At 39.3% G+C, this 144,179-nt stretch overlaps 1 protein-coding gene across 1 annotated transcript; it reads left to right on the top strand.

The window, feature by feature from the left end:
* Positions 1 to 128,895: 128,895 nt before the first annotated feature.
* Positions 128,896 to 130,168, top strand: LOC115525756 (L-lactate dehydrogenase B chain-like). The gene is given in 2 exon segments (XM_032595007.1): positions 128,896 to 129,614; positions 129,617 to 130,168. Coding segments are annotated over 2 exon segments (999 nt in total). The 5' UTR covers positions 128,896 to 128,953; the 3' UTR covers positions 129,955 to 130,168.
* Positions 130,169 to 144,179: the final 14,011 nt, after the last annotated feature.

The following is a 144,179-nucleotide window of genomic DNA, read 5'->3' as shown; positions in this document are numbered from 1 at the left end:
AAAAATATTAATATATTTTTCTTTTAAGAGAGACAGAAGAATTTATTTTACACATCACAATCATTTCACTCCAAACATTACATCTGGATGTTTCTTGACTAATCTATTAGTCTAGGTTTGATCTTTTCTTTCTTTGGTCATCTAATATTCTTCCTGCCCTTTCTTATCAGAAAATTTGGCTTTGTGTGAGCTCACTCACAGCTAGATCCCCTGATTTGTAGATTATGCCTATTAAAGTAAAAACCAAAAAAATGTTTATCAAATATCCAAAAAGACTGATATATCTAAGACCACTGTCACTATCAAATGTCCAATATGTCAGAAATAGAGACCAACGTTGACCCCTTGATACAGCATTAACCTCAGAGGAGAACACCAAGGCACTTGCTGTAATGTTGACCACACTGAATCCCTTCTGTCCTAGAAGGGACAGTGAGGTATCTTGACCAAAATAAGTATTCTTGGTTAAGTTTACATTTATTTCCTATCCACAAGACGGAAACAAGTATACTATTCAAGAGAATACAGACTCCCGCCTGCCTATGATTCCCATACAATCTATCAATCAAAGAATCAGCTTTAAGGAAAAGGAAGTATGGGGATGGGCATGATACTGATCATGAAATCTACCAGCTCTAACTCATACTGAAATACACAAAGCCAATCTGAAAAAATTATGAGTGCAGCAGAAGCGCCAGTTTGGATATCATACTCCGTAAAAATAGCACACCAATCTCCAGGATGTAGGCTATACCCTAGATCAATACTATTTTATCATGCGAGGTACTGGATAGGTAAAACACAGGAGTCCTGGAATTATGGCTGGAAATAGAAAGTGGCTCCATTCCCTGACACTCCTAATGAGTCAATTAGTGGAGTTTGTGTTTCTTTGTCTTACAACTCAAGTGTCTTTGGTTCTAGAAGCCTCCAGGGGGGAAATACTTGTCTCAGAGCACCCAGGAAGAATCTCATTACATTTTAGCCATGGTTGTTACCTAGTCATTTTGGGCTCCTTGTGTCCAGAGACTATTAGACAAGGAATGGAGTCCACTTCCAGGTATGGGTAAATAGCCTTGACCTTCATAGGACAGGACTGAGGCTGTGCTGATGGTGGAGGGCAGGGCAAACGCCCCTGGCACCCAAGGGTCTACTGGGGGCATGTCTCAGTACTCCCCTCTTTAACTTAGATGGCATAAAAAAGTATAGCAGCCAGGAACTCAGAAGGATACTGGTTGAACCGCATCTTAGACCCCTTAAGGATGTGGGCCTGGGTCATGCCACCAGATAACACTCCAAACTAGCCGATGCTAGCTGACCGTGAAGGGAAAATAGAAAGGAGAGAAGAAAGAGATGCTGAATTCCAAGGGCAGCCCCGGGCCAGCTGCCAGCCCCTCCAGCTACCCCCTAGCTGGAGGTAGATTTCCTCCCGCTTTATCTAAGTTTCCTTACAAAAAAACAAAACAAAACAAAACAAAACAAAACAAAACAAAACAAAACACCAGCAGATCATTGTGAATCCTGAAGGTGCTGCTCCTATAAGGAACAGACTTATTTTTACAAAGCAAGTATATGTGAAGCGCTCAACAGGTTGTTGTTTTGCATGCCTCAGATCCCCCTGCAAGACAGACGCAGTGTATCCCCCAAATGCAAAGAATGTTGATTGCTCAAGGCTCCCCTACTAAGCCCATCCCCGTGAATTAACCTACGATGCAGAAAACATCCAAACCAAGAGGATGTCTCCTCCCTGGGTAGAGCCCACATTCAATTGCTCGATGGGGCCAGGTACAAGGGTACAACCCCTTGACGCACTCTGCCCCTAAAGTTTGACCCCAGCTTGGATATGCTCCCCATGACACTGGCAGAGGCTGGTCTCTCGGTCCAGCCCGGTTTTCTTTCTTCCTCACAAATCTTGCCATTGAACAATGTTCACCAACAGACTTCTTCCATAAGATGCTTCAGCACAAATAAAGTTAAAAGTATGTATATACTCTAAGGTACCATATCATTAATGAAACAAAAAATGAGTCACAAATATTTTTTGTAGCAACATGGAGAATGGCTGGACTTTATGTATTATGCTATATATGGAAGACAAAACACAAGTGTAACTTTTGGGAAGATCATCCAATACTTTCTGTAGTGAGGGTAATGATAAAAGAAGAAGAAATAAACAAAACCCAACCGAATCTGCATAGATTGAATACAATCCACTGGGCCAAAATGACCACTTTCAAGGCTGATGTTATTGGAATAGCAGAGATAAACAAGATGAGGTTGACTCATGTATTTAAGTAGGTAGCAATACCTTTTTTTTTCTTTTCAGCTATGTCACAAATTACTTTATGGGCTGTAATTATCTGAATATTCACTTTTTAAAAACATTCAGAGTTTTTAAAGTATATTGTAACCTTACTGCAGTGAAGATTTAAAAATCCAAGATGGTATTTCAAATTGGATGGAAGCAGACTCTAGGTTAGCATAAATATTTTTAAAATTCCAAATTTAAAGATACCTTAAGTGTCTTACATATTAATATATTTAGTATCTGCCATCTAATTCAAAATAGTTTATGTTTTTAGATCAGAAATGAGCTAAAAGGGATGTTTATATGTACATCGACATATAGATATGTATGTGTATGTGTGTGTGTGTGTGTGTGTGTGTGTGTGTGTGTGTATGAAGAAAATAAAAGAAGACAAGAAAAACCTCCAACTATCTGCTAAGCAAATGGCTGTCTAGTAGTTGGATAAGTTATTATGTAATATTGAGTGAAAACTATGTCTCAGAAAACATGCTAAGAGATTTGTATGCATTTCCTATTTCTACAGAATCCCCTATCCTGCGTTGCAAGATACTTTTTATAATCTCAGTTTCAAATTAAGAAATTGAGGTTTAAGGAAGCTTTATGTAAGGAAGCCTTTCAATGTCACATAGCTGGAAAATGTTTGAATTAGGCCTGACCTAAAGTAAATAAGGTAAATAAGACATGTAATCACTTGAGTAATAAAGCAAAGAGAGTATGAGAAGGCATTAAAAGAAGTATAAATGCAATGTAAAGGGAATATGGAAAACAGAGGTGTAATATTTTCATCGCCTCTAGATCAATAGTTGAAGGTCCTGGAAACTTTAAACCATTTTGATTGAGAATATGAGCAATCTACCATACAGAAGAGAAACTGCGAACATACGTGTTCACACACAGACTGAGTAACATGATGTCCGTGTTCACATTCATGTCAGCTCCAGCTGGCTGAACTACATCCAGGTCTGAGAAAGTCAAAGTAGTTGACCAGTTTGACTTGTTGTTGAAGGGCACATTCCTAATGGCAGATCCATTAAAACCAGGACATGACTTTGTGGATGTACGAATAGTACAGAAATCAAATTCTTGTGTGAGAGTATGGAAACGTGGGCACCTGGGCGGCTCAGTCAGATGAGCATCCAACTCTTGACTTTGGCTCCGATCATGATCTTGTGGTTCATGGGATCCAGCCCTGTGTGAGGCTCTGCACTGACACTGTGGAGCCTGCTTGGGATTCTCTCTCTCCCGCTCTCTCTGCCCCTCCCCTTTCTTTCTGCCCCTCTCCCCTGCTTGCAGGCTGGCCCTCACTCTCTCTCTCTCTCAAAACAAAAACAGAGTATGGAAAGGTAATTTTTGAGGTTTTTTTCTCACTTTCTCCCATCCCCTCTATTCTAGCAAGTAGGGAGACACCTTGCTTCATACATGCTTAAGAAGTTAGTAGCAGTGTTTCTTGGATTTATTTTCCAAAAGCTGGAGAAAAATGTATGAAGGGAAAGGGATTTGTGACATTCAATAATATTACCTGACGTGGGAGAACAGAGAGATAAGTCTGGGGACCAGTAAGCGGCAGAGGGTTGCAGACGGTTTCTTCTAAAGCTTGCAGGCTGTTAGAGGACCACCGAGGGAACCCGTGGGCTGTGCCAGGCCCCCGGGCACAAGATGAGGTTGACTCATGAGGTTGCAGGCCTGGGGCTCCCAGCCTCATCAAGGACCACTGTCTCCACATGGTAGTGGCAGAATGGACGCCAGCTTGGGGGGTTTCTAAACAGGCCAGGACGATGGGATTGCCAGCAACAGTAAGTGTCCATGGAGACTAACTGCCAAGACAAGCTAATGTCTAGGCTCCAAGTAAGACCTCAGCACTTAAGAGATCTCCAGAGCTGGGACAGAGGGTACAATCCAAAGTGTAATAACTACAGCTGAATCTCGCTCTGACTTTGGGCACTGCGCTCGGAGTAGAAATTAAGTCGATTTATAATAAATAAAAAATAATCTGGAAATACATGATCACCTGAGTTCACAGATCAAAACTCCTATCTGCCACAGGAACATGAAAGTGACTGGGCCATGAGTGATGCATGTCCTTTTCCAAATCAAAGAGATTAAACATTACAGTCACTTAGAAATTTCATGTTTTATATCTCAAACTGCATTGTATAGCATTTTTATGGGATTCACACAATGGAAATCCATCTCAAAATGAAAGACTTTCATCTAGTTACATCAATTACAAAGTGATATTCAGTGCACATATTTCCACTCTATTATGGCACTGATTTTCTGCGATTGAGCTTTAAGTTAATTAAATAGGAAGCCCCAGTCCCTATCCATAAAATCTGCTCTCTCACATATAAATTATTTTCTGGATAAGATCTTAATGCACAAAATGTCATTCTTGATCTTGAACTAACATTGTAGCTGTGAGTTTATCTGTTTAAGTTAAAAGTACGATGACTGCAAATGAAAAAAGAAACCCATCTTCTTACCTACTTACGTTGATACAATGCTTTACTGAGGATTAGCTTACTTAGATGTCTAACATACATTAAAGGGGATAATATTCAGTATTTTGTTTTTATTTGTTCATTTCTACAAAGCTGAGTTTACATGCATAGCAATTTTCTTCAGAGCTTAAAAGAATTCTGAAAATTAAAGATTGTGAGCTCTTTGAAAAAGATGTACATTCTGACATGATGCTCAGTGAAACCTTGGGTGTTGAATGCCAGGTTTTCAAAATATTTTTTAAAATTTATATTCCTTAAAATAATGAAAATGCTAATCCTCACAGAAAAAATATTAATGTGTTGCATCATTTATGTGATAGAGCACTTCTAACACTGTCAACTGATGACAACACAGTCTAGTATTTCCAGGTTAGGCTGATGTCCCTAAGCAGTTTCAGCGGTCCTTTTGAAGAATTATTTTCGTATTGTCTTTTGAAAGGAAAAAACAAAACAAAAAGAAACTCTTTGTACCTAAATAGGTCAGTAGGACCTCTTGGAAATCAACTCAGAATTCAATTCTAAAGTGGGGTACTGGCTGCACTCTGTTCAGAGGAGACCCTTTTATTTGTCTGCAGTTCTCTTTCATTACCATGACGTTCAGAAGCAAACACTTCCGGTCTGTTACCAGCCACAGACTCTTCACTTCCTGGACAGAGACAGTTGACTTTGGTGGTCTGCTTACAGAGTAATGTTTCCTAGCTTTGGAGCAGGTCAGATTTTGAGGCATCCTGCTCTCTGCCATTTTAAGAGATAGCTGAAATTGCCTGAGCTTGCTGAGTATTTTAGCTCCAAAGAGTTTTTCTTTAACAACAGGCAATTTTTCTGGATAAAGATAGAAAGCACGAATCTTTAAAACTGAAGCGATGGCATGCATACTTTAATGGTGTTTTGGTAAAACTCTCTAATCCGTCTTCATTGTGCCTACATGACAGGCTTACCTTGAAAAGAAGTCCACAGACTTACACCTTCGTTGTGCTCTGCTTGTTCACTCAAAGTCAAGAGAAACTTGGAATCGAGTTGTTGTTGTTGTTTTCTTTAAAGACTAATCCATTTCTGAAGAAGAGATCCCTGGGAAAGGCATCAGTTCATTTCTCATCAGAACTCCTTGGTGAGATTGAGTGGACTGTCCAATTTGAGGCGGGAGGTCTAGGACATGACGTATTCTGTTGTGATCTGAACCCCAAATCCTACAAGAAGTGACTTTTCTCTCCTACAGTGTTCAGGCCTTTCCTACAGACTTCTCAGACTGATTTTTTATGTTTATAATCCTTTCTCACTAAACTGAATTGCAGAGAGGAGAGAAGAAACCATTTTCTACTCATTTTTATTTTCATGGTCTCCATCATATTTGTGTTGAATTAGTGGCTTAAATAACACTTACTTTATTTTTGTGAATACAAACATAAAACTAGCCACTTAGTTTTGTGACTGTGGGCAAGGTATTTATATTAAAGCTCACTTTCCTCATTGTAAATAAAGACAGTAATTCCTCCTCAGGGTACCTCAAAGAATTTGAGGTTTAAATAAAATGAAATAAAAGGAGATGCTTTGTAAATTGTAAAATACTATACAGATGTGAGTGATATAAGAATTTAACCATCATGCAAACAGATTCAAATTGCCTATCTTGTTATTTATCTCTTTTTTTTTGCCATAAGTATATTTTTCAACTAAAGCACTAAAATTAGAAATAAAAAGTTTGAGGGGCGCCTGGGTGGCTCAGTCGGTTAAGCATCCGACTTCAGCTCAGGTCACGATCTCGCGGTCCGTGAGTTCCAGCCCCGCGTCGGGCTCTGGGCTGATGGCTCAGAGCCTGGAGCCTGCTTCCGATTCTGTGTCTCCCTCTCTCTCTGACCCTCCCCCATTCATGCTCTGTCTCTGTCTCAAAAATAAATAAACATTAAAAAAAAAAAAAGAAAGAAAAAGTTTGAGAATTAGAAGATTAAAAATTAGGTTAGAGACCTAATAGCAGGGAGACATATTATGATTTTATTTATATTAAATCATGTGCATTTAAAGGAACATAGAGAAAGATATTCAAAAAGTACTGGTGTGTTTTCAGGTGGGGTTTGCATTAGTTTTTTTAATGTTTTTGGATTATGTATATTTTTGACAGAGCCTGTTCATCATTTTTTTTTTTTACAGTTACAGAATAAGGGTCAAAAGAAAAAAACTAAAACAAAGATTGTCTCCCTTTATGCATTCCTTTTTATATTTTCTTTTTAAAGTTTATTTGAGAGAAAGAAAGAGACAGGGAGAGTGCAAGGAAGTAAGCATGAGTGGGGGAGAGGCAGAGGGAGAAAGAATCCCAAGCAGGCTCCACGCTGTCAGTGCAGAGCCCAGTGTGGGGCTCAAACTCATGAACTATGAGATCATGACCTGAGCTGAAATCAAGAGTTGGATGCTCAACCAGCTGAGCTACCCAGGCGCCCTTCAATTTGTTTTCATATTTCATTCATTCCTTAGAATTCTGCATTGTACTTGATAACCCCACCACTTTGTGAAAATACTCTTTTGCAGAGATATCAGGGATCACTTGGTTGCCAGGTGCAAGAAGCTCTTAAACTCTGTCAACTTAGGAGAGACCTCTGGGGCGCTGTGCGTACTCCCTGACTCCCGAAACCTTTTCTTCCCTGGATCTCAGGAACAATGTACTCTGGGTGCCCTTTTGCTTCTCTGAATAACCATTCAATCACCCTCTTTTCAGCTAACTTTTCTTTTGGTCTCTTTAAAATATAATTTTCAGTAAAGGATAAGATCATGACTTTCATACACATAGAAAAATGAATATTTTTTAAAGATCTACCAATTTAGTGAGGGGATCAGACAAATGTTATGACTGGTTCAAAGATAACTTAAAAACGGGCACATTTATAGATCAAGAGTATGGAAGTAGTTATGCAAATGGTGGCAGGACTACTTTTTCCACAGGGTAGACATGAAGATAATTAAACCTCCACCAGACAAGACATAATTTGCATGTATATCAGTGACCTACAATTGACAAAGAGTTGTAATATAGAACAAAGTCAACGAAAGGTTAGAATTGATAATTCCTAGATGTCTGTGCTATATGTAGACAATTCATAACATTTTATGAAATTTATTCCATTGAAACTTACTTTTTGTTCATACCTTTTCCCATAATACCATTGTTTCTCTAAATTCTGCTATTTTATTTTCTCATTCTACATATTCCCTCTACTTCCATACTGAATTTATATATATATTGACAAATAGCCCTGATTTTTCTTTTTTTCCCAGAAGCATTTAGGTACTGGTTCAGTGATCACTCAACTTAGATTATTTTTAATTATAATAAATCCAGGTTGATCATGGTACATGAACTTTTTATTATATTGTTGAATTTGTTTGGCTAATATTTTGGTAAGAATTCTTGCATCTCTATTTACCAGGGTTACTGGCCTGTAGTTTTCATTTCTTGTAGTTTCTTTGCCTGGCTTTAGTATGTAGGTAATGTTGGCCTTGTGAATTGAGTTTGGACCCATTCCCTCCTCTATTTTTTTGGTAGATTCTAAGAAGGATTAGGATTCTTCTTTAAATATTTGGTAGAATTCACCAGTGAAGCCATCTGCCGCTGGACTTATTTGCATTAGGAAGGTTTTGATTACGGATTCAATCTCCCTACTAATCACTGGTCTGTTCAGATTTTCCGTTTCTTCCTGGTTCAGACTTCAGCTTGTTTCTAAGGATTTATCCACTTCTATGTTGTCCAATTTACTGGCATAAAATTATTCAGTGAACCTTTGTATATCTGTGGTATCAGTTGTAACATCTCCTCTTTCATTTATACTTTTATTTGTCAGAGGCCTCCCTCTTTTCTTCTTGGTGATTATGGTTAAAGATTGGTTCATCTTGGCAGCGCCTGAGTAGCTCAGTTGGTTAAGAGTCCGACTCTTGATTTTGGCTCAGGTCATGATCCCACGGTTATGGAATCAGGCTGTACGTTGTGCTCCACACTGAGCATGGAGCCTGCTTAAGATTCTCTTTCTCTTTTCCTGTGCCCCTCTCCCCTACTTGCATTCTCTCTTTCTCTCTCTCTCTAAAAAACAAACAAACAAATAAATATTGGCCCATTTAGTTTATCTTCTCCAAAAGCCAAGTCTTAGCTTCAATGATCAATTATATTGTCTTTTTAGTCTCTATTTCATTTATTGCCATTCTAATCTTCATTATTTTCTTCCTTCTACTAACTTTGGGTTTGTTTTATTCTTCTCTTTCGAGTTCTTTGAGGTATAAAGTTAGGTCACTTATTTGAGACCTTTATTCTTTGTAACGTAGGTATCTGTGGCTATGAACATCCATCTTAGAGTTGCTTTTGATGCATCCCATAGGTTGTGATATGTTGCATTTTCATGTTCATTTGTCTCAGGATATTTTTTATTTTTTTTTTAACGTTTATTTATTTTTGAGACAGAGAGAGACACAGCATGAACGGGGGAGGGGCAGAGAGAGAGGGAAACACTGAATCGGAAGCAGACTCCAGGCTCTGAGCCATCAGCCCAGAGCCCGACGTGGGGCTCGAACTTGTGGACCGCAAGATCGTGACCTGAGCCGTAGTCGGACGCTTAACCGACTGAGCCACCCAGGCGCCCCTCAGGATATTTTTTAATTGATCTTCTGACTTCTTCTTTGTCTCACTGGTTGTTCAGAAGCATGTTGGTTCATCTCCACATATTTGTTAATTTTCCAGTTTTCTTCTTGTAATTAATTTCCAGTTTCATAGCATCGTGTTTAGGGAAGATATCTGCTAAGATTTCAGTCTCCTTAAATTTAATAAGACCATTTTGTTTAATGGTCTAATATATGATATATCCTGGAGAATGTTCCCTGTGTGTTCAAGAAGAATGTGTGTACTACTGCTGTATACTGAAATGTTCTGTGTATTTCTGTTAGGTCCTTCTGGCCTATAAGTGCACAAAAACACTTAAAAATACTCAACATCCTTTCATAATAAAAAATCTCAACAAACTGAGTATAAAGAGAATGTAGCTCCACAAAGTAAAGGCCATATATGACAAGCCCACAGCTAACATCATTCTCAATAGTGAAAAGCTGAAAACTTTTCTTCTAATATCAAGAATAAGACAAAGATGGCCACTACTGCCACTTTGATACAAAGTAATGCTGGGAATCCTAGCCAGAGCAATTAGGCAAGAAAAATAAATAAAAGCATTCAAATTGGAAAGAAAGAAGTAAAATAGCCCCCTTTTTTTTTTACAGAAAACATATTAAACATTTAAAAAAAAAATAACCTATGGGTGCCTGGGTGGCTTGGTTGATTTAATGTCCGATATCAGCTTAGGTCACGATCTATCTCACGGCCTGTGGGTTCAAGCCCCACGTAGGGCTCTGTGCTGACACCTCAAAGCCTGGAGGCTGCTTCAGATTCTGCGTCTCTCTCTCCCTCTCTCTGCTCTTCCCCTGCTTATGCTCTGTCTCTCTCTCTTAAAAATAAACATTAAAATTTTTTTAAAACAGAAAAGAACCGACAGATGTCACCAAATGATTGTAAGAACTAATAAACTCAGTAAAGTTGTAGGATACAAAATCTTTATGTAAAAGTCAGTTGCCTTTCTATACACCAACAACAAATTGTCAGAAAAAGAAATTATGAAAATGATCCCATTTACAATTGCATCAAAAATAGAATAAAACACAAAGGAATAAATTTAACACAGGAGGTAAAAGATCTGTATGCTGAAAACTAGAAGACAACGATGAAAGAAAGTGAAGAATACACAAATAAATGAAATGATATCCTGTGTTTATGGATTGAAAGAATTAATATTGTTAAAATATCCATTCTACCCAAAGCAATGTAGATATTTAATACAATCTCTATCAAAATTCCAATGGAATTTTTTAGAGATACATAAAATACCATTCCTAAAATTTGTATTGAACCACAAAAGACCCTGAACAGCCAAAGCCATCTTGAAAAAGAAGAACAAAGCTGAAGACATCATACTTTCTGATTTCAAACTATACTACAAAGCCATTATAATAAAAATAGTATGGTATTGGCATAAGAACAGACACATAGGAGTTTCTGGATGGCTCAATCATTTGAGTGTCCAACTCTTGATTTCAGCTCAGGTCATGATCCCAGGGTCATGGGATTGAGGCCCACATTGGGCTAGTGCTTAGCATGGAGTCTTAAGATTCTCTTTCTCTCTTCCTCTGCCCTTCACTCTCCCTGTCTGTCTGTCTCTCTCTCTCTCAAAGAAGAAGAAGGAAAAAGAAAGAACCGACACATGGATCAAGATATCAGAATACAGAACCCAGAAACACATGCATGCATATATGGTTGATTAATTTACAACTAAGGAGCCAAGACTATACACTAGGGAAAGGATAGTCTCTGATAAATGTTTTTAGAAAATTAGATAGCCATATTGCAATAATGAACTGGACTCCTATCTTCCCCATAAGCAAAAATCAACAAAATGGATTAAAGATTTGAATGTAAAAATGGAAACTAAAACTTCTACAAGAAAACAAAGGAGGTAAGCTCCTTGACATTGGTCTAGTAATATTGGGGGGGGAGGGATTGGACCCCAAAAACAAATGCAACCAAAGCAAAATGAAAATGGGACTATTTCAATCTATAGAGGCTCTGCACAGCAGAGGAAACCATTAACACAATGAAAAGGCAACCTACAGAATGGGAGAAAATATTTGCCAACCATAAATCTGATAAAAGGTTGATGTGCAAAATATATAATGAACTCATACAACTCAACAGCAAAATACAAAATAAAACAAAACCCCAGAAACAATAGGATTTAAAAACGGACAAAGGATCTGAACACTTTTTTCCCAAAAAAAAAAAAAAAAAAAGGCATACAGATGGCCCGACAGGACATGAAAAATGTGTTTAACATCACTCATCATCAGGAAAATGTAAATAAAATACAAGAAGTTATCATCTCACGCACCTCTTAGGGTGCCTATTATCAAAATACAAGAGATGACTAATAACGCTGGTGAGAATGTAAAGAAAAGGAAATGCTTTTTGCACTGTTGGAGGGAATGTAAACTGTCATAGCCCTAATGGAAAACAGTATGGAGTTTCCTCAAAAAATTAAACATACGACTTATGATCTAGCGTTATTACTTTTGGGTATATACCCAAAGCAAACAAAACCATGATTTCAAAGAGATATCTGCATTCCCATATTCATTGCACCATTGACAATGGCCAAGGTACAGAAACAACCTAAATGTCCACCTGCAGATGAGTGGATAACGAAAAGGTGGTATATATAATACGGGCTACTATTTAGCCTTAAAAAGAGAAGAAAATCCTGTCATAGGCAACAATATGGAATAACCTGGAGAACATAATGCTGAGTGAAATAAGCCAGAGTGAAAGATAAGACAAATACTGCAGTGTTTCACTTATATGTGAAATCTATTTTAAAAAAAAAAAGAAGAAGAAAAAAGTTGCATTTATAAATACAGAGAACAGAAAAGTGGTTGCCAAAGCCTGAGGTATGGGGGAAATAGGGAAAGGCTGGTAAAGGGTACAAACTTTCATTTGTTATTTTTATAAGGTCTGATAATCTAATGTAAAACATGGTCACTATTGTTAACATTGTGTTGTATCACTGAAATGTGCTAACAAAGTACAACTTAAATGTTGTCGACATAAAGAAAAAAGGAAAAAATATGTGATGGGTGTGTTAATTAACTTAGTGGGGGAAACTTTTCATGATTGTGTGTGTATACAAAATCATTAGAGGGGAACCTGGGTGGTTCAGTCGGTTAAGGGTCTGACTTCGGTTCAGGTCATGATCTCACAGCTCATGAGCTCGAGCCCCGCATCGGTGTGGGCTGACAGCTCAGAGCCTGGAGCCTGCTTTAGATTCTGTGTGTTCCTCTCTCTGTCCCTCCCCTGCTCACACTCTATCTTTCTCTGTCAAAAATAAATAAACATAAAAAAATTTTTTTAAACAGCAAAAAAAAAAAATCATCATCCTGCACACTTTAAATACCTTACAATTTTATACGTCAATTATACTTCAATAAAAAAGTCCAAACACTAATGGAGATTAACACTACTGAGCTGTATTCTTTAAAATGATAAAGATGGTTAAAAAAAAGTCTATAGAGTTAAACAAAAAATTTTTAATTACTCTAAGATTTTATAGTTGTATAGCATTTTTGCATTTCAAAACCCTATCACATCCCTTATCTCAATGAATGCTCACATAAACTCACAACCCTGTAAGAATTTAGTATTTTGCAAATAAGCAAACCCTTTTTATGGACAAATATGTGTGCTGCAGATATTAAGTGACATACCTAAGGTAATTTTAGTGACTGGAATATTGAGGTCTAAAGGTCAGGTATTATTCCTTTTTGTACAATTTGTTTTCTGGTATTTCAGGAAATGAAAATTAAGTGGAGTTGGGTTGCGAGTATTTAAAAAAAAAATCTTTCCAGATTATTCTAATATGGTTGGCAGCTGTGGTTGGGAGCTACTTCTCATGAAGTCTTGAGAATTGAGAGGTCAGGATGTTCCTGTTGAGTGAACTATTTCCTTACAACCTGTTAATTCATGATAGTCTCCTGCAGCACTGCATGGAGACCTAGAAAGATCTAGAAGCATGCGCTTTAATTCACAAGACAATTCTGCAGCTATTTCACTGAGAGGCTTTCATACCTCACGTCATACCCATACCCGCTGTACCATTTTACTTAAGTGTCTACAGTGACATCAGTATTAATTTTATTCAAGACTATATGCCCTTGCACTTGAGAAAGAAAAACAAAAACAAAACAGCTCTATTTTGCATCTGTGAATTACAGCAGTGTAACTTGGTTTTATTTGCACTTTCTTAAGGGGTGTGTGCACGTGTCTGCTTGTCCTATCTGTATTCTTCAAGGCAGTACAAAGCTGTACACGTATCAGGATGATACTTCTTATGAATCATCTGTATTCTTGATAACTTCTGTTAATACAGTCGTATAGAGATGGCAGTCGTGAGCCCTACAGATTGATTTCTACAAACAGTATTTAAACAAGAAAAATCAAGGCCAGGAAAGGAAACCTTTCTCCAAATGTTGTGAAAACAACAGTAATCTTCCATTTGGTCTCCCGTCTCTCCTGATACCACACTATATACAAGATGTGCGCATTCTCCTTCATTCCAACTCCACTCCCACCTTTTACTGCAGATTAGAGGAAGCTTTCAAATAATGTTTGAATATACACAAAGAAGGGACACGACCTGCGTCCAGTTCCTATGGGCTATGCGCACACACGTGCATATTTTATTTTGGGGAGTATAAAAGTACGCTATATTCGATATTTAAAACAATAAGAACACTCCCCGGGGCACCCGGGTGGCTCAGCTGGTTAGGCCTCTGACTTTGGTTCGCGTCATGATCTCACAGTTTGTGAGTTTGAGCCCCGCGTCGAGCTCCGTGCTGACAACTCAGAGTCTGGAGCCTGCTTTAGATTCTGTGTCTCCCTCTCTCTCTGCCCCTCCCCTGCTCGCACTCGCTCTCTCTCTCTCTCTCTCTCACTCTCTCAAAAAATAAATAAACATTAAAAAATAATAACACTCCCCTTCCATTACCTAGGCATGTGAAGCGATAATATCTTTATTCGGAGGCAGTGGTGTGAGAGTGTCATCTCCTTCTGAGATGTCACAGGAGCCTACAGCTCCAAGAACATGGTTTCAAAACGTGCCACGGCCGTGGGGAGCCTTTTGCTCTATCACCTGCATGGGAACAGGGTGCTGGCTGGTTACTGCAGGCCACAGAGTCATCTGTACTATGTGAGCCTCCACGTTTCCTCCGGCCCATGGTCTGCCACGCGTGCTCGAGTGCGTACGTACACTGAGCTGGACTTTTGTCACCTATCAGGGGATCCACTGCATTGCATCAACTTGCTTTTCTCTTTGCCAACCAGCCACTCTAAATCTGAACTGAACGACCTCAGCACCATCCCACGCGGGGGCCCATTCCTGACAACCCAGTGCAATTAGGGATAAATATTGCCATGAACATTGTAAAGTCCAGAATACTTTAATGCCCGGTCGCAAATTAAAAAAACTCAAGGGAATTCCAAGTCAGTAAGAGACCCAAATCTACGGTAGCCATGTTGTCCATTGGGAGGAGAGAAGCTTAACCTCGATTTCTGTGGCTGAAACGGTACCCACGGGCTTGGCTATCACACAATGGCTGCGATGAGTTCGATGAGGCACCACACATCTGGCAAAGCAGAGTCACCAAGGCCCTTGCCCTGAAGAGCCTTCAGCAGTCACGCTCAGGACAGTGCCTGGGTGCGCACACAGCGGGAAAGCAATGGCTAGGGACCAGAATTCCTGTTCCAGGCTCTCCTCCTCCAAATGAAAGGGAAAGGGCTGAACTGAGTCCAAATGAAGACACATTTCTTCAAGTGTAAAATGTGAATTTTGAACTCAATGACCATATAGCGCTGTTCAGCTTTGTGAGTCTATGTTTCTATGATTACCTCAAGAATTATGAAAACTAAATTGTGGAGGATTGCAATTAATCAATAGTCATCTGTAGCCATTAACCGTCCTCTTCGGTAGGGCTGGGTGAGCTGCACAAAGGCGTTTGTTTTAGGGGAGAAGAGCGATGTGGAAGAATTTGAAAATACCTCTATCTCCCTGCCAGGCATAGTTTCTCAACCTTGACTTGTAAATTGAGATACAGGACCAGGTTTTATGTGGTGCTAAAGGAGGCCTTTGGTAGGATGTTGGCTGACTACTATTTCTGAGGTTTTAATAAAGTAAGAGACTTACCTAATTGCCTGATTTGTTGACATTTAATAACCAAATTACTAGCAGGGGATCTTTCCTGGGGAGGGTAAAAGACACTTCTATTTGCCATTACTGAATGAGTACAGGTACAGACCAGCCACTGCTCTAAAAGTTCTACAGGGATTAACTCATTTAATCTTCAAAACAACCCAGTATGATGGTTCACTCCCACCTTTTACTGCAGTTCATGGTTTGAGTTTAACCCCTAACTTCTGAAAGATGGCCTTTGCAACATCTTTTCGATGGCCCAGCATGTTGCGGAAAGTGCGGACCATTCCAGTGAATGCACAGTTGTTTTACCTAGTTGTTGGCTGTGGTGCAGAGGAAGAAAACTTGCCTGGAGGCTTTCTCCCAGAGACGGTCGCAATTTCTCATCCACAGAGAAGAGGCACTTGTATACTCCTGGCCGTGAAGATGAGAAAACATGAATCTCAGCTTCCGCCACTGACAGTAAAGGGTAATCCGATAGCCAAAGCTGCAGGAAAATAACCTCCAGCATCTTCATAACAGGACTTTAACTGCCTTTCATTTGGAATGCTACCAGCTGCTTCTGTAGGGTCCTTCACCCTTCCAACTACTTCCCTCACCCTCCATGGGGCTCAATTCTCTGGGAGGGGGGAGGGGGGGAAGAATCCAACCTTAACAGCAGGTGTTATAGCAGACCCCAGACTCACCCATCAGCTTGCCAGAGGTGCTGAATCACTGGGGCCGCTCCCAGACCCTCGCACTGGGCACGCTTCACGTGTTCTGGCATGGGCTCACTACTTCCTTTTCTTAACTGATCTCAAATGCCTGCCATCTGATTTATATTTTAGGTGCAATGGTAAAGTTCTAGTAAGAAGTATAGTTATCAGACGCTGTCTAACTGCTAGGGATGCGGAGATGAGTCAGTAAAAACAGGTCCTTGATAAATTCATGGCACAAGATCTTCTCTCTCGTCCCCCAAAGATTCCACGCACCCATCATTCGGGGACGAGGACAGCAGCAGCTACAAACTCACAATAACAACTGCCACCTCCTTATTCAGTATTTTCTATGGGCCTGATATGATGATAAACACTTTGCCAAGTTGATCTTAATGAATCTTTATAATCGCCTAATAAAAAGGTTGCATTAGTCTTAATAAACGAAGAATCTTGGGAACACAAAAATTGGATAATTTATCCAAGATCACACAGCTCAAACTCCTAACTACTATGGACAGTAATGACAAGGACGGGGGAACGGGAAGATCTCTCTTTAATCTTATATTAACCTAGAAATCGTAATTAAGTTCTTACATAAACTAGTTGTCACTCTGGGATTGGTGTAAAGGAACATGGCTAGAGCTCAGCCAGGCTTTAGCTCAGTCAAGGGCTTCCTGAGCCTGGACAATCACAACAGGAGCAAAAGGCAGACCACATGGAGGGCATGTCTACAAGGGCAGGTGGGACGAACACCCTCTCTAGTTTTCTGGACAAGCGGGGGTATGTGAGAAAGCAACTGATTCAGGTTTTATTTTTCTGGGATACCTAAAATTTTAGCTGATTTGGAATGCCTTAAGTAGAAGACTTTTTGAGATTACTTTTAAAATTTAGATAAGGAAACAATTCATTCTTCACACTAAGGATGCCCTATGACACCCACTCGTTTATTTCACATTTTCCTCTGATTTCTTCTTGCTTTCTTTAGGATACTCACATTTAGCTAGTTTTGAGTGTGATGGCTGGGCCCACAGTTCAACCATGCAGCCTGGCCCTATACATGTCAAATAGATGCAGAAGAAAACATTCGGCTCTGCTAGGCAGTGTTGTTGTTTTGAGAGTATTTATCTTCTTCTGCGGGTAACAGGCAAGTCTGCACTTACCTAATAGGTTGGGAATCACTGGTGGAAATTTGAGATAAATGGCACCACGGCTGGGACTATAGGCGAGGTCTCAACACCCGCATAACCCGTGTCTGCACGCCACGCCGGTCCTTACAGACCTGCCTAACCCGTGTCTGCACCCCGGTCCTTACAGACCTGCCTAACCCGTGTCTGCACCCCGGTCCTTACTGTTTGGGCTCCTAAGGAACACTGAGGCCTCATTTCAAGGAGGCTTCACATGCTCCTCTTTGCATAACATACACAGAAAATAAGTGTTCACTCTTCAAGCAAATTAGTAGTTTTGAGTAGATGGAAATGAGGAAGCAACGTGTGAATCATATGGAAACAGTCATGTGATTCATTAGTAAATCAGTGAGTCATGTTGCTTTACTGAATCACTTTTTAGGAATATTTTATTGACTTCTAGTAAAAGTAGTTGCTATCACCTCACTGCAACCCATTCAAAAACCTACTATCTCTTAAAAAACTTTTTTTTTTTTAAATTAAGGGTACGCAGTTAGCTACTATTTTCTGTCACCTGTGCCTCACACATTCTCAGATTTCCAAGTATTCACCCGAAATGTGACTATGGACTTAGAGCAGATTTACTAGATGAAGCATTTTATTAGTTAAAAAATGTTTTCTAGAATCCAGGGCAGATGTAATTTTAGGCTTGAAATCGGAGGGATGCTGAAGACAGCATTCTCCCTCCTTGACCTTCTTCTCAAAACAGATTGCTTCAGGGGCAGAAGGAAATGTGAAAGAAAAGGATGTGTCAATTTCCACAAGACAAGCAAGGATATTAAATGCAGCCTGATGTGAGTGATAAATCATTCCTGTACTCTTAGCAAAATGCATCTTGCTCATTATAATTCTTAGAGTTCTGTCTTCACCATGTCCTCAGCCCACTTCTTACCACATAGGAAACAAGACTGCTGAAATCTCCCAAACGATCATCAGAAACATCCATTGAAGATAAACAAGTCTAGAATATTTAGATTAAAACTTTAATATCTCATGGTGCACTGAACTATTCCTTCTGTCTTCAAGCGGCTTTCAGGAATAGAAGGTCACGTAACAGATCTTGGTTGTGGGGACAGGTGGGCACTGGGACATCACATGAAAAGGAGGCGCAAATGAAGAAGGACGCCATCCTTTATCTGTGTCTGTAGAGACTGCAGATTTGCCAAGTCACAAAAAGAACTCAAATGGAGTCAGAGGTAAGTATTACGTTCTAAGAATAATACCATGATGCACAGGAAAACATCAGAAACTCTGTCACGATTAAACTTTAAAAATTTTGCTATTTGCAGCGTTTCCTGTGAACAACAATTCCAAGGTGTAGTGTTTCCAAACCACCACTTTAAGCACTTAATTGGTTGCCTAAACTTGTTATTTCTTGGATACCTTATTTGCAAGAATAACTCACTGTTAGCCAAAAATGGCACCATAAAGACGTGCCTATTAACGTAGCTATGGATACGAGCAGGACTGGGTGATGACGTCATGGTCTCTCCTCCCCTGCCTGTGAAACAGCAACCTTAACCTTGGCCTCTGTGTGTCAGCTTTTCTTCCTTCAAACCAGTAATGTCTCTGCAACAATCACTTCCCTGACTGCTCTACTAATTTTTTCTTGAGATCCAAGATTCAGAAAAAAAAAATACACATTTCCTGAAAAATATAAGCAAGGAAATCGACATGGAAACATTAAAAGTCAACTTAAAAGAGTATAGGGGCACCTGGGTGGCTCAGTCAGGTCAGGGTCCAACTGAAGCTCAGGTCACGATCTCGCCTTTTATGAGTTTGAGCCCTGTGTCGGGCTCTGTGCTGACAGCTCAGAGCCCGGAGCCTGCTTTGGATTCTGTGTCTCCCTCTCTCTTTGTCCCTCCCTGCTCACGCTCTGTCTCTCTCTCTCAAAAATAAACAAACATTGAAAAAAAGTATAAGTATAATGAGGTAGGATAATGGGTTTTATGATTAATTTTTGTTGGATATTACTCACCTTTTCAAAAGCAAAGGTATATTTTTTATTTAAAGATCTCTTTTAGGGGCACCTGGGTGGCTCAGTTGGTTAAGCATCCAAGTCTTGATTTGAGCTCAGGTCATGACCTCAGACTTCTTGAGTTCAAGCCCCACAATGGGCTCTGCACTAACAGTGTAGAGAATGCTTGAGATTCTCTCTCTCTCTCCTCTCTCTCTCTGCCCCTCCCCTGCACATGGGCGTCTCTGTCTCTCTCTCAAAATAAATAAACTTTAAAAAATTAAAAAATAAAGATACCTTTTAAAATTATGAAGAAACCTACCAGTAATGTATTCATTTAAGTAGCAAATTATAAATACCCAATGTATACTGCTGGAAATGAGGTTCAGAGTAAAATTTAAGTGAATGATTACAGACTTCAAACACAGTTTGAGCTTTCTTACATTAAAAATCTAGCCAACCAATCCTTCTAGCTCTTGTTGTTCTTCACAATACAACTTATCCTTTAAGAACCCGCCTTGAAGTCTGTATTTGTGAAGACTTATTTACTGCCTGCCCCCACCTGCAGGGATTTTCTACCTAAATCCATAGGCTTTTGTCCCTTGTTTCCTTAAACACTGAAAGGAAAAAAAAAAAAAAGAAGAAAAGAAAAGAAAGAAAAACGTTTGCATGGTGCCAGTGATTTATAAAATGTTAGGAACCTAAATTAATTTCTGTCACGTTACAGCATTTACCACAATATCTAATAAAGATTTAGGGTAAGAGCTCAATATAAAAGAGTTGCTAGAATCTGATCTTCTAAAAAGCTATTGTTTTCTTTATAATTTACATAAAGCCTTTTTAAAGGTTTTACGGAATGTTGACAAAAACCCAGGCCACGGTATAGGACTCTGCGTATTGAATTAGAATCTCAGGTTACTTAGCTGCCCTCCTCCTCTTTCTTCTTCTAGCATGGAAGTCATATCAATGTCTTCTTGAATGCGCTCTTTCACCAAAAACCTGCATGCGTCCACTTTTGCACGGGACACTTCAAAAGGCCCTCTGTTTCTCCACCCTTATCGTTTTCTAAGAATTGCGAAGTATCTGGATTGCCTTTACATAAAAGTTAATGTAAATTTTATGATATAGGGCCACTGAGAAATGGCAGCCATTTAGTTGTTGTAAGCTCTGTAAGCGTACAAGGAGCTGGCTCTCCTGTATCTCCATGAGTTATGCAGGCGTCACTTTTATTATGTATGATTGACTATGAGGCTTGATATTGAATAAAATAGCTGCCACAGCTGCTCAAAATGGTATAAATCAAGAGTTTTCACTCCCGGTGGCAGGTAGCCGTGTGAGAACCTAATTTACACTGGAAGGCAGCACGTCCTTGTGGAGGAAGATGTGCCCCAGGTGAAAAGCAGGAAGCAACATGGACCTGGAACACAGCACTACCAGAACCATTCGGCTCCTTCTTTCGGCACCAGGGCCCATCAGAGTTTAAAAGGAGGTGAGTTGTCAGTGTATTTCCCTATGCTATGTATTCCTCTCTCTCCAACACATAATCATTTAAAAAAAAAAAGTCACCCAAGACACAATGACCAGGGTATGTTTGCTTTGTTTTGCTTTAACAGCTTTATTGAAAAATATTTACATATGTAAAGTTCACCCACCTGTAAGAGTACCACCTATATACTTTTTTTTTTTTTTTAGAGATACAGCAAGAGTGTGCTGGGAGAGGTAGCAGGTGGGGGGTGGAGAGAGAAAGAAAGAGAAAGAGAGAGAAAGAGAGACAGGAAAATTTCCAGCAGGTTCCATGCTCAGCACAAGAGCCTGATTGGGGCTTCATCCCATTACTCTGGGATCATAACCTGATCTGAAATCAGATAGTCAGACATTCAAGTGACTGAGCCACCCAGGCATCCCTTGTACAACGTAATTTTTTAAATGTTATTTATTTTTGAGAGGGGGGGGAGGGGGAGAGAGAGAGAAAGAGAGAGAAAGAGAGAGAGAGGGGGGAGGGCAGAGAGAGAGGGAGACACAGAATCTGAAACAGGTTCCAGGCTCTGAGCCGTCAGCCCAGAGCCCAACGCGGTCTCGAACTCACAGACCGCGAGATCATGACCTGAGCCGAAGTCAGACGCTTAACTGACTGAGGCCACCCAGGCGGTCCCCAACTAATTGTATAGGGAGAGCTTGAAGGTCATTTTGGGGGGGGGGGGGGAGAGAGATCTTGGAGCAAAAGCTCAACGGAATGCTCTTCAGATGCCATCACCATGCAGCCATCTACCTGACCTACTCACAGACAAGGCTTTTTACTGAATCCTCTGCTCAACATACACCTTCATCCAGATTTTTAGGACTTCTGTCACTAAATAGCTACTACAATATTTACACTATTTACTCACGCTGTTGTTAGAATCAAATCATTTAATCATACGGCGGTTCTTTAAGAATTATGTCCCCCAAAGGTATTATTATAGCAAATAATACTTTTACATGTTTTCTCCAAGACAGCAGATAAATTAAAACCCTTTGCAAACAGGAAACACAGCATCTCATGTAAAACGTTCAGAAACCAAGCAGAAAGGAAATGTGATGAGTTCAAGCTCCTCAGAATGAAACAGGGCTAAGTAAGACAAGTTTCAAAATACGAGCTCAGATACACAAAATCTCTATGAAACCACCTCAAAACAACCGCTGTTTTCCATCTGTGATCTAAGACTGCCCATCTCATCTCAACCAGGCACCAGATTCCATGCGGATGAAATGTTCATTTCCAGAAGCCCGCTGTTAGAATGTTTTGCTCTAAGGACAGCTGGGTTAGGGAACTGTCACTGAATCTGTGACTCTGTGGAGACAAAGAGACGTCTCTACTCTCTGCACACAGTGTTAGATGATCACCCCACTTCAGAGAATTGAAACAGAAATTAAGAAAGGCGGAACTTAAGTTTCGATAGTTTGAACTTTTGCTCTCAATGCCGTCTCCTCAGCATTATGGTAATGATTCAAAGACTCCATTTTCAAGGTTACAATAACCTTCAGACATACACATATGATTTAAAACACGGACCATATGTCCTCAAAACAAATGAAAGGAAATTTTATCATAATATTTAAACTGACCATGACTTTTTAATGAGTCTCTATATACACTCCAGGAATGCTTCAAAGAAGGAAAACACAGAAAGGTTTAAGGACCAAAGGACCAAGAATCTGAGGAACCTGACCTACTTAGTGGAAATCACTTTTGTTTGCTAATAACATAGCAAACAAAGCTTAGAAATTTTGATGCCCCGAACACATGGAAGTTCACCCCCACATACTACACAGGGAGACACACACACACAGGGAGACACACACACACACACACACACACACACACACACACAAGCAAGCCTCCTTTCTCTGAGTGACCTGGGAGATACATCTGGAAGCTGGCTCTTAACACTGGCATCGTTACAACTTTTGCAGTATGTTGAGAAAGCTGACTTTTAATAAAGACATTTAAGCAAGTTATGAACAAGCCTAAACATTTTGTGTCTTTATCCTACTAAAAAATGGATTGATATAAAATAAATCATGCAAAATGTTATTCATACACTAGTATAACGTTTAGAATCTTACCTGATATAATTTTTTTTTTTTTGAGAAAAGCAAAGGCTATTTATTCAGAGTCTTCTAGAGCAAAGATGTCAGCCCCCATCACTTGTGTCTGGCAGAGACTCAAGGCAGAGAGAATGGGAAAGCTTTATAATGGAAAAAGTGAAAGACTTCGGGTATGGCCAGACTAGAGGCTGTTAGCGTGGGGGAGCTGCTGGAGAGTAACCTAAAGCCAGGCATCCTATGTGATCAGTGATGGGTGCATATTTGTTTCTTTCTGGTTGCTCCTTAGTTGGAAGTGGGGACAAAATCAGGGATGGAGTCAGTTACTAAGTCCTGGCCATTTGGGGCCAGTTACTAGACTTGATACAGTTTCTTTAAGGATTTGAAAAACTAGCATTTTTAATCATGTTTGAAAACTCGGAAGGTACAGAAAAGGATATAGAAAACTATAAAACTTATATTCATTATGCTATGATTCATGGATAACCATGATTAACTCTGAGGATATAGTCTTCCAGTTTTTTAGCATATATAGTTTTTTTGTGTGTGGGTATATAACTGGGTTTACATATTATTGCTATTTATTCTCTTAAAAACATTGAAACTTTTCCTGTGATGTTTCTTTTCTAAAACTCAAATTTGAACAGATTAACAGCTATTAATTGTATGAGTGTCACATAATACCATACTTAATACATTCTTAGTTATTGGATTTTATTTGGGGTTTTAATTTTGTATTTAATAAACAATGCTAAAATACATACAATTCTAGATTAATCTTTGACAATTTGCTGGTTAAAATCTTAGAGTATAAATGATACAAAGTCACTTGGCTAATGAAATCACCCTTTAAGACTTTTGATTTATTCTTTCCTACTTTCCTAGGTAAAATTTTTAAAAGGCATCTCTTGCTAAATTGTATTTCTATAGCAGAGTAGTTAAGAAAACCTCCATGTGCTGGAGTTGGTCAGCCCTAGCTGTGTGACCCTGCCCTACTATTAAGTAACTCTGGGCAGTTTAATAGCCCTTTTCGTTTTGAGGTTTATTACCTAAGCAGATTTTACAATTATTACAGGTATGACAGAAATGTTTACTTCTTACCTCTACTATGATGTTTAAATGGTATGACTTAGCATGGTACATATTAAGTGCCTAATAAACAGTAGAAATTAGTCTAAAATTGCTGCTCTAAAATTACTTTGAACTTCTCTTTGCATTCTTTGAATATGTTTATTTGTGAATTTCATGTCTATTTTTAAGACATTTCAAAATTATGATAATTTTATATTTTAATGATTCTCAAAAGTTCTTTACTTTTAAGATGTATCAAACTTTTTCAGTATCATATCTGGTACCACCATGTTATTTCTATTTGTCTTTTTTCTTTTAATATGGCTTATGATATTCTCTGAACTTGAGAATTTTCTAATGTTCTTTAGCCAAGTTGAGTGGATTTTCCTTTGCTGATTACACCTTTGCTTGCACACTTAGAAAGGTTTTTGCCACATTGAGGTAATTGATGGATCCTCTAGAGAGAGAGAGAGATCTCTCTCTCCTCTCTCCCTCTCTCTCGAGATCAAGACCAAACCAAGATATCTAATCAAATGATTTTATGATATTTATGTGCTAAGAAATCTGGGAGCCTGCAAGGTGTAATGAATGAAAATCTACATAGTTACCATCAGAATTTCTGAAAAAAGCCCCCAAATATATTCAATTCTATAATACTGCTTGTGCATAAAAACAATCAAAGTACTAATAAAAACAGACATCAGTGTCTACTGAATGGTAAAATTCAAGAACATTGTAATAGAAAATAATAATAGGGATTAGGTCAAATGTCAAAGACTATGATGAATAATTCATAGTGAGGGAAAATGCACTTTAAGATAAAGCTATATTTGAGTCTCATGCTTCTATGTTAAATTGTCCAATATATGATCAACTTTAGTCTATAATTTAAAAATGATTGCTATCCACTGTGTCTGTACAGTATTAGAATACCTAATAACTCTGTGAATTGATGTGTTTTGTTAGTGTTCTAGTTTCTCTAAGAATATATATTTAAAAGGATTATCTTGTAGTTCCTTCCTTCCTTCCTTCCTTCCTTCCTTCCTTCCTTCCTTCCTTCCTTCCTTCCTTCCTTCTTTTTTCTTGAGAGAGCACAAGCAGAGGAGAGCAGAGGGAGAGGAAAGAAAATCTTAAGCAGGCTCTGTGCCCAGTGTGGAGCCTGACACAGGGCTCGATCTCACAAATGACTGTGAGATCATGACCTGACCCGAATTCTAGAGTCGGACACTCAACTTAGCCACCCAGGCACCCTGTGATTTCTTTTCTTTCTGTTTTTTTTTTTCCAACTAATTTCACTTTGAGAAGAGGCCTTATAAGCAAAGAACTATTCATTGTATATTTATTGTTTTTTCTTTAGCATATGTTGGACATATAGGAAGTATGTTTCTTTCCAGTTACTGCTTATAGACTCAACAACTCTAGAGAAACACTTCAGAAATACAGTCATAGGACTGAAGACACTGCAGGATCACTGACCATCATTTCTGACTGCAGTGTCGTGATTAGACCTGCAAAATTTACATCTTAGTTTGTCCTCAAGGACACTACCTCAAAACTTTTCATTAAGTCCTAAGCAGGACTCAAATACAATCTTTTCTTTCTTAATTTTAATAAACATAATATAGAAGTTTAAGATGAGAATAAGCCACTTCCTTCTTTTAAATTGTTCATAATGAAATGATTTTTCTGTGATTATTAGGTGACATATTATGTTAATACTATTCCACAGATTACTGCCTGAAGTCATAAAGGGTCAGATGAGAGCACAAAATCATTTGGAAAAGAATTGGCCCCATCTCTTTTAATCACAAAGTCTCCTTGGGATTACTGTTGGGCAGTCAATAAGGTAATAACCTCTCTCTATAGACTTATGGTAATTAGGTAGTTAACTGCAGTAAAATAATCATGGTAGCATTAAAGCACTACTAAGTTTATCTAGGAAAAATTAACTATTTTGCAGCTAACAAAACGGAAATAGCCAGACATTTCTGCGTGCGGACTATTTAAGTACTTTTCTAAGTGCTGTACAAGTACTGCATCCGTGAATATTCACAATTCCATGTGCTAGGTGGTAATGTAATCTCTAATCGATAGATTAAAAATTTGAAGCACACAGGAGGTAAGTAGCAGGTCTCAGCTCACAAAGCTAGCACGAAAGGTTCCAGATTTGAATTTAGGCAGAATGCCTCCAAGATTCACAGTCTTACCTACTCACTACCCTAACTATAAGAAGAGAAATCTCTTCACACTCTTCATTTGAACCAACCACACCTTCAGATTAAAGTAACAGAAACATCCCTGAACTGTGGGTCAGCACCACCTGTCTTAGGCTGCAGAGACAATTCTAACTTTGAACATGAGACTTAGATGTGCAACCTGGTAGATTCTTCTAGAATTTTTTCAAGGTTGTTTTGTAACTCAAATGAAGGGGGAGAATTAAGGCAATTGTTGAGAAATAAAATAAATACGGGAGTAAGATGAAAGAACCAACAGTCAAAAATTTCTCTCTACAAAAGTCCTCAACTAAGGCTGCACATTCAGGGGAGCCCAAATTTGGACAGTCACCATGCCAAGGCAATTTTGTGTAACTTTTAAAATAAGCTTCAACTTCTATCATTTCCACCTTGTCTGTCCTGATTGTACTGACTTGTTTCACGAGTATGTAGACTTAGAATTTGCAGTACTATGTAATTATGTAAATTATGCATTTATGATAATACCCAATCTATGTCATACCTGTATCTCTCATCCCCAAATCCCGTTTAGACAATGCTAAATGACTGCTAAAATACAAAAAAAAAGTTCAAAAAATATATCTGAGTATATTTTAAGAGGTTTTTCATTGGTTTCTGATTCAGCATAGGATAAATCCTGTATCCATTGACATGGTATAGGTTTTCAGCATACTAAAGAAGTAAGCGTAAATGACTTCCATTTGTAGTCCATGTGGAATGGCAGAGACTGAATTTGCCCTTCTGTCCAAAATAACCATAATAAAAACCACAGAAAAATATGCAACTATAATTTTCGTGATATTGCATACCCAGATAATAAAGGACAGCTGTTTCTGAGATGAGAAACAGACTAATCAGTGCATGCATGTGAGGTAACCACAAGAGACGAAGGAAAAATCATCCAAAAGAATTAGAGGGAACAATAAGGAGAACTCACACGCGGCCAGGTATATAGTGCGCACTCCCAAGAATGGAATCTTTCATAATTCATGATGCACTCGGTATAGAGATACAGTACTAACAAAGAGATTGCTCCATATGGGGAGTAAAATTAACTTTAGACTAAAAGCTTCTCCTGTCTAAAAAGAAATATTAAAGGAGCAAATAATTTCACATAAATTAACTGCTCATGAGTATATAGAGAAGTACAAAAATATCTAGCACCAAGAAGATAAAATTAGCAGTGGCTGGCATCCAATATGAAATTATCAGGCATAAAAAGAAATAAAAATACAATACATAATGACGATAGAATTAATAAGACATCACAATAGTTATTAAAATATATTCGATACATGTAAAAGCTAAAACGAACATGATAAGCAGAGAGGGTGGAAGATACTGGAAAGACCGAATTCATACTATAGAGCCGAAAGCAATGCCTGAGGTGAAAATGAACTGGATGGAATTAACAGCAATTTAACCATTAAAGAAGCAAAGATTGGGAATATACCAATAGAAACATCCAAAATGAAACAGAAAAGTAAAGACTGAGAAAAACATTAACAAAGACTCAGTGAGTCATGGGACAATTTCAAAAGTCTGAAGTGTGCCTGAGAGGCTCAGTCAGTTAAGCGTCCAACTCTTGGTTTCAGCTCAGGTCATGATGTCACAGTTCATGGGATCCAACCCCATGTTGGTCTCTGCACTGGCAGCACAGAGCCTGCTTGGGATTCTCTTACTCCCCCTCTCCCTGCCCCTCCTCTGCTCTCTCTCTCTCTCTCTCTCTCTCTCTCAACATCAAAATAAATAAATACACTTAAAAAACCCCCACAAAACAAAAAAACTGATATATGTGTAATTTGAGTGTCTGAACAGGAAGAAACACACAGAGAGAAATAAAGATAAATTTTCAAAAAATGAAGGTCAATTTTCCCCAACTATGATAAAAAACTATAAACGCAGAGAGTCAAGAATCTCAATGAGCTCAAGCAGAAGGAATATTAAGAAAACTATATTAAGACATATCATAATCAACTTGCTTAAATCCAATGATAAGAAATTATAAAAACAGAGAAAAAAGGCATAGTACATTCAGGAGAAAAAAGATAAAAATGATAGCAGACCTTCGTGTCAGAAGATTGTAAGCTAGAGATAGCAGAGGAGTATCTTCAATGTAGTGAAATAAAAAAATCTGCCAAACAGAATTCTGCATCAAGCCAAAGATCTTTCCAAAGTACAGGAGAAGTAGGAGGGCAACATATAGAAACTGACACAATTCATCATCAGCAGACTTGCAGTGTAAGGAAAGTTAGAGGAGAAAATAGGACCCAGATGAATAAAGAACAACAAGAATGATAAACACTGGTAAATATAAAGACCAGCTTTCTTATTAAACGTTTTAAAATATAATTGTTTGAGGAAAATAATAACACTACATTGTCGGTTTATAACACAGACAGAAATAAAATGTTTGACAATAATCACACCGAGGCTAGGAGGGAAGAAATGCGAGTACACCATTATAAAAAAACAATTCTTCCACTGGGTGCCCAGCTGTCTCGGTCAGCAGGGCATGTGACTCTTATCTCAGGGTCATGAGTTCAAGCCCCATGTTGGGCACAGAGCTTACTCGAATTAAAAAAAAAAAAAAAAAAGTTCTGATACCAAACATGAAATGGCACCATGTCAACTGAAGGGAAAACTGATAAGGTATGACACAACACGGTAAAGATCTATCATGTAAACATTAAGTAACCTGCAGGGGTGCCTGGGTGGCTGAGCTGGTTAAGTTGATTCCTGCTCTGGTCATGATCCCAGAGTTGTGGGATCGAGCCCTGCATTAGGCTTCACACTGAGTATGGACCCTGCCTACAATTCTCCCTCTCCCTCTACGCCTTTATTGCTCGCATGCTTGCGCTCTCTCTCTCACACACACACTCTCTCTTTCTCCCCCTCAAAAATAAATAATAAATTAATTAATTAATTAATTAATTGACAAGTACAGTAACACCACACAAAGTTACAGGTATAAACCACAAAGGAGATAAAAGAAAGCAATATAAATAAAACAAATAATCTAAAAGAAGGTAGAAAAAAAGGAAAAAATAAATAAAAAGCATGACATATAGGAAAGAAACAGGATGCTATATTTAAACTCAGTCATATCAGTAATCCTATTAAATATAAATGATTTTTTAAGTTTACTTACTTATTTTGAGAGAGAGTGCGTGCATGCCTGAGGGGAAGAAGGGAAGAGGGGAAGAGGGGAAGAGAGCGAGAGCGAGAGAATCCCAAGCCAACTCTGTGTTGCCAGTGCAGAGACCAACATGGGGTTGGATCCCATGAACTGTGACCTCATGACCTGAGCGGAAACCAAGAGTTGGACGCTTAACTCACTGAGCCACCAGTGCCCCTTACATATAAACGATGTAAATTCTCCCAATAAAGACAGGATTTGTGAATGTTTCACTGATACTAAATGAGTAAGTCCCTTTAGAGTAGGAAAAAAATAATAATCATTCTTCTTGGGCAACTCAGTCTAAAAACAAAAATCAGTTGTTGCTAACCAACAAGGTGTGCATCTGCCGTGGCCAAGCGTGGCCTGGTGGTCATAGGCATAGGTGGATGTTTATGGGATGTGACGGTCCCAGGTGAACAGTGGAGTGTGGAGGGAGGCGGAGGCACGACTTCAGAGCTCTGCTGGGCTCGGTGAGGGTTTCCCTTAGACCTTGACAGTGGGGGCCCAGCACGGAGTGTCAGAGGCCAAGCATGTTGAAGACGGCATGTGGGTGGCCTAACCACGTGGTGCTGACGTCCAGGCAAAGTGACAAAGGCAACCACACAGTGGACAGCTATGGCTGCCGCTGCCGGGTATCTGGAGTAGGGTGAGGACTGTTTCCACACAGCAGCAGGATTGGTTACTAACACGTGAACTGGTCAATTAATTAAATACATTCAGCAAGAGGCTCAGATTTCATGGAGAAGAAGAAGAAAGAGAAAATCATGGAAAGAGGCAATGTAGAATGAACACTACGGTGCTGACTGAACTGAAGATAGGGTCAACACGTGTTTTTAAAGGAAAATGATATGAATAAACAGATACACATATAGATATACCCTAGGTCTGTCATATGAGAGGTCTGGGAACAGCCACACCTTAAGAGAAATGAGCAAATATACTTTCCAGATTTTTTTAAATTTTCCTTCTGAACGTGGTTACTAAAATGAACCAGGACTCCTTGGGAAATGGCTGATTCAAGCCCGGGGAGAGAGGAAGCACAAAAGATGAAACCCAAACATTTTCCTATGCTAGACAGGAAGGTAGTGTACAAAATAACCTTACACTTTGGAGAAGGCTGGTCAACACCTCTTAACCAAGTGATCAAAGTTAGTATCACAAGTGGTAAATGAACTGAAATCATACGCCATCTTACATGCATAAAAGATGAATATATACAGAGCACATCAATACTTCTGTGATATCCCTACCCGATAAGGATAAACCTGATATGTTCATAAGGACTATCAGGGAAATCCAAAATGAGGAAGAGTCTTCAATCCTCAAAAGTATTAAAATCATGAGTCAAAGAAAGATTAAGTAAGTATTCAGGTTTGAAGAGAATAGAGAGAAACACCAATGCAGCATAGATCTGGAAGGGAGTGCTTACTGTAAAGGGCACTGGTAGGATAAGTGGTGAAGGTTGTATGAAGTCTAAGAATTACACGTATGAAGCATCAATGTTCATTTGCTGATTGTGATGCTGTCCCGGCAAAGGGACATTACAATAGTGTCCTTGCTCATAGGAACCCCCTCCGTGTTCAGCCGGAATGAGACATCAGTTTTACCCATTTGCCTCAAAGGCTACAGCTCAAAAAGTTACATTCGTAGTATGTGGGCAACAATTTTGTTAGTTTTGAGACTTTTTTTTTTAGATAAAGAAGGTCTATAAAAATGACGTGCTAAGTTTTTACATGTGTAAAATCAAAACGTTCTTGAAATGAACAAAATTGAAAACATAAAGATAAAATAGGAATCACGTGAGGTAAATATTAAGATGTATAGTAAGATTCATGAAGGAAAATATAAACATAGAACTTACTAGAAGCAAGGTGGTATAGTGTAAAAAAGTGTGACAGGTCAGGGAGTCAAAGTCAGGACTGACCATGTTTAGGAAATCAGCAAGCTCAGAGAGCAACGGATCCCACCCTCTGTAATATCCGTCGTCTACAGAACCCAAGTGGGTAATGTGTGAACCGATGTTCAGAAGCCTTTGGTCACATTGCATAGATGTCCCCTGCACACCGCAGATGCCGGTTATGAAACTGCAGCAGAAGCAACACTGGCTTTTCCTTCTGTTCAACCTCCCAGATCTTGTGTGAGTGATTCACATTGCTAAAACCAAACCCAACGAGACACTGTCAGGGATCTGGGGAAATACAGTCCCCAGGCTTACAACCCCTAATGTTTACAGAGGAGCACACAGAAGGGAGAAGACGGCGTGTACATGGCAGCAGATATCAGAGGACAAGACAGCATTAATTCATAAACACCTGATTTAATTAATTAAAATAAATAACACTCAAATTGAAATCTGGTCGCAAGATCTAAGCAGAAAAACCAGGGGAAAAGTATAAATTGATAAATATGGCAAATAATATTGGGTATCCTTCTTTATATTCCTTAAGTAAAATTGAATTTATGTGCAGCTTTCTCGTTTACTTCCTATTTCCCTTTATTTTCAAAATATCTTCGGGGTTGATTGCTTTTCCCAAAAACAATGTAGGATTTTTAGAAATCTTACCGTTCAATTTTCCTCCTACATCACCCGTATTTCATGTAAATTACTTGAAACGGCTTTTCAACATGCATAAAATAATTCACGTGAAATGTTTTTCTAAACAGGCTCTCAGAAAATTGGAGAATAGAGAAAATGAAAGTATGAGCATACGTTACAGAAATGACTACTGTCTTATCATCATACATCACTTAGGAGAAATTCTTGACCAAAAAAGGAGAACAGGGCTTTGTTTTTCCTCCCTGCCCTAAATTGTGTAATTGGTTAATTTTATTATTTTTTCCTTCTCTTTTTTTTTTCAGGTTTTCATAGAAACTCCAGTTAGTTAATAGCCAGTGTTACGTTACATCCAGGTATACAACACTTCCATCCATTACCCAGTGCTCATCACAATACGTGTATGCAGCTTTTACAAGGAAGGATGCAGTGACTTGGGCAATCTCATACATAAATGATAGCAGTATTCACTACCATTAAATTTAGGAGAAAGGATTTGCAAAATGTATGAAGTGGCTTAAAATATATGTAGTCTGTTCTCAGTTTTTAACAGTCTCTTATGCTTTGGCTCTCTCCCACTCTAACGTCTTTTTTTTTTTTTCCCTTCCCCTCCGCCATGGGTTCCTGTTAAGTTTCTCAGGATCCACATAAGAGTGAAACCAATTTGTCAATAAATTTCATATATATATAAAAATTAAAAAAAAATATGTAGTCTGGCACAGTGATTGCATTTATTGGACTATATAGCCTTTGAAATCTCCAAGTAACAAAGATTTATATCATTTGATACCTGTTTTTTATTAATGAATTATAATCAATATAAAAGTCCAATAATAGGGAAATTCTTACAGAAAATACAACATATCCATAAGGTGGAACATTTTAAACCATTAAAAATCCTTATTTTAAAAGTACTTAAAAGATGCATAACATACACTTGTGTAAAACATGGCAAAAAATGGTAACATTACAAGATATGCTTATCTAGAAGGAAAGACTGAGAGACATTACTAACACTGCATTTTCTGTCTTCTTCATTCTTTCTTCTTTTTTCTTTGTTTATTTATTTTGAGAGAGCCACAGAGAGGCAGAGAGAGAATCCTAAGCAAGCTCCGTGCTGTCAGCCTCACAAAGAGGCTCCCCAAGTCTCCCTCCTGGCCCCTCTCAATCTTGTTCTCCTCACCTTTCCTTGTGAGTTACAGTCTGCCTGTTGTGGATTTTTTTTTTACCTGATTTTGCTTAAATGAAATACTTTTAGGGGTAGAAAAAGGGGTTGCAATGGCCATATATGCCATTAGGACAGCTATACTATCTCAAACTAAATACTTCAGACAATAGCGTGTGTGGTGTGTGGTGTGTGTGGTGTGTGGTGTGCGCACGCGTGTGTGTTGTGTGTTTTGTTGGTTTTTTTTGCTTTTTAAAATTTTTTATTTACTTATTTACTTATTTATTTTTATTTTAGAGAGAAAGAGCATGAGTAGGGGAGAGGGGCAGAGGGAGAGAGAGACAGAAACTTAGGCAGACTCCATGCTCAGCGTGGAGCCCGATATGGGGCTCTGTCCCAAGACCCTAGGATCATAACCTGAGCCAAAATTGAGAGTCAGACGCTCCACGGAGTGAGCCACCCAGGCGCCCCTGAACATCCTAATTCATACATGAGAACGTTTCTTGGTAACGTGGAGTTAGTAGCTTGATGCCCCTACATATAGGTTTGTCTATCCTCCATTTTGACTGAGCAATTTTGTGATTACAGTCTGGGCCAGCTAACTGAAATAAAATGGTCTTGCTATATGAATACAAGCATCCTGTTTCTTAGAAAAGTTACAGTCTCATGAGAAAACCGGTACTTTAGATTTATGTAATGGCCTCTTCAGCTTAGTGAACATCTCCACTGAGAGCAGACACACCTTAAACTGTGGACCACGGTGCATGCATTACCACCAAGGTCTCTCAAGAGACAGCCCACCAGCCTTCCTTCTGAGGCAGACCTGAACACCCCACAGGCTGAGAGGAACATTTATTTTTTATTGTTGCTTAATTTTCACATGATAAACCCTCTTCATCGTAACCAGATACGTAACCTCTCTAACAGAGAGGCGGCCTCACATAGAAAAGTAGTTAAATGCTATAATTCAAAGTTGGACACTGGGTGATGTAGGAAGTGTTGAAGCACTACATTGTACACCTGAAACTAATATTACACTGTATGCTAACTGGAATTAAATCAAAACTTAAAAGAAAAAGCTTGAGCTCTCATTTCTTAGAAACATGGATTTTAATTCCAAATTGGCTGCTTTCTAGTTGTGTGGCTTCCAAAGTGACCCCACAGCCTTGTCTTGCTGTTCGTCTGTGTGAGAAATGAAGGTTCTTAGGCCATGGTTCTGCCTCTGGGAATGTGGTTGGAGACTGCATCGATCACCTCTTTTTTAGTCAGGTGAAGCCACAGGACTTGCTTTCATTAATGCAATAGAAGCAGATACAGTAGTAGGTTAAAGCTTCCAGTTGGAGATGTAGGTTAAGATCCAGGGCACGATTTATGATGCTTCCTTTATCTGGTGTGGTGAAACCATGCGTCAGGATGGAGTTTCCATCATCCCAGGTGCCTGAACCACCACAATGACCGTAGACTTGTGGAGTGCGTTGGGCATGGAGCCAGTCATGAACCTTGGTGTGTTATAAGCACATGCATGATGGAGAGTATGTAGTTACCTTGATGGATATACGATGGATAAACAGAAGTCAAACCAAAACCATCTGATGCATTACCCTCTCATGTACAGTTTCCATTATCAATAACAAGAGTTTATTTCACTTAAGGCTTTGTGCTCAACACCTGTGATAAAAATGGAGAATACTTTTAGTATTCTTTAGCATACTTTTTCAAGGTGCTTTCAAAGGAGCAAGTACACATTGAAGAGAATTTATCTTAGAGGAAAGTTTATGGAACACGTGTTGTTAAGTGGCTTCGCCAATACTGCTGCAAGACACTGACAGGGAAAGGTCTTTGGGTTGGGCCCACCGGAGAAACGTTCAGGAAGTAGAGGGTAAGAAAAGTCACCTGGGCACGTGTCGGGTCTCCCACAGAAACTTATTTGTGGTTGAAATGCACCTATTTGCGGCTGAAATGACCAGTGGACTGATACGAGCAGGGGCCTCAATGTACTTAAGTGATGACACTCATCCTTGTGGTTTCTTCCATCTCCGTGACAGGAGCTCACCTGTTCCGGGGAAGGATGAGAAACACAGAAAAGACGCACTCCCCCCGCCCCGCCCCGGACCTCCATTAGGGAACAGAGGCGTCCCCAGCTCACAAGGACATCCGAGGGTGGGAAAGAAACTCAACAAAATAAACCTGCCACTGAAATTGTGAGATCACTTGGTACAGAGCGTTATTGCTGTAGTAGCTGATGAATTCTTAAATAATTTCTGAGGTTTCTTGTGAGGGAAGCCTACTTTATCTAGGGGCCACTCGCAGACTACACTGAATTCTTCCTTTGCACTTGAACAAGGGTGACAGTGGGTGGGCCTGGAGTCTAAGATACAATATTTCTTTCTGCTCAAGGCTCTGATTAACATTATATATACATTGTGTATTTATTATTATTTTTTAATTCCAAGCTTCTATTTTTTTTAAGTTTATTTATTAATTTTGATAGAAACAAAGTGGTGAATGTTGGGGAGGAGCAGAGAGAGGGAGACTGAATCCCAAGCAGACACCTTGCTGCCAGCACAGAGCCCGATGTGGGGCTTGAACTCATGAACCATGAGATGATGACCGGAGCCAAGATCAAGAGTCAGATGCTCAGGTGACTGAGCTACCAGGTGCCCACACATTACAGGTAATTCAACCTGTTGGAAATACTGTGTACCCTATACATGTTTGTGGTTTTGCACTTTAAGGCAACGCACTTTGTAAACAACAAACTCCTAAAGGCAGGTGTGGAACATGACATAATTACAAAGTTTTATGGTGGGATTAATGTCTACAAAAACATTTTTCAAGTGCATTATCAACTATAATTAAAGAGAAAATATATAAAAAGAAAGATGAGTCAAGAGGGAAAAATCTATTTCATATCATGGGGGCTTATTTTTCTGAATTAGTTCAGAACAACTTAAAGGGCAACTTTTGTTTTCCTTTTGTGTATTGTGGAAGAAGAATGGAAAAATCAAATATATTCATATTTATCTAACGAGGATGCATACTTTCAAATTCAGTAAAACGTGAAATATTTCAAATTTTAAACAATAAATGCAAAATACACCTCAGTTATGATCAAGTCTTTTGGTACACAGAATGAATATATTTATATTTGCAATTTGTCCACTAATAGATTTCTTAGGGAGACCAGCGCTTTCCTGGTTACAAACTTCTTTGAAAGCTATAACTAGAATTTATGCCCTTGGTACTCATATGTTTTCAAGGGGTGAATATCTCTTTTTATGTAAAAAAGAAATGAGGAAATTTGGTATCTTTGGCTATATTTTGAACTCTTCCAACAACCCCTGGGCTATTCTATTCAGCTCGGACTGATACTGATGTGTATCTAGGATTATTCTAAGTATCCATGACACTTCCTAAGAATCATCAGAATATACAAAACTGTGTAAAAACCGAGTTCCTGTCTCATATGTAAAATTTTCTTGTACTGCTCACCAAATTTAAGATTTTCAAAAGAAATTGGTAATTTCCTAATCTTTTCCTTTCTCTGAGTCCCTCCAAAGTAACGTGACCAACCTGTCCTTCCCAGCACGGGACAGCACTCTTGTCTGCCCAGTTCCTTAGGTTAAAAACAGAAAAACACAACACAAGATAACACCAAGCAAAAACACATACACAGCAAAATAAATCTAGAATTTTTGCATTTCTGGTATGCTCTGGATAAAATAGTTTTCTTCCTGATTTCCTGTCCAGACAGCTTCTCCCAGTAGTGTTCTATCTTATTACCTTATTCTTACTTTTCCTACAACTTATCACATTGCCTAACTAATATGTATGCATAATATGTATATACTATTAGTGTATATGTAGGAGTATGAGTATTATAACCTTAAATATATCCGTCTATATATTTATGTATATATGTGTGCATATATATGCACACACATACATATTTGTTTCCTTGAGATTCATGACTTAAAATGACAGGGATAGGGTTTCTCTGGATCACTTTTACAACTCTTACCACATGGGCAGATTGTGCCTGACACTGGAGATACCAAATAAACACTGATGATTAAATAACCAGTGAATTTTTGCAAATCTCAGGATAGTCCTTTTTATATATTTCCAAGAGTAATTTTTAGGTTTACATGTCAAAAAATTAATATGGTTAATAAATATTTAATGAGTGATCATTCTATGCAAGAGACAGTGCAACACATTGGAAGTAATTGCAGTATGAGAGAGAGAGTGAGAGAGAGAGAGGGGGGACCCTGCCATCCCAAAACTTATACTGCAGAGGGTAACAGACGGTTGAGTGAACTTCTCCAGGTTTGCTAGGGAAGAGAGTACAGGCCAACCTGGGTGGTTTTAATATGGCCCTAGTCTATTTTGATACCTAGGGAAGGCATCCCTGAGGGAAGTCCCTGTGAAGCTGGCAAAAAAGGGATGGATGGGAATTAGCCGTGTGAAAAGAAAGAAAGAGGGTTTTCCCCATGGAGGGCAGCGATGCTCAGAGGCCACACGTGGGAGAAGAGAGGGCCTGCGAATGACCAAGAGGATGAGCGGTGAGGAGACAATAATGAGCAAGAGATACAAAGAGAAGCGAGAGAGGGCCAAGGTCCTCACTCAGTAAAACCAACTGACTTTGTTAAAGAATTCAATCTTTGTCCTTAGAGTGATCAAAACACGGAGGGCATTGGAGATTAGTATCCCAAAAATTACTCCAGGTCTTCAAGTTCAAATGGCATGCAAAACACACATTGAAACACCCCCGTCCTGTGCCAAACACCCAGGCAGAGGCAGCTACGTAATTTGCAGGGGCTGATGCAAAGTGCAAGTGCAGAACCCATTTCAAAAGGAATAAGGACTGTCATACTATACAAAGTTTTCCCATAAGCATGTGTATCACTATAAAATACAACAGTAGACTTCCGTTTCCAGGAAGACGGGGTAGGCGCACTTGTCACTATGCCTCTTGCTAAGCGCACTGAACACCCTCAACATGAGTGTGAAAAACAAACACAAACAGACCCAGGCAGGTACCGAGGAACTGGACCCAAGACACTGGGTTGAATTTTCTGGGTTTCATTTTTTGCCTCATAAATCTACGCCTTGAACTGAAGAAACTGGCCACCCCAAAATGTCAACGGGTGTAGACCTGTGGATGTCCTCTCTAAACAGAAGAAGAAAAAGGGCAGCCTAGTAAGGCAGAAAACTCTCGGACAATAACTGCTCAGCATGAGGCGAACACCCCAGAAAAAGCTGTGGCTTCAATACCAACCACGCCAGTCCAGGGCCAGTGGGTAGCCTGGACTTCTGGACTCACAAGGGTATAATAAGAATTCCCAACTCCCCAGGAGATAATGTCAGAGAAGGCCAAATGGCGGCCTTGGCTGTCCATTCCTTTCAGATTATAAATACCATCTCCCATGATGCTAGTGGAAACCATGTGAGGAATCAGAACGTGACAAGCTGGCCTCGCCTCACTCAGATGTCGAAACAGAAGGATTAAATGAGATGTGGGGTCTCGTAACATAATGCAAATTGTCAATTTCAGGAATGAAACAGGGCATATAACTAGCCGATAAACCTCAAAAGAATAAAAAGGGAACACTACCAGCAACTTTACACATATAATCTGACGACTCACATGAGCCGTACCACGTTGCAGAAAGACAGAAGCTGCCACAGTTCATTTGATACCAGACGGAATATTTGATTAGCCCTATAAAAAAACTGAATTCATAATATAAGCGTTCCTAGAAAAGAAATGCTCCATATCTTTACTATTCCAATGTCAGTACCCAGCTTATGATATTGTAGTATAATTTTGAAAGATGTGGCCATTTGGGAGACAGTAAAGGCACACAGGATTTCTGTGTTATTTCTTACAAACAGATACGAATCAATTAACAAATTAATTCTCAGCCTAACTAAGGAAGAATTAAAATTTCAAATGAATAGCATGAATTTTACTGTTTATCCTCATACTATGTAATTCCAGCTTTAAGTACATATATAAAAGCATCTTCCTTATGTGCAGAACCACCAGTTTTTTAGCTTAAACATGAATATGTATTTTTTACCAGAACAGTAGAAACACTGCACCAAATTGTTTTCATTGAGCTTCTGATAAACACATTCTAAACACTGTCTTCAGCTACTGAAGAGTAAGAAAGGATCATAAGAAAATGAAACTATGGATTGCTCTGTTTTCCCCTTTCTTTGCATGTTATCATTAATCTTATTTCAATGGGGTAGTAACACAGATGAGACTTAGCCTCTGAACAAAATTTTAGGTGTACATTAATGTTAACTACAGATACAATGTTGTAAAGGAGATCTCCACACCTTATTCATACTGTTTCATTGAAACATGCTCTTCGATTTGTATCCCCCTAACTCTGCCTCCCCGCCCTAACCAACAGCCACCATTGCACTCTTGGCTTCTGGGAGTTTGATCAGTTTAGATGCCTCACATAAATGGGATCGTGCGGTATTTACCTTCGTGCGATTGGTTTATTTCACTTACTGAGATGCCTTCACAGCTCATCTATGTTGCCACATATCGAAGAATTTTCTTCTTTTTAAAGGCTGTGCGCATACACCACATTTTATTCATGCATTCATCTGTTGGTGGATACTTAGATTGTTTCCACGTGCTGGCTACTGTAAATAATGCGGCAATGAGAGTGCAGATACGTCTTTGAGATTCAAATTTCAATTCTTTTGGATAAATACGCAAATGTAGGGTTGCTAGGTCATATGGCACTTTTATTTTTAATTTTTGAGGAACCTCCATACTGTATAGGAAAAATATTTGACATCACTAATCATCAGGGGAATTCAAAACCATGTGACATCATACCTATCAAGAATGATTATCACCAAAAAAAAAAAAAAAAGCCAAAAAAATGACAAAAAGTGCAGGCAAGGATGCAAAGAAACTGGAATCCCGCTGATAGGAAGGCAAAATGGCACAAATGCTCTGGAAGTGTGTTATCATTTTCAGCATCACTGTGTGGCTGATACAGGAAAAGATGTAGAAAGGACATATCCAGCAGTGCTCCTTAGGCCTTTCACTTTGTGAGAACACTATTACCTTTTTATTCCTTATGTCTGAAGCAAGATTTGGTTTCAAAAGACCCAGTTACAACTCTCAGCTCCCCACTGAACCCATCAGAGACGTGCGGCTTTGGAACATGAGCACAGAGCTCCAATGGACCCACCGCCTATGAGGGCTCAAGGGGATGACCAAATTCAGCAGGTCCCACTGGGTATTGCTAGCGAGGCCCAGAAGAGGCCAAGTGCAAGTCCTAGGTTGCAAGACCTCTGCTGCAGGTCTGATTGACTGTCATCACTTCACATTAAAATTTTGTGAAACAAATCTTTGAAATATTATGACATTGTTACTATGCTTAGAAGACAATTGAGTAAAGTTATGTTTTGAGTAAGACAGCTTGGATTATGTGGACAAAACAAGAACCATGTAGGAATGAATAAGATAAGAAATATAAAACAAGGAGTGTTCCCTAGGAAATAGTGTGGTATGTTTACTGCTACTTTGATTGTCTAATGATGGCAACAGTTTCTGGATTATATACCAGAGTAAGTATACAACATATCTACTAGGGGAAAAAGGTCATGAAGAACCGTGAGAAAACTTCAGCTTCAATAAAATATTTTGAAAATAGTAATCACAAAATCTAAGGAAAAGCCATTCACTTTTGTAAGTGTATATGCTTTCTGTAAACTAAGCGTAATGGAACATCATACTTCAACTACAAAGGACTGATGGAAAGACAGGAGAATCTGGGTATTCTCAGGACTTGTAGAACAGTTCAGAGATGCAGAGGAAGAAAAAGGATCATCTAGCAGAAGTTATAAGGAGACCACTTTGTTCACGGCAAGAAGAATTTGGACTGCTCAGCTTTGCCCACAGCTAGAATGTGCATCTCAGGAATACTGACATTTTCATATCCTAAATCCATAGGTAGTAAATGTGTGTGTGGTTTATAAAGATGTAAATATTATGCATGTAATATATAACTCTATACTATATTATATACGTATTATAAAAAAGAAAGATTTCAAGACGTGGACTGGGGGTTGTATCAAATCCACAGCTCCAAACTGTTTATTGTCATTCTGACATTCCAACATCATCCAAGATGCATAATAAGTGCATAAATTTCCAAATCCATTTGACACTCATGGAGTATGTTGAGGTATAGAATCTATGACTCTGTATTTTTTTTTAAAAAGCCCGGAAGTGATTCTGATGTATCTTGTCCATGGAGCTGCTGACCTAGATGACCTTTAACATCCTTCCAAATTTGATATTTAGACAGTTTCCATCAGTTCTTGGAGTGCAGCAGGGAATGGCCCTCGTGCCTTTCTTTACATACAAGGCCTCCCTCATAACTGCCAACAAATGTTTCATGAGTAAAAGAACAAATAGGTGACTGAACAAAAGATGGGACATCTCATTTGCTCCCCCTTAGCCCTCTGTACAATATGAAAAATTGCTTAAAAATGGGGACAGAAGTTTATTAAATAAATATTAAGGATAAAACAGAATGTAGTAGCAAGAGAGAGAAAAAATATGGGTAAAACAAACTCAATTATTGTACTTTGGGCAGGGAAGGAGATTAGGGAGAAACTATTTTAAGCTGAGATTATAAGTTTGAGAAACTAGAACATGTTGAAAAATTATGCATTCGATGAGGGTTGAAACCATAGAAAAAGAAAGTAATACACGGATTCTGAGAGGCTGAGGACTAGAGAGGGAAGAAGAAAGCCGTCACTGAAGTTGCTGTGATCATCATCCAGAAACTACAGGCTAAGGAAAAAATAGATATTAGTATATATCACAATACATTTATATATTGCATATATAAGGAAAATAGATATATATCGCTATATATATTGTGTATATAAGGAAAAAATAGATATTAGTATATATCACAATACATTTATATATTGCATATATAAGGAAAAATATATATTGTATGAGGAAATAAGGAAAATATATATTGGATAAGGAAAAATATGTGCATTGCATATGTATATATTGCATATACAAGAAAAAATAGATGTATATTGCAATATATTGCATACATAAGGGGAAAATATGCAATATATTGTATATATATTGCAAATATAAGGAAAAACATATGCAATATAAATATAGTATATATATTACGTATAAGGAAAATAGATATATATCGCATATATATATTGTGTATATAAGGAAAAAATATATGCAATATATATATTGCACATAAAAGGAAAAAATAGATATCTATTGCAATATATATATTGCATATATAAGGAAAAAATATGCAATATATATTATGTATATATTACATATATAAGGGAAAAATATTATTGCATATACATATTGTATATGTAAGAAAAAATATATATATTACATATATATTGTATATATAAGGAAAGAATATATGCAATATATTTATTTCATATATAAGAAAATATATATATTGCAATATATATATTGCATATATATTGCATAAATAAGGAAAATATATATACTGCAATATTATATTGCATATATTAGGAAAATATATATATATTGCAATATATATTGCATCTATAAGGAAAAAATATATACATATTGGATATATAGGGAAAAATATATATTGCAATATATATATTGCATATATAGGAAAAAATATATATATTGCAATATATAATTGCTTATATAAGGAAAATATATGTAGATATGTATTGCGATATATCTATCTATATCTATATATAAAATATATCTATATAGATATAGATATGTAGATATATATCTATATAGATATAGATAGATATAAATATATGTAGATATGTATTGCGATATATCTATCTATATCTATATATAAAATATATCTAGGGCGCCTGGGTGGCGCAGTCGGTTAAGCGTCCGACTTCAGCCAGGTCACGATCTCGCGGTCCGGGAGTTCGAGCCCCGCGTCAGGCTCTGGGCTGATGGCTCAGAGCCTGGAGCCTGTTTCCGATTCTGTGTCTCCCTCTCTCTCTGCCCCTCCCCCGTTCATGCTCTGTCTCTCTCTGTCCCAAAATAAATAAACGTTGAAAAAAAGAAAAAAAATTAAAATATATCTATATCTATATCTATATCTATATATATAGATAGATATAGATATAGATATAGATATCTATTTATATATATATAAAATAGACACACACACACACACACATACATCTCTCTCCTTAGCTCCAGGAAGTAGCTTAGTTACAGGGGCTGTGACTGTACTAAGCATTTCACTGTTCACCTTCAGGGTATGATACATGACTATTGTTATTTTTTTTTCCTGTTATTTTTCCCCCTAGACTTGCATGTTCTGAGGCACAGAATGATTTCACTGCTGTGGTTTTGATATCCACAAATATTTCATTGCTTGAATGTTTTATTAAGTCAGTGGGCTCTAAGGTCTCTTGGAAAAGGGGACATTTTCCTGTTTTGGATCAAATTGATTAACACACATGTGATGCACATATCACACACATGCACCTGGTTAGGGGAAGCATTGGTAGAACTGTCAAAGAAAAAGTTTTCCTAAAAATATTTGTTAACTACTGCTTCTCAACTTAATCAAAATTAATAGTAAGCAGGACTTCTGTATGGAATGCTTCATGGAAAAATGGTCTCTTATACTAAGAAATGATCTGTGAAATAAATGAAAGTTGAAAAAAAATATATACAGGTGAAAAGATTAAAAACTGGAATATGAAATATCAAGGAGTCTTGTGGCTTCTCCACGCATACAGACGATTCTATCACTATCCTGTCTCCAGATGCAGACTCATGGACTGACCAAAAAACACGTCAGATTAATAGTGGAGAATGGTGCATATTCGACTATAGCTCAATAATTCAGGGCTGTACTAAACCCTTTTGTGATTCAGGCATTATATAATTAATTTACTTATCATAAACTAATTACCAGATTCATTGATTCAGGGACACTCAGTAGTTGGTGTGCTTTGCCATTTGCAGACATTGTTAAGTATTCTTTGTTTTAGCGAGACCTGGCAGGGTCCCCTGCATCTGGTAATATACAATGGGGAAAATACGGCAATCTGTAGCTAGTGAGTGACTTTCTCCGCATATTTGTCAAGACAATTTTCTGAAACATATCTTTGTTTCCTCCTTGGATCTGCTACCCTATTCTTCCATTTTATGCCTTGTCCTTCCCCTCTTTAAGTAGGTTGCCACCCCATACTTTCTTTGTTCAGATGAGGTCTGGGCTTTCTGGCTTTTGTTTCCAAGTGTCTAAAGCCAATGAAAAGAACAGGACTTGAGGAGACGGTTTATCTCTAGACTAAAAGGAGATACCTAAAGGTTGAGAGAAGTCTAGAACTGAGGGTGTGTATGTGTGTGTTTGTGTGTGTGCACACGCGGGTGTAAGGGGAGCCCTTCAAGAAGAGGGATTTGGCAGTGTCCCTGAAGATGTGACAGAACCTCAGAACAAATGGCCACACGTCATGCTGAGAAGACTGCAAAAACCCACCACTTCCAACCACTATGGTGATCCCCACATCCAAGGAAGGCACAGAAGCTAAGGATAATTGGTCTTGTCAACTGAAAGAATGGAATTTTCAAAGGATACAGGTAACCAGTGACCGATTAGTTCTTCAAGATGTTTAATATGGTTTAAGATTCCAGAAGTTTGACTGACAACCACAAACATGATTGAAGTTAAATTTTCCACTAGTCTGAGGAAATTAAGAGATGGGTTTATGAATCGAGATTGATATACAATATGTAGAAGTCACCAGAACATTTCAGTACATCGGCCAAAATAAGAAAAATGATCTGAATTTGTATGCATGCTGTATGTGCTCCTATAGGTAAGTGAAACTCACTGAAATAAGAAGAGGTCATAGTCATTTACGAACATGGGTATCTCTTAGATACAGAAATATCTGATCTCTGAAGAACAACTCCTACAGAAATATTCACCAGTTGCTTGAGCGGGCATACTGGAAAGTTGAAAGAAAGCAGAAAATGCAAAAATGGCTGGACTTTACTAGATCTATATCCAACCTCCAAAGCAAGTACTTGCAGATGTTCATTTTTTTTATTCTGCAGTGACAGAGACACACTGGCGCCATCTTGTGATGAAACCAGAGAATAAAACTAAGGGTCAAAATAATAGAACATCTCAGAACATGAAAGAGAAAGAAAGGAACTCCATGGAATTGGCCGTCCATTTCTAGGTATATAAAATCCCAACATCTGATTAATACGAGTATCAGTGGAATGCATTTCAATAATACAATAATGGCCATGCATGCTCTGTTGAAATTAGTAAATTATTAAATGGGTATATCATCATAATACTTTTACGTTTACTTTCCGCATTTCATCCTGACGCTTAACCTAATAAAGACATTGTTTGACTAAGAACCAGGTGTAATTTATAAATTATCTTCCCAGGTCTCTATTCCCTTATCTTTAAAATGAGAGGTGTGTTATAGTCGTTGATCTATTAAGCACATTTTAGATTTATAAAATGCCACAGGTTAGTGATGGTGATTCGAGAGTATTGATTCAACTTACAGAAGCAAGAAATTGTGGTTAATTATTCCAGGTATTCATCAAGTATTTATTTGTTGTTTCTGGCTTGCTAGCTATTGTAGTAAGTCCTGAAATTACAAATATAAGTAAGATAAAGATCTTGCCCTCAAAGAGGCTAAAGGACTGTAAAAAAATACATTCATGTAAATAATTACACAAGGTATAGTTTTCTGAATCTAGAATACAGCCAAGAAGGAAACCTGCTTGACACAATCTTCTTTTTCATGCAAAAAACAGACTTCTTCTGTTTTCATATATCAAGAGTTAAAAATTATTTCAATTCACAGGTATTATTTAATGAATAGACGAGACAGGGTAGGTAGAAGCAGGGTACTTTCCAGAAAAGTGAATGCTGTCTTCCTACATCTTAAAGATGAAGGATTCGCTATATCAGCAATGTCTTTTTCATCTTCAATCATCAGCGTCTACTGTTAACTCTAGTTAAGAGTTGACTTAAAAGACTTCAGTGGAAGTGGGAAAAGAGAGATCTTAAAATGTCACTTTTCCTATTACACTCTCTTTTAGTAAACTGGTAAATAATAGTTTATTGTAAGCTGATACAGTCCTTCTAAAATTAGATTTGTAGTGTTTTTTTTTTTTCTGATATAATCTTCAAGTTAGTCTTGAAGGTTGAGGATGCATGGGGTAAGATAAAAAGATCTACTTTATCTTTGAACATTATGCTCTCTGAATTGAAAAGTGTCAGATTCTAGTTTCTGTAGAAATACTTTACTACTCCTCTCTTTTAATCCAAGCAATTGTGTTATCTTACCCAGAGCACTGCACCTAGCTAGTATCCAGCTGCCTCCTTGCTCCTGTCCAACGTGCTTCCTTTCCATGGCTTGCTCTATCCTCTTGCCAGCCTCATCTTGTCCTTTATCCTCCTACTTTCTCCTCACTGGCCAAGACATCTTTCAGTCAATGAGCACATGTCCCATGCTTCCCAGCCCAGCAAACATTTGCTCATAATTCTTCCCTCTTTCTGCATGGGAGACTCTGCCCTCTCCTTCCCATCTTGCAAAATCTTAGATTCATCATTCAGGAGTTTTTCTCTAGGAAGATTAGATCTGATCGCCCTGAACCATCATGTTACTTGTTTCCTTCTCCTACCACAGTTGGACCTGTTTGATTTTTTTTTCATTCATTTGTGTGATTCCTTGATCAGTAATTGATTTATTAACTAGGTTATAATCTCCAAAAGGGAAGGGCCATCACTTTTTCATTCACTGTACCTGTTTTATCTCCCACAATGGTTGGAATAGACTTGGAACTCAGTACATTCTCGATGAATGAATAGCTAACAGTAAAAGAATTATAAAGGGAGGGACCAGGACTTGCATTTAGGTGGTAAGAAGGGTAAATAAGATGAGAAAGAAAACATTTGTTGAATATGTGATAGGCACTGTGCTTAAAACTGATCTTTTTTGCCCCATTTAATTTCTACAAAGTCTTTCTTGATCTCTACAGAATTCTTAACTTAGATCATTATCTTTGAAATCAGAATATGGCCCATTCCCTCAGCTACCAAACCTTCTACAATCAAAACTGAAGAATATTAAGAAATTTACCTTGGAGATGGAACTTTCCCCTATTGGTAATAAGTCTTAGAGAATGAATTACTATCCTGTAAGAACTGTAGAAATTCTATAGATTTTGGGACATTTTAAATTAGACAAAAATGACATTGCTTGACATGATTCTGTTAGGACTGTAGTAAGACAGTATCCCCATCCTTTACGTGACTCTGAGATCATTAATCAGGATGGATCCCTGTTCTCATTGAAGACCTCTTCCTTTCTCTGTTTGAGAGGAAGGACTGATTCTAAAATATATATTCCAGTTCATCCCATTAATAATGTATATTGTAAGGAATAATCCTGTGCTAGCAGGTGTATAGAAGAGTTGACCCAATTTCTAGAATTCTATGAACCTGCTTTGACAATATGAGCACTGGAATGACCAATAGTGTCAGGAGCTGTAGGACAATGGATCAGGAATTTGATGACTTGCTGGCAACATCAGTCAGCACGAAACTGCCAGAATGAGGAGGGATCATTTAAACTCCCTAGCAAGATTGAGGTAAACCTGGAAGAGCTACTGGATGGTGCATTTGCTAATTAAACTACAGTCTCTTAAATGGAAAGGGGAATAGAGCCAAACAGAGGAGGAAAATGAATAACACGTTGGGGTGTGTGTGTGTGTGTGTGTGTGTGTGTGTGTGACTATAGAGATGAGGGCTGAAGTGTTACTTAGAATACCAAAAAGTATACATATTCTCTATATCTAGCAAGAGACCAATGAGAATCAAGATTACTTTTTAAATAAAAATGTATAAAGAGTCCAATGTCTTCCTGATTTTACAAAATAAATGTGTGAAGAAAAGCATAAAAGGGAAAGACTTGTGAATGTGGAGAACTGAAAAAAGCGTAGGCACAGATCTTGGTGCTATGTGAGTCTGTGTTTCTTCATCAGTTGATTCAGAACAGTAACTGTTACATCACAAGGCTGTTGAATGAGACGGTCTACACACAATCCCAAATAGAGAGCCCGCCAGAGAGGGGGAAAAAAAAGCCCTCAATGGCTACTACTTAGCTTTCCCTTCTCTCTTACCAGCTCACACATGTAGAACTTACAGATCTCCACCACAGTTCTGAAAACTGGCCAAAAGATGAGTGAAACCTAGGGACCACACAAGAAAATCACAACAACTGGCCTAAGCTCTCACTATTTAAAAGTCTAGCAAAATATTTGTTTCAGGACTAGTCATTGGGAACAGCTCCAAAAAGGAAGAAGAAAACAGAAGAACTTGAAAATGCAGGCAGAGATGGGATCTGCGTTGAGGTATGTGGCTATGCAAAAACACATATGTGTCAAGACAGAAGAGCCCATAGTTGGGAGGAAAAAAGCTAGTGAGTTACTGGTGTCTACTTTGGCTTTGCCTTCGCTCTGTAAAGGAGTTTGGCTGGAAGTTACATGAGAATATCCAATGAATAAATTGGCTATCTTCCCCAGTCATTTATCTTCAGCCCGTGGTCCGTCCCACTGGGGCTGTGATGCTGACAGTGCTTCCTGCGCAGACTGTAATCCATCAGCGTCAAGGAAAAGAGTGCGCTTGCCAGGAAAAAGAGTGTGCACAGCAGGATGGGGAGGGGGTCAGTAAACTCATAATCACGGGAGCGTCCCCTAGTGTCATTGGTGATGCTCCACACTCCCTGAAGAAGTGTGGACACTTGGGTTGGTTTATCATTTTAAGAATTAAGGCTGGCAATCTGCAGGCCTAAATTCTTGCGGGGTGATTAGGATCTCCCTAAAAGTAGGACAAAAAACTACCCCAAGCCCTTGGAAAAATTTCATTTGTGGATATATTTTACTTTTTTTTCTTTCTTTTTCAACCTCCAACCACCCTGGCCCTTATTCTTCTCCACTAGGAAGGATCTTCTAAGGAAAAACCTTCTTGTTACTGTTCTAACTCTGTAAGAGAAGAGGGAGCTTCCACTTGGGAGCCATGGTGGAGGTAAAAGGGGCCGGACTTACTCCTTCCATCCAGAAAACTATAAAAAGTGAACAAAATGTCAGAATTGATGGTTCATACAACTGAGTACCCAGCAGCACGGGTCAGTGAGCACTGAGAACACAGGAGTGGACTGGACGTTCCCAACGATACTCCAGCTGACTTGCCTGGGGCGAGTACCGAGAGCTGGGAATCTCAGCAGAGCTCAGCAGTCCCGTTGGCTGGAGGAAAACGGTCTGAAGTCAAAGGAAGATAGAAGTCTGGACATAGGCAGATGGTCCACCTGTGCCGTCATAGTTGAGTATAAATGTGAGAAACCAACCAGATCCACAGAAAGAACCATCACGAAACAAACAAAAACAGGTCATCTAAGGAGCTGACCTGGAGCAATGGCGTCTTTGGATGAATCACTGTGGAAACGCCAGTCAGCACAACAGGCTAAACTTGAAGTCATCACCCCCTGCCTCAGACCATACTCTTAACAGCCAGCTAGGACCACTTTTTATTAACTCCTGGATTACGGCCAATGACCTACCCATCTGGCCACCACTTGGAAGACTACATTCTGGCATATCAAAGATTCCCATCTTTAGGGCCATGAAATGAAGAAATAAATCTCTTCTGCCGACCGGACTCAGGTGGATTCCCACAGGAAGGACTTGTGCTCTGAAGAACTGACTAGTGACTAGTGAGCAAGCCAGCACCACCCAGCACTGCCACCTCTACCCTAAACCCCATCATCAAGAGACTTGTTAACACAATCCGCCATCGTAACTGGGCTTGCAGCCAAAGACTATATGATTCTAATGCAAAACCTACCAATGCACGCCACACTTGTGACTTTCTGCCCATGACGATTCCATTTGTCTCATGCCGACAGAGGCCAACATTGCATGGGGGTGATGTGCCTGCGTGCTTCTGGTAAAACTGTCCATGTGAAATATTTGGCCCTATCTCAGGGCCGCTGTTGTTCTTCCCTGCTTCCTGTCTGACCAGTTGACCTCCGGTATCATATTTGCCCTTGAAACAAAACTATGCCATGTTTTCAGCTTTTCATCTACATTCTGACATTGGTGTGCATTTTGTCCCAAAGACCACTTCACAATAAATCAATTATACAGCTTAGTGAATGCTTTGCATCCCGTATTGTCTGTAGGTTGCGGGAGTTGACACAAAGTGGAATGGACTTCTAAAACTCAATTGAAAACATTTCTGAGTCCACCACTCTCAACACCTTCTGTTCTACACACCTGACTATACACCTGGCCATGTGGTCATTGAAAATGGCTGTTTTCAACTAAGCTTTAGCTCCTTTTGGTCATTTCCAGGTTAATGAAGGAGGTAAGGGGTTACATATGCCTAATTTGAACACTGGAAATTCTGTGATGGACAGTCCTAAATACAATGCTTCTTTCTTTCCCTTGACTCCTACTCTGATGAAGCCCAAGTGATTTTGCTTCTAAGTAGCCATATGAATGAATAAAAGGAGCCTTAAGGAATTCAGACATAATTCTGATCCAGTCACCTATATATATACATATTTTTAGACTGAGATGACCCCTGGATTTTATTTTTTTTTATTTTTTATTTTTTTTTTTTTAAATTTTTTTTTTTTTTCAAAGTTATTTATTTTTGGGACAGAGAGAGACAGAGCAATGATCGGGGGAGGAGCAGAGAGAGGGAGACACAGAATCGGAAACAGGCTCCAGGCTCTGAGCCATCAGCCCAGAGCCTGACGCGGGGCTCGAACTCCCGGACCGCGAGATCGTGACCTGGCTGAAGTCGGACGCTTAACCGACTGCGCCACCCAGGCGCCCCAATGACCCTGGATTTTAAAAACACTTACCACTTGGATGAGTACACTGCTCACTGAGTTCACCTATGGTGGCCACACAGGCAAAGTCTGCAGTAAAAGTTCACATTCCTCACTCCGTCTCACCCAAGGAGTGGGCTCCTCATTACTGTTAGACAGGGCTGGGAGTCCTAGCTCCCCAGCAGCCCTTCACTGATACATCCCTGCTTGGAGGGGTCAGAGGGCCTCATTACTGCTCCCCACCTGGCTTTCACTGACACTCAGACAGGTGGTCTCATTAGCACCTTGGTGGTGATCAAAGTCCTCACTAGCCACTAAATGTCCCCTGTAACCACCTCATCAGGAAGGAATAGCAGCATCTCATTAGTACTCAATGGGGATGAAAATCCAAGCTTCTTATGTTATCTCCCTTGGACCATGGCCTGGGGTCATTACCAGCCTTCTAGGATGGAAGTTCCAATTCCCTGTCCAATTTCTCACACCTGACGGGGCTAACTCATTACAGCCTGATGAAGGTAAAGTCTATGCTTAGTCTTTACTGTAATGGGTGGGGCTGAAGCCACAGTTTTTTTTCTGGAGTGTTTGGCTGGAGTAGGGTAGCTATTGTCTAGAAGTTTGTCTTGCTAGGCTGACCCTCGTCCAGTACTTAGCTGAGAAAGAGGGAAGTTCACATTTGCTCCATTTTCCCAGTTTGTCTGCTTTGTGTCCATAAAAGTGGATTTTTAAAAGAAAAGTTTAAGGGCGCCTGGGTGGCTCCATCATTAGGTTCCAACTCTTGATTCTGGCTCAGGGTCATGATCTCATGGTCATGGGATCAAACCCTGTGCTGAGCTCCATGCTGTCAGTGGATTCTGATTCTCTCTCTTGGCCCTTTCCCTGACCTTCCCCCCGCTCTCTCTCTGTCTCATCAAAATAATAAACATTTAAATTTTTTTAATAAAAGAAAAGTTTATTTCCACTACAGGACAGTTTCTCTCAACACACTAAGACACAAGATTTTCTTCAGGAGTCCATTCTAATGGGAATTGCTATGCTTAGTCATTTTGTAGGTGAGTGTGGAATAGATTTGACTCTCCTATTCGAATTAGTTGCTCTATCCTGGAGGCATGACAGGCTCCTCAGACATATTCAACAGGAGAATTTAGCCCAGAAGAGATTCAAAAGAAGAGGTACAAGGAAAAGAAGAGCGGTCACAAGAGGAAAGCTGATCTCACTAGCATTTCCCTTCTCAGAAGGGAAGGAAGGTCTAGCTTATTTTAGAGGAATATGTGGGTATTCACTCAACTCAAGGACCCAGTCATAAGTTTCTGACCCCACAGAACAATGGAAATATAACCTTTGTAGAGATTACACACAACTCCTGGATTCCGCACATTTTTAGCGTCCTTTAACGGAGTTTTCAAACCCATGTACATCTCACGTTGCCACATATAAAATAAGACCTTTTGTTTTTTGTTTCTTTTCAACTTTTTAAGTCTCCTCTCCTTAAATTTTCTCACCAGTGCCTTATTATGCTCATCATTCGGTACTATTTCCACTGCCCTAAATCTTCTGGGCCAGCCAGCTGTCACCTCCTCTGTCAGACATGCCCCTCCCTTTAAACCCACCCAACCCTGATTTCCCTTTCCCACATCTCTCTGACTCTATTAGGTCTTCCTTGAATTATCCTAATTCAGGGGTGCCATCTATCCCCTGCTGAGACCCTGACTAAATGCCGTTATTATCTCAATACTCCTACTTAAAGTCTGTGAACATGACTTACCAACAATCCAACTCAACAGTCACCACATAAATTCCTGACCAGCCTTCAATTATTGTCCTTAGGTAAGGCCTCCAACTCTGGTCCAGTTGGATGGGGCTAGGAGTTCAGTGGTCACACTTTACCACAGGACAGTGCCTAGAGCTGATCCTCGAAGGATCTGAGGAGGTATATTTCATATGAATGGAATTATATACTATGCGGTATTTTGTATCTGGCTTCTTTCTCTTAGCACGTTTCAAGGTTCATGCTTCTTGTTGTACCCATCAGTACTTCGGTCCTTATTAGGACTGAATATATCCCATTGTATGGCTATACTACATTTGGATTATCCTTTCATCGTTTATGTTCATTTAGGTTGTTTTCCACTCTTTTGACTACTATAAATAATGCGTCTATAAATATTCGTGCACGGTTGTTGTGTGGACACGGATTTTCATTTCTCTTGGGTATGTACTTATCAGTGTAAGTGCTGGGTAATAAATATTACATTATATTTAACTCGTTGAGGAACTACTATTTTCCAAAGCACCATTATACCTCCCATCAACCATGTAGAGTGCTCTAATTTAATCAACATCTTTACTAATTTTTTATTCCCTCACTCTTTAGTTTTTTTTTTTAATGTTTATTTAGTTTTGAGAGAGACAGAGCACAAGTCAGGGAGGGGCAGAGACAGAGAGGGAGACACAGAATCTGAAGCAGGCTCCAGGCTCTGAGCTTTCTGCACAGAGCCTGACATGGGTCTCGAATCCACGAGCAGTGAGATCATGACCTGAGCCAAAGTCAGATCCTTAACCAACTGAGCCACCCAGGTGCCCCTTCCCGCACTTTTTTAAACAGTATAGCTAACCAAGTGGGAATAAACTGGCATCTTATTGTGCTTTTTTTCCCCCTTGACAACTGTACCCTTGATTCAGTTCTGGTAATACCCTATGGACAGCACTAGGATCATCACACATTTGAAGATGTTCACATGTACCTGAAATGCTCACATGTACCACTTCCTAAGACCAAAAGGTGCACAGTTTGGTCTAGTGACAGTGTTGTCATAACTGGAGTCCACAACAACTGCCCATCCCGTTTTTGTTTCTTTGCCCAAGTTTATTACACTTTCAGGTAGCTAAGAGACCTCCCCCGCCTATCACATGCTATCATTGGACTCTCCAATTCACTTACAGATTGCTTGGCTATCAAATCAACCATGAAGCTCTCATGGACCTCTTTCTGACAACCTACAAATTAATTTTTCCCATAGCCTTCACCAGCATAAACTTGGCCCAGAGTGCACTGCTATTCCCGGTCTGCAAAGACCACATCCCAAAACACCTGGCCCCCCGGAGCAGACTCAACACTCCTTCTCCTATCCTGTCCAGCATCTGTCAGAAGGTAACAGATATGCTACCTTGATCTGCTGACTCTTGATCCAGTACACCATCCTGCAGAGCACCTACACTTGTGCAAGCCACTCTCATTGTGCACTTTGCTTTTCCATAAGGACTAAAGATGGTGAGCATACTTCATGTGATTACTGGCTATTTGGAGAAATATATACTCAAATCATTTTCCCATTTTTTGTGTGTATTATTGTTTTTGAGTTATAATACTTCATATATTCAGAAACCTAGACTACTAACAGATGTATAATTTGCAAATGTTTTCTCCCACTCCTTGACTTGCCTTTTCACATTACATCACCATTACGTAAAGGACAAAGTTTTTAATTTTAATGAAGCCCAATTTACCTAATTTTTCTTATGTTCCTGGTGCTTTTGATGTCATGTTTATGATACCATTACCCAATCCAAAGTCACAAGGTTTACGCTTATTTTCTTCTGAAAGTTTTCTAGAGTCAGCTCTGTATTTAGGTCTTTGACCCATTTTTAGTCAATGGTTGTGTATGATGTGAGGAAAGGGTCCAAATGTATTCCTTGCATGTGGACATCCAGTTGTGCCACCACCATTTTTTTGAAAAAACAAAACAAAAACCAAAAAACAAACCAAAACTATTGTTTCTCAATTAAATTATCATGACAACTTTGTTAAAAATCTGTTGACAGTAAATATGAAGTTATTTCTGGACTCTTAATTCTATTACAGTGAACTATATGTCTATCCCTAAGCCAGTACCACAGTCTTAATTACTATACCTTTTAAGTTCTGAAATCACACACTGTGAGTCATCCAACTTTTTTTTTTCAACATCATATTTCTTTCTGAATCCAGTGGATTTACATATAATACTTAAGGTAAATTTATCAATTTCTGTAAAAACATCAGCTGGTATTTTGACAAAAACTGTATGAAATCTGTACAATTTGGGGAGTACTGCTATTTTTTCAATATTAAGTCTTCCAATGAAAATGATACATCATTCCACTTAATCTCTTAATTATTTTCAATGACATTGTTATGGTTTTCAATATAGAAGTTTTGCACTTCTTTTGTTAAATTTAATCATAAATATTTTATACTTGTGCTATTTTAAATGGACTCGTTTTTAAAATTCATTTCACATCATTCATTGCAAGTGCGCAGAATACAATTTATTTTTGCATGGTGATTCTGAATCCTACAACTTGCTGAATCCATTTATTAGTTGTAGTATGTGTGTGTGTGTGTGTGTGTGTGTGTGTGTGTGCACAGTTCTTACAATTTTCTACATGCTAAATTATATAATCTACCAAAAGAGAATTTTACTTACTTTCTGCCCAATCTAGATTCCTTCTTTTTCTGGACAGAACCTCCAGTATTGTGTTGAATAGAAGTGGTATGAGCTGATATCCTTGTCTTGTTCATGATCTTAGAGGGGAAGCATTTAGTTTTGAACCATTAAATATGATGTTAGATGTGGTTTTTTTTTAAATGACCTTTATTGAGTTGACAAAGTTCCCTTCTATTTTTTGTTGCATGTTATTATGAAAGGATGTTGGAACTTTTCAAAGGCTTTAAATGAATCTACTGAAGTAGATAATGTGTTTTTTGTCCTTTATTCTACTAATATGGAATTCCGCATTGGTTGATTTTCATATGTTCAATAAATCTTGCCTTCTGGAACAAATCCCACATGGTTATAGTATATAATTCTTCTATATGTTGCTGCATTGGGCTAGCTAGTATTCTATGGAGGATTTTTGTGTCTATGTTCATAAGAAATAGTGTTAATTTCTTTACCGTGATATCTTTGGATGCCTTTGTAACAGAATAATTCTGAACTCATAGAGTGAGTTGGGATGTGTCACTCTTTTCTATTCTTTGGAAGTGTTTGTGAAGTTGGTGTTAGCTCTTCTTTAAAGTTTTGATAGACTTCACCATTGATACTGTTTGGGCCTTTTTGGGTGAAATTTTGGTTTAGTTTGTTTTCAATTATTGTTTTCAATAATAATTGTTTTTATTGTTTCAATTATTAATTTGTTTTCAATTATCTCAATTATTAATTTAATCCATTTATTTTAGTTTATTCCATTCTTCTAGTCTTAGCCTTTTAATTTGAATGTTTAAGCCACTTATATTTAATGTAATTGCTGACAAGGTAAGATTCATGTCTGCCATTTTGTGATTTGTTTCCTATGTGTGGTATTTGGGTTTCTTTTGTTGTTGGTGGTTTATCTCTCTATCTCTGTTTCAATTGCCTTCTGTATTAAGTAGATATTTTCTATTCTACCATTATAATCTCCTTGTTCTTTTAGTTTTTTTAATTTATTTTTTTAATGTTTATTTATTTTTGAGAGAGACAGAGCACAAGGAAGGGAGGGGCAGAGCGACAGGGAGACACAGCATCCAAAACAGGCTACAGGCTCCAAGCTCTGTACTGTCAGCACAGATCCTGACACAGGGCTCAAACTCATGAACCACAAGATCATGACCTGAGCCAAAGTCAGACGCTTAACCATCTGAGCCCCTCTCCTTGTCCTTTTTATATATATTTTTTCATTTCTTTCTTTTCTTTCTTTTTTTTCTTTTCTTTCTCTTCTTTTCTTTTCTTCTTTTCTTTCTTTTTCTTTCTTTCTTTCTTTTCTTTTCTCTTCCTTCCTTCCTTCCTTCCTTCCTTCCTTCCTTCCTTTCTTTTCTTTCTTTCCTTTCTTTCTTTTCCTTCCTTCCTTCCTTCCTTCCTTCCTTCCTTCCTTCCTTCCTTCCTTCCTTCCTTCCTTCCTTCCTTCCTTCCTTCCTTCCTTCCTTCCTTCCTTCCTCCTTCCTTCCTTCCTTCCTTCTTCCTTCCCTTCTTTCTTATTAGCTCCTAAGCTGTAAGGATATTTTTTTAATTGAAGTGTAACAGATAGACAATGTCACATTAGTTGCAGGTGTATGACATAGTGATTTGCAACTCTATATGTTACGCTATGCCCACCACAAATGTAGCTATCACCTGCCGCCATACAGTGCTATTATAATATATTCTATTGCTGCTTTCAACACTTCAACAGTTAGCCTATAACATCTTTGTGTGGATGTCTTTAGTTCATCCTGCTTGAAGTTCGCTGAGGATCATGGATTTGCAGTTTAATGTTTTGTTTTGTTTTTTTCCATCAAATTTAGAAAGTTTTTTGACCATGGTTTCTTCAAACATTCTTTCTGCTTATTTCTCTTCTCTACTTTTGGGATCCTATTATGAGTATATTGATAATGTCCCTTATGTCCCTGAGGCTTGGTTTATTTTTCTTCATCCTTTTCTCTTTATGGTCCTCAGACTAAAGAATCTCAACTGACCTATTTTAAGATTTGTTGGTTTTATTTTTACGCCACCCATCACTGTTGAGCCTCTCTACTGAATGTATTATTTAAGCTATTGTACTTTCATACTCTAGAATTTCAATTTGGTCCTTCTTCATGATTTCTACACTTTATTGATATTCTTTTCTGGTGGAATATCATTTTCATGCTCTTGTTTTTTTAGATGCAGTAACTTTTAATTCTTTGAATGTATTTATAATAGCTGATTTTAAGTGTTTGTCCAGTAAACCCAATGTCCGGGCTCCTTCCAGGGCAGTTTCTATAGACTGGTTTTCTTTCTCTTTCTGTATAGGTTTTGGTTTGTTTTATTTTATTTTATCTTTATTTTATTTTTGCTTCTAATTTCTTGTTTAAAAATTATATACAATTTTATTTAAATAGGACATTTTAGATAATACAATGTAAAAACTCTAAAAATCAGTCTTGTCTCTCCTCAAAGTTGAGGGTTTTTTCCCCCTCCCTGGTTGCTGTTTTTGTTTTAGTGATTTGTTGAACTAATTCTACAAAATCTATATTCCTTTTCATTTGTGGCCATTGAAGATTTTTCTGCATGTAACCTAGTGGCCAGTTTATAACTGAATTTGTTAAATGGCTACAACAATTAATTCTCCAGGTCTTTGTTTGCTGGTTTATGTTGAGATAGTCATTCAACATCAGGGAAGCAGTTGACAACTCTTCCTCCACCTCACTTTCTGCTTGCATAAAGCCTCAAAGTCAACTGAAGATAAGAGCTTAAAACTTTCTCATGCCTTTCCTGAGCATATGCAAATCCTCTTTTTTCCAGGAAACTGTCAAAAGTATTCAACAATCCTAGGGGCATCTCACTTCTTAGATTTTTAAGTTATTCGGCTAACCCCTACTGTCAGGCAATTGTCTCTTGTTGTTTTACACAATGTCCCTAAGGAAAAGTCCCCCACCCTCCAACAGCCATGGGCAAACCCGGAATCAGGTCATATATATACTGCCTTGCAATTGAGGTCTCTCAAGGAATCACCCAAAAAGTCAATTCACGACAACTGTCTTAAGAACACAGCTTTCACTTCTGTTCTTATATCCTCAGATGGCTACCAGCATACTGGTTATGATTGTGATAGCAGGCTGGTATTGGTTTTCAAGTCTACCATGAAATTGGAAAGGAAAAAGGGAAAAATAAGTTAAAACATGTCAAAGCTTACAGGTTTTACCAAGATTCAACCATTAAAAAAATGTTCCTTCCATCTTGTGATGGTTGGTTAATTTCCAGAGTTGTGAAACATTTTATTCTGACAACTTTTGCCAGTCTTTTCACTGCTTATCTGGAAGAGAGAATTTTTCAGAGGTCTGCATGCCATCATTCCAGAAATGACAGCCTCCACTGTAATTATAAAGAGTATTCTTTTAAGCTTTATTTCTTCCACAATTAATATATCATCAAATCCTGCTAGTGGGGTTTCAGTGACATTAATAATTTTCTATTTCTGAAATTTCTATTTCATTTGGAGGGCTGGAATAATTGCAAATGTGTTCTCATTCAATAGAATCCAGATCAATAAAAGAGACAGCAATTAACTCGGGATTTTTCCCCCCTGCAGTTCAGTATCCAAATATCAAAGGGGGAAGAAAAAGAGGCCCATTCAATTGCTTCTCCTTACAAACACAAAATCGTGGAGTGTATCTCTGCCCGACTCAGCTTCTGCTTGAACTGCTTCCATCTGCTGGGCACCATTTGGTACTCAGGCATATGCCAAACAATCAGTCATTTTGTTCTATGTGAGGGAAGACAATGAAAAGATTAATACAATTCCTTTAACTCTGATGAGGAACACAACGGCTCAGTGACCTCACACAGGCATTTTGGAAATTACTGTGCTACAGTAAATTGTAAAGCTCATTTCTGGGCTGAGTGGAATATTAAAATATAATTTGGCAGACAAAGTATCCTGAATGATGTGCAGGACAACCCCCTCTAGCCCTCATTTTCTTGTGCAGGTTGATGAGACACAGAGGGAAAATCTAAAAGGCCCTCACCAGAAGATGTGTCCTGTGCGTTAAAACACCAAGGCAAATTGAGGTCTAGTGATGGCATGAGATCAGAGCAATGGGACCATCCACACGAGGAATCAATGTTGCCACAGTGTTTTCCATCCCTAAGGCCTCTTCAAGTTTTCATGAAGAAAAGAGAAATTCGGGATAACACTTCTCAAAAAGGTGATTTTAACTAGGTTCTCCCAGCCACCAGTACGGAAATTAGTAACTGAACTTGAAATATGGTGGGAACGTTACTCCCAATTCACACTTCTCTCATGATCCTCTTCTAATTTTCCTTAATTTTTCAAGAAATAACACACAGTTACAATTCTAAAGCTGGAAATCCTGAGTTATAATGTCTTTGTCACTTTTTTCTTTATTAAACATGCAGTGCATATTCTATAGCAGGTATCTTGGAAAATATAAACCAAGAACACATGCAAATTTCTACAATTAATTTGTTTATGCATTAGTAATACTTAGCAGTGCAGCCTTGTTGAAAGTTGTATTTTTAAAAATTTTATGTATACATTGTATATACAAATACAAAAAAGGAAACATACTCATATGCATTCATATATGTTAATAAGATATATTATATATATATATATATAGAATGCCCACAGCTGTCAATAATTATTTTATCTATTAATTTACTTATTTCTTAATATTCCAGAAAAATTATATACCCAGAGGACAATGATTTAATCCCTCATAAAGGGATTTTAAAACATCAGATTAAAAGTACATTTTAAAGCCAAAAGAAAAAAAATTGTTATAATACAAAATTTAAGGGGCACCTGGGTGACTCAACCAGTTAAGTGTCTGACTCCTGATTTCGGCTTAGGTCATAATCTCACAGTTAATGAGTTCAAGTCCTGTGTTGGGCTCTGCATTGACAGCGTGGAACCTCTTTGAGATCCTCTCTCTCTCTCTCTCTCTCTCTCTCTCTCTCTCTCTCTCTCCCCTCCTGCACTCAAGCTCTCTCTCTCTCAAAACAAATAAATGTAGAAAAAAAAAAAAACTTAAGACACAGAATGGCAATACAGTCCTCAGAAGCAAAGCTTGCTATAATTTAATGCAATTAAGCATTTTCCTTGAAAAAAAAATTACAAAAGAAAAAAAAAACTTCACCCTAGAATCCTATTTTCTCTAAACTGGTAAACCTAAACTTTTTCACTCAGGCAATACCCACAAGAAATTTATCTCCCACACACGGATTCTCAGAAAGATACAGACGTGCATGCTTCAACATAACAAGGCTACAGGCTGATGGAACCTTCAGTTGAGATTGAAACAAAGAATAAAGATTATATTATATTACTAAGAGATTATATTATATTATTAAAAGATGAATTTACTAAAAACAAATGAGCAAAACAAGAAAAGCAAAACTTGGAAAATACGTGCTCTGTACAAATATGAGTGCACATATTTACTAACGTAATAGAGTTTGGGGAGGATGTGTTGATGGGTTCATAGAAAAACACAAATAAATAAACACAAACAGGAAGAGGCAATTATGAATACCAGAGAAAACAAAACTTCTACAAGAGCAGTAATGTGATTAAGTGTCAACCACATAGATTAATATTGGTTGAATCAAAAAAAGGTTGATACAAACGTACTGAGAGAATGATAAGGACAGGTTATGATTTTTTTGTGGACAGTGATGCATGTAAAAAGTTAAACACTTATATTCCTTATAAAATTCAACACATAGAGTCAAAACCTGTAAAATTCTCAAATAGTAGTATGAGTCATTACTGAGACATGAGAGGTTGAACATCAGCAAAGGCAGCTGAAGAATGTTAATATGGTTTCTTTCAACGAACGAGAAACCAGACTAGCAAAATAGACATCAGCCATCTGCTCTTCTGATGTAGCAGTGGTGGTGGTGGTCGTTGTTATAAGTCCAGTTTAAGAGAGAGAGAGAGAGAGAGAGAGAGAGAGAGAGACAGGGAGGAAGACATAGAGAAGGAAAGGGGAAAGGGAGGGAGCAGCGAGAAAAAGTGAGTCAAAGTTTAGGTTTACCAGTTTAGAGAAAATAGGATTCTAGGGTGAAGTTTTTTTTTTTTCTTTTGTAATTTTTTTTTCAAGGAAAATGCTTAATTGCATTTTGTTCCAAGAGGTCTGTCCTGCCCCAACTCTGCTCAAATAATGTGGGAGGACTAAAAACACCAAGAGACCGAGACGGAAGCCCAGCCTGCTCTCGAGTGGGAGAATTACAAATCCTATCACATCCTTCCTTCTTCAGGCCTAGAGTGATAAGAACATCCAGGAAAAAGAGATAGCTCAGTGTGGATTCAGACTTTTAATGTCTTTGCTCAGTCATTCATGATAGTCTGTGTTAACAGAACAGAGAGAGGCATGAATAAACATGAACATCAAATACACAAAAATTAGTTTATATTTGAACTGTAGATAATTGTAACATATGCATGTACTATGAATTTCAGCCTAGACTGAAGATTAAAATCACTTGGGGTGCTTTGGGAAATCCCAGGCTGGACCTCAAAATATAATCTCTGGGGACGAGGACGGGCATCTCAGTGGTTTAAAAGCTCTCCAGGCATTTCCAAACTGCAGGCAAACTAAGATCATAATTATTTCACATGGTCCTCAACTAGCAGCATCAGCATCAAGGAGGTACTTTTAATAAACGTAAGGTCTCCAAAACTCCCCTGACCTTGCAGAAAGAGAAGTTGTGAAGGCAGGCAGTAATCTGCATTACAATAAGCCTTCCGGGTGATTCTGCAGCACAGAAAACTCCCAGGTGCTCTAGGGCCTTAGCATATAAAATGTAGTCCAGGGACCCACAACTAGGTTTAGAGCTATCCCTGTTTACATAGCACATTCTCAGTTTGGCATTTAAAGTCCCATATACCAGACAAACCAGGACAATTCGTCCTCGCCAGCAGCAGCATCACCTGGACGCTCGTTATAAATAAAGAATGGCAGGCACTCCTCCAGACGTCCTAGGTCTGTATATACATTTTAATGAGATCCCCAGATGACTTGTGTGCACTTTACAACTTGAGAAGCATTGCTCTTGGACAGGAGCAATGGTTTTCCAGCCTGCTGCATAGGAGAATCCCCTATCCGTGACACCCAGGCTTTACCCAGCCTGAATCAGTCTTTGGGCGTGAGCCCCGGGCATCTATGAAGCCAAGATTAAGAACAACTCCAAATTCCTAATGTCATATGAAACCAGAATGAAGAACTTCTTAGATAAGCTCTTAAACTTCTAGATGATGGTCTTCTGGTAGACATTCAAAGTCCAAAAAAAAAAGAAAAGAAAAAGAAAGAAAGATAAAAGAAAAGAAAAGAAAAGAAAAGAAAAGAAAAGAAAAGAAAAGAAAGAGAAAAAAAGAAAAGAGAGGGTGGGGGGAGGGGCAGAGAGAGAGGGAGAGAGAGAATCCCAAGCAGGCTCCGCACTGCCAGCGCAGAGCCCGATGCTGGGTTCAAACTCACAAACTGTGAGATCATGACCTGAAACCAAGAGTCAGACGCTTAAGTGACTGTGCTACCCAGGCGCCCCAAAAGTCCCATGACCTTCTTTTTGACTCTCTCAATCTTTGCTCTCAGGAGCTGTAGAGATGAAGGTGTGTGGATTCACGTTTCAAACAGATATAACTCTTCTATGGTTACGCAACTGAAAAATCTCAACAAATGTTATAATGAAACGCCAAAATCGGTGTCCAGACGCAGGTACCTATCTGCAGATTCCCCATGCTTTTAGCCTGGGGGAATACCTAACGTCAATACCTTGACAGGTACTGGTTTTTTACTTTTTAAATACGAACTGCTGTGCTCCATGCGCACTCAGTAGACCACTTTGAAAACCATTGCTTTGGGGGTATTTTTGAGAAGAAAATGTACACACAAGAAATATCCATGACATATATTAAGCGTTAGCTCTAAATTAGCTGTTTTGAGCACTTAATTAAAATACCATTTCATTGCCTTCTTCAGTAGAATGATTTTCCTACATGGAACAGAATTTAAGCTATCAGGAATAGGAATGTGCAATCACCCAGCTTAATCAAGCCTGCGTATTCCCACTGCCTACTAATCTATCAGAGACCAATGTGGCCGCACTTGGTGCATTCAGGTGTACTGCTAAAATGACTCATACTGGCAACAAGCTCAAGTTCATTAGATAAAAATCAAACTTGCTCATGCTTTGTAATGAAATCTTCTAACACGCATTTAAGAACCAATATTTAGTGAGATTTTTTAAGGTTGCAACCACTGTTTCCATTATTTTCTCTTAAGATCAACATTTTTTTTTCAATTTAATCAAATGTACCACAGTCACTCTTCGGCTTACTAACACAACTTTTTTGAGGGCTAAGTAAATGCTCCTGACCCAACTAAACAGAACAGGAGATAGCATTTTCTCCACAAAGGGGAATTTTTTTTTTTAATTATCAGTAACAACTTAAACTAATCTCCAAGGACACAAATTTGCTGGACCACTGATGAGAATTTAAAGTATCCTGAGGATTGAGGTCAAGAGACAGAGCAAAGCTTTCTTTATATATGAGGTGAATTCTAAATCTCGGTCACCTTAGGGTAAGAATGCCAGCCTTCTTAGACATTGTTAACTATTTCAGCAACTATGTGTACCTCACCAGGCATTCAACAGTCAAAAACAGTGGTGCACATAGTACTATTTTGGCATTAATAAAGTGACTGTCCTCATCACTGACAATACTGCCTTGTCATGTGTGGTAAAATATGAGACACACGTGATACTCTGAGATACCATCTTGGAAAATTTAAGCACATGCGGTAAAAAACATCTAGTACCTGGGGCGCCTGGGTGGCGCAGTCGGTTAAGCGTCCGACTTCAGCCAGGTCACGATCTCACGGTCCGTGAGTTCGAGCCCCGCGTCGGGCTCTGGGCTGATGGCTCAGAGCCTGGAGCCTGTTTCCGATTCTGTGTCTCCCTCTCTCTCTGCCCCTCCCCTGTTCATGCTCTGTCTCTCTCTGTCCCAAAAAAATAAATAAACGTTGAAAAAAAAAAAATTAAAAAAAAAAAAAAAAAAAAAAAAACATCTAGTACTTGGACCACTCTGACTTGTTCTGACCTGCTTTGAGTCTCAAGAAGCCAACCTTACAATAGTTCCGTCGGTCACTGAAGTTCCTTTTGTTACTGTTTTCACAGCATCACTACAACGTACGCTCCACTCTGGTCAGTAGATTGTGTTTTGTTTTCTTGTTTTTTAACATTGTGCTTCTAAATAATCAGATGGTAATCACCTTAAATTTGACTTATGCTAAACTTCATTACTTGCTATATAATATTGAAAAATTTTTACATGCTCTTTATTAGTCTCTACTCATTGGTTTCTGGTCAGAGGCAAAAAACTACCAACAACCATAGGCAACGTCTATTCAAATTACTTACAGAAAGATTTTTAGTTGTCTCCAGGCATTTTGCAAACAATAGCACTGAAACCTGAAATGGCACTGCCTTCCAGAAGAACGAGCCAAGCCTTCTCCTTCTTGTCCCCATAAACATGGTGGGGAGAGGGGCTCTGCAAACGTCAAATGAGTGTGAAGAGCTATGGGATTCCCTTTGTCTTCACTGGCAGGTTTCTAGAATACCCGAAGCATCTCTGCAGTATCAGGCATGTTTACAATGAACTCTTCAACACTCTAGAGAAAGCATTACTTGCCTCGTCCTTGAAGTGAGAAAGTAACTTGTTAGTACTTTGGGGTTGCTCCTCTACTCTTCAGATTCTGAGTTTGGGAATGCCATCTGGGATGGATATCACTAAATGATAGCGCCAAGTGACACTACGTCTAGGATTCTTACATATCTATGGAGACGGTGATGCTTGAGGTCACTGGTTAATGAGTTGCATATTAGAAAAAACTACGAAGCATTCCACAAATTCTCATACTTTGGCCACTTCTTGGAATAAAGGTTACCATTATGTCCTAAATAACAAGATAGGTCAAATGCAAGACTAATTAGGACTCACTTCAATTAAAACTACCAAAATATTTTAACACATATTCTAGTTACATGAAGGAAGATATACCAGCTGAAGGAAATAAATCTGATGGCATAAACATATTTTACCCACATTTTCTGAGTTTCTTTTTTTCTTATTTGTATTAGGACTTTAGCATTATTCATCCCAGGTACCCAAAAGAATGTGTCAGAATTACTCACAGAATTAGACTTGTGTACTAACTATGTTTATGTATTTCTCTCACACAAAAACTGTCCTGGCTGCAAACATAAGCTTTAAAGACTTTTTTTCATTGAGTTCAGGACTCTTTTAAAATATATTTATAACTCTAAGTATTATTTTGAAAAAGGTTTTAAAGATCTTATACAAAAAAAATACCCTTTAAAGTGCTGAAAAATCTTCATTTTGGAAAAAGAGAATTGTGGGGGGTCAATATGACAGAAAAAAAAAGATTTTGGAGAAAATTGAGAAAAGAATAAAAACAGGGGCGACTGGGTGGCTCAGCAGGTTGAGTGTTAAGCGTCCAACTCTTGAGTTTGGCTCAGGTCATGATCCCAGGCTCAGGGGATCCAGCCCCATGTCAGGCTCCATGCTGAGCATGGAGGTTGCTTGCGATCCTTTCTCTCTCTGCCCTTCCCTGTTTACCCTTCTCTCTCTCTCTCTCTCTCCCTCCCTCCCTCCCTCCCTCCCTCCCTCCCTCCGTCTCTCTCTGCCCATCCCCAGCTCACACTCTTGTATGCACACTCTCTCTCTCAAAATAAATAAACATGAACAAAAGAATAAAAATAAAAACTGTGTCACAAGAATCACCTGACAAATCATTCCTACATTTTTACGTTGCATTAATTTTCAAGTAAATAGAAAAACGATGGAAGGAAGCTTGCCAAATAAGACATAAAATATGGGTGTTCCCCTTGTTTTCTCATCTTCCAGGAAAAATAAACAAACAAAACACAAGTGATATTGTCTTTTCTTTCTGCAATTACGGGAACTCAAAAATAACTGCTAGAATGCACACCCTCAACAATCTGTTCCCAGTGTGCCAAGACAAATCCTTGCAGGAGGGTACTTGCTGAATTTCAGTCTGACTCACCATGTACGGGCACCTCGGAGCACACCCGCCACCACTCTACATGCAAGACAGGGGGAGGGGAAAGGCCACAGCAGGGAGGCAGGAGAATGTGATGCGATGGTGTAGAAGCAGAAGGCCACCGCCCTGAGGACCTGGACTCAAATGCCACATGTTACCCAGCCTCTGGATGCGTCACTTTTTTTTTTTTTGTTCTCAGCTGTAAAATGAGAGCAGTAAGAAAGACCTCGCCCACAGTATAAGGACAAGTAGCTGAGCTACTGCTTGAAAATTGCTTAGAACAAAACCCAAAATGTAAGAAATGGTGGGGAAGTTTTAGCTATAATATCATACGTTTTGCTTTAGCCCAAGTGAAGGCATGGTGTTCCTTGGTGATGCAGAGTGAGCTGACCCTGAAGGTCAATAAAATGTGTTTCAGAAATATTACTTCTGTCCTGAAGGATCCAGTAAAGGAACTGAAAGGACAGGCAAGATATAGTCATTGCTTATCTGATTTTTAGAATGGATTCTGAGCCTAGAGCTGGATCTAATCTCTTCTGCTTCTGGAGCAGTTAACTGGCCACACACTTGAGCATTTTTTTTTTCCCCAGAAACACGCAGACACCAGATTAGGCTTTCTGTACAGGAACAGATCTTGAACCGGACTAATGGGCTGCGTAAGTCCTAGAAAATGGCTTTCTGTACTCTTACTGTCTATATGATTAGTTATGTTAGAGAAAGAACCAGTCTCCAATAAGCGATTCTCAAACACGAGGGAAGGATAGTATATACAGATTTAATTTGTTTGATTTTGTGTTTAAATTCAATATCCAGAGTATAAGCAACATGTACTACAGTTTGCACCACAGAGTAAGAAAATTCAATGAGAATGTTGGTTTATGAAGGTAAAAACATTAGAGTGTTACCATTAATTTTTATGTAAAGATATTCACCAAAGATTTCTTAAAATAAGCCACATATCCTAGTACATTCCAAATGTTTTCAATATTCAAAAACACTTACTGATCACTACAATGGGCCAAGTGTCAATCTAACCAATCTTACTATTAGTTAAGAGATACTAGATGCAGGAAAAAAACATCATATTGAAATTCAGACCACTTTATTTAAGGAAACAGTGTTAGCCATTGTTATTTAACATTATACAAACAATTTACACAGCTAATTTTCTCTTAAAGGATATTTGAACCTCAAAATACTAAAATTACCTCTAGTTAGGTCTACTAATCATCGACAGAGCAGGAGAGAATATCCAATGGAAAAAAAAAAAAGACAGTCTCTTCAACAAATGGTTTTGGGAAAACTGGACAGTGACATGCAGAAGAATGAATCTGGACCACTTTCTTACACCATACACAAAAGTAAAGTGAAAATGGATAAAAGACCTAAATGGGAGACAGGAAACCATCAAAATCTGAGAAGAGAACGCAGGGAGCAACCTCTCTGCCCTCGGCTTGAGCAACTTCTTACTTGACATGTCTCCAAAGGCAGGGGAAACAAAAGCAAAAATGAACTACTGGGACCTCATCAAGATAAAAAGTTTCTGTACAGTGAAGGAAACCATCAACAAAACTAAAAGGCGGCCTGCTGAATGGGAGAGGAGATTTGCAAATGACATTAACAGATAAAGGGTTAGTATCCAAAATCTATAAAGAACTTATCAAATTTAGCACCCCAAAAAACAAATAATCCGGTGAAGAAATGGGCAGAAGACATGAACAGACACTTTTCCAAAGAAGACATCCAGATGGCCAACCAACAAATGACCCTCATCATCCAGGAAATACAAATCAAAACCACAATGAAATACCACCTCGCACCTGATAAAAGAGCTAAAATTAACAACACAAGAAAGAACACGTATTGATGAGGATGCAGAGAAAGGGGAACCCTTTTGCACTGTTGGTGAAATGCAAACTGGTGTAGCCACTCTGGAAAACAGTATAGAGGTTCTTCCAAAAGTTAAAATAGAACAACCCTATGCTCCAGCAATTGCACTACTAGGTATTTACCCAAAGGATACAAAGATACAGATCCGAAGGAGTACATTTACCCCAATGTTTATAGCAGCATTACAACAATAGCCAAACTGTGGACAGAGCCCAAATATTATTCAACCGATGAATGGATAAAGGAGATGTGCTATAAATATACAATGGGATATTACTCAGGCACCAAAATAATGAAATCTTTCCACTTGCAACAATGTGAATGGAACTATAGTGTTTTATGCTAAGTGAAATAAGTCAGAAAGACAAATCTCCTATCATTTCACTCGTATGTGGAATTTAAGAAGCAGAACAGATGAATGTAGGAGAAGGGAAGGAAAAATAAAATAAAAACAGAGAGGGCACCAAACCATAAAAGACTCTTAATGACAGAGAACAAACTGAGGGTTGCTGGAGGGGAGGTGGGCAAGGAATGGGCTAGATGGGTGATGGGCATTAAGGAGGGCACTTGTTGGGGTGAGCACTGGATGTTACACGTAAGTGATGAATCACTAAATTTTACTCCTGAAACTAATATTACACTACATTTTAACTATAATTGTAAAACTTAAGACTAAAAAAAAAAGAAAGAAAGAAAGAAAGAAAGAAAGAAAGAAAGAAAGAAACATAATCTTTGAATCTTTTGATAAAATCTAGCTTCTGTCTGAAAGGAAATCATTATTTTTTCAATTGGAATTTTATATGAGCTTACAAGAAAAGAAGGGTAAGAGTGCTTATATAGATGGCTAACTCAGCAGGTAATAACTTGATCGTTCTAAGGTCAAGACCTCAGGTCTCATATGGGCTCATTATTTTCACATGTTTTCATGTCCAGGGAGTACATGTTTAACCCAGGTCAGTCATTTCATAAATGCCCATACTGTTATAAGGAGTGAATTCTTGAATTTCTAACTGTATAACTAAAAGAATTTTAAGTACACCCATAAAATGCTGGGTTGGTAGATTCAATCTCAAATCGAAGCCAAGGTTAATGTTATTATGAACATTATTTCCCAGTTTCTTTATAGACGAGTCCCATTGATCTGTTACTTTGTATCTGGGGCTGTTGAATTTTTTTTCTTTACTCTCAGGCCAATCCCTTTCAGTCAGTGAAAGAGTGGAAAATTCACAAGTCTTGCGGTCAATATGACTTGATGTGAATCTTTCCAGAATCGGATCACCCTTCCCGGGTTGCTACTGGAGTTCCCTTGGAGTATCCATAGACAAAAAGCCCATTTTCCCTGAAATAATCATGAAAGATTCAGTCTCCCTTGCAGGTAGACTGACTGCATGTGACCTCACCCCTCTTATCAGCGACTTCAGTTCTTCTGTATGAAACAAAGAACCTTAATAGGGGGAGTTATCACAGACCCTTGGGGAAATGCAGATAATCTGAGATTGCTTTTCTGGACAGAGCTGAAATGGACACCTCAACTAGTGTTTGGGGGAATGAATGAATTCTGTGTCCATCTGTACCATGAAAAGGAAAACAATAGTATCTCTTGCTATCTGCACTCTAATCATCTGCTCAGATGTTGTAACACCTTTCAAATAAATCTGAACAGTGGTCACTATCTAAATTTAAAACTTGACCTAACACACTTCCACGCAGGTATCACTGGACACACTCAGATGCCCCAGTATGGACGTGAGAGGGTGTAATATATACCACGACTGTAGCTCAGCACTTCTCTCAATAGGCTCTTGTCTTGAGCCTGCTTTTAAAAAAACACGTTCAGGGGCGCCTGGGTGGCGCAGTCGGTTGAGCGTCCGACTTCAGCCAGGTCACGATCTCGCGGTCCCGGAGTTCGAGCCCCGCGTCGGGCTCTGGGCTGATGGCTCGGAGCCTGGAGCCTGTTTCCGATTCTGTGTCTCCCTCTCTCTCTGCCCCTCCCCCGTTCATGCTCTGTCTCTCTCTGTCCCCAAAAAAATAAATAAACGTTGAAAAAAAAAATTAAAAATAAATAAATAAATAAATAAACATGTTCAGTATTTTTGCTATGATCTTCCCCTCCTAAGTAAGTTTAAATGGTTTTTGAAGAAAGGAGAAATATCTGTGAAGAAAATAGGTGAGCCTACGAGACACCAACAAGTCTTGCATTGGAAAAAAAGTTAGAAGTAGGAAAGTGTGTCGTGAGAGGTGACCACTTTTGAGACATAACCGTGCCTGTGCATGTATTCCTATCTACTGTGCATAAGAGTTGCTTCTCTGCATGAGAAAATAAAAACAAACTAGGAAAGTCTTGCTCGTTCTGGAAAATTTCAACGTGTTATATAATATTGAAAAAAATCAGAATTAACTTGCCCAGTGCATGGACAGTCAGTCAGCATAGGATGAGACCAAGCACCACGTTGACCCTGCAGAAAGTGTGATATATTTGAAGATGTGAATAAGGCCACAGTGGAGGAATAAGATGATCTAGTGAGGGAACTGAGAATCAGCGAATTCAAGACAGAGCACGAGTTAAGGAGCTTCTGTTGATAATCTGGCTGTTTGCTTTTACTTCAAGCCTCTGGGGAAATGATTGACACCAAACAAAAACATCTTCAGAAGGAGCTCAAATGTAGCGAAAGGAGCAGGGGTCAGCTGAGAAACTATTACCAACACAAAGCAAATTACTATGGAGAAAGTCATTTTACTCGATGCTCATTGCTGGCATGAGACAAAAGAAAAAAGAAACTCGCGGATACCATATGGCTGTGTCTTTGAAAGAATCTTTACGTTACGCAGACCAGTTAATTGGTGTTGACAGTGATCTGGGTGATAATATGAGCACTGGAAAAAAAAATTCACTTTCCAAAAGGCAATTATGAGTTTTGGTAGCTGAGTAATCGATCTCAAGCAAAGACAATGCAAGCTGATGATCATTTTTAGTTTGCTCGTTTTTTTTTTATTCCATCCACCCCCTCTCTTTCTTGTAACTTCCAATGCCAAATAAGAAGCGTGTTCCCCAACAGCCTCGATTCGACCTGGTGTGCACTTCAGGCCACTTCGGCATCTCCTTGCCCAGCACACTCTCAGAAAGTCAATCTGTCTCTGTCACAGACTTTATCAGAGATTATAGATTATTATGCTAACTCAGCCTGAGGCCTTTGTGATTTTTTTCCCTTTGATTAGCTAACTGAAGCTAGAAAGGGTGGTACCTTGCACTAACGGATACTGAAATGACAGAAGCGTCTCCATTTAGGGTACAGGGAGAAGTGCACCAACTTGGGGAACAGGCACGTGGAACACATTCTCTTTTTTATGTTTGAAGGAAGGTTTCAACCACTCCAGCCACTTGAGTACGTGGAGTCCCAAAGTCCTGTGTTTTATTTCCTCCTTCATTTTCTTTCAGTTTCATTCCTCCTAGAATTTTCTATAGGGCATATTTGTGGTGATAATTCTGTAGTTAAAAAATATGGGGCGCCTGGGTAGCTCAGTTGGTTGAGCGTCTGACTTCGGCTCAGGTCATGATCTCACAGTTTGTAAGTTTGAGCCCCGCATCGGGCTCTGTGCTGACAGCTTGGAGCCTGGAGCCTGCTTCTGATTCTGTCTCCCTCTCTCTCTGCTCCTCCCCCACTCATGCTGTGTCTCTCTCCTTCAAAAATAAATAAAAACATTAAAAAAAATATGAAGGCATGTTGAAGCCAGAAGAAAAGTAGCAGTGTTCACTTCCGCAGGTATCCTGCTGGATGGGTAACAGGTGAGACGTTCAGTTGCCCTTCCTTGGGGGAAGGCGAGAATGCATTTTAAAGTCACGAAAGATGGTGTATTCCATTAGGCTGAAGTTGCTTTGTTTTGTTTTTGCCTTTGAAGTTTAACTATGTGAGGAAAATTCTCTGTGCTGTACAGCCAGAAATAATAAACCTGTCAGACAAACAGGTACACAGTAGTGGACGTTTATCCTGTTCTCCCTGACAAGCATCCAGTCTCCCTTTTATGGGTGGGCAACGCCTCACCTGATGAGTCTTAACAGACACAGAGCCCGCCTCCCACCATGCAAGCTGAAAACACCAGCTGTTGGTTTACTCAGAGCATGAAATACTGTTTTGGTCCATGGAACTCACCAGCCTCGGGCTTGGCATTGAGAGACGAGGACGAAGAACCCATCATGGCAGCGTGCAGCTCCAGTAGGAGAGGCAAACCCTTGAGGCCTACAGGCAGCCAAGAGCCACGTCCAAGTTCAGCATCCCAGTGGAGGCACGGGGTCCAGGGTGCCTGAGTTCTGTGGCGACTGCAGCAGGCTCCTCGTTGGAACCCCATCTTATGCCACACACAAGAATTCACTCAAAATGCCTGAGACTTAAACTCAGAAACTGAAAACGCAAAACTCCTGGAAGAAAACATGGGGAAAAAATCTCCCTGACACTGATCTTGGCAATGATTTTTTTAATATCACACCCAAAGCACAAACAAAAGAAAACAAACAAACAGAAGAAACATAAGAAAACAAAAGAAAAATAAACAACTGGGAATATGTCAACTACAAAGCTTCTGAACAGCAACAGAAATGATCAACAATGTAACAAGACTACCAATAGAATAGGAGAAAATATTTGCACATAATATATCTGATGAGGGGTCAATATCCAAAATATATTAAGAACTATAACTCAATAGCAAAAAGACAAATAAACCACTTTAAAAAATGGGCAGAGTAACTGGACAGACAGTTTTCTAAGGAAGACACACACATGGCCAACATGAAAAGGTGCTCACCATCAGTCATCATCAGGGAAATGCAAATCAAAAGCACAATGAGATAACCACCTCACACCTGTTAGAGTGACTGTCATCAGAAAGTCAAGAGACAACAAGTGATGGTGAGCATGTGGAGAAAACGGACACGTGTGCACTGCTGGTGGGAATTGCTAACTGGTGCAGCCACTCTGGAAAACAGTATGGAGGTTCCTCAAAACGTTAAAAACAGAACGACCACACGATCCAGCAATCTCATTTTTGTGCATTTATCTAAAAGACATGAAAACAGGATCTTGGAGAAGTACCTGCACTCTCTCTACATTATTTACAACAGACAAGATATGGAAGCAACCTGAAAGTCTGTCAATGGATGAATGAACAATGATGTGATAAATTTATGTAAGATGCAGTAAAATATTATTCAGCCACAAGAAAGAAGGAAAGGAAATCCTGCCATTTGGGAAAACATGGATGACCCATAAGGCATTATGGTACACGAATAAGGAAGGCAAAGATCAATATTTTGGATATCACTTGTATGTAGAATCTAAAAGAGTCAGACTCATACCCACATACAGCAGAATGGTGATTAACCAGGGGCTGAGGACAGAGGAAATGAGACGATATTGGTCCAAGAGTATAAATTTCTATTTACCAAATTTCTATTTATGGTGGTAATCACTTTGCAACATATAAGTGTATCAAATCAATACATTCTACACCTTAAACTTACACTATATTATGTGTCATTTATATTTAAATAAAGTGGAAAAAAGGCAGATTAGTTAGCAATGTATTAGAGAGATCAGAGAAGGAGACTTTCAAGCGAGTCCCGCTAAAATTACTCTAATCCCTGGAAAAGAAAAGGGAAAGGCTACAGCTTCTAAGAAACATCAAAGACTGAACACTCTTGGGTAAATGCAGTTCAGTAAAATAGTCCAACCAAGTAAGGTAGCAAATAAGGAAATAAGCAAACTACAAACCACAACAATAACTGCTGTGAGTTAGATACAGTGGTCAGAGAGGGCTGTCAATATCCAGAGTTGCTACAAAACAGGATCTAAAAAATCTCGTCATCAACAACAAAATTATGATACACACATAGAAACATAGAAAGGTGACCATATACAACAATAAAAGCCAGCAACAGAACGGCCTTTGAGCGGGGCCAGATGAAGACTTAAAGAGAAACAAATTCAAGGCAACTATCAAAAATATATACAAAGAATGAAAAGGAAAGATGAATAAAGAAATAAGGAGAAGTATGATGGCCATATCACATTAAATTCAAAAAATATCATTAAAGTAGAAATTATTTTTAAAAATGGAAATACCGGAGTTGTAACATACTGGAGAGTAAACACAAAGTTCAAGATGGTGGCTCAACAGTAAATTTGTGTTGGCAGAGAAAGCATTAGCAAACTTGAAGACAGATAAGTATCTAAATCTAAATATGAAGAGCAAAGAGAAAAAAACTAAATAAAAATGAACAGAGCCTGGAAGAAATGTGAGATAGCACTAAGTACACCAACATGCACTTAATGGAAACCAGAAAGACAGGAGAAACATACGAGTGACAAAAATACTTGAAGAAATAATGACTAAAAGCCTCCCACATTTGTTGAAAAAATATTAAAGTACACATCCAAGAAACTCAAGTAACTACAAACAGAATAAACACAAAGGGATCCACAAACAGGCATATCTCAGTAAAAAAGGTAAAAGACAAGCAAACCTTAAAAATTTCAGGGGGTGAGGGGAGACACTTGTCACATAGGAGGAAACTCCAATCATATGTCTCTGTCCTAAGTCCCCAGAATATGCAAATATGTTACCTTGAATGATAAGCTTTGAAGATGCGACTAAGGTAGAGATCTGGAGATGGAAAGATTATCCTGAATTTTCTGGGTGTGCCAAGTGTAATCTGAAGGGTCTTTGTAAGAGGAAGGCAGGAGCATCAGGGTAAGACAGGACACCTGTCTCCAGGAGCAAAAGTGGGAGTGATGCATTTTAAAGATATTGTTCAGGGGCCACGGGCCATGGAATAGAACGGCACCTAGAACCCGGGACACAGGAAACTGATTCTCCCATAGAGCCCTCAGCAGGAGCACAGACTGTGATACACGTCTCAGACTTCTGACCTCTAGAACCAGAGCTTAAGAGGTTGAATCAGTAATGTAAGCACTTACTAAAAAGAAAACCTTAGGCAGAGATGGTTCTACTGGTAAATTCTACCAAATGTTAAAAGCAGAATTAATACTAGCTCTTCACAAAGTCTTCCAAGAATTAAATTAAATGTGATACTGTTAGTTTTACGAGGCTAATATTACACTGGTATCAAAACCATGCAAAAATACCACAACAAAATTATAAACCAGTATCTTTTTTTTGAAAAAAATAAAGACATTAAAACGCTTAACAAAATATTAGCAATGCATACCTAGCAACGCATATAAATGGTTCTATTTTCCTAGGAATATATCATTGTTTTAACGTATGAAATTCAATTAATGTAATGCACAACAGTAATACAGGTTAAAGTGCAAAAACCACACAGTTATGTCAGTAGATTCAGAAAACCTATTTGTTAAATATAACACTCTTTTGTAACAAAAATTACTCAATAAGTTAGAAATAGAAAGATACTTTTTCAATCTGATAAGCAATATTTATGAAAAACCTACAGCTGATATCTTTCTGAATGCTGAAATACTGAATGTTTTCTCCATAAGACTGAGAAAGAGAGAAGGGTCTTTTCTCTCTCCACTTCTATTCAACATTATACAAAAGGTTTTACTCAGGACAAATAGGCAAGAAAGAAAAGAAAAAAGAAGAGAGAAAAGAAAAGGAAAGGAAAGAAAGAAATGAAAGTCATCCACTTTGAAAGAAGAAAAAAATAAAGCTTTTCTCTCGATGACGAACCTATCTTTAGAAAAACTGGAGGAACCCACAAAAAATCCATTAGAAATAATAAATTCAGCTGGGTTGCAGGATTCATGATCTATATACAGAAATTCAATTATATTTCTGTAGAGTAGCAATGACCATTCTGAAAAATAAACTAACAATTTACAATAGCATGGCAATGAACAAAATAATCAGGTTAAAATTAAAGGAAAAAGTGTAAGATTTAAGCACTGAAAGCTACATAGCATTACTGAAAGAAATGAAAAGAAAAAGATCTAAATAAATTAAAAGACAACCTATGATTATTGATGAAAAGATTTGATATTGCTAATATGTCAGTACTTTCCAAGTTGATCTACAGGTTCAATATAATCCCTATCAAAAGCTCAACTAGCATTGATTCAGAAACTGATGACAAGCTGATCTTAATTTAATGTAAACATGTAAGGGTTTCAGAATAGTGAAAACAATCTTGAGAGGAACCAAGTTGGAGAGAACACATCTCCTGATTTTAGAACTTATGGTAAAGCTACAATAATCCAGACTGCATTGTAATGGCCTAAGGATAGACTTACAGACTGATGGAATAGAATTATGAGTCTAGAAATAAGCCTCTACATTTATGATAGTTATTTTTCAACAAGGACACCAGACAATTCAATGGGAAAAAGTAGTCTTTTCAATACAGGGTAGCATGAAGTCAGGTATCTACATGCAAAAGAATCAAGGTGGACCTCTACCTCATATCACACCCTAAAATTAACTCACCCTGGATTAGTGACTTAAGTGTAGGAAGTAACACTATAAAACCCTTAGAGAATAAAACACGGGAGTAAACCTTGTCACTAAAGCACAAGTGACAAAAGGAAAAAAAAAAAAAAGAGTTGTACTACATTAAACTTTAAAACCTTTGTGCTGCAAAGGATATCACCAAAAAAGTGAAAAGACAACTCAAAGGATGGGATAAAGTATTTAAAAATCATATATCTGATAAGGGAGTTATATCTAAACTATATAAAGAACTCTTATCCCTCAATAAAAAAAAAAAATCGAAGACCCAATTAAAAAATAGAATTAAAGGATCTGATTAGATTTTTCTCCAAAGAAGACTTGTAAGTGACCAATAAGCTCATGAATAGATGTTCAACATCATTAGCCACTAGAAAATTAAAATCAAAACCACAATCAGACATCACTTCATGCCTATAGGGATAGTTATAATTTAACAGATAATCAAAAGTATTGATGAGGATGTGCAAAACGTGGGCCTCCCATGCGTCACCGGTAGTAGTATAAAATAGCATAACCATATCGGAAAACACACTGCCTCAAGAAGTTAAACACAAAGATAAAGCTACCATACGACTGAGAAATCCTACTGCCAGATGTATTCCCAAGATAAATGAAAGTAAAAGGAAAATACATCACACAAAAATTTGTACGCAAATGTTTACAGCAGCATTATTAATAATAGCCAAAAGGTAGAGCCAAAGAAAATGTCTATTAACTGACTTATGGATAAACAAAATGGGATAGATACAAAGGAAGATCATTTGGCCATAAAAAGGAATCAAGTGCTGATACATGCTAAAACATGCATGAACCTTAAAAACATTTTCCTAGGTGAAATAAGTTAGTCGCAAAAGACCACATATTGTATGGCCCCATTTGTATGAAATGTCCAGAAAAAGCAAATCTATAGAGACAGAACATGTATTATAAGTTGTCTGGGACTGAGTGGAAGGGGGGCGGTGGAGGAAAAATGAAGCGTGAATGTGGGATTTATTTTTAACGTCTTTTAAAATGTCTTAAATTGGTTATGGTGGTGGTTGCACATTTCCGTGAACACACTGTAAAACAGTGAATTGTATACTTAAGTGGATGAATCGTATGGCCTTTAAATTATATTTCAATAAAACTGTTTTTAAAAAATGGCACTGGTCCAGCAACCTCTAACAAAAATACCTGGGAAGACAGAAATACATGAAAGCCAGACTGAAGGCCAACCGGTTGTCAAAATTAAGGAGCAATGTCCAATAACTGAAATGGGAAAGAAACTATGTTTAAAAACAAACACACACATGCTGAGCCAAGCTGAGAACAGCAGAGGTGGCTGACCACACCCACACCTTCCCCAAATAGGTAGACATACCCTTCATTTCTCAATCATCGAACTCTGGGTTGAAAAGTAATTCTGTGTCACCCTTCAAACAGCAACTGTCCTGCCTCCCAGATACTTGTTTTCCTAATCCTCTTTTAGTCTTTCATCAATATTTTTTTCTTTACTTTGATCAGAAGGCGGACATACTGAGAGAATCAGCCAAGATGGATTCAGGGAGGAAGTCATGGTGGGGAGTTAGATCTTGCAGGCACAAAAATCCTACTTCGCAGGAGAAGGTGACAGTCTTGTTATTTCCCACGAACTGCATCTATTTAGAGTAAAAGCAGGTCAGAAGGTGAGACCTAAAAACGTACAGTCTCAGACCTGCATCAGCATCTGGATTAAAGTTGGTCAGATCTCAACACTAGACCAGGAGCTTTGCAAACGGAGCTGCCATCCTGCTCCGGATACGCAAACAGAACGCAGACAGCATTCCCATCCCCAACGAGCCGGAGCGGGAGTCGGAGGATGTGCTGCAATCCAACAGACAAATTCTAGGGTCATCTCCGTTTTCACGGTTACAGGTTACATTCTTGGAAGACAGAAGAGAGCAGGTGACTATCTCAGAGGGCTTTTACTCCTTTTAACACATTTAAAGAAAATACTAATCCATTAATAAGAAACAGAGGGAAGACAGATTTAAACTCTGCTCTCCATTGATTTCGTTACAATTCTCCTCTTTTTAAACGGCATTCAGCAGTACAGTCACTTAGGGACCACATTAGTTAACATGATGGACATAATATAATGGATGTGGCTTTATTTTAAAATTATTATTTGTATTCGCTTCTGCTTGGGAAGTGTCAGTAAAGTTATATAATGTTATAACTGCAAATAACTTTATGTACATATGTATGTATGTATGTATGTTTGTTCTTTTGTTGTGGGGGGGGGGGGATAAACTACATCTTTATTTTTACTAACCCCCAACTGAAATTGAGCATTTGCTTCATTCAGTTTTGAATGTAGGCAACAGTAGCAGTTCCCGTGAGTTACAAGTTACAGGTATTTTCATATCATATGACAGTTGTATACATGTTGCAGCATATCTCAAGTTTACATGCATGCACTCAACACTGTTTTTTTTTTTCTCTTTTCAAATCTTAATTTAAATTCTAGTTAGTGAACATACAGGACTACAGTGTTGGTTTCAGCAGTGGAATTCAGTGATTCATCACTCACATACGACACCCAGTGCTCATCCCAACAGGTGCCCTCCTTAGTGCCCATCCCCCATCTAGTCTACTGTCCCCCCACTCTCCTCCTTCCATCAATCCCCAGTTTGTTCTCCATCATTAAGAGTCTCTTGTGGTTTGATTCCCTGTCTCCTCTTACAGTCCCCCCCAACCGCCCCAATTATTTGGGGGTTTTTTTGTTGCTGTTTTTTTTTTTTTTTTTTAGCTCTATTTTGCTATCTCAAATCCCTTATTACCGAGCTGTGGTCCCATATTACTCCATAGCATTTTGAGACCCATTCACCCAGGAGAGGGCATATAAGAAAGGCAGAGAAGCTTGAAGTCTGGATATTCTTTCCAAGTACCATGAAAACAATTCAGGGGCGCCTGCGTGGCTCAGTCAGTTGAGCATCTGATTCTTGTTTTCCACTTGGGTCATGATCATGCAGTTTGTGAGTCCGAGCCCCACACTGGGCTGCATGTTGACAGCACAAAGCCTGCTTAGGATTTTCTCTCCTTCCCCTCTCTCTACCCCTCCCTTGCTTGTGATGTATATGTATATATACATATATATATATATATATGTATATATATATATATATATATATATATATATATATATATATATTTCATTCAGCTCTTAGATCAATTTGTTTAATGTTGTGACTCCCAACATTTTTTCTCTATGTTTCCATAGCTGTATAGTAACCAAACAACAGGAAAAACAAACGTTCTCATTTCTGTTTAGGGGATGAGTCAGCAATGCATGTACTTCTGCTTTTCCGTATGTGACATCCATAAATCCAGAATGGCTGCAGCTTATTTTCATCCGCTTGGGACCTAAGTAATCATTAACTCAGTAAGACTGCAGTTTCATGACTATATTTACTTTTAAAACTAGGATTCCCTGTTTTCTCCTCTGTCCTCAGGCCATATGGCTTCTAACAAAGTTCCTAACTAGGTTATCCACCTGTGAAGACTGGATCTGCGAGATTTAAGCAAACTGATGATGATGATGATGATGGACTGAGTTCTTACTATATGCAAGAAGGTCGGTATGAGTTGTATGCACAATTTATCTAACTGTCCAAAATCTTTACCAATTATCTGCAGAGAGGAAAAATAATTTTCCCAATGTTACACACCTTTCAAGTGGCAGGGCGGGGACTGGGCACACTTTGGCCACACTTGAGCTTCTAAGGAAACTATCTGAAACCGTAAGGAAAGAACTGAGTGTCTATCCAGCTTTTCTAATATGAACTAATGGGTAACTTGATAATCTAGTGTTGAGATTTCTCTTTACGGATTTTTTATGGATACACTGAGAACTATAAAGGAAAACAGTACAGTCCGAACATCACAATTTTGAGAATGCAAGATAAATAACAGGAAATGATTATCAGTAACGGCCAAAACCACCGGAGGAGCGAAAACTAGACTATGTGTGTGTTCTGACGAAGTACACAGTGGCACATTCCAGAATCCGATCAAGCCTCTCACAGTAACCAAGGGACTGAAAATGAAAAGCACGTTACGTAACACCCCACAGATGCAATCAGTTAAAACCATATTGTGGAAAACCACTTGAGTCCTCACTAAATGAACTGCAAGAGATAGAAAAGGGGAAGAACGAGAGCAAGAGAGAGAAAATCTATAGATTAAAAGAAACTGAAGCAGCCTATCAACCAATTGCAATGTGTAGGCCTCATTGGGTCCTTAAGTGTAAAAATCCTTTAACAGTTATGATACAGAGATATCTGAGCAGTGTCTAAATATTTTATTCTGTTAAGGAATCAATTTTTATGCATATTTTAGGCATGGTAAGTAATACTGCAGTTATATTTTGAAAGTGTTACCTCTTAGGTATAGTGATAAATATTCACACGTGAAACAAGGTCATATTTTGGATGTATGTCAACAATCCATAAGGAAGGGGATGTGGAGGTGGGGCAGAGACGAAGGAAGATGGAAACTGGGAGGTGACGATCATCACATCATTCTTCCGACATCTGGGAATACTGAATTTCTACAGTAAAGTCAAATAAAATAAGGGGACCTTTTTTTTAAAACCTGCAACACAAAGAACCCACGAGTCTTTTTTGACTCCCTACAATTAATTTTCAAGCACCTCAATTCTTCTCTCAAATGTCTGCTTCCCAAGGAGGGTCCAGGCAACATGAGATCTTCCTTGTGTGCACAACACGGTTCCTTTAGGTTTTCAAAGACCCGTAGAAGGTGTGCTGTTTGTGTTTGTTGGTAACACCACACCTGCTCTTCTGAGCCTGTTGTTCTGAGTGAGAGGTGTAAGGTCCCACAAGGCCATTTACCACATGCCCTTGCTAACAGCTCTCTGCTCTAATTCTGCAATTGGAGGCACTTGGGTGGAATGCGATGGACTGGGGGGAAGGAAGGCAAAACCGTGACTTCCTTGCAGCAGCGGCAAAAGCACATACAAGCATTCGTGTGGTCACTGGCAGACAGCAGCACCAGATTTTGCCTACAAATTTCAGGCAATTTGTAGGGCAGGGGTGACAGCAAACTGGGACGGTGGTAATGATCAATTTCCTCATCTGACTCCGGGTCACTTGAGCGTTAATGTGTGGGAGTCATTAAGCTGTATACCATAGCGCACTTTTCTGTGTATGAGCTACTGTACCTCAGTAAGATATTACACTGGAAACAAGAATACTGAGGATGTGCTGAAAGGCATCTGCCCGCCTTTCGACATGTGCTTCTATTAAACAAGGAACATCAGTCTACGCTGTGATGCTGAAAGACAACAAAGGGTGATCAAAGATAAATTCACAACTGCATTATTTATGGGTATCCAAATGGCAGCCCCACTGATTAAGATCTCGGCTTTAGATTGACCCCATGCCAAATGCGGGGCAGTGATAGATCTTTCTAGTGTAAACTGAAGCATTCCATGGTTCACATTCAATTTGAACTCTGATGGCAATTTTGGGGATTCTATCAGAGCCTGTACCTGTGTTAGGAATTGTGAAATATTGTGAGAAACACATTTCCTGGCTCATTTCAATTTGCTATATAATAACTCAGCTTCAGCGGTAATGGCACTCAAGGTGGAAGCCATAAACGTGGCACATGAAAGAATTATAGGGAGAGAGAAATGAGCCTCATTTTCTGACCTGAGGGTCAGAGAGTGGACTGGGGGGAAATCTCAGGAAGATTTCTACTTGGAGGGAAAATTAAGAGTACAAAGTGTACATGGGAAAGGAATTAGGGCTTGCTCTATTTGACACATTTTTACCATTTTAGAGCCACAGAGGTTAAACACGTGCCGAATCTAAAAAGCATATTCTGAGGAAACATTATTAAACATATCAAGAGTACCATGCTGTTCCATAAATAAAAAAAACGGACCTATGTTTTGAAAGGAAATTAACACAATACTTTGAATATAGGGAATATTTGTTATTAATCAGTCATAAAAATTCCCAAATAGCTCCATCAGTTAATTTGTGACCAAAGAGAAGTATATACTTATCAAGACTAACACTGTTACAGTGGGTTCTGTTTCACAGAACGCTGTGACAACGGGTCTGGTTGAATTTGTTCCTGTAACAGTAACCTATTACCTATTTCAAACACTATGCATGCGCACACAGACCTACAATTCCTAAAAAACACAGAACAATGTGTTCTTAACTCTCACTGTGGATGTGGCTTGTGATTTTTTCAAATGGTAATATAAATACCTATTCTTTTTAAAAAAATTTTTAATGTTGATTGATTTTTTGAAAGAGAGAGAGAGAGAGAGAGAGAGAGAGAGTGCAAGCAGGGGAGGGGCAGAGAGAGAGGGAGACACAGAATCCGAAGCAGGCTCCAGGCTGAGAACTGTCAGCACAGAGCCTGACTCGTAGCTCGAACCCACGAACTGTGAGATCATGACCTGAGCCGAAGTTGGATGCTTAACCGACTGAGCCACCCAGGCGCCCTATAAATGTCTATTCTTTGTAGAAGATTTAAATGTTAGACTCATAGAAAAACTAATGGAAAGTCCTTGACCTCCTCTCCCTTGTATTCCTCTCCACACTCCGGAAAAAACCACATTCACAACCGACTTGTACCAACTCAATGCCTTCCCTATGCTTTTGAGGGACATGTGAACATAGCTAGATTTTGAACACACGATCGATCGGTGTGTTCTCTAACACTTTCCCCCACTTACTAGTATGTTCTGGAAGTGTTTTCACTCTTCTGCTCACAAACACAGATCTACATTGTACTGTTTATCCACTATTCTTCCAAATTATGGATGTACCCCATAATATAGTTGACTCCCATTTCCAAAATAGTCACTGTTATAAATAATGATACAAGGGTTTATAATATCAAATAATATAGCGGTTAACATCTTGGGCTCTGGGACGGTCTGATTACTACGTAAGTAGTAAGAACTCCTCAGGAACGTACTTAACTCTCTGAGGCACATTTTCTTACTCTGTAGACAAGAGATAATGAGTACCTCCAGCATAGGAATGCTGTGAGGATTGAGTAATATGAGTAACAATGACTTACCATAGTTGCTGGCACACAGCGACTCAATAAATAATAAGTGTTACATAACACATACACACACACACACGGTCTATGTATAGCACCTAACATACCATCTAAGATGATAAGTGCTCAATATATGTTATTAATATACTTTTATATCTTCTCTACTTTTAATAATCATTTAATATTGATCCAAAGAACTCTTTATATAAAAAAGTATCATTTATTATGTACTTTGTTAACATTTTCACCAATTTGAGATTCTTTTAACTATATATAATCTTTTATATATATTTTTTTTTCATTTTTAAGAACACAAATTACTCAGTTGTTTCCTTAGGACTTGTGATAAACGTGTCATGCTTAAAAAGGCCCATGTCATTGGGGCGCCTGGGCGGCTCAGTCAGTTAAGCGTCCGACTTCAGCCCAGGTCATGATCTTACAGTCTGTGAGTTCGAGCCCTGTGTCGGGCTCTGTGCTGACAACTTAGAGCCTGGAGCCAGCTTTGGATTCTGTGTCTCCCTCTCTCTCTGCCCCTCCCCTACTCATGCTCTGTCTCTCTCAAAAATGGATAAATGTTAAAAAAAAATTTTTTTAAAGGCCCATGTCACAAAAATTATAAAAATGTTCTCCAATAGTGTATTATACTTTATATATATTTTTTCATATTAACTGCTCACTGGTTTTGGATTACATCTTATTATATGATGTGACGTATGCACGTGTTTTGTTTTGTTTTGCATTGCCTTTTTCACAATGCACAGCCATTTAATTCCAAGTCAATTTTTTAATCCTCCCCCGCCCCTCAACTGCGGATTTGAAAATGCCACCTTTAATCATATAATAGATGCATACGCATGCATGGGTCTCCTTCAGGACTCTCTAATCACTGGTCACTGAGATTAGAGGACATTTTCCTTATTTTGTAATACACTTGGAGGTCTGGGGTGTAAGTGTTAACCTTGTCACACAGAAATAGCTGTAAAGATTTCCAGTCATTGATAATTGATTCCATTACCCAGAATGACGCATGCAGTCCTCGGCCTACGCGTGATTACCCAGTATCGCCTGTACCAAGGCAAAAATGAGTAAAACTGTCTGCCTGCTTCCAAATGTAACTATTCTCCCGACTCTGCTGGAACCAATCCCACCTTCAATTACTAGAAAGGGAATCCTATCACACTGGCTCTTGCAAACAGCTACAGGCTGTGTCGTAAATATTCTGTCCGGCCTTTCTTTTCGTCACCACACACACATGCACACGAGGTGAGGACCCAGCTAAGTGTGGAGGGGTAAGTGTGAACTCAGACAAACCACTTGGGTGTTTTGATTAGTGACTAATTAATGCTTTGGCTGGATGTCACCTCGCTGAACAGAGAAATGGATTTGTTCCAAGAAATAGCTTTATAGAACCATTTTGTCGGCCAACTTAAGTTTGAAATTTGGGAAACTGCTGCCTAGAACTTAACAAATAAATGCAAGGTCGCCTAGAAAAGCAAAAAAAGAAGCAAAACATTTTCCTTTTCTTCAGAATGGATAACGAATATTCCACTAAATGCATTAAATTTGTCATACCACTTTTTCCTCTCACCCTAAATAACTTGTACTCATTAATCGATACTTAAAAACCTAATTTCCAGGATCTTCAAATATTGAAAACATTTCAGAAGCAATACTTGTTGCTACTTTACCAAATCGTGAAAAGCCCCCCAAGAGGAAATGGTGACTGTTCACCAATTTCCTTTTCCCACCCCAGAGGGTCCCCAACACAGTGCTGCCTGCCCTTCTTCTGCGCCCTCATCACAGAAGCATGCGCACAAGTAACGTAAGAACAGCCCTGGAAAACCAGCTTCCAAATAATTTTTTCATCTATGAATGAAACAGTAAATTTAATATTTTCCTTAATAATTGCACTCTCACTTAAGAAACAAGGGACGCCAGGGTGGCTCAGTCAGTTAAGTATCTGACTTTGGCTCAGGTCATGATCTCACAGTTCAGAGGTTCGAGCTCTGTGTCAGGCTCTGTGCTGACAGCTCAGAGCCTGGAGCCTCCTTCGGACTCTCTGTCGCCCTCTATCTGTGCCCCCCCCTGCTCAAACATAAATAAACTGTCTTTCTCTCAAAAATAAATACACATTAAAAAAATAAAAAATATATACATTTTTGAATCTTTAATTAAAAAATAAACTAAATTTCAACTTAACAAAAATAGTACAGTTACGAGCTCCACATGGATTCCTGATTCATTTACCTATTATCATATTGGCTTTTTCCCTTTCTTCCTTTCTCTGTTTCCATCTGTCTCTTTTTTTTTTATTTTTTTTTAATTTTTTTTTTTCAACATTTATTTATTTTTTGGGACAGAGAGAGACAGAGCATGAACGGGGGAGGGGCAGAGAGAGAGGGAGACACAGAATCGGAAACAGGCTCCAGGCTCTGAGCCATCAGCCCAGAGCCCGACGCGGGGCTCGAACTCCCGGACCGGGAGATCGTGACCTGGCTGAAGTCGGACGCTTAACCGACTGCGCCACCCAGGCGCCCCTCCATCTGTCTCTTAATTTATATTTTATAATAGATATTTATATATGAGTGTGTGTATTATATACATTACATTATATGGAATATGTATATTTTTAATGGAATTTTCGATGAACCAACTGAGACTAAGTTGCAAATATCTTGACTCGATGCTTTACACAGAAATGCTTTAATGAATATCTCTTAATAAGGAGATTTCCTTAGAAGATCACAATACAACTTTCAATTTCAGGTAATTTAATATTGGTCCACTAATTATTATCTGATACATTTTAATTCTAATTTTACCAGTTATCTCAAGGCCCTTTATAGATTTGTATCCTCTCTGATATGTGATCCATTCCAAGACGGTGAAATATATTTCATCATCATCGCAGTAGCCTCCTTACCACAAACGTTCCTGATCAGCCTTGGTCTTTTATGACGTTAAGGGTTGTCAATGGTAAAGACGGTGAAATATATTTCATCATCATCGCAGCAGCCTCCTTACCACAAATGTTCCTGATCAGCCTTGGTCTTTTATGACGTTAAGGATTGTCAATGGTACAGGTCAGTTGTTTTTTAAACTATCCCCCGATTTGGTTTTGTTCTCATATAACCAGATTCATAACTTTTGTATTTTTGGCAGGGATACTACATAAGTGATAACATCCTTCTTAGAGGCGTATATCTGAAATCACAGGTGTCATTTTGACTTGTTGTCAGTCAAGTATCAATTTTGATCACTTGGCTAGATAAGAACACACCAGTTTTCTCCCATGGAAAGGTAATGTCTCCCATTCTAAAGGTAATGGTTTTATTGAGAAAAAATTCACGTACAATTCACTCCCTCAATTCAACATGTATAACCCAACAGTTTCAATGTATTCATACAGCTATACAAGCCCCATCACAACTAATTCTACAACATTTTCACATTCTAGACGATGCTCATTTTCATCCCAGAAACTCAGACCTCATCAGCAGCCACTTTTCATTCTCTTTCCATTTACATACATCATGTGTATTCTAAGTTAGATAAATGTTCAGGCAAAAGTATGTTTCTAAGCGTTATGTATTTATTAATACTTCCTTTACTGCATCTGAAGTTTGGTCATGGCTCAGAAGCCTTTTCTTGCGTGGAGGAATTCATTCAATGTTCCAGTTAGTGTGTGTGATTTCATTTTTGCTTACATTAATGACTTGTATGAAGTTTCTTCTTGTATGTGCTGTGAGCGGGACCTAAATTTCTCTTTTTCTAAATGGTTATTAAATCATTCTGCCACGGTTTGCTGAAAAAGTCTACCTCTGGAGCAATGATTGGCGATGCCATTTTTATCATGCACTGAAATTTCATTTGCACTTGAGTCTCTTCCTAGATTTTTGACTCTACTGCACTGGTCTTTCTGCCCAGTAGGTGCCAGGAACATTTCGAGGAATTATATGCATGTTTAAATGCCTGGTTGCTACAGTTTGCTCACATAGTTCTTTAGGGTTTTTTTTTCAGGAATTCTTACCATTCTTTCATGTTAATTTTTCATATGAATTTTCGTAACACTCTGTTTTCAAAAAATAAAAATAAAAAAAAAAGTTGTTGGTGTTCGTGTTAGATGCACATTACATTTATTAAATGGATTAAGCTAGTATCTTTATACATGAGCTGTCCTAGCTCCTTTTCTTGTTCACTTGTGGTTTCTTTAATGGAGAGAAAGGGATGAATTAATGCCATGTGATTCAGTCATTTCGCATAACCTGAGTTTCATGCTTGTCACAAAGTAGAAAAGGAGCCACAAAACTTTGTCTAGTGCATATAATCAACATTCTTTACGACAATCTGGAAAATAATGTTAAAGAATGACAATTTGGACTGAACAATAAAGACTATCAAAGTAGTAAGGACACAGATGATTTTCATAGCAGGAGTGCAGAAAATCATATCTAAAATTGATGAAGATAAGTAGAAGTTAAATGTATTAATTATTTTCATCAGAAAATAAAGGGCTAAGTTGACAACATGAACCCTCAGGCATATAAGCTTTCCTATTTTGTGTCATGTGGTAGCTTCCCATGTTCTAACCAAAAACGACGTGTTCTAACCAAAAACTAGAAGGACATTTTACAAAAACAGTAACATGTTCCCTCAGGAACTTTTTAATAGATCCTCACTTTTTAGAGGGAGTTTGTAGGAAGAACAAGCAAAATTCTGATTCTGGAATTTTTAATGCCTTCTCTGAGAGCAGAAGGAAATCCTTCTACAGCGTCTTTTTAATATATTTTCAAAACTTTTTTGCTTTCAATTCGGTCTTTTTTCCCTTGGCCTCACCAAACAACAGCAAGAACAAATAATAAATTGCAAACCACCATAAATACGAACTACAGTAATGGTCAGAGAAGGCCATTCTGTGCCCTGACTTCCATAACCTTAAGCTCTAAGTGCACAGGTCCAAACACTTAGAGCGCTCACTTAACCTCACAACTAAGGCTGATGACCTCTGGGTTTTTTTTTTTTTTTTTTTTTTTTGCAATTATCCTCTTTGTTCTGTTATTGTTCTTGTTGTTTGTGTGATTGCTTTGCTTTTAAAAAAAACATTTTTTTTAATATACATCCAAGTTAGTTAGCATACAGCGCAGCAATGATTTCAGGACTAGATTCTTTAATTGATTGTTTGCTTTTAATTTTTTTTTTTTCAACGTTTATTTATTTTTGGGACAGAGAGAGACAGAGCATGAACGGGGGAGGGGCAGAGAGAGAGGGAGACGCAGAACCGGAAGCAGGCTGCAGGCTCTGAGCCATCAGCCCAGAGCCTGACGCGGGGCTCGAACTCATGGACCGTGAGATCGTGACCTGGCTGAAGTCGGACGCTCAACCGACTGCGCCACCCAGGCGCCCCTGATTGTTTGCTTTTAATAGACATGCATGTTTGCATGGAGCTGTGGATTCTTGTGGTGATAAGAAGAAAAAGAAGATTTAAAACTAATAAAATATAAAAATAAAAAATAGAATAATTTTTAAAAGGGGGCACCTGGGTGGCACACTTGGTTAAGCGTCCGAGTTTGGCTCAGGTCATGATCTCATGGTTCGTGGATTCCAGCCCCACATCGGGTTCTGTGCTAACAGCTCGGAGCCTGGAGCCTGCTTTGGGTTCTGTGTCTCCCTCTCTGTCTGCCCCTCCCCAGCTTGTTCTCTGTCTCCCAAAAAGAAATAAATGGTGAAAATAATAATAAAATAAAATAAAACTAGTTAGGAAGGAAATAGAAAATAACTTGGTCTACACTGGGGCCAATACATTAATGGGGATCACATTTAACTGTGACAAAGATTTCTAAGGATGATTTAGAAATACTGGGGACTGGAAGATATCCCTTCAAAGGACTTGTGCTTCATGGATGTTAAGCGATACTTATGAGTGTAGCTTCAGTCATCACTATAATTTTTTTATCAAACTGGGAAGAATTAACTCCTCCTAAATCAAATTACTAACATAGGGGGTATGAGATGGTGGCAGAGGGAAGGGACATGTTGGCATCACTGAGTCATTTGCTCCACTGTTCCTGATGTCGATTTATGAAACACGGACAATGAAACAAGCTGCCAGTAAAAAAATAATAATAACCAGTGTAGAAGTGTGGCAGTATAAAAACTGTTGCCAAAATAATCAGTGTCCAATTTTCCAAAAGAATGGGTAATTGCCATGTGCAGACACTCAAATGCCATCTGTTGCGTTTGATTTCACTTCTTCACCGTCTTCCACAGAGGTGGCAAAGGGCAGGGGCAGTGCAGTCTCTCAGAAAATTGAGTTTCTGAGGCATGGCTGATGTGTTGATTTTAGTTGTTTTCACAATCAATTCAGCCACCGACATCACTACTGATTATGAAGAAAAGCTGGGAGAAACCACAGAGTGAAAGGATCAATTTGTTAAAAAGATAAACGTGTGTAATTAATTAAACGAATTGATTCACCAGTGTTTTGGAATACCTACTATGTGCCAGGAAAGGTTCTATTTACTGAGAGCAAGCAGTTAAAGTAGATGAAAGCCTTGTGCCTACTGGAGCTCAGATCCTGAGTGGAAAAGGCAGTAATCACACCCCCACTTGCACATATTGGACATCTGATGTGTGCCTGCACGTTTTTTCTCAGAAGTTTACATGCATTACCCACATTACCCCATCTAATATTAACAAAAGCCCTGACATGGGAAACATAAAGATACTGAAGAAAAAAGAAGGTAATTTACAAAGCCAGGAAGTAATAATTCTGAGAATCTGAAGCCAAGCTACATAAACTTCGGATGTTGTAAGTAACGAGTCATGAAGGAAACATAGCAGGAGAAGGGAGCCTATCAAAGTTGCTCATGGTGGGGAGCAGAGTATAATTCTGAAAATGGTGGTTATGGAAAGCCTTTCTTGGGAGGGTTATTATGAGCCAAGAGGGAGTCATTCTTAAATCCAAGAGATAAGCATTCTAAAGAGAGGGAACAGGAAAGGCGAACACAGCTGAAGACAGGTATGTTCGGGAAGCAATGAGAAGGTGGTAAGAGCGAGTAGGGGGGCAGTAGGGAGGTGCTGGTGGCACACAACTAACCATGTTCATTGTCACTGCAGCCCCTGCCAATGACAAGCTCAGACACCCTCAGAGCCTTTACCATGTCTACACGACCCTTGCAGGTTTTGGTGTGCTGGCTCTGGGAACATGTCTCTGGAAAACTGTTCTCAAGTCCCTGGGTCCTCTTCGTCCTTTTTCCATATACCCGGAACTACAGTGATGGGGAGTTAAGTCTCCCCAGGGCAGCCAGTAACTGATGGGTGCAGCACAATAAAAACCAGCTCCTAAGCCTTGAGCCGGAACCAAGCATAATTTACATTCCAGAGCTTCTGGGTAGGATGGCTTTAGAACTGCCTCCCTCAGAACTTGGTCTGGAAGTGCCCTCTTGCTTGTTTTCTTTCCCTTCACCTCCCTGCTTTCTTTGCCTCTGTACTGTTTTTCCCCAAGAGCATTTTCTTAATAAAAGGCTTACACATGAATCCTAATTTCAGGGTGTGTCTTTTAGGAACTCACTCTAAGACAAGTGAAATTCAGTAACCTAAACCGGTTCATTTTAGGAAGCAGTTTATAATCCTCTAAGACTGAAAGCTGGAGTTAGACTCCTCAATGGTCAGATGTTATTAATGAGCATGGCACTGGTGCTAAGTGAAGTGTATATGCCCTGTGCCATGCTGTAGCACGGATATCACCAAGATTGTCACCCACTGTGAACTGCGATGGGTCCAAGTAGTACATGCAATATCTCCTATACAGAGGAGAGATGCGGTGGGGGGGGGGGGGTTGCAATTAAAAGTATTATCAGATCTGGCTGTAAATGACGTATTGAACACGGAAAATGAAAGCCTTTTGTCAGCCAAATATCAAATCAAGACACAACTCCTTGACAGTGTTTAAAGAGAAACTCATTTCCTACAGGTGAAGGGCTAGCCATGCAGAAGACCAGGCTCAAGATATGATTAAGAGTCTCCAAGAGTAAAGTCAGGTTCCGATAGGAAAGGACATCTGGATGCGTATCTGGGGGAGGTTGGAAAATGGCCTCTCAAAGATATCCACAGCCTAGAGCTGTGAATGTTACCTTATTTGGCAAAAACAGTGGATATGTGGAAATGCATTTAACCTAAAGATTTTGAGGTGGGTAACTTATCCTTGAGTATCTGGTTGTGTCTTAAATTCACATTGTACAGCCTTATTTTAATGTATCACTTTTAAGTACCATACAATTTTTAAGTCAAATCTGACAAGTTTAGCCTTTTATTTGGAGGGTTTAGTCCATTCATACTTAGTATAATTACTAAATACTGACATAGATATCAATAGATAACATTTGCGATCATATTATTATTATTATAGATTTTTTTGCATTTGGTCCATCTGTGCTCTGTTCCATTTTATGCTGCTTTCTTTTGGGTGAATCAAACAATTTCTGTGATTCACTTCTGTCCTGTAAGTAATTTGTTAGCAAAACATTTTAACTATTCTTTAATTGTCCCACTAGAGATTATAATAAGCATCTTTATCTCATTATAGTTTAATATACTTTTGTAGTTAACCATTTTGTGATATTGCTGCAAAACAAACTTTCATCTGTATGTTTCCCTTTTCTCAGCTTGTTGTCTTCCATTTGACCCTACCCTTTTCTAGTTGTGTTTCCATGTTTTAATTTGAGTGATTTTCTTCCTGACTCTGACTGAATACATTGTTCATTCTTTTTTTTTTTTTTTTTAATTCTACTGAGAAATCTGCTAGGGACAATGTTCTTCAGTCTTTGTGTGAAAATTATTTCACATTATTTTTAAGGAATATTTTCATTGTGTATATTTTTGCTTGGTAGCTGTTATTTTTCCAGCCCTAGAGAGACATTTGCTTTTGCTTTTCAAGCAGTTTTGATCTGAGGTAACTTCGTATACTTTCCTTTGTATGTGTTTTGTTAGAAGTTTACTAACAAACTGCTTCTGGAATCCCTATGTTGATTTTTTTAGTTTAAAAATTGTTAGATTCCATCTCTTCAAATAATATTTTTGACCCATTATCTCTATTTTCTCCTTCTGGGATTCTAACTGTATTAATACTGTAAGCATGTTCCACCTGTCCTTTTTACATTTTTTTAAAATTATTATTATGGTAAAATACACAATAAAATGCATAAAATTTATCATCTTAACCATTTTTACAGTTAACAGTTAAACCATATCAAGAGTATTCATAGTGTTGTGCTACCATTTCCATCATCCATTTCCGTAACTCTTTTTATCTTGTAATACTGGGACTCTCTACCCGTTACATAATAACTCTTCATTCCCCTCTTCTGCTAACCCCCAGGAGCCTCTATTATATTTTCTGTCTCTATGATTTTGGCTATTCTACGTAAGTGTAATATAACTGGAATTAAACGTCCTTTGCTTATTTGTGACTGGCTTATTTTAATTAGCATAATGACTTCAAAGTCCATCCATGTTTTAGCATATTCGCCACAATTTCCTTCCTTTTTAAGGCTGAATAATATTGCATTGTGTGTGTGTGTGTGTGTGTGTGTGTGTGTGTGTGTGTGTGTGTATCACATTGTGCTTATCCATTCATCTACTGATGGACATTTGGGTTACTTGCACAATTTAACTATTGTGAATAATGCTAGATTCTTCAATTACCCAGAAGTCAAATTGCTGGATCATGTGGTAATTCTGTTCCCAACCTTTTGAGAAAATATCAACTATTTCCCACAACAGTTAAACCATTTTGCATTCCCAGCAATGTGAAAGTAAGCACATTATTCCACATCTCTGCCAATACTTGTCATTTTATGTTTTTTTTGTTAATCTTATAATAGTCATCTTAGTGGGCGTGAGATCATATCTCAAATAGTTTCAATTTGCATTTCCTTAGTCATTACTGACGTTGAACATCTTTTTATGTGCTTGTTGGTCATCAGAATACCATTTTTTGAGAAATGCCTATTGAAATCTTTTGCCCATTTTTGAATTGTTTTGTTGTTGTTGTTTTGTGGTGCTAGTGTTGAATTTAGTAGTTCTCTATATATCCCAGATATAACTCCCACAGCAGAGGTATTGTGTCCAAATATTTTCTCCCATTGTGCACGCTGCCTTTTTACTCAGTTGACAGTGTCTTTTAATTTACAAAATTTTTAATTTCATTAAACCCAATTTATCTGTTTTTTGTTGCTGTTGTCTATGCTTTGGGTGTCATATTCAAGAAATCATTTCCAAATCCCACGTTGTGAACATTTTGCTCTGTTCTGACAGTTGTAGAGTGTTAGGTCTTACATTTAAGTCTTAGATTGATTTCTAGTTTATTATTTTTGTATGTGGTGTGAAGTGTTTAAATTCATTCTTTGCATGTGGATACCCAGTTTTTCCAGAACCGTTTATTGAAAATACTACCCTTCCCTGTTGAATGGTCAAAAAGCACTTCAAACTCTATTCAAGGATTTATTTCTACTCTCTATTGTATTCCACTGATCACTATGTCTGTCTTTATGCCAGTACTATATTCTTTTGATCCCTAGCTTTGTAGTTATGTTTTGAAATGAGACAGTATGAGTCTGAAGAGCATGGTTCTTTTTAAAGATCACTTCAGAGGGTCACCTAGATGGTTCAGCTGGTTGAGCATCTGGCTGAACCACCTAGGTTGATTTCAGCTCAGGTCATGATCCCAGGGTCTTTGGATCGAGTCCCCTGCTGGGCTCTGTGCTGATCATAGAGCCTGTTTAACATTCTTTCCCTCTGCCTCTATCCCTGACTCATGCTCTCTAAATCAATCAATCAATCTTTGGCTCTATGAGGTTCCTTGAAATTGACTTTTAGGACTTTTCTTAATTCTATAAACAAATTTGTGGGATTGTGATAGGGATTACACTGAATCTGTAGATTGCTTTGGGCAATATTGTCAACAATATTACGCCTTCCAATCCATGAACATGGGATGAGTTTCCATTTATTTATGTCTTCTTTAATTTTTTTTTAGTCAATGTTTTTGCATTGTATAAACCTTTCACTTCATTGGTTAATTGCTAATTATTTTATTTTTTGATGCTATTATAAATGGACTTGTTTTCATAATTTCATTTTTGGATTATTCATTATTGGCATATATAAATGCAACTAATTATTTTCTGATTTTTATTGAGATATAATTGACACAAAACATTTTGAAATGATTAAGGTGTACAATGTTATTTGACAGTCGTACACATTGTAAAATGTTTACCATGATAAGGTTAGTTAGCACATTCAATACCTTACAAGTCACCATTTGTGTGTGTGTATGTGTGTGAGATCTTTAAAGATCTACTCACTTAGCAACTTTCAATTATGCAGTACAGTATCGATAAGTATACTGACCACCTTGTACATGAGTTCTCCAAAACTTATTAATTTTAGAACTGTAAGTTTATATCTTTTGACCACCTTCACCCATTTACCCCATGCCCTGCTCCAGGTAATCACTAATTTACTCTGTTTTTATGAGTAGTTTTTTAGATGCCAAATATAAGTGAAATCATACAGAGTTTGTCATTCTCTGATTTCTTTCATTTTATGATATATAGATATACATCACATATTCTTTGTTGATTTATGTATCAATAAATACTTAGATTGTTTCCATATCTTAGCTATTATAAGTAATGCTGTAATGAACATAGTAATGCCAATATTACTTCTAAATAGTGATTACATTTCCTTCAATTTATACCCAGAAGTGAGACTGATGAATCACATGGTAATTATATTTTAAGTTTTTTGAGGAACCTCCATACGGTTTTCCATAATGTCTGTACCAACGTACATTCCTACCAACAGCACACAAGCATTCCCTTTTCTTTTTACATCCTCACCAGCACTTAAAATCTCCAGTCTCTGGGATAATAGCCAGTTTAACAGTTTGAAGTGATATCTCATTGTGGTTTTAATTTGCCTTTTCCTGATAATCAGTGATGCTGAGCGCCATTCCTGTCCCTGTTGGCCATTTGTATATTTTCTTATATTTTCTTGTATATTTTCTCTATGCAGGTCCCTTGCCCATTTATAACTGGGTTACTTGTTTTTGTTGTTGTTGAGTTACAGGAGTTCTTTATATAGTTTGGATATTAACCCCTTATCAGATATATATGGTTTCCAAATATTTTCTCTCATTCTATAGGTTACCTTTGTGTTTGCTGATCATTTCTTTTGCTGTGCAGAAGCTTTTAGTGTAGTCCCAATGAATGATTTTTTCTTTTGTTGCTTGTGATTTTGGTATAATTTCAAAAAAAAATCATTGCCCAGTTAAATATCAAAAAGCTTGTCCCGGTTTTATTCTAGTTCTATAGCTTCAGATATTAATTATTACTGGATCCATTTTAAGTTAATTTTTCTTAGTGGTGTTAAGTTTGGAGCCTCTTTTCAAAGTTTTGCATTTGGTTATCAAAGTTTTCCACATCATTTACTGGAGACCATCTTCTCCCCATTGAGTATTATTGGCTCCCTGTCCTAAATCAGTTGACCATACATGCATGGGTTCATTTGTGGGTTCTTGATTCTTTACCATTGGTCTATGTGTTTTTATGCCAGTACCACACTGTTTTGATTACTAGAGTTTTGTAGTATCGTTAGAAGTCAAGAAGTGTAATTCCTCTAGTTTTGTTCTACTTTCTCAGAATTGTTTTGGCTATTTAAGGTCTTTGGTGGTCTCACATGAATTTTAGGACTGTTATTTCTACTTCTATTAAAAAAATGTCATTGTAATTTTGGTAGGGATTACACTGAACTTACATATGTCTGTAGTTAGTACAAACACTTTAAAAAAGTAAATTCTTTTATTTCATGAATATGGGATATATTTCTATTTATTTGTATCTTCTTCAATTTCTTTAATCAATGTTTTATGGTTTTCAGTGTATGGATCTTTCACCTCCTTGGTTAAGTTTATTCCTACATTTTTTGTTGGTTTGTTTTCTCTTTTCTTTTCTTTTCTTTTTTTCTTTTTCTTCCTTCCTTCCTTCCTTCCTTCCTTCCTTCCCTTCTTTCTTTCTTTCTCTTTCTTTCTCTCTCTTTTTTTTTGTAACCACTGTGAGTATAACTGTTTTCTTTATTCCTTTTTCAGACAGTTTGTTGTTAGTGTACAGAAACATCACTATTTTTTGCACGTTAACTTTCTCTCCTCAAATTTTCTGAATTCATTAGTCTCTAACAGATTTTACAAGTGTTGGCAGAGAAGCACCTTCATCAGTCAGCTCAGCTTGGGATACTGGACTGCAGAACTTATAGAATATGCCAATGAATCACTCCGTGAGGTTCCCCCAGTAAGCCCTGTGAAGTGAGACCCAAGTGAACCTCCCAGGAATTATCATGAAATGCTGGGAAAGCTGGGTGTCCACCTTGGGTTCTGTTTTTCCCACTGGATTAACTTTATAGGCCCAACAGGGTGCTCGTGGTTTGGTGGTGTGCCAGCCTGAAGAATGGGTGGTGCTGTTTAAGTGAAACTGCTCTTACACTTCTAATGCGATCCTTCTTAGTCTGTTGTCTGGGGGATGCTTCAACCTCACCACTGGGCTCTGGAATAATTACAGTGGTGTCTTGACTATGGGGAGTTGCTAGTTTGTCTTCCTGTAAAGGAGGCTGAAGTCAAGAAAGAACTGTGTTGCCATCTGATGTCACTCTCCAAAATGCAACTAATTTCCATGTGTTGACTATTTATCGTTAAACTGCCAAATTTATTTATTACTTCTAATAACTTTTTGCGGAATTTTTATACCTTTCTACATATATCACCAGCAAACATTATTTTATTTCTTCCTTTCTTATGTGGATGCCACCTTTTTTTCTCCTGCCTAAGTGCTCTGGAAAGAACTTCCAGTACCATATTAACTAGAAGTCGTGAAAGCAGTCACTCTTGCCTTGTGCCTGATCTTAGAAAACAAGCTTTCAGCATTTCATCATTGAGTATGACGTTCACTGTCAGTTTTCCAAAAACTGATTTCACTAGGTGGAGATATATTTTCCTTTTATTCCTAGTTTGTTGATTTTTTAAAGGGTGTTGGGTTTTGTCAAATGCTTTTTACGCATCAAGATGACATGTGTTTTTTGCCCCTTTGTTTTGTATTATGTGGCATATTACATTTGATGGATTCTCATATGGTGAACCATCCATGAATTCCAGAAATAAATCCCACTTGCTCAAGATATGTAATCCTTTTAATATGCTGAATTAAGTTTGGTAGAATTTTGTTGAGGATTTTACATCAATCTTCAATGGTTTGTAGTATTCTTTCCTTCTGGTGTCTCTGTCTATCTTTGGTATCAAGAAAATGTCCTCAAAAAATTGAATAAGTATTGAAGAGTTCTTTTCTCTCTAATTTTTTTTTTTTTGAAAAGTTTAAGAAGGCTGGTGTTACTCTTCAAATGTTAGAACTCGTCACTGAATCCATTTTGATTTTATTTGTATTATTATTTACTGTTTTGATCTCCTTTTCTACTTATAGGTCTATTCAGATTTTCTATTCCTTATTGACTTAATTTTAGAATGTTTTTTTGTTATTAGGTATCTGGTTATTTCATCTTTATTACCCAATTTGTTGGTGTGCAGTTCATCTTAGTACTTTCTTATAATCCTTTTTATTTCTGTAGAATCAGTAGTAATGCCCCCAATTTCATTTCTAACTTTAGTAATTTGAGTCCTCTGTTTCCTTAGTCTACCTAGTTAAAGGTTTGACAAGTATTTTGATTTTTTTCAAAGAATCAACTTTTGGTTTAATTAATTTTCTCTATTTAAATTTTTCTATTTCATTTACCTCTGCTTTAATCTGTATTGTTTTCTTTCTACTGCATGCTTCCAGTTTAGATTGTTCTTTTTTGTTACTTATATTTTAAAGCTAGGCTGCTGATTTGAGATGTTTCTCATTTTTTAATGTAAGCATTTACAGCTATGAAATGTCCCATTAGTGCTGCTTTTGCTGCATCCCATAGATCTTGGTATGCTATGTTTTTATTTTCATTCATCCCTAAATATTTTATAATCCCCCTTGTTATTTCTTCTTTGATCCACTAATTGTTTAAGAATATATATATTTTTTCTATTTCTACATACTTATAATTTTTGTTCGTGTTCTGTTATTGATGTCTAACTTTATCCCATAATGATCAGAGAAGATCCTTTATATGATAGTATCCTTTACATTTTACGGAGAATTATTTTGTGGACCTAACATGAACTCTAACCTGGGAGAGGTATCAATACATACTTCAGAAGACTTGTTGTTGGGTAAAGTGTTCTATGTCTGATGGATCGAATTGGTTTGTTGTGTTGTCCAAGTCCTCTATTTGCTTCCTTATCTTCTGATTAACTGTTCTATCCATATTGAGAGTGGGATATTGAAGTCTCCAACTAATTTTGTAGCACTATTTCTGTCTTCAATTTTGTAGATTTTTGCTTCATACATTTTGGTGCCCTGTTACTAGGTGTGTAAATGCTTTAATTGTTTTAGCTTCTTCCTATATTGAAATTTTTACTAATTGATGATGGCCTTCTTTGTCTTTTATAAAGTTTTTTTTCAATTTATAGACTCTTTGCCTGATAAAAATGTACCCCCTTTGCTCTCTTCTGGTTATTATATTCATGGAAAATCTTTTTCCAGCCTTTCACTTTCAACCTATTTGTGTTTTTGGATCTAAAGTGAGTCTCTTGTAGATCACATATGGTTAGAAATTTTTTTTTATATTCTATATATAAGTGATATCATACGGTATTTGTTTTTCTCTGTCTGGCTTATTTCATTTAGCATAATACTTTTAAAGTCCATCCATGTTGTTCCTAATGGCAGGATTTCCTTGTCCCTCCCCCACAATGACTGTTATATTGCATAACACACACACACACACACACACACACACACACACACACACACAACTTCCTTGTCCATTCATCCACTGATGGACACTTAGATTGTTTTCACATTTTACTTTTTATGCATAATGCTACTATGGACATGGGGGTTCAGATACCTTTTCACGTTAGTGTTTTGTTTCCTTTGGATACATTCCCAGAAGTGGAATTGCTTAGGGTTAATTCTATTTTTAATTTTTTGAGGATCCCCCAGGTTTGCCAAAGCACCTACACCAGTCTGCATTCCCAGCAACCATGCACATGAGTTCCTTTTTCTCCATATCCTTGCCAGCTTTCGTTATCTCTTGTCTTTTAGAAGACGGCCACACTAGGGCACCTGGGTGGCTCAGTCAGTTAGGCATCTGACTTCAGTTCAGGTCATGATCTTGTTGTTTGTGGGTTCGAGCCCCATGCTGGGCTCTGTGCTGACAGCTCAGAACCTGGAGCCTGCTTCAGATCCTATGTCTCCCTCTCTCTCTGCCCCTACCCTGATTGTTTTCTCTCTCTCTCTCTCTCTCTCTCTCTCTCTCTCTCTCTCTCTCTATCAAAAATAGAAGATGGCCATGCTAACAGGTGTGAGGTGATATCTGACTACAGTTTTAATTTTGATTTCAAAGGTACCATACAAAGAGAAGGAAATTTAGATGGGGAAACATTATTGTTTAGGTCTAATTGACTCAGGATGTGTTCTCTGGATTTCTAGGAGAAGCAACCTATATCACCCATCTGCTCCCCCCTGCTTTAATCATAATCCAGCAACAAGTCACAAGCCAATCAGATGGATAACGTAAGCTGGCAGGACGATGGCGAGCCACACTTCTTCTTCGTATTAATTTAGCAGGAGGCAGCTTTAAGGATTTGCTCCAGTATTAGGCTGCATGAGAAGTCTATTAATCTGTCATCTCTTTACATCTCTGAGAATCTCAAGGCTTTTTAAAATTAAAATCATATGACTTTGTAAACAGTACAGGTTCCTTCAGTTGTGTGAACGGCTGAGAATCACTGACGAATGAGCAAATCACTCCTTGCAAAATCTGCAAGCTGCTTTTGACCAGCTCCAACCTAACCCCACGGTTTCATGGTTTCATGCTCACGCTTACGCACAGGACATGGCACAACCCACCCCCCCGCCCAAGTGTACCCCATATTCAGGTGTGGTTTTTTTTCCTCCTAGAAATAATTCTTTCCACCTCGCTCACTGTAAAAATTGATATGCACATGGTTTTTGGTTTAAACAGTCTTTTAATCTCCACTAAGCATTTTTTGTTAGTTTTGTTTTTCTCTGTCTCCCCATGTAAGCAAAGTAATTTTATTGCGTGTGAGAAAGCAATGATTATTTTATCTAAGACTTAAATAAATCACTCAGCAGTAGGCCGACTGCTTCTGCAGAGTGAAAGTGGAATCTGCAATAGTTTTACTAAAACACATTTATCCAAGATCCAGCTTCGTCTAAGACAAACAGACACAACTAAGTATGTGAATGTAATACCACTGTCCCTTAATACAAAGGAGCGAGCAGAGAAGTTTTGTTATAAATGCCACAACAATAATGTCCAAGTATAGAGTGATTAATTGTTATACAGTATTGTAACATTTATGTCACTAGTCACATTGTTACCTAGGATACGTTCCCTTAAGGTCACAGTTTCTATTATATGAAGAAATGAGAATGATGATGTTTGGCATTCAGTCATCTGTATTCAAGTGGCTCATTCAAATTCTGCGCCTTCCTGTCCTTAGTGGTCTCCTATGCAGGGACGCCATGGTGGGGGGATGGGAGAAACACAGATTTGTAACCTGCTGGCTCAAGACACTGTTATGGGGGAGGGAGGGACGTAACCACTAACGCTGAGCAACTCTCCTTCTGGAAGTACTTCCAAAGACATCATCACCAAAACCCTTTCCTCTCCTCCCTTCTGTTTATTTTGAGGTCAAGCATCCGTATACGTGTAGCACATATCAGCCAGAAATTCTTTGGGCAATAAATGTCATGCTCAGTCCTTATGTAAACTCCACACACCAGCTACTAAACTACACATGGAAATCATCTGTGCTGCCCAGAGCTTGCAGGTGGGTTTGCTTTTCGTTTCCTGGGGTAGGATGATGACCCAGGGACCCCAGGCTGGGCTTCTCCAGGTGCTCCCCTCCCCCCTTTATGCGCCCTTGTGCTCACAGCACAGCCACGCGCCTTGGGAATCGAGGGCACCTCTGTTATCTCCTTGTGACAAAACTTCAGTTCCTACCACTGATGGCTCTCCCCCCTTAATCATTTCCAACTTCGCCACTTGGTTGCAGACACCACAGAGTCTCCCGTACCCCTGATTCTCCTTCTCCATGGCTCCTTGGCAGTCAAATGGCTCCTTCCCTAGACCCCTCCTGTAATCGCCACACCAGGACCAGGCCTCATACTTTCCTCTCAGCTAAGATGGTCCACAAGAGGACCCAGCTTGCAGGTTTTGTAACAGAGCCTGGCTGCCACTTGTCCCTGGTTGCACGCTAGGGAATTTCTTCTTACTGGTGTTCATACCTACTAAGTGCAACAGTGTGGGGAAGCTTTTCTGGAGGGCTCGAAGGCATTTACAATTTGAAGATCCCTTTGAAAGTGTGGGGCAGGCTGGGTTGGTTCTTATGTTTGTTGTATTTACATATAGTCTACTCACACGGTCTTATGAAGTTATAAATGAAAGTGTCTGGAAGAGCATTGACAATTCTTCTTTATTAAAGTAGATAAAAACCTCTGATTCTTGGACTAAGGCAGGGAAAACCCCAGGTTTATTTACTTGAAGCCTTTCATTTTCCTCTGAATATTCTGATTACAAATACTTGTCAGAGGGAGATGGAGTTAAGGTGGCCTCAGTGGAGAATGTGGGAGGATGAATTCATTGCCAGGGACTCGGTGAAGGCAGCACGGGGATACGGCCACCAGGAGAGTCCCCAGAGCAGTGACAATTGAAGGCTTCCCGAGGAATCATGAGAGGGAATCAGACACAATGTGTGGGCTCACATGAGGATCCCAGAAAGAACTGTTAGTTGATATCGTAAGAGAGTGTAATTTAATAGAGAATTAAATAAAAAATATAAACAGTAATGAACATCAACAGTGACCAACTCAGATGTGTATGTATGTGTGTGAGTTTGAGGAAACCATAAATGTATAAGTAAAAAGCATACTTAAAACAACAAAATAAATTATACCTGATTACATCCAATGCTTTCTGAAGTCCGAGACTATCTAACGTTTAAGTACAAAAGACAGGCTCTGATCAATCAATATAATTTCAGACTTTAGATGTTTTTCAGCTTCTTTTCTTTTTTCTTTTTTCATTATTTATTTTATGGATAAACTGAAGTGTAGTTGATTTGCGGTAGTAAAATATAGAGTTGGGGTGCGTTCTAGAGTAGAGCAAGGTTGTATAGAACAATAGGAACGCAGTATTAATCATCACATGTATCAAGAACCAAAACGGGACCTCCTATTTTGATCCAGAAACAAGATTCAGATGATTTTGCAAATTAAAGATTTCTAAGGGCAGAGAAGACGTTCTGTCTGCACATATGTACTCATAGGTCCATAGTCTGTCCGGTACTCAGTAAAGACCATTAAATAAGTTGAGTCAGTAAATGAGGAAAGGAGACACTCATGCTGTGGGTCAGGGAGGTTTTCCCTCTTCTTATCATTCTCCTCGCCACCTGTCCCTGTTCCTTCTCAGCCCCCAGTGACAAACCTCTCCTCCTGCAACCGCCTCATCCCGCATCCCCCCACAGACCCATCTCTGCCTTGCCAGGGAGTCGGAACCTACGAGCGCACTTGCAGCGAGGGCAGCGTAGCCTCAAGAGCCTTGGAGACGAGAGGCCAGAAGGCCCAGACACATGGCCGTGGATCTTGACCTGAAGGCAGGGGTGCACATCCAGGAGGCCAGTCAGGAAGGGGACAGACGCAACATGACCGGGAGGAGAATTTGCTGCCTGTGAGCAGGACAACAGATAGCGCTGGGCTGGATGCGCCCACGACCCCACGCAAGCGGAGGGATGGCTCGTGGGAAGGCCATGACCATGATCTGTGGTAGTTTGCCGAGAAGGAACTCCTTTCACAGGGGACTGCCTTGGGAGGAGAGGGATGTATTTCTTCCTGTGCAGATAAAACGTATGCGCAGAGGGCAGAAACCAACAGGAAATCTTTTCCTGTGGATGCCTGTCTCCATACAGCTGAAGAGGGGCCTTGCTCTAGGTACCGGTGGCGCCTTCTTTCCAACTTTTCCACCCAAGTTCAGCTTCTTCATCAATTTTCCTGTCACTCCCGCACCTGTAGTGTTTGCTTTAGGGCAGGAGAGGGTCACTGCGGACTGGAAAACCCAGAACTGGTCAACTAAGCGCCTACTGTCAGTACGGAGAGCTGTTGGTAGAAATTTTAACTACGAGCCACATCTTCCGCATCTCATTCCAGTTCTCCTTCCAGGAGGTCAGTCACCTGGTTTCTTCCCCCTTCTTTTGAGGATACCGTGTGTGGGGCGGGGAAATGTGTATGTATGTTAATAAGGATCAGTTACCAGAAGGAGAGCATTACAAGGCAAAGTACAGAACAGTTTCTCAGACGTGTCCCGAAGGTTAATAAAACCGCCACATTTGTTCAAAGGAATGTGAATTCACTCTTTTTAAATTTTTTTTTTAACATTTATTCACTTTTGAGAGACAACAACAGACAGAGCGTGAGTAGGAGAGGGACAGAGAGAGAAGGTGACAGAATGTGAAGCAGGCTCCAGGCTGTGAGCTGTCAGCACAGAGCCCAACATGGGGCTCGAACCCACGAACAGTGAAATCAAGACCTGAGCCGAAGTCGGACGCTGAACCAACTGGGCCATGCAGGCGCCCCATGAATTCACTCTTAACGATGTATTTGCATCTATCGGTCTCCTTGGAGCAGTGCTGCCCAGCAGAATCGCAATGAAAGCCACGATTATAAGCCACACATGGAATTTTAAATATTCTACTACTGACATTTAAAAGGCAGTAATAAGTGAAATAAACTTACACGTATTTTATGTAACTCAATATACCCAAAATACTATTTCCTCCAATATTCTAACAAAAATTATGTTGACATTTTCTTCACAGAAAGTCTTTGTTTTATAAGTTTATTTATTTATTTTGAGAGCAAGGAAGCAGCGGGGAGGCAGAGAGAGAGGGAGAGAGACAATCTCAAGCAGGCTTCACGTTGTCAATGCAGAGTCCGACGCAGGGCTCGAACTCAGAAACCGTAAGATCATGACCTGAGCCGAAACCAAAAGTCAGGCACACTTCACCAACTGAGCCACCGAGGTGCCCCTCACAGAAAATCCTTAAAGCCAGTGTTTATTCTACATTTACAACTTGTCTGCATTCAGACCATTCACATTTCAAATGCCCAATAGCCACACACGCTTAGCAAATACCAAGCGTTGGGCAGCACAGCCTTCCAGAATATAATTGCTTAGTATAACTGGTATTCAGTCACAGAAATCACAGCCATTGTCCATTTACTGGCTGTTACTTTGGTATGAGATTTCAACCGTGTCCCAGCAGTGACTGTCAACAATTAAAACTGTCAGCTTCTGGGGCGCCTGGGTGGCTCAGCCAATTGAGCATCCGACTTCGGCCCAGGTCGTGATCTCAGGGTTCATGAGTTCGAGCCCTGTGTCGGGCTCTGGGCTGACAGCTCGGAGCCTGGAGCCTACTTCCGATCCAGTGTCTCCCTCTCTGTCTGCCCCTCCCCAGCTCACACTTGTTCTCTTTGTCAAATATAAATAAAAACTTAAAAAAATAAAAATAAATAAAACTGTCAGCTTCGGGATTAACACCTCTGCAAGTCTTCAAAAATAGTTTTCCTTTTGTAACGTCAACTCACAGACCCATTTGTCATATGGTTTCATCAGATGCGAGAGGTTTTAGTCAAAACGTTACTTAAAATATTCTTTAAAATTAACTTCTATTAAAGTAGGGCCGAAAACAGGCAGGTTATCCTTAAAAGAGTCACATAGCAACCTACATTTTTCTGTAAGTTAACTTGCATGCAGAATGTATTCCCATTTCTGAGGCCGTTAAAATAACTGGATGGTTTTCTGTCTGAAATGCTGAGCAATTTAAAGTGACAATCGGGGGGCGCCTGGGTGGCTCAGTCGGTTGAGCGTCCGACTTCAGCTCGGGTCACGATCTCGCGGTCCGTGAGTTCGAGCCCCGCGTCGGGCTCTGGGCTGATGGCTCGGAGCCTGGAGCCTGTTTCCGATTCTGTGTCTCCTTCTCTCTCTGCCCCTCCCCCGTTCATGCTCTGTCTCTCTCTGTCTCAAAATAAATAAAAAACTTAAAAAAAAAAATGTTTTAAAGTGACAATCGGTTGTTCCCAACCAGGCCCTACATCTACAGTGCTTCCAGAAATTCAAATCTTTCCAACTGATTACAGATTCCTTCCCCTACTTCAGTATTATTGACTTCTGTGTAAGTGTTCCATTTTACAGGTTGATTAACCAAAAGAAGAATGAATAAAAAGCCAGGCCGTGGTACTACCGGCCTGGGATGACTGACAGAGGATAGGAAAATTCACAACAGTAGCAGAGGTTGTACTTCCCACATGGTGCCCTGGCCTCAGTGCTGCTGTGTACCTGCTCGTACTTGGCTGGCCAAGTGAAAACATTGGATGGTAAATCTTAACGGCCAAAGTTAAGAAAGGAATCACTTAGTGAAGAAATAGGGGGGTTCTATCTTCAGAGAGTAAAGTCCCAGTGATGAGAAATGACCATGAAATCAATCAGAAAACCATTTTTTTTGTTTTGAAAATCACAGAAAATGGGAATAATCTCCAGGTCTCCCTGACTGAAGGAAAAGGAGAAAGGGAGGCAGTGCCTGACTGTAGAAATAGCCACAGAGACTCCCCGTGTCACTACATGATCAAGGTGGCTCCGATGCTGGTGATGTGCCCCGGAAAGTCTGGATGCAAGCCTCCCCCCCCACCAGAGGGGACCTCAAACAGCCCTGCCTGCATCTGCTCTCTTTCCGTGGCCCATCTCCATGCTCTGCCTTTTAAAATTATTACATTGCTCCTGTATGAATCTAGGAGTATTCGATTTGCCTGTATCAAACCCAAGGTGTTTTCGGGGATCTGCCAAGGGCTACCATTCGTTCTTTGCTTAGGATTTCTACGTGGAAACCGTAAAGCCTGTACAGCAGAGTAGGCAAATATTTCATACCTTGAGGAAGGTTCCCAGTTGGTTTAGCCCAAGGAGACAGACCCTAGTAGGCAAATGGGTGAAGGTGGTCAAAAAGAAAAACAAAACAAAGAATTGGGTTTAAAATGATCTTCAATAAAGTAAAAGAGTCCCTATTTTTTCTTTAAAGAGAAAAAGCCTTTGAGGAGTCAGAATCTCCTAGCAGATATTCTGATTCATTTTATCTGATTAGCACTTATATTTATGCCAGGAATTTCTGATACAGATTGAATGCTGGAGGAGAGAAAAAGGAAGGAATCACGGAGATTTGTAGGAGACTGTTGGTATGGAAAAGCTAACCACGACCTGGAGTTGTGGCCGGAGAGTCTGTGGGCTGGCCTCTGTCCTCCCCCTCCTCTTCCCCCATCATGGGCTTACTGTGATACATAAGCATCTGTTATACAGGGAAACATTTTGAAAGTATATCAAGACCGTGTTTCAGCTTCATGACACAAGGAGTTTAAGTCTATTTTGATATTTTCTGAAAATACTCCTTTTGAAGGAGCCATTTTAAAATACCATCACATTTGCAAAAAGCCACACTCCAATTTAACTGCAAAAGAACACCTTTTCTTTACTGAGCCAACTGCCAAAACATTTGAAAATGTTCTCAATTTAAAAGGCAAGCCTATTTCTCCCCACAGAAGAATCTGGAGCACAGACAAGAAGTTTCCAATAATATTCTTCCAAATGGTGTGGAAGCGCCTTTCTAATGCCAGTGACAGGGCAGGGGTCTGAGTCCCGAGTCCCGACGCGGGGACACTGGGAATCAGCACTTGCAGAAGGGCTGTTGAGTAACAGACCCGGGTGTAAATTCCATTTTGTCAGGACGGAACTGGTTGGCCTTCCATGGGTTAATTTTTCTAAGTCCCTAGTTTCCATAACCGCAACCTGGGGACCACGATCACCACTGCGGAAGGCTGCTGGGAGGACTACAGAAGAAAGCACAGGTTCCTGGTCATCACCACCTTGCCTGGCACAGAGGACATGGTCCATAAAACAAGTGGATTTAAAACATGTCTGTTCTCCACATGGACAAAGCACATCATCATAGCACATCATTCCCCAGCTTAAAATCCTAAAGTCAGCTCCTTGAAATCTAAACAAGTATCAACATCCTTACCATGAGTGAGGCTCCTTCTCACAGATCTGCCTTCTTAGCCTTTTCTGCTTCATTCATCCACGTGGACCTTCTCTCGGGCACATGGTGTGGACCCAACCTGCTCCTGGGAAGAAACAGACAGTCAGCACGGGAATAAATGAATCCCTCAGGCTCTTCAAATCAAGTATGTAGTGAGTGAGGACACTAAGGTCCAGTAAGTAGTCCTCACCGGCCCAAACGAAGTAACAGACTGAGGCTGTGAACCTCTCTCCAAGGGCCCAGCGGTCGTTGGACACAGAGGTGGGTCTACCACGAGGCCAGTAAGCCTGTGGGCTTCAGGAAGGACCACAGCAACAGAATCATAGACCCTAATGGCTTTTCACAAATCAGATAATTTAACTGAAGTTGGTCAAGACCGCTGTCTCTTTCAACTCTGATTTCCCTTCATTACACTTTCAGCTACAGCCTCACAATTCATTAATAATAATACCATGTAAGGGGCGCCTGGGCGGCTCAGGTGGTTGAGCGTGGGACTCTTTCTTGGTCTAACCTCGGGTCATCATCTCATGGTTCCCGGGATCGAGCCGAGCGCTGCTCTCTGTGCTGACACAGCAGAGCCTGCTTGGGATTCTCTCTCCTCTCCCCTGCTCACACTCCCTCTCCCTCTCAAAATAAATAAACTTTAAAATAATAATAATAATAATAATAATAATAATTAATAATAATAATACCATAAAAATTTTAGAATGACTGTCAAATTTAGGGAAACTGCCACATAGTTTCTTCCTGTATCAGCTGTACAGCATGGGGGCACTGGGTTGTTTCTGTGCAGTAACTCGTCTCACACACACTCAGAGGTGTGATTGCTGGAAGCCGTTCCCACGCCGTGATGAAGTAATCCAAGTAAAAGCAGAAGCGACTGCACACCACACAATACATCCTCCTAACCCCAAACTAAACACACCCTCCGATTTCCCTCATCTAGATTCTAAAGCCCCCAACAGCCATAAGAAACCACCTGACCTGGGGTCAAATGAGACAGGAGAAGACGGAGTAGAGACAGTGGTCTGAATGGATTACGGTTAAAATATCTTAATTGTGCAGAATTAAAAAAGAAAACATGTTAACATATTGCTAGGACCCCGTCCAAGTTTCTACAAGGGCTTCTGCCCCTCTTATCTCTATAATTAGTAATGAAAGCACATTTCAATCAACCATGCTAAAACTGAAGAGGAATTCACTTTCCATTTTCTCTAGAGAAAGTGGTATCACAAAACTGTTACACTGGGAAAAAGTCATCGAAGCGTATGTAGCCAAAAGTGTAGGATTAAAAGTATTGTAAAGGTGTCCTAGGCACTTAAATAAGAAAAATATTATTACTATTTCCCGGATTTGTTTACATTTAGAAGCTTATTACGATTTTAAAAATTTATAACTTGTAATTTATTTTTGTTCCCAGTAAATATTCACTCTCATCCCTAATTCTGCATGTGTAATGTTGAGCTCTATGAATTTCAGGTCCCACTCTACCTGGATTCATCCTGCTGGCCCAGTACACCACCGTTATTATTCACCTGCAGTTCAAGGTCACTCGATACCCATAGCTGCAGTGTCTGCAGATTGTCCTTACCTTTCCCCCCCACGTTTTGGCTTATGCTAGAGCAAAAGTATTCCTAGAGGGAGGGTATGTCTATGTGTGCCCCTAAGCTTCTTGTGAACAGGTGAAAATGGAAGGATCGCCTGTTGGCCATCAATCGGAGGTGGGTACCAAAAATACATCCTGCTTCTACATATTGCATCATTCTGAAACTTTGTATCGTCAGCTTCAGAAATTTAGTTCTGTGTATACATTTCTGGGTAACTGGTTTGGCTTCCTCAGAGCCAAGTGGGTAAGCATCAAGGGAAACTTGAATTAAACATGATAACTCTTCTCAAGTTCCCCAGAGTGAGATGGAACATTCTCCTTCCTGCCTTGAGGAAGCTATATATATAGTTTCATATATATATATAACCTGTTACACCCCTGCTGCGGAATTTCTGGACTAGTGTTCAGAATTCTTCCTGAAGATGGTTTAAGTCACTAGGAGTTACGGTGGTTAATATTCTGCACATGATGATTTCTTTAAAATCACACTCTCTATATAAATGTTTAAGTCACTAGGAGTTATGGTGGTTAATACTCTGCACATGATGATCTCTTTAAAATCATAGGCTATATATAAATGTTTAATATTCCAAACAAAATAATATAACCTTTACCTATAATAATTCTGAAGGTAGCAATAACTGTTTTAAGGTTTTCTACTGGAAAATACTGTGTGTTTTTTAATAGGAAAAGCTTCAAAATATGCTGAAAACCTATCTAGAGATATATTTAATAAACTTTTATTATGCAAGTGTCCCTTGAACATCTTCTTCATAATAATACTGTCTTGATTTATGTAGTGAATTCCTTTTCAAGATCGCAGACATAAGACCGTAATAGAAATATCAGAGCAATGTGTACTTAAAGTCTGAAATCAAACAAGATCCCATTAGCTCCATTATCACCATATTTGACAGAAGAAAGGATGGATGGATCCCATACGTTCCATCAACTATTTCACAAATTGCTTTGGCCAGTAATGTGACATGTGTCCAAATTCTAAATTGTTATAATTGTAAGTTACCAGGATATGTATGTATTTAACTTTGGCATCCTAACAAAATGTGTTAATACGGTTTGTGCATCATTTGTCCCAGAGATGGGCCTTAATGGAAAACAGAACCCAAGATCCTCAATGGGGAGGGAAGACATGTTCTTTGCTTGAATACAGTGAGGGAAAATACACACACACACACACACACACACACACACACACACACACACACACAGAGGGATTCTAGCTTTGGAGGTAGTGACCCTTCTAGGCTGTGATTTTGTGTGTTGACACAGTGCCCCTAAGTATGTTTAGTAGACTAGCAGAATCTCACATTTGGTGGGTTCTCAACAATCCTTTATAGAATAAACAGATGAAGGAAATCAAAATTTAAGAACTTCAACAGAACACAGCCCACAAAACTCTGTCTATCCCACAAGGACGCCTTTTTCTTTCAAACAAGGATCCATTCATCCGTTCCTTTTTGAAAGTAATAAACAGTTATGTATCTTCCTAAATATACGGTTACAGAGCTCACGTATTTCGATTACATTCATCAGAACACCACTGAAGACATTACCAAATCCTTTGGAAAACACCAGCTGTTCTCTGTCAATGAAGTTCCCTTGACTGACCAGTCTAATAACTAACACGAGAAGATCTCCGGGCGTTCGTCTTTATTGCAACTCAGCTGCTGACCGTTAGCATGCCCGAACCAGATGTGGGGCTGGCACGTACCTTTGGGAAACAGAGCCTAAAGTCTGTGCACCTTGAATGTGACAGTGCCCGTCCTCACAAAATCCCACTTACCCTGAAGACTCGTCCCTGCCTAGATTCACCTTTCCACCGTTTTCCCACTGAGAGCATACAGATATCCTGTTAGCTTTCCACTGCTAGTGATAATACGGATGTTTGATACAGCATCAGAATTCACCTGCCCCAGAAAGAAGGCACAGCGATCGTGTGATGCGAGAGCCCGTGGTGGCAACACTTTGGCTTTGTGTCGTAGAGCGGCATTTGAGGACCCACGTGCCTCCTCTCCACGGTTTCACCACAGAATTCTTTTACTTCCTCAAGTACTTGATTTTTTGAATAGAATAAATATAAATACATACCATAATTCCATACTTAAGTAGTGAAAATAACTGAAGAGGGGAAAACGAACACAGTGAAGGCCCTCTCTCCCAGCCTCCCTCTCCCTCTAATACACCAACTTCTGCTTCCCTGTACAGGGCACCCACTTCTGCAGGTATCTTCTCTTTTTCTACAGCGATAGAAAGAGACTATAAATATTATTCAGCACTCTGCTTGCTAATAATAAATCCTGGGGTTCTTTCTACATAAAAATATAAACAGCATCTCAATCCATTAGCTCCAAGCTTTAATTAGCTTTTAATTCCCCTAGCTTGAGAGCAATAATGTACTACACTGTACAGCATATTTCATGATTTACTGAATCAAACCCCTACTGACGGATATTAAAGTCTTTTTTCCCCATAGTTTGTTTATATCGGTTCATAGTCTCATATTCAGTATTTTTAAATCTGCCAATTTCTGAAAGCCACTTTTTACAATAATGTTTGGGCCAAAACTCACTTGGTCACAAAACTGAACCTTTCCTGATAAGAGGCACTATTTGTGTCTCTGTGCTCCCAAGAGTCACATGGGCCTCTGTCTGCTGACATTTGTGAAGAACGTATTATTAGCTCTTCCATATTGAGCCATATTATTTGTTAATTGTTATTCTTTAACATTTTCTTACGTTTGCCTTAGTTTTAATTAAACCGTGAAAATGCTTTTAGAATTAAGTCTACAACGCATTTGGTGACAGTTAAAATCAGAAAATAACAAGTGATACATTAATCAGCATGATTTGTTTTTACTCCGGGACAATGATGAGCAAGAACTAAGGAACCAGAAAAAGGAATTGCTCGGGGTAAAAAATGACCCTGTGCTGATCATATGGATGCAAGAGTGACAGGTGAATGTATGCCAGCAACTGGTTTGTTGCTCATGAAGCCAGCTAGAAGTGACTGTGATGACATGAACGACGACAGTGAGTGCGGACCATTATGAGGTTGGACTCTCAAGTATGAAGAAGCACAAGTACCACGGTGAAATTAATCTGAGAATCTATAATGAAAAAGCTTCTTGGCAAATTTCTTAAAATAATGCTTAAGAAAAATGCCGTCTTAAACAGACAAACAAACAAAAAGCCTACAATGTTATTATTCATGGATGAGTATATTTTTGCCCGAGTAGGACATCTGTCATATGCCCCTTCTATTTTATGATGGGGAAATGTAACTGTATTTGAAAGTATAAGGCTGCTGTAATGACCACAAGTTGAAGAATCCAAGATTTCTCAAAAGCATTTGGTTTGTAGGACACCAATTATACTGTTGCTAATGTTTGGAATTATGTCGATAAACCTACATGAACAAATGCTTGGCACAGCCAACAGGCTAGCAGTGACATTTGGAAAACTCTGCTGGTATAGAGTTTAAAAGATCCTTTTACGTAATGATAGATGATATCCACCTCATCAATGAGATACAAGTAATTCAGCCAAGAGTATAGAAAAGTTAAAGTTCCACATATGAGTGAAAACATATGATATCTGTCTTTCTCTGACTGACTTATATCATTTGGTATAGTAAAGAAACTTAACAGAAGACCATGGGGGAATGTATGCCAGCATACATTGGGGGAAGGCAAGGGGGAAAAATAGTTACAAACAGAGAGGGAGGGAGGCAAACCATAAGAGACTCTTAAATACAGAGAACAAACCGAGGGTTATTGCGGGGAGCGGGAGAGAGGGGAAAATGGGTGATGAGCACTGGGGAGGGCACTTGTTGGGATGAGCACTGGGTGTTGTACATAAGCAATGAATCATGGGAATCTACCCCCAAAACCAAGAGCACACTGTATACACTGTATGTTAGCTAATTTGACAATAAATTATATTTTTAAAACAAGAAAAGTTAGATAAAAAGCATTTGCTGTGTATTACCTGAATGTTGGGGAAATTGTGTAAATGTTCAAATTTTTCATTAGAAGATGGAAAGACAATGGTTGACCACTTAACTGCTGTACTTACACAATTTTCACTTACCAGTGAGCAAGTCATTACTGTAGTTTACATAATTAAACAAAACTTCTTAGATGGAAATCCATGATAATGAGATGGCAGACATCAGAAGCTTTCCACCAGGCCATCCATAATGAGGTCTGATAAGCCCTGGGGGGTTTTGCTCCTGGCCCATCCTCAGACATCTGACTCGGATCTACTTACAAAGGTCATGTTGCTGTGTTCACTTTTCCAAGACACGCTGATGTAAAAAATAAATACTCAGTATGCGTACAAGCGCAGGCAGAATGAAGATCTGTTAGATGATGTTCATGGAAAGATTCAGCACACCTCGTTTAGAGCCTGTATCCATGTTTTCAAAAGGTGAATCCTACCATCAGTGGCATCAGTATCCCCTGATACCTGGATAAAAATGTAAAGTATAGGGTCCTACCCCCAGATGTACTGAATCATGTAAGCTAAAGTGGGGACCCAGCAATCTGTCTTTCCATAAGTCTTTGGTTGATCCTTATGCAAGCTCTCATTTGAGAATATTCAAAAGCTATAAAAAAAAGACTACTTTCAAAAAAACCACCATAAAGGGGACCCCTATGGGGCTCAGCGGGTTGAGGGTCCGACTTCAGGTCATGATCTCACGGTTCCTGGTTTCAACACCCATGTGGGGCTTTGCACGGACAGTTCCGAGCCTTCTTCAGATTTTCTGTTTCCCTGTCCGCCCATACTCAGCTTGCACTCTCTCTCTCAAAATTAAATAAACATTAAAAAATTAAACCTGCATTCCATACGCACTTATTCCAAAGGTTTTTGATAAGGTATTGGGCACCTGTTCCAGTAACCGCACTCAACAACCTCGTCCCAAATATGGTAGTACGCTTTTGGGAATTCCTAGACGTGGAATTGCTGGTGCAAAGAGTATGTGCCCTTGTGATTTGAAAAGATAAAGCCCAAATTCCCTACGCAGCAATGATATCTACTTACTTTCTCACTGTAATATGACAATGTGAGTGCCTACCTTCCCATATCTCAGTGACAATCTAATATTAAGCTGCACAGCGTGTTTCCATCTGATAGGTGATAAGTTGCATCTTACTAGTTTAATTTGCATGTTTCTTATCATGACTAGAGCTGATCGCTTTTGCACTCAGCACTCCTGGGTTGGGATCAAACTGTTCATGGACGTTGCCCATCTTTCTGCCGGGTGTGTACCAGAACTACTACAATCATATACTTAAAAGATCACCATTTGTCCTGGTAAATGTACATGTCGATCGTCTCAGCTGCCTTGATTGTGTTGGTATATGAGTTGTTGTTTTGGTTTTTATGTTGTTAAATTGTCCAGGTTTACTTGTGTCTTTATGTTTCTTCTGTTACATCTAGAAAGGCCTGCATAATTCAGAGATTAAATACGCTTCCCCTTTTTTTCTATAGCTTTTACGATTTCATGTTTTCATGTAAATATTTCACCAGTTTTGACTATTTCCTAGTATATACTATGAGGAATAAACCAAACTTCATTATCTTTTCCAGACAGCAAATTGTTTTCACACATCATTTGCTGAAAGGTCTGTCTTCAGCAGATGAGAAATGTCATCTGGAACACATAAGAAAGTTAGTTTCTCTGTTTTCTGCAGAAATGTGTTTGTACTTCTACGCTTTTGGTTCTGATCTACCAGCTTGGGTAAATCTGCGGCAGTGGCCTGTTACGTCTCGAGCTGCACAGTAAGCACATCTTAACATTTTCTGGAACTATTCCTCTCCTGTCGCTCCTCCAACATCGGCCTTTTTCAGAGATGTCCACACTTCTTTTTTACTTGGATATCATTGTAGCATTAATTTTACATCTACTTTATCTAGTTAAATAAAACTGGTTGACAATTTGTTGGGGCTGATGTAATTAGCTGAGGGCAGAATACATATCACAGTGTGTCTTCCTATCTAAGAAATGAGGCTTTGTATATATTTTCATCTATTTACATTCAATAACTCCCACTGTGTGATACTGAAAGGGTTCTAATCTTGAACCATCTTTGACTCTTTGGAAGAAACTCCATTTGATGTGTATTTTATTATTTTAAATATGCTCTGGGCTTTAATGCTAGATACTTTAGGACCTGGCTTTGACATTCATAAGTGGAATGGACATTCTTTCTTGTAAAATCTTTCTAGGGGTTTACTATGAGTGTAATGTTACCTTAAGAGAATAATTTAAAACTGATCCTACAGTATGAATTACCTGCCCTTTAAATGTGTGGAAAAATTCTTTGCTTCCCTGACTAGATTTTTACCATCATTTTATAAGGTAATCATTATCATGTATTCGTTTTTGTATTTTGGAACTGTAAATGAAATCAAATAGTGTTGTCTCTCTTGCGTTTGGTTTCTTTTACCCAACATAATGTCTGAAAAATGTGTCCATGTTTGTGCATTAATCAGTTTATTCTCTTATATTACCATATAATTCCTCATTAAATGAATATGGCACATCACTATTGATGGACATTTCCAATGTGGGCTATTACCTCAGCCTGTTGTTTCCAAAATAGGCTATTACAAATACTACTACTATGAGCGCTCCTTTTACTACATAACTCTGCATCTCTCTCTCTCTCTCTCTCTCTCTCTCTCTCTCTCTCTCTGTATCCATTCATCCACCCATCCATCAATCCATCCTTCTATTGAATCAATCATTTTTGCTGGGTCTATATTCAGATGTGGAATAGCTGAATCATGATAAAGCTGATACATGTTCTTAGACGATGGTCAAACAGTATTCAAAAGTCCCTATGCCATTTTCATCTTGGAAAAGCAGAGCATGAGGATTCTGGTTTCTTTACATTCTGCTAATTTTCACACTGTCTTTTTTTAGTTTTAATCACTTGGGTTTTCAGTGGTATCATATCATGATTTTAATCGACATTCACCAACTACCAAAAACATGGAGAATGTCTTTGTGTACTTATTGGCCACGTATAGGAATCCTGCTTTGTAGTGTGCCTGTTCTAGGGTCATGTTCATTTGTATTGGGTTTTCTGTAATTTCCTTACTGATCTTTAGAAGCTCTTCCTAGATGCAGGATGCAAGCTGTCAGTTACACTTGTGAGAACGATCTTGTCCACTCTGTGGATTGCCTTTTCACTCTTATTCTGAATTTACAAAATTACAAATTTTTAGTTCCATTTATCCAACTACATTTATACAAACTGCGTTATTTACTTCCTTTGCAAAAAGGTCCCTACCTGCCTCAGGCCCATGTCAGTAGTCTCTTATCATTTTCTAAAAGCTTCACTCTTTTCACTTTTGCATTGATACCTATAAACTCTTCAGAAATAACTTTTGGGAACAGTAAGATATGGAAATCTCATATTTTTAAAACTATGGATGTCCAATTAACCTAGCAATTTAATACACAGATGTCCTTCACACCTGTTTTCTTCATTTCACTTTTGTCGTAAGTACACCTTTAAGATTGAGTCTGTTTCTGCATTAATACATGCTCGTCCGCTGTTGACTCATCTGGCCTATGGCAGCTAATGCTGTCGTTCTATCATTATAAACTTAAAAATCAGCTCTGGCCAAACACAGGAATAGAGCTGATAGAATGTTGACTTGAACTGCATTAAAACTACAAGTCAGTTTTAGAAGAATGTGCCTGTTTATAATATGGATTATTTCAAGTATTTTATTTGGACACGACTAATTACTAAGGTCCTCTCTAAATGTTCTTAAAAATATTTCATAGTTTTCTGTCTAGAGATCTTCAAATTAAATTTATTATTTGGTATCTTAGGTCATTTATTCTCTTAGCGATGATATATCTTATTGTTCAATTTCATTTTTTTCTTACATTATAATTTGTATGTATTGAAACTGTATGCAGCAGGTGTCCAAATCAAATTATTATTTCTGTTACTGATCTACAGATTCTTCAGATCTATGTTTCTACAAATATAACAACATCATTATAATAACTGGATATGTTTTTCCTTTCCAGTTATTATAATGAATAGTCCTATGACTACCTATAAATTAGATATATTATTTAAATGCTTCATACAAAGCAAACTCCAGCCCCAGACGGTTTTAATAGTGATTAGCACCATATATAATTATCTCAGAAATCAGGAAAAGATAACACTCTTCTCAATCTGTTGTAGAAGAATAGCCTAACTCTGATAACAAAACCTGACCAGAAAATCACAATTAAAAAAAAAAAAAAGTCACAGGCCAAGCTCATGAACATAGATGCAAGAATCTTGCACAAAATATGAGCAAAGTGAACCAAGATAGACAGAAAAAGAATTATTTCATACTGCTAGGTTGGGGTTATTCAAGGAATATGAAGGAATTATTACCATGTTTTAATTAATCAATATATTCAGCACTGTACTAGATATTTTAGTCAATGCAATAAAGAGGCAAAAAAAAGATATAAATATTTTCACATATATATTCCACTTAAATATTTTATGTTGACGTCTTATAAGATCGGGGCACTTTTGACATCAAACAAATGGTGAATATGTGTACAAGGAATACTACTCATAATCTCACCCAAAAATACTTATTGAAAACCCGAAATGTGCAAAATACGCTGTCGTAGCTGTGGTGGACAATACAAGGAGAGTTAACTCCTATCTCAAAGTCGTAGGGAGAACAAAGAATTATTTTAAAACACAACACGGTGCACAATATATCTTGCCTCTTTCCTAGCAACTAACACAATACAAAATGTAAATCTTTGACTGAATCTACTCAGTTTAGAGGCCCAGAGTACAACGTAAGGACAGTCTATATATTTTGTAGACTCTAAACTATGACCCCATCTGAGAATATCCTTCCCATTCTGTGTACTATTTTTTTTTCAATTTATGTTATTAGTTTCGCTGAAATTGTGCTGGTAAAAGCTTTCCGAGCAGCTTACACATTACTCACTCAAGACTTAATGCAAATTACTTCAGTCAAATTGCGTCCTGACAATTAGCCTACCTGCTCTAAAAGAAGGTGAACCTTGATCTAGGGAAGAACAAGTTTGCGGAGAAGGTACGACCTCAGGGGCACGTAAGTGCAGAACACTCTGACCCAGAGCGCGGCTGGTTGATGTGCACATGGCCGCAAACGGGCACCGTCGCGCTGCTTAAAAAGCCACCCAATCTTCTCGATTTAAAACCACAAAATAATTTTTTCATTGACCTGGCATGTGTCCAGGGGCTGGCGGTGGAATCTTACCACTGGTCCTTGACTGGAGCCGAAAATGGGCTCATGACCCGTGGGTGCTGGCTGTTAGCTGCGAACTCGACAGGGATGGTGACGCACCTCAGCTCCTTTCTACAAGGGCATCGACAAAGGGCTTGCTGGGTCTCTTCAGAACATGGCAGCTCAATTCCAAGAGTGAGTGTTCGAGAGAGAGACACTGGAAGTTTCTTAAGCCTGGACGCGCAAACGAGAGCACCATCGCTTCACGGTACCCTACTGGGTGAGCAGGTCGTGATCCCTGCCCGGGCCCAAGGGGGAGAGCATGACACCCCAGCTGTTAATGGGCAGCGTGGAAAAGAAGTTGAGTCCATCTTTCTTCTGTTTTAGTCCTGAAACCCCTGACTCTTGGGGGAAGGGTTCTCGGCAAGAATGAGGGCAAACACGAGGTCAAAACCATGAATTTCACTGCTTTGGGAACTGTACTGCCATTTCTAAAACTAGGAACAGGGAAGAAAGCCAAGTCACTCTTCCCAATGTCTCCCCGTAGACAATTGTCTTATCCGTAGAGCCATGTAATGAGTTAAATCAGGTTTGAGCAGGATAGACAAAAAAGCTCCGCCATTTATCACTCTTTTTCTTTCAAAATCTTTATTTTTTTAACAAAACATGTTTGTAAGTCAGATACAGGTGGACTGTTGTCAATAACAAAACTACTGATTAACTCCAGACAAATAATTATTACCTATGCCAAGATCACTTACTCTAAGTGCTACATTGACACAGACACACACTGACATTTTCTGGAACAGCAGAGCTACAAGGATGGCAAGCCGAGAAGGTTCTGTGAGTCACAGTGTAACAGCAACATGTGGGGTAGGAGCTGGGCAGTGCGGCAACAATAATGGGCCTTTAGGAGAGGCAGACGATTCAGAGTCCTGCTGAGGACAGAGGCCTTGTAGCAAATCCACAAAATCCAGATGAAGACCAAAAGGATAGAAAATGGCAAATTGATTCCTGTTTCAAAAGCCTCAAAAGTAAGAAAAAGGTCAGCCTTAGTCCTGTTCAATGTTCCTGGAGAGTTATGCGAGCCTAGGGAACAACGTGCCTTTTTTTTTTTTTTTTGAAAGTAGACAAACTTTCTTCCAAAAATAAGATTGAATTTTCCCTCGATTAAAAGAAATGTTTTTCTGTTACTCATATTGGAGGCGCAAGTACAAAGCATTGGCACCACGTACAAATTGGCTTTTCTGCCCTCAATAAAACATAGTGATTATTTGATGGCGAAAATGACAGGAAGGTTCAGAACTGTCATGTCATTCTGAACAAGGAGCATGAATCACACAGCTTACTGTATTCAGGCCTAAACTTGATGCTACAGCAAGACAACTCCTGGGACCTTTTCCTTTTGATGCGTCAGCAAAGACAACGGGAAAAGAATAAACTGGTTGGTTGAAAGGACCTAGTTTTAGTCCCAGCGCCACTCTGCCAATAATTTCGCTTCTCCGCACAGGTTTTTGTTGTTGTCGTTTGTTTTGTTTTTCATCTGCAAACTCAAGTGGTTGTGAAAAGTTCTCTCGAAAGTCTTCCGTGGCTTTAATGTCCAGCAGCTTCCTCTGCTGAGATTTTTGCTCTAAGAGGGATGCGGCTTTTTTTAAACACGTAGACAGACATATTAATATGAACGTTTGGGGTTATTTCACCTTAAGTTCCTTGAGTACCTAATGTAGAGTCCTGGCCTTCTGGAGGAACCTGAAAACTCAGCTCCCCTTCAGCACCAACCGTCTTATTCTCCCCTCTGTTCAGGCCACGTGTGCATCAGGTACGTGCACGGCTCTCTCATCTCCTGGGGGTTTTGTTCAAATGCCACAGAGGACTGTTGTCTGACGTAACCTCTAAAACATCCCAATACTCTTTGTGCCCTAACCCTACTTTGTTTTCCCTTCATAAACCTCATCACCACCCAATAATGGAATTATATGTTCAATGTCTCATTCCGCTATTAGAATGTAAGATTCAAAAAGGGCAAGGAAGACGTGTTCTTCACAGTCGCGGGAGAATGCCTGGACGTGAGAACAGACTTCAGCTCAACTCCAACTCCTCTCAGTGTCAGTTTTTCCTACTGTATCTTGCTCCGTGATTTTTGCTTCCAGCTTGTATGCTTATTTTCAGTGGCTATATGGGACTTTCCATCAAATATTGTACTGAGTTGGAACTGGATGATCTCTCCTCACAAACCCACGTTTAAAACTGAAAAACCAAAGCTCTTCCCATGGTGTCACCCCCCCCCCTTCCACCTCTAACTCAGCTGTCCCTTGGGATGACTTGTCTTTCACCTGTTCTCACCTTTTAGGCTTTACACCATGTCTCAGTAATTATTTTTCATCTGCATGCTGCCAGTAACTAACATAGAGTTTTTCACACGGCAGGAAGTCACTAAGTGTTTTTAATTAAATACACACACACACACACACACACACACACCATCCCGCCAGAATCAGAGTTGTCCATTTTGATAAGCTGTGTCTATCGGCTTATGTTTTAGGTTGTACACAACAAAATAAGCATAATAGAAATTTTATGAGATCGCATAAGTTACCCAATAAAATATGTTTTTAACAATCTCCTCTTTGTACAGACACAGATATTTGGAAAGATCATTTGTTCTTGTGATCAGCATCGCAAAGACCTGGTCTTTGGTCACTCATGTCTAGATGCACGTCTTCCAACTCCACTACAGGCACAATCCGTGTTTTCTAGTTTCTGAAATGCACCACAGTCCCCACCAGCTGTACACCTTCTCTCATGCCGTACCCGAATCCAGAACACTATTCGCTCCTCCCTTTGCCTGACCAATGTCTCTTTGTTTCTCCCTACAGTGCTTTCTGATCTGTGTGCTAACTCCATGCTAAGCCTGGGATATTGGATCCTTTGCTCTTGCTGTGTGCCTTCAAGAGGACTTATCTCATGGTCCTAAATCCCATATGCTAAATAGAATATTCATTTGTTCACCATTGCTGTTTCCTGAGCACGTCTACATTTGAAGCCAAGATCAGCGGTAACCTCGAGGCGTCCCGACAATGCTGTGTCAAACTATCTTATCCATTCCACGTCTTCCTCGCAAAGCTAAGTTAGCATAACGTTGCCTTCCATTCTAAGGTCAACTAAAGAGATGAGATATCAATAGTGCCCTTCTGCAGTCCCAGGAGATGATTTGAAAACTATAATTGAATTTAATTATATAGTTTCCACACAGTCAGAGAGACTGGACACTGCCCACTTTCTACTCCATTCTTGCAGGTTAGAATAAGCGACTGTGATGAAAGGAGCTTTCCCAATGTTCATTAATTTGGTTTTCCAGATGCAAAAGCAATACCTGCCAACCTCTTTTTTTTTTTCTCATTAGCTACCTGCAAAGGCTTAAAACCAATAAAGCTCATCACTGTTTACAGGACACATTGCAAAACTCTTCCACCGACTGTCATCATACAACCTCCACACTGTTGTGCTTGGGTGTCGTTTCCAACCTTACGTCACACTTCTACCCAGCATGACCACTCCGTTCCATCAGACTTTATCTGCTGCTCCCAAACATGCCTTGTTTACACTTGTTCTTCACACCACCCCTACTCCCAATGGGAATACATAATTCTCCTCGAATCCAACCCAGTAGTGGAGACACAACTCACACCCCATCACTGCCCTGGAGCTACCCTGGCCTAACGGCATTATAACCCAGTTTCTTTACTCATGTTTCTCACCATCCGATTTTATCTCTGTGTTGGCATCCTTATAACTTTACACTATCATATTCCCTTTGTTTATCTACCCATAAGAAGGTGTAAACCAAGATCTGACTAATATTATGTCCTTATTCTCTTTAGGGACAATGACGCTAAAATAAAGCCTGCCATCAAATTGCAGAGCTGAGGATTACTGTGCAAATTTTTGCAGCTGCGCATTAATCCATGGCAGAGATCCATCAGTGGGATCCAATCAGTGGGAGCTAGGGATTATGTCTATATTAAGCTCTCTGTCATAACTCTTGCTTATACCTCTTGAAACACAAATGGATCTTTATGCCTAAAAACCAACGCAGGAAGTGAATTATTAGAAAACAAATATATTTTTTGCCGCAATATGTTAAAAAACAAAACAAAATTCAGCTGAGTACATTTGAGGATCTAATAGGCTTTTCCAATGATTCTTAAATCAGGCAGCATTACACGGAACCAGTAGAGAGGAGCTCCCAGGAGCTGCACAAAATGAAGGCCTTTAGAGGCAAAAGGGGGCAGGGGCAAGAAAGTCACAAAATGTAAAGGATTATTTCAGGCAAGGTCACCTTCCTTTGAAGGGAGAGTACCTAACACACAGATGACCTCACTAGCGTTGATCAGGCAATTCCACAGTGACTGGTTTAAAATTCCTCTCCGGGGCGCCTGGGTGGCGCAGTCGGTTAAGCGTCCGACTTCAGCCAGGTCACGATCTCGCGGTCCGTGAGTTCGAGCCCCGCGTCAGGCTCCGGGCTGATGGCTCGGAGCCTGGAGCCTGTTTCCGATTCTGTGTCTCCCTCTCACTCTGCCCCTCCCCCGTTCATGCTCTGTCTCTCTCTGTCCCAAAAATAAATAAACATTGAAAAAAAAAAATTAAAAAAAAAAAAAATTCCTCTCCTGGGAGAGGCTGAAAGTGAAATTAGGTTAGGTATTAAGTCTCTCCTTTGTGGACCCGGTGCTTAGCACAAGTGACTCCATTTGGGACTCCTTCTTTCTTCTTCTTTTTCTTTTAAACAACTAAATCAAAGTGAAAACCACATGCATTCCTAAAGTGCTTTTCACTTTTTCTCCTCCACTGATGTCAGACAAACAAGCACACATGTCAAGCCTTATTTCCTAGGATGCCATTCATCAGAAATGCACAGTTTTAGAGGTCAGAGACACAGAGAGAGCAGTTGTCACAGAATTAGTTCTTCTGCCGACAACCTGAGAAAAGAGAGTTGTTGAGTCTGACCCCGGTGTCCTGGTAGACAAAGAAAGGAAAGTGTACACAACATGACAGACTCTTCGGTGTGTGCCTGACACTGAGAATGTGACTTTTCTAAACTGTAGTGATTCACAAAATGCTGAGACTATAGGAACATCTAGTGATGAACAAATTAAGGATCCGTACGATTAAACATTTTCATGGAATATACATGGCGGTTGAGAAACAAAGTGGCTCAAACTCGGTGGGCATTAAGGGATTGATCACGTTAGGGTCTTAAAAGCTTTGCGGTGTGCTTCTGAGTATGGGACAAGAGGAGAAGCTGTTTGGGGGCCACATCAGACATCAGTTAAAAACTAAAAAAACGAGTTAGGAAGATAGATGGTTTCCAAAAACTGTCTTCATATCGACATCAAAACAAGGGTCCAAACAATTCTTAAATATTTCATTAATTCTTAATAACACTTTCAGTTTAATTTTTTTAATGCTTATTTATTTTTGAGAGACAGAGACACAGCATGAGTAGGGGAGGGGCAGAAAGAAAGGGACACCCAGAACCCAAAGCAGGCTCCAGGCTCCAGGCTCCGAGCTGTGGGCACAGAGCCTGATGCAGGGCTTGAACTCACGAACTATGAGATCATGACCTGAGCCGAAGTCGGACGCTTAACCGACTGAGCCACCCAGGTGCCCCAACCCTTTCAGTTTAAATACCAGCAGTGCAACCGTATTTGTTCAAACTCATTTAGTGGTGAATCCAGAAAATTCAAGTCAAACCTGACTTCAGGAACATGTTGGCCTCAGACATAACTAGACCACTGATTTAAGAAACGTCAAAAGAATTCAGTTTTTCTCCCGGTCTCCTATCACCTTTTTCCTACTTTCCATTTTATTATCAAAGAGACTCTCTTGCCATTATCACGCGAGGCCTGGGGCTCTGGAACTGTATTCTCAGAACCTGCACGCAGCTGGCCAGTTCTCGTTGGCTTGACTTAGGCCATGCGCCCATGTATGAACCGACCACCATGGTCAGAGGGAAGGGATCCACACTTGGCTTGGCCTCCAGTGTATATCTGCCCTGTGAATGACTCCAAGTTGCCATCATTTGAAGAACATGGGCTGAATAACTGGGACCTGAAGCTACCAGAAGAACCTGGAATGTACTCTAACTGGCAAAAATAAATGAATAAATGTTCTCAGAAAACACCAAATTATCTGAACTCACATCAATTTTATTTCTCATTAAAGATTACCTGTAAGTAATTCAATACAACAGTTTCTCCAAATGAATGAACACATATCGAGATGGAAGGGATAGCTGACCAGTAAGCCTAAAGTATGATCCTGAAAAAATCATTATGGAGGTTAGTGAAAACCTCAGGGCATTTCTGTCTGCTGAAATCAATGTACCTTCAGTAATTCATACGAGAGCTTGTCTTACTAATTATGAAAAAATTAAGCATATATAAAGAAAATATCTGTTATCATTCATTAAAATAATATATTGGACACCGTAAAACTATTAATTACAACTGTGGTTGACTTTTCTTTTCAGTACAGGTTGGACTAAGGAGAATCTATTTGGGATTTAGTGAAGAAAAATTGCCAGATTCCCATGAATTAGGAGATCCTCACTGGCTACTACCAGCCAAACATTAGAGTCGAGGAGCCATAGTGTCCAGTGTATATATTAGCAACCTTATTTATCCCCTAAATTCTTTCAGCCAGTGTAACATTAATAACACAAAAGGAGATTTAATATCCGTAAAGGAAGTACGAGAAAGACAGGATATTAAACATACACAGAGCAGAGGAACAGGAAGTGAAGGTATTTGTAATCGATACCCACAATATCATTTATCAGTAACACATTCTGCACACCCCCAAAATCATTAACTGAAACGTGAAACTAAATTATTCCATAATTTAGTTAAAGACTTGTCATTTCTGAATGCTAGCTAATTAGAACTGAATTATAAATTTAAAAATTATTATGAAAGATTATAGACATAGGGACAGACAGGCAGATACACGGATCTACCCGGCCAAGTTAATAAACCATCGCCAACAAAGTGCAAGCCCATGTGTATTTCTTTCTCCCTCTCTCTTCCTGTTTTCTTCATTAAAAAAAAAATGTGTAACTCTATTACTTAGCTATAAAATATTTGTGAAGAAAATATTTAAGGGATCGTTCCAATGAATTATCTCCAATAATGGGTTCTCGGTGACTCTAGTCACTGCAGCCTCCACGGGCTCACACATGGCTGGACCTGAACGAGAGTCGAGATAAATGTCGAAGACTTTACTTATTTCTCCGTAGCATAGTCTCTTCCCTCCAACCACACCAGACAAGTGTTGATGGCTGTGACCTTCATTAAGCACGATTCTCACTACTGATTTCTCTCTTTTAATCTTAACTACATCTCTACAAGGTAGCCAATGATTATATCCATTTGAAAGATGAGGGAAATTAAAGATCAGGCAGTATAGCTTGCAAAAGCCATATACAAAGAACATGGCAAAGATGAGGTGCGACCTTGGGTCTGCTGGCCCAAACCAAAACTCTCAACTTCAGCATAGCAGAAATGTTGGCTTGCTCCTCACTCAAGGGCGGTCCCCTTCAGTGACCCACCTTTAGCGTCACTAAACATTTTTCCTGCATTCTTCTTTGAAGATCACTTGTGTTATGTATGTGCTATGACACCCGTGTCGTTCTTGTTACTGCCTTACAGGAACCGTGTCTTTTGTCTCTGGCTGCCTCACATCCTGGAGGGAAAGGGGAGGAAGGGAGGGAGGATGGAAGGGAGGGAGGATGGAAGGGAGGGAGGAAGGGAGGGAGGATGAAAGGGAGGGAGGAAGGGAGGGAGGGTGGAAGGGAGGGAGGAAGGAAGAAGGGAGGGTGGGAAGGAGGAAAGAGGGAAAATGGAAGGGAGGAAGGGAGGGAGGAAGAAGGGAGGGTGGGAGGGAGGAAGGAAGGAGCATGGGAGGGAGGAAGAAGATAGGGTGGGAGGGAGGAAGGAAGGAGCATGGGAGGGAGGAAGGGAGGGAGAATTGGTGGGAGGATGGGAGGGAGGAAGGAGGGAAGATGGGAGGGAGGAAGGAGGGAAGATGGGAGGATGGAAGGGAGGAAAGGAGGGAGGTAGGGAGGGAGGAAGGGAGGGGGAAAGAGGGAAGGAAAAGAAGGAAGAACTTCTGTTTTGAGGAATTTTACTGTGATGTACTTGGGTATAGTTTTATATACTTGGAAACTGAGAGTCATGAATATCCAACACCCATCCAAAGTCACGGACATGGAGTCAGAATTCTAGCCCATGTTTCTGTGGTACAAATATTGGCCTCAGTAATTAGCTCTTCCCTTCAGTGTTCCTTTAACACGCCCAGACATTCCCTCTGCCTTCCTGTTGCTGCTGCTATCAACCAGGGAAAGACACTCATGGGGACAAGCAGCTTAGGCAACTGTTTCTCGGACAGTAACAGCAAGGAGCACAATCCAGTCTCTGTGAGAACTTTCTACAACAAATCACTTCGTCTTCTCAACAACATCAAAAATTTCAGAAAAAAGGAAGCAAGAGAGAAGTGTAACTATTAAGATTTAGACAGTATTTCAGCCAACTGCAATATATGAATTCCATTTGAATTATTAAATATTTCATGTATATGATAACTTGGGTAATGCATATTTTAAAGGAAAGTATTCCATAACATAAAATAACTATCATTTTCAGCATTAAAAGACTGAACTGTCAAGCGGTGAGAAGGCATACAGGAGCCTTAAATGTGTATTACTGAGTCAAAGAAGTCATTACGAAAAGGCTACATATTGTATGCTTCCAACTACGTGACTTTCTGGAAAAAGCACAACTATGGAGACCGTAAAAAGATCAGTGGATGCAGACGTCAGTGGGGAGGGAGGCATGAGGAAGTGAAGCACAGAGCATTTTTCGGGCAGTGAAACTAAACGGTGTGATACTACAATGGCATATGTATGCCCTTATATATTTGTCCAAGCCCGCAGCATGTACGTCACCAAGAGAAAAGCATAATGGAAACTTTCATCTCTGAGGGCTAACGAGATGTCCATGCAGGTTCAGCAGCCATACCAAATGCACCATTGTGGTGGCGGACACTCATAATGGGGGAGGCCGGGCATGAGGGGGTGAAGGGAATACGTGGGATACCTCCGTATGCTGTTCCCAATTTTACTGTGGAACTAAGACTGCCTCAAAAGTGAAGTCTACAGAAAAAGAAATGATTTTTAATTTGTGGGAGCATGTTAATACTATTGTAGTTATGTTTAGTAGGAGCCATTATATTTTAGAGATACATTCTCAAATATTTATTTCTAAGATGTTCAATACCTGGCACTTACTTCTAAACAATGAGAGGAAAAGGGGTGTGAGTGAGGTTATCGAAAAAAAAAAATTGACAAGATGGAATGACCACTGAGGCGATGACGGGTACAGGGAAAATTATTACACTATCCTCTACTTTTGTAACAAAGTGGAAATAATCTTTTAAAAAGTAAGATTTTTTGGCCTCTGACGGTGTCTTCTTCACGCGACCCTTACAGCCGTTTCTCTCTGGGCACAATGGCAAGTCTTAAGGAAAAACTGATTGCACCAGTGGCAAAAGAAGAGGCAGCCGTCCCAAACAATAAGATCACTGTAGTGGGTGTTGGACAAGTTGGTATGGCATGTGCCATCAGCATTCTGGGAAAGTCTCTGGCTGATGAACTTGCCCTTGTGGATGTTTTGGAAGATAAACTCAAAGGAGAAATGATGGATCTGCAACATGGGAGCTTATTTCTTCAGACACCTAAAATTGTGGCAGATAAAGATTACTCTGTGACTGCGAATTCTAAGATTGTGGTGGTAACCGCAGGAGTCCGCCAGCAGGAGGGGGAGAGCCGGCTCAACCTGGTGCAGAGGAATGTCAACGTCTTCAAATTCATTATTCCTCAGATAGTCAAGTACAGTCCTGATTGTATCATAATTGTGGTCTCCAATCCAGTGGATATTCTTACGTACGTTACCTGGAAGCTAAGTGGACTGCCCAAACACCGTGTGATTGGAAGCGGGTGTAATCTGGATTCTGCTAGATTTCGTTATCTTATGGCTGAAAAACTTGGCATTCATCCCAGCAGCTGCCATGGATGGATTTTGGGAGAACATGGCGACTCAAGTGTGGCTGTTTGGAGTGGAGTGAATGTGGCAGGCGTTTCTCTGCAGGAACTGAACCCGGAAATGGGAACAATGACAGTGAAAATTGGAAGGAAGTGCATAAGATGGTGGTTGAAAGTGCCTATGAAGTCATCAAGCTAAAAGGATACACCAGCTGGGCTATTGGATTAAGTGTGGCTGATCTCATTGAATCCATGTTGAAAAATCTATCCAGGATTCATCCAGTGTCAACAATGGTGAAGGGAATGTATGGGATTGAGAATGAAGTCTTCCTGAGCCTCCCATGCATCCTGAACGCTAGGGGATTAACCAGTGTTATCAACCAGAAGCTGAAGGATGATGAGGTGGCTCAGCTCAAGAAAAGTGCCGATACTTTGTGGGACATCCAGAAAGACCTAAAAGACCTGTGACTTCTGGCTTCTAAGCTATAGAAATTTAAAACTACAGTGTGATTGGCTGTGAGCCTTTAGTTTTTCATCCGTATACATGGATCACAGTTTGCTCTTATCCTGCTAAATATGTGAATCTGGGCTCACAGAATCAAAGCCCATGCTTGGTTTAGTGCTTGCAATATGAGCCCTTGAACAAATAAAATTATCTTAGTGTGAAAAAAAAAAAAAAAAAGTAAGATTTTAGGGGCGCCTGGGTGGCTCAGTTGGTTAGGCGGCGGACTTTGGCTCAGGTCATGATCTCGCAGTTTGTGAGTTCGAGCCCTGCGTTGGGCTCTGTGCTGACAGCTCAGAGCCTGGAGCCTGCTTCGGATTCCATGTCTCCCCATCTCTCTGCCCCTCTCCTGCTCACGCTCTTTGTCTGTCTCTCAATAGTCAATAAACGTTAAAAAAATAAAATAAAAAATAAAAAGTAAGATTTTAGGGGCACCTCAGTGGCTCAGTTGGTTCACGAGTTCGAGACCCACAACAGGCTCACTGCTATCAGAACAGAGCCTGGAGCCTGCTTCGGATCCTCTGTCCCCCTCTCTCTGCCCCTCCCCCACTTGAACTCTCTCTCTCAAAATAAATAAATAATAAACAAACATTTAAAAAATCAAGAAGTAAAAACTGAGATTTTAAAAGTCTTTCTCAAGCCTATCAGAGTTTAATCTACCATATTCGTTGGAGTTCTACTTAGGCTCAGGCTTATTCCTTGTATCTTTATTTAAATAATAATAGTCTAATCACTGCCATGGGCAAGAACATGGAAATGATTCCATCTGTTCTTTCCTTCACAGTAAAACGTAGGGGCAGAAACAAAGAAGTACAGGGCAAAACAGTAGAGATCAACATTTCAGTTACATGAAGAACAATGGTTCTTCCCTTATTCTGTAGTTTAACAAAAAATGGCTACCGCAAACTACCTTTTGAGCATCTTGTCACCAACTTTTACCTTCGCTTTGGTTTTAATTTTTAATTCCAACCATTTTGTAATATTTTGAGGATCCTGACGCATTAAAAATTTAGTGTCTAGGCATTTGTATTCCAGATCAGTAAGACTGTTTGGACACATAACTGCTCTGACAAATGCCTTCCAGAAAATAGGAGAAATGTAACCATAGCTACTGCTAGATGAAAAACAAAAGCTCCAGTACATTCTAATAAAAATGACAGCAAGGTCAGACATTCTATTCATTTGTGTACACTGGGAACATTCTTCTTTGATTCTAGTAGGTATACAGAATGAAATCTGACTTTGTGAAGCTCTCCTCTTTGCCATCTTCCAGTTACATGAGGAAGAAACTCCACCTCAATTTTGTGCAGCTGGCTCATTAGGAGACAATGTTGAGCAAAGTTTAAAATTACCTCTTTTAATTTGAAGCTTCTGCTGAACTTGAGTAAAATGTGGGTTTGGCTGACGGTAGAAAGTAATTGCTCTTGGGTGGTAGAGTGTATTTTTATTTCACTTCTAATGTGTAATGGGCTGAATTGTGTTCTCCCTAAAATTCGTATGAAGTCCGAGCCTTCGGTATTGCAAAATGTGACTCTGTTGGAGAGAGGGTCTTTTAAATTGTAATTAATTTAACATGAGGCCACTACGGTGGGTTCTACTCCAATACGACTGGTGTCCTTATAGGAAGACATATGGACACACAATTGCACAGAAAGAAAACCATGTGAAGACAAAGCCAGAAGATGGCCACGCATCAGCCAAGGAGGAAAGCTTCCCAACCCTCAAACACCCTGATGTCAGATTTCCAGCCTCCAGAATAATAAGAAAAATACATTTCTGTTTTTTAAATGCCCCCATTGGCACTTAAAATTGTCCTGGTGGCATTTTATTATTGCAGCCCTGGCTGAAACATCATGTTAGAAAAATAATTGATGTTTGCATGTTAGAGGGAAAGAAAAAAAAAAAAAAACATTACATCTAAAAATAAGCTTTCAATGACCTCAAATGTGTGTGACCGTATAATACAATGGGGGACCCCAGTCAATCCTTCTGACTGGAATCCACTGTTACGCACTTGCGGCTTCCAATTCAGTGTGTTTGATAGCTGGTCCATTAGGCTGCTTTGGTTGTGGCCTCATGTCTCGCAGATCGATTCCAGTACTCACGAGGTGAACCCTCAACCACTGCCCGACCCTGGGCCGAATATCACGTGGGCCTGCCATGCCGCCCATTGGCCAAGGAACCCATTCGGGGCTTGCAGTGAGTGTAGAAAATCCAAAATCCTACTTCACGGTCACTGTTTACCAACTTTACGAAGAGGAGACGCTGCAAATAGCCGAAGAATGTATATTTCATCTTGAACTGACTTAATTAATAATATGCTGACCCATCAGTATTTTCTACTAACTCAAACACACATCCACAAGCAGGTACCTATAGTACAGCATACGCTTTAAGATCACAGGCTCTGGAGCCAGGGTGTCTGGGGTTAAATCTTGTCATCACAATTTACTGACAGGCAAGTTACGAGAAACTCTCTTGCATTTTCTTTCACTTAAAATAGGAGTACTAGGTACCTCACTTATACACATTAGGGAAAGGTTACTTGTGTCTTTTCATGCAAAGTGCCTAGAATAGTACCAAGCACACAGTGGGCAATTAATAAATGTTTACAGACAAAAGTGAAGAACCACTTGAACCAATTAACCATTAACCCATCGAATACTGGGAATGTGTTTATATACTACTGACGGACTTTCTCTAAAGGACACAAACTAATTTCTGACAAAGAACGATGGGTTTCTAATTTTTTTATGCTTCAGGTAGCTCTGTTCTATAAACCCTCATTGATTCTACTCACTGCACTCTCACAGGCCACACTGTATCCACACTGTGGTTCTAAGACATTTCTAGAGAAGTCTGTTGACGTTTCTGCTCACCACAAACATGAACAGTGATAACAGTAAGGGCTGTCACTTATTGTAACAGGCGTGACACAACACAAGTTCTGAGCATTCATTAGTGTGTTGAATATTCCCATCAGCCCCGTGAGGGAATTACAAACAATATCCCCAATTGTACACTTTTGGAAACTGAGTTGAGTTCAAGTAACTTGTGTGAACTCATCTAGTAAGTTGGAGACATGGGATTGGAAACCAGGCACCTAGACTCTAGGGCCACTTTAACACACAAAATCCACATGACAGCATTTTCCCTTCACCAAGCATCCATTGGAATGTTCTCTGCTCCTCTAAGATGCATTTACCCCCCACACACAACATTTGCAAGAAGACTTAAATTCTGGTGCTGTTTGAGTTTGGATGTATCTAATTATGTCATCTTACAACACAGAGCAGTCTGCAACAATTCCACAGTTGAAACATGGCCCAATAAACATACTTCACGGTCGTTCATATGCATTCACAAATTAAAGATATCAATCTCTGATCTAGATCTGCAGGCTTTAATTAGGGTTGCACAAACTGAATCTTGTTTGAGGAAATATTTTCAGCAGCATTTGGTTCTTTAGAAGTATCTGCTCTTTTTCTGGGAAAACCTACCTTTCCCCCTAGCTTTCCGTGTTCCTGTAATCCCGTGCTTGACCTCTAAGAAATTTTTCTCTTTATTTTGAGTTGCACCGAAGTTTTTTTTTAAAAAACTAACAACACGTTTCTCCTTCTCTCTTCTGGTAGGTTTATCATTGTGATGACTTTCATAGCTTTCATTTAAGCTGTGAAATTATGAATTCTCATTACGCCTGCTCCTGGCTCTGCGATATTATTTACGTGGGGCAGAGGCAGACCCCATGGGCTGAATCAATTTTAATTCTATCTTCTGTAATTTGTCTGCCGCACCTCTGAAAGTTACCCTAGGAAACAAAAAACCCAGGCAGGTTTCTCCCTCTGGCACACTCCCTTTATGGATGTTGGCTCCGCTATTCTGTTTTTTTCTCTTCCAAATCTCGACCACGTTTTTCTTGCAATCCATCTTGAAAACTCTCCTCAAACACTTCTTGATTAGGCAGTCTGTACCTGAGCTCTCTGCTGGATTCTGGAAGACTGAGTGGAGGAGATACACCTCTTTAAAGCTAATAAGGTCTCTGTCTGATCAGGCAAAGCCTGGGAGAGCTGAATGAGAATCTAGGAATGGGATCCGTGTACAGGGGTTTATTGGACACTGCCACGCCCAGGCTAGACGCCCCCTTCTCGCCCCTTCCCTGACACTCCCCCAGCTGCAGACTGCTCACAGCCGATGCCTCCTCTAAAACTGCCTCTAGTTGGAGGGAGCACCTCAGCCGAAGCGACTCCATTGTCCCAAGGGCAGCCCATACCCAACACCTGACGGGCAGGGGCAAGGCCTCTCCTTCAACGTGGCACAACGCTAAAGGGCTACGACAGGTTCCAGCCCTCCGTGGTAACTGGGCCGCAGGTCAACTTCTCCCTCTGCCTGGTTCCTTTTCCCTCCGCTCAAGCGCCATCCCTGAGCGTGCTCACCAGCCCACCTCCTGCCTACAAGCTGCCAGCTCAGCGTCCGCTTCTAGGAAACCAGCCTAAGACGAGTTTGAAACGAGCCCTTGCAGACTACATTTAATTCTGTAAAACCGCACCTGTATTTTTTTTTAACTGAGCCGTACCTACAATTGCCTTCCTTCTCCAAATCTCATTCCCTCTACCTTCTGAAAGGCAAATCATCCACAATGAAAGATGGAAAATTCTGTTTACGGGAGTTGCCTTGTTTAATGGTGATGTGATGCCGTTACAAACTAATTCAATAGTAAAAAGAAATTAAGAAGCCAGTCTCTCTCTCCCTCTCTCTCTCTCCTCTGTTCTCCCCTCTCCCTTTCTCTCTGTGACACATACACATTGTCCCTTTAATTGCAGGAGCCAGGTCCTGAGGAAAACAGGGATGTCGTGAGTTACAATTTATTGGTGATGGATCTCTCTTACTTGAGGGTATTCCTTCTCTCCTGTCATTAGACTCTCAACTATAAGAGGTTAATAAATCCATATAATATACTAATGTCAAGTATGTATTAGACAATCAAATAATTTGGTATAGATGAATGAACGGCCTAAACCTTTTAATCCTCAGACAGCTAGAAACAGCAATGATCGCCCTCCCTTACTTCTGATAATTACTGCATTTTATTTGTAACTTATTATATCTATATAATAATTTATAAGGATTATATCATTTACATGGTAATGATTATTATTATTCTATAGGGTCTAAATCGGACTCAGCCTTCTAAGCAGCATTGGTGTCCACTCACATTTTAGGACAGTGGCTGATACGTGATCGCTCCAGTTCAACTATGTTTGTTACCCCTTCTCACGATCTCACCCTTGAATCACTCTATGCTGATTTTCCTTACATGTTCATCTCCTTTAAGACAAGCATGGCCACAATAAACACCCCACTAACATCCACCTGAGTAAGAAGTGCCTGCCCCCTGCATTTGCAGCCGTGCTCCCTGTGTGTCCCTCAGCCTGCTTCAGAGGCCCTTCATGGAATCCGCCCGCCCTCTCATTCCCAGGCTCCCAGCAGCAAAGGTAATTACAGTGTCATGGGCTGGCCTTGCAGGTTCCAGACAGCAGGCGTCAAGCTGCGGGGCGTGTGGTTCTTGGGCCTCCCGAAGGGTGTGCGACATGGCCCAGCACAGACACCAGGAGGGGACAGGGCGAGGACCCACAGCAGCCCCTGGGCCTGGGAGATCATCACAGAAGGTGTGGGTGTCACTGAGAGGCACACCCCACGCCAGGATTTCCTCTAGCGATCCAACACTTTTTAAAAATTTTAACCTTTTTTTTCTTTTTAATTTTTTTTTCAACGTTTATTTATTTTTGGGACAGAGAGAGACAGAGCATGAACGGGGGAGGGGCAGAGAGAGAGGGGACACAGAATCTGAAGCAGGCTCCAGGCTCTGAGCTGTCAGCACAGAGCCCGACGCGGGGCTCGAACTCACAGACCGTGAGATCGTGACCTGAGCCGAAGTCGGAAGCTCAAATGACTGAGCTACCCAGGCGCCCCTGACGCAATTGTTTTCTTGTGCTTCCTCTATCAGTATTTTCTTCAACCTGTGGTTCTGTGAGGGCTGGGGTGAGGAGTGGTGGTTAAGCCATGCTTAGTGATGGTTAGCCTCGCTAACCCTGGATAATGCATCTGCATATCTCCTTTTGGCTCATAGCTGTAATATGGGCAACATACCCCAGTGAGGGTGCCACTGCCAGTCACCGTTCTTGGTCTGAGATTCCTGATTCTCACTGTCTGTCGTGGGCATCTCAAGTGAGGGTGCCAGCATCCATCCACATATTGCGTTGATTCCTCACTTTATTTATTTAAACATTTTTTTAAAAAATTTTATTTAGTTTTTACAGACAGAGACACACAGAGCATGAGCAGGGGAGGGGCAGAGAGAGGGGGAGACACAGAATCCGAAGCAGGCTCCAGGCTCCGAGGCATCAGCCCAGAGCCCGACGCGGGGCTCGAACCCACGGACCGCGAGATCGTGACCCGAGCTGAAGTCGGCCGCCTAACCGACTCAGCCACCCAGGCGCCCCGAAATTTTTTAACTTTCTTAATTCCCCTCAAACCTACTTGTTTATTAGTGTTGTGGCCTTTATGGTGATATTGGCTTGTCCCCTCCTCTTCGCTTGTTTTTGACTGTTTCATTTTTTTTTAATTTTTTTAAATGTTTTATTCATTTTTTGGGAGAGAGGATGACAGAGTGCAAGCAGGGGAGGGGCAGAGAGAGAGGGAGACACAGAATCGGAAACAGGCTCCAGGCTCTGAGCCATCAGCCCAGAGCCCGATGCGGGGCTCAAACCCACGGACCGCGAGATCGTGACCTGAGCTGAAGTAGGACGCTTGACCGACTGAGCCACGCAGGTGCCCCTATTCCCTCCCCTTCAACACACAGGCTTCTTTTCTCAGACATCGTACACAATCCTCCTGCCTTCCAACCTCCTCTTGCAGGTAACCGTGTGGCAACTCACTGATCCTTCCATCCCTCTGACCTGAAAGCAACCCCTCACGTGCAATTCTTGCTCAAGTGGGTCACCGAAAACAATTGAACACATATTAATTGAGATGAGCCCTAATGCCTTTTGACAATTCACAGTCCTGATGTAATAAAGTCATGCAGAACAGCTTCTTTCTTAGTTGCACTAGGACTCCTAGAAATTGCCGAAGCCTAAAGCTTAAGATTGTGTCCTGCGTGGTTGATCATAAATAGAAGAGCTGACATGTAAGAGAAAAACCAAGAATCTTGGGTTAGGACAACCTCTTGGGTAGATAATATCAGCTCCAGTGATTCTGTAAGAGGTAATTTCTAACAGCCACGAGGGAAATACACACACACACACACACACACACACACACACACACACACGCTACTGCATTTACATCCAACACACATTTATTTAACTTTCTTGGCAGCTATGGCTGATTTATTTTGAGTTGGCAGTCAACTCAATCCTGAAGTCTTTTTCACACAAATTGCTGTCAAGAACTTTTCAAATATTGATTGTTATGCAGCACATTAGCTATTTCTCTCGGCCTTTTGTCTTCTGAAAATTTTATAAGCACACATTTTTGTCTTTATCCACGTCGCTGACAAAAATGCTAGATGGGACAAGGCTTAGGACAGAGTCCTGTGTGATCACTCTTGGAGAGACATCATTCAATCATCTGGATGTACTCTCATCCTGCTCTGACAAAACTTGATTTTCTTCACATCTGGCCTACATTTCTCCAATTGGTAAACAAATCAATCATGAAAAACTTTCAGAAAGTTTTTTTTTCTGAAATCTACGTAATCTTGTGACCTTCTTCGCTTGGCCACTCTATTAGACTCAACCTTATTTTGTTTTATTATTTACTATTAGAAGTAGCACCACCTTATTTTAAAAGTGAATGGGGTGAGTTATGTTTCCATACTGATTCTCTATCTATGTTGATTCCTAGTATGATCCCTTATGTTTTTAGGTCCCTAGAATTCATTCAGTTTTGTAATTACTGAGCACCTGCTGCGTATCATGTGTTATGTTAGGTTCTGAGGTTATAACAATATCTACTCTATAACTCCTGCCCTCGATATACTCATTACCTGCTCCATTATATGTTATAAAGCATTTTCAAAATCTGGTAACAAACTCACGTATCTGTAGTGTCTGATACAGACTCTTTGGAAAGCTGAGATCACATTTGATGCTAACATGTATTCGGGTACTTGTATTCTAAGACCCCTCAAAAAGCACGATGTGATATCGATGATATAATTACTAGTTGCTTTAGGACCTTGGCATGTACTTTATCTGAAACTGAAGGCCTAAATGCATTCATAGTGATTCTTACAATCTTCTCTGTACCAGGGCCCCCCAAACCATCCTCGGGTTGAAGTACATTTACAGTTTATTAGTCAAAGGACGTGGATTAAAATCAGAAAAGGGAAAAGGCACAGGAGATAAAGCTCAAGCTCCCAGTGGAGTCATACAGAGACACACTTAATTGTTCTAGCAGTGCTGTGTGATAACACATAAAAAGTAAGGCCAACAAGGGGAGTTCACTTGAGCCTTGGAGTCTAGAGTTTGTACTGGTTGTCAGTCATGTGGGCATCCGGCACTTGCACAAAAGACCTCACACTGTTGGGATAAACAGCCTGGTACAGCACAGTCCAAAGCCTCAGGCGTGAAAAAGCATTCTTATCAGAAAGACTAGTCCAAGAGATCAGCGGTTATCTCCCAGGAGACAGAGAAAGGCCAGTCTTGAAGACAAACCTTTACTTGGAACGTACAGCCCCGGCCTGCTGTGTCAACCTCTTCTTGTCCACTTATTTCTAGGTCTTTAATTCAGTTTCGTCGTGTATTTCTTCCCCTTTTTACAACCTGGAACTCAGTCACTCCCTTCTTCAGTAATACGGAAGCAAAACTGATATTCTGTGTTCTCTCCCTAATTCTTTGAGATTTCATGTTTCCACTATTTCTTCTTGAAATATATGAAAGAGATTCCTTCTCTTTTAAAATTCATATTATGCTGCTATATTTAAACAACATACTCAATATTGCTAAAACGAATGGTCTCTTGATATTTGCTAGAATGCATATCAGTGTTTTTACTGTTTTCTGCTACATCTCCTTTTTCTCCATATATTCTTTACAACTATTAGTGATCATGTGTCTTGTGAGGAATATATTTGAGAATGTAGATAAATTATGAAGAGGAAATAAAGGCTTCCCCTCACTGACAACCTGCCACCAAAAAAAAAAAAAAAAAAAAAAAAAAAAAAAAAAAATCATGACTGCCAAGGGCTGGATGACTTTGCTCCCTGGAAATGACCTCATGAAATAATTTAAAAAAGAAAAAAATGAAGTGTAAAAGTTCTTAATAAATTCATTTAAATAAATATCACTGTATTAGTTACTATAACTGCAGAGTAAACTATCCCAAAAGTTAGCCCCTAAAAGTACAAATGTTTATTATCACAGAGTTCTGAGATCAAGGATATGCAGTCAAGTGTGGCTGGGACCCCCAGCTCAGATTCTCTCACAAGGAAGTAAACAAAGTATCACTAAGGGCTACAGTCATTTTAAGATACAAATGAGGAAGGATCCACTTCCATGCTCACTCAGTTGACTGTTAACTGGATTAATTTCCTTATGGACTTTGGTTGGAGGCTTCCCTCAGTTCCTTTCCACCTGGGTCTCCATAAGGCAGCTGAGAAGACAGCAGCTCCCCATCATCACAGACAGCAAGTAACAAAGCAAGAGAGGCTAAGCAAGATGGAAGACAGAGGGGTTGTGTAACTTCATCTGTGAAGTAATATTTCACCACCTTTGTCATAGAAGGTTAGAAGCAAATCATTAAGTCCATCTGATACTCAAAGGGAGACTTCACAAGAGCATAAAGGCAGGGAGGAGAAAATCATGGGTGACCATCTTAGAAGATGACTACCATAGGCACCTCCAGAATAATATCACAAATGTCATATGTATTCAATATGTATTAAGGGCTCCCAACTGATGTTTGGCTCTGGATATCTTCCAGTATCTGGAGATACTTTTGATTATTATAACTGCAGTGGAGGGACACATATTGGTATCTAATTGTTATATAAGCCTGGCATGCTGCTAAACATCCTACGTTTCACAGAACAGTGCAAAAAGAATTTTCTGACCATAAAGAATTTTCCATCTCAACACAGCAATACTGCTCAGTTTGAGAAACCCTGTAAATATTAGTAAATATTAAGATTAGTCATATAAGTTGATATTAAATGTGTTGTTACTGTTTTAAATCCTGGGTTGCTCTTTAGGTAAAATATGCCCAATCCAATAAAGTAACATATCTAATCACTGACTTGATTTAATCTGAAATACAAGTGTTACATGGAATGATTATCATAGAGGTGTCTGTGCAGAAGCCAACTTATCTCTATTTTACTGAAGAGAAAACTGCTTACCAGTCTTTACCTCATAGACGTACTAAGCAATGTGCCCAATGTCAAAAAAAGAAGTCATACAGTATAAAGGGTTTAAAACATCTACAAACAATTCTACAATAAAATCTGATTTATTAATTACAACCATGGTTCTTATTGCTGCCTGCATGTTTGAGTTACCAGCACATTTTTTTGATTGTTTAAATATAGATACTAGATACTAGATACTAGAACCACATTCCCAAAGCAACTAATTAGCCACTATGGATGTAAGGCTCCAGTTTGGTATAGTTGAAAGGATCACATTTAGTGGTTTGAGAGCCACTACAGAGGCATTTCTGCTGGAATTACTGAATTGATTCTAGTAACCTGCTAAGAGTGGATACTGTACTAGTGAGATAAAGTTATTTTTTCATTAATGATGTAGAGATGTACACAGGTACAGATTAGCACCATAACTGAAAAGTAGGTATTCTAAAAATCAATTTTTAAATTTGAATGATCAATCCCAAGGGGCCATCAAACTACGGTCGTTGGGCTAAATTTGGATCCGTGTCTTTTTCTGTAAACACAATTTTATTGGAACACAGCTGTTTTGGAAGTAAAGTAATTGTCCCACTGTTGGGGAAAAAAATTTTCTCCACCCACGAAGGTTCCTCTGGGTGGTCCAAGAATCAAACCAATATGAGACATGTTAACAGGAGAAAAATAAACAAAAGTTTAATAACATGTATACCTCCTGTGCACATGGGAAAGACCCAGAAATGAGTAACTCTCCACACTGGCTGAAGTCATCACCTTAAATACCATCTTCAGCTAAAAATGGAAGATGCTGGAGGTGTTGCGTCAGGTACAGAGGATCCCAAAAAAAAAGCATAGTCAACAAGAATAGGTTGTTACACAGATTTACGTCTGTGCCTTCTCCAATGAAAACAGTTTCTAGATAGAGTCACCCCCCTTCCGGCTACAGTGAGGGAGACACTCTCCGAAATGGAGATCTCCCTTACAAACGTAAATGTCTGTTACAAAAGGTTAACTTCTATTCTGTCTTCAGAGCTTTTCTCAGGTCTGCTATTCTCGATAGCCAAACATCCCTACAGCACCTGGGTGGCTCAGTTGGCTGAGTTTCTTACTTCAGCTCAGGTCACGATCTCTGGATTCATGACTTTAAGCCCTGCATCGGGCTGTGTGCTGACAGCTTTAGATTCTGTGTCTCCCTCTCTCCTTGTCCCTGTCCCTCCCCCACTTAAGCTCTGTCACCCTCTGTCTCTCAAAAATAAAGAAATAAACGTTAAATTTTTTTTCACAGCAAACATCCTAAAATAATCCTTAGGCCAAAGCAAATTTGGGGGTGACAAATTCTGCCATGCTTCACAGCTTTGCCCATTTGTTTCTCTATTGTCTTCAGCTGCTTTTAAGGTATACCAGCAGATTGAATTATTTGCAACAGACACTATATAGCCTGCAAAGCCTTAAATGTTTAATATCTGTCCCATTGAAGAGGTTTGCCAAGTCCTGGGCTGTCCCAATACCAAAAGACTTTCTTTTTACTGGGGTTAGTCTCCATATTTATTATTAGTTGTTCCAATGCTTTTTATGCTGTATTTCAACACGATGAACTTAAGAGGAGACAAGAAAGAACAGGGGTAAATTCAAAAGTAATTAAGCAAGATTTTATTGGCATTAATGTGACATTATGTATTACATTTTATTATGTAAAGATGATGTCTCCTGATCAATTTTCAATTACTTAAAAGAAAATAGGTACTTCTAGACAATGATTTTTTTTCCATTAAGTCAGTTGAAAGAGTTAGTGATTACTCTAAAGATAGTAACAGCAATCATTTACTGTAACTTGCCTAAGGTTATGTGGTAATATGCCGATTCAACTAAAGAAGGCAGTCTCTGCGGTCTGGGATCTTAGCCACAAAATAAAAAACATGCTTCTGCCTACAGAATAATGACTTCTCTTAACACTCTATATTCCAAAACTCCTAAAAATCTAAATTAGACTGTTTGTATTTTTAAAGTTGGCTATTTAACTTTTACATACAATTAAAAGGAAAAAAAATTTAAGCCACATGATACCTTTTGCCCATAAAAACAGACTGATGTACATGTTTTAATGAAGGTACTGTGGGTCGCAAACACAGTCAGTTCTGCCGTCACACTTGTCTTGAAAACACAAGACTGTTCCAGTGCAATTCGTTGACTAGAAAACAATTCGAAAACAATGCAAATTTTGTACCTTCTTCTTGGCAGTTTCATCTGTAAGAAATAGTAGGTGAATGCCGAAAACTCAACTGAGCCACAGAAGAATACACAGAACGTATAATACATATGTACACACCTCAAACATCTCCTCTATCAGCTCACCGTTTACCGCATGTGTTATTCTAAAAGCTGATGTTTTGCTATTATTTTGCATCTGTGGATCCTCACTCAACATCCAAAAGACATGTAAGTGTTCTGGTTAGGAAACACAGAGCAGAACATGAACAAAGAAAGCTTTCAGTGTTGAGAAGAAGCTTGAAATAACGACATGTTGTGAGGCTAGTTCTCAAGGAACAAGCGTAAAGGAATTCACATCGGGGACCATCAGAGACCATGCTGTGAAAGCAAACGAGCATCTACGATTGGAAGAAGAGCTGCACTGTGATGTCAGAAAGAACAAGGCAAGAAAGGAATGGAAGGGACGCTGAGCTTATGCACCGAAGACCAAACTTTAAAAAAGTCACGATCATTTTTTCTCACAATCCAATACGAAGCATTATGTGTAAACTAAGTGTGCAAATTGCCGACCCCTACAGCAACTGCTCCTATCAGTACCAGAAGTGCCTGGCTCAGTGATTTCAGAAAATCAGGAAAATTTCCAAAGTGTTCCGCTGTTGAGCAAAGCCGCGAGTTAAGACTAAAAAGCAAAGGAATTTCCAGAAGTGATAGAGAAGTTAATTGAAGAGGGTCACACATCAGACCAAATTCAAATTTTCATGAAATACCTATCTTCCATACACACATGCCTTGAAGGACCCGTATCTCCCAGGCAAAGAGAAAGCACGCCTCCAGTTTTAAAGTTGCAAAAGATTACAGACCGTGTAATGCTTCCTCTACCGTTTCCCAGTAACTCACAGACTTTAATCTGTCTCATGCCCGTTTACACAAAGATCAGCTTTTTTCCCCTCAAGAGAAAGTACAATACTGATTAAAGAATTTACGTTTTCCTTAACCACTTTACATGTGAAGGGGTGCAGGATGAGACACCCCCAAAAATGTCACTTAGGCACAGAAATCATTTCTAGTTAAAAGTAATGAAAACGCAGAACTTGCAGAAAAAGCTCCCTGCCTCGCCTACAACTGCCTGAATTTACACTGGGAACGAGAGTGTGTACCAGGAAGAGAACTATCAGCTTTCTCATGAACTTGTCTACATCACAGGGCAACCTTTCATCGTCCCCCTTGGCTGTTAGAACAATACTAATAGCTTCAAATTTCCACATGGTGAGAATTTTTGAGCAATGAAAACTGGAACATGGCTTGAAAAACAAGCATGAAATATTAAAAGATGTGTGGAAAGAGAGGGACAGACAGGGAGAGCTAGAGAGAGAACTCCGGAGAGATTTACCTGGGAGGCGCCCATTGACATTTCAAAGGGAGATGGCGTCCAGAACAGTGGGGACATTCCAAGAATGGTTCACCAGAGAGGTATCTGAACAACCCTGCCTAAGAGATTTATTTTCATTCCAAAGAGCAAGAACCAAGGGACTTGACTTTTTACTTTCCATGGACTTTTTTCATTAGGAAGACTAGTTTTCC

The sequence above is a fragment of the Lynx canadensis genome, chromosome D1 (genome assembly GCF_007474595.2).
Source record: "Lynx canadensis isolate LIC74 chromosome D1, mLynCan4.pri.v2, whole genome shotgun sequence".
Classification (NCBI taxonomy): domain Eukaryota; kingdom Metazoa; phylum Chordata; class Mammalia; order Carnivora; family Felidae; genus Lynx; species Lynx canadensis.
Note: the sequence above shows the minus strand (reverse complement) of the source record. Positions and strands in the feature narration are given on the sequence as shown.